At 42.6% G+C, this 132,587-nt stretch overlaps 1 protein-coding gene across 1 annotated transcript; it reads right to left on the bottom strand.

Annotated features, from left to right (window-relative positions):
* Positions 1-30,372: 30,372 nt before the first annotated feature.
* c1ql4 (complement C1q like 4) lies at positions 30,373-76,808 on the bottom strand. Its single transcript, XM_003223188.4, has 2 exons — positions 75,173-76,808; positions 30,373-34,270 (listed from the first exon to the last, which is right to left on the bottom strand). The coding sequence occupies exons 1-2, from the start codon at positions 75,734-75,736 to the stop codon at positions 34,091-34,093; spliced, it is 744 nt and encodes a 247-aa protein (XP_003223236.1). The 5' UTR covers positions 75,737-76,808; the 3' UTR covers positions 30,373-34,090.
* Between the last annotated feature and the right edge of the window lie 55,779 nt (positions 76,809-132,587).

The following is a 132,587-nucleotide window of genomic DNA, read 5'->3' as shown; positions in this document are numbered from 1 at the left end:
TAAGACATATTCCCTCAGGCCAAAAAGGAGGAATGACGGGCTGGGAGACTGGACTGGAAACCTATTACAAAACGGAAGACCCAGCAGTCTGCATAAATCCATGCCCAGCCCTCTCCTGTTTCTGATCTTACCCAAATTGATTATTGATGTTTGTTTTGATTCATTTTGATGGTTGTTTTTATATTCTGCTGTTTTTAATTATTTAATCAGATTGGAATATGTTATTATGTTTTTAGTTCGTAAAATTTCTTGCACTGGGCTTGGTCCCGCTTGTAAGTCGTCCCGAGTCCCTTCGGGGAGATGGTGTTGGGATATATAAATAAAGTTACAGTAGAGTCTCGCTTATCCAACGTAAACGGGCCGGCAGAACGTTGGATAAGTGAATATGTTGGATAATAAGGAAAGATTAAGGAAAAGCCTATTAAACATTAAATTAGGTTACGATTTTATAAATTAAGCACCAAAATATCATGTTATACAACAATTTTGACAGAAAAAAATAGTTCAATACACAATAATGCTATGTAGTAATTACTGTATTTACAAATTTAGCACCAAAATATCACGATGTATTGAAAACATTGACTACAAAAATGCGTTGGATAATCCAGAACATTGGATAAGCGAGTGTTGGATAAGTGAGACTCTACTGTATTATTATTTTTATTAAGAGCCTTCCCAAATGGACACCCTCCAGTTGTTTTGGATCACAGTTTCCATAATGCTGACCATTGATATCTTGGCTAGGAATAGGTGTTTTAAAACATCTGGCTGCAACCAAGTTGGGGAAGTCTGAAAGAGATGAATGAATGTGTCTTTAGATAGTGGAAAAACAAAAAAAATATCTATACTTAATATGGGCTTCTTTCTTTTAAGTTAATTTGTGGAGGGGATGAAATGAAAAGGGCACTGCAAAGGGCACTGAAATATAGATATTTAATGAACCAACCAGCTCCCCCCCCCCCAGCAAGGATAACATCAGCATTTCATCTGAGTTCAAAATAGAAGACTGCACTCAGTTAAGGGGGAGAAAAATGTGCATTTCCTAGAAGCAGATTAAACCACTGAGTTGCTGACCGAAAGGTCAGCGGTTTGAATCCGGGGAGTGGGGTGAGCTCCCATTGTTAGCCCTAGCTTCTACCAACCTAGCAGTTCAAAAATGTTCAAATGTGAGTAGATCAATAGGTACTGCTCCAGCGGGATGGTAACAGCGCTCCATGCAGTCATGGCAGCCACATGAACTTGGAGGTGTCTACGGACAACGCTGGCTCTTTGGCTTAGAAATGGAGATGAGCACCAACCCCCAGAGTCAGACACGACTAGACTTAATGTCAGGAGAAAACCTTTACCTTTTATGCATTATCCTTTATTAAAAATATGAATTGCATCCTCTGCCTGCCACTTCTACATGTAAGTTAGAGTCAAGTGGAATTAAAAGGGCATTTCCAGAAGAAAGACTGATTCACTAGTGGACAATTTATGAGAGCTGACTGGAAATTTCTCCAGTCCTTCGTATGTTAAAAAGGCCTTGTGATGACATTTTCCAAAAGTCTCTTGCAGTGTAAAAAGAATTGGGAGGGTGAAGGGGAAAGGGAGGATTGTAGTAGCATCTTTAAGTCATAACTATTTTTTTTAGCATGAGCTTTGTTGTTTATACACTTATCTCATTAGATGCAGTACAGAGTGGTATCCAGGCCTTAGGATATATAAAACATATTTAAACAGTTGTGGGAATGGAATGAAATAGGATCCAGATAGATGCAAATCATAGCCATTGCCCTAAACTTTCAAAGGGCGAGATAAGACAAGGGGTATAAATATTTTAGATAAGAGAGAGCCTGGGCTATTATGTATGTGTAAAAACTATTAGGCAGAGAAAGCTGATGCAAATGTACTGCGAACCAATATTAAAATGGTAGTGTGCTTTAGATAAGTCCTTGGCACCTGCTATATATCTTTTCAATGCACATCAAAATATATACAGGGAGTATTTGTCTGTCCCATGTCCTGTCTAACACCATTGCAGTTCTCAGAACCACCCGTATAGATGAGATTTCATCTAATCTCCTACAGGATTCAAGAAGCTGCAGAGCAACATAGTTAAACTCATGTGAAATCAGGTGTGTGTTGAGTTTATCTATGGGGGTCAGACCCATTTGTTGCAGTTTACTCCCCACCAATAAATTCAGCTCTGTAACTAGGAGCCGCAGTGGCGCCTTGTGCTAGCTGAACTGCTAACCTGAAGACCTGAAGATTGGCGTTCGAATCCATGGGACGGGGTGAGCTCCCATCTGTCAGCCCCAGCTTCCCATGCGGGGACATGAGAGAGTCCTCCCACAGGATGGTAACACATCCAGACGTCCCCTGGACAACATCTCTGTAAAGGCAGATCTCCCACACCAGAAGCAACTTGCAGTATATACTCAATTTGCTTCTGACACATTTTTTAAAAGCCCTATAACTCATCATTTTGCAATTATTTGGGGAGACATAGCCCATCCGTCTCTTCTTTTGTTCTCTCAGGAGGTTAACACATCTCTATTAAAGAAATAGCTTCTTGTATCTCTTTGTCACTATCAAGCTGTTTTCTCTTTTGCATGGGACAGTTGTTTCTGAGGCCCCTGAAGGTGCATCTACACCATAGAATTAATGCAGTTTGACAGCACTTCAAGTGCCATGCCTCAATGCAATGGAATCCAAGAAGCTGTAATTTGGTGAGGTGCTAGTTCAAGAACTTAGAAAACTACAGCTCACAAGATTTCATAGCATTGAGACATGGCAGTTAAACTGATGTCAAACTGCATTAATTCTACAGTGTAGAAGCACCTTAAGGTAGCCATGGTCAAATCCATTATATACTTCTTGCAGGCTGAGCTGTCCTTTTTTGGGAAGGAGCCCATCAGAAGGTTGCTGGAAGTTTCATACGCACAGATCACCCCAACCCTCGGGATTTCTTTTTTGGTAGAAAAATAAGATCTTTTGGCTTCCTGTGTTGCAAGTTCACCTGGTTTGCTGCTATTGCAAAGACTGGACACATTTAGCAACAGTTTTCATAGTTTAGTTAAAAAATATTTAGTGTCCAGACACTGGAACTCCCTTTTTCCCAGCGAAGCCAGAATGGTCCCCTTCCTGCTGTTCTTCCATTGATAAGCTAAAACCTTTTTATTCAGGTAGGCTTTTAAAGATTAAAATGTTTAAGATCAATTAAGGGAATGTTGTGGTTTTTAACTTTGTATGTGTTTTAATGGTTTTAATGGGAATTTTAAAATATTGGTTATACAGTAGAGTCTCGCTTATCCAACATAAATGGGTCAGCAGAATGTTGGATAAGCGAATATGTTGGATAATAAGGAGAGATTAAGGAAAAGCCTATTAAACATTAAATTAGGTTATGATTTTACAAATTAAGCACAAAAACATCATGTTATACAACAAATTTGACAGAAAAAGTAGTTCAGTACACAGTAATGCTATGTAGTAATTACTGTAGTTACGAATTTAGCACCAAAATATCACGATGTATTGAAAACATTGACTACAAAAATGCACTGGATAATCCAGAACATTGGATAAGTAAGTGCTGGATAAGTGAGACTCTACTGTATTTAATCCTGTTTTAATGTTTGTATATTTGTATAGTTTTAAATATAATGGGTTTAACCATGGCTATCTTAAGTTGCTTTTATGTTAAGTGCTTTGAGACCCCTTTGGGGGAGATAAAGCGGGGTATTAATAATAATAATAATAATAATAATAATAATAATAATAATAATAACAACAACAACAACAATAATAATAATAGTAATAATATCTGGACAGAAGAAAACTGATGACAATCCACTACTCATTACACCCACATAGTGATGTCGACAGATTTTACCTGCCCAGAAAATCAGGAGGCAGAGAGCTTCTGCAAGTGAAACAAACAATAGAAGAGAAACATGCCCTGGCAGATTGTGTGAAAGACAGTTTAAAACAAACATTGATGGAAGTCAATAGTAGAAAAGTGCTTGAAGTGCAAAAGACAAAGAGTGAATACCGTAAAAATACAATACAGAGCAGAAGAGAAAACTGGCAAAAGAAGGCTCTCCATGGACAGTTCCTGGGGAAAACTGAAAGCAAAATTGACAAGGAAAAACCACGGATGCGGCTCACAAATCTAACTTTGAAAAAGGAGACTGAGGGTCTGATTCTTGCAGCCCAAGAACAAGCAATTAGAACAAATGCCATCAAAGCCAGAATAGAATAGTTGACTACAGATTCCAAGTGTAGACTCTGCAAGGAAGAAGACAAAACGATGTATCACATACTCAGCAGCTGCAAGAAGATCGCACAGACAGACTACAAGCAGAGGCATAATACCATTGCTCAGATGATCCATTGGAACTTATGCCACAAATACCATATGCCTATGACAAAGAACTGGTGGGATCACAAGCCTGAAAAAGTTACAGAAAATGAACACACAAAACTACTCTGGGACTTCCGAATTCAGACTGAAAGAGTTTTGGAGCACAATACCCCTGACCTCACAATTGTGTTGAAAACCAAAGTATGGATCGTCGATGTTGCAATCCCAGGTGACAGTAGAATAACCGAGAAGCAACTGGAAAAGCTTACGCAATACAAGGATTTAAAGATCGAATTGCAAAGACTCTGGCACAAGCCAGTCAAGGTGGTCCCAGTGGTGATCGGCACACTGGTTGAAGTGCCTAAAAACCTTGACCTGCACTTAAACACAATCAGCGCTGACAAAATTGCCATCTGTCAGCTGCATAAGACCACCCTACTCGGATCTGCCTGCATTATTCGCCGATACATCACATAGTCCTAGACCCTTGGGAAGTGTCCGATGTGTGATCCAATACAACAGTCAACATAGTGATCTTGTTTGCTGTGTACTAATCTTGTTGTGTATCAAATAATAATAATAATTGGTGGTGCCTGGTCTGGTAAGCAACCAGAGGGAAGCCATTTGCTTATTAAAGCTCTTTGTTTTCCTTTCTGGTAGTGCAATTTAATATTGGGCTTCCCATACACTGCGGCTTTTGGCAGCTGGAGAGTAGAGTGCATAAATGCTTTGGATACAGAATTGTAGAAATATGCCAAGTATAATCCTCCCACCTCAAGTTTAGTAGGCTGTAATTTTTAAAATTTTATTGCCTGCACTTAAGTCAACTACATGTGTGCAACTGCATTTTTTCAACTTAATTGTTTATGCCAAATGAAACATTAACATATTTTAAGATATACACATAAGTAGAAGAATGGCAATTTTGTACCAAAAAAATCCTAACACTACATAAAAAGTAGTGATGGAGAACATCTGTGGCCTTTGAGAATAGTGTTTCTCACGCTATCAGATGTAGGGAGCCAACAATTCCTTCCCCAATACATAAGAGACTATTGTACTATTTGCACCATTAGCCCCCTGCATTTGCTGCAGTTAGGGGCGAGGGACCCCCATGAAAGTGGAAAAACGTGAGCAAAAAAACCTACCGTATATACTTGAGTGTAAGCCAACCTGAACATAAGCCGAGGCACCTAATTTTACTACAAAAACCTGGGAAAACATTGACTCCAGTATAAGTCAAGATACCAATAAAATTACATTAATTGAGGCATCAGTACTTTAAATGTTTTTGAATCTTTACATCAAACTGTAATTTAAGGTATGACTGTTCAACTCTGATTAAATCATTATTTTCATCTTCTTCAATGTAAACGTACTTATGTATCCTTTTAATAATAATAGAGTGAAATAATAAATGCAATAATAATAATAATAATACATGTAGTAAAATAATAAATGTAATAATAATAAAAATAAAGTAAAATAAATGTAAAAGTAACAATAATAGAGTAAAATAATAAATGTAATAATAATAATAATAAATGCAGTCAAATAATAAATGTAATAATAGAGTAAAATAATGAAAGTATTAATAATAATAAAAATAGAGTAAAATAAATGTAAAAGTAACAATAATAGAGTAAAATAATAAATTTAATAATAATAATTAATAGAGTAAAATAATAAATGCAACAATACCAATCATAGAATCATAGAATATTAGAGTTGGAAGAGACCTCATGGGCCATCCAGTCCAACCCCCTGCCAAGAAGCAGGAAATCGCATTCAAATATATATCAAATATATTTAATATATTTAATATCTAAAACAGCTAAATATTCATCTTCCAGGTTCTCCCAGCATCTCATGGGCTTTTAAACTGGACTGGACACAGCTGTCTTCTGAAAAGTAGCCATCAAAATTCAATCCCTGCCACCCAAACAAAAGGACGGGTAAAAATATTATGAGAGCATGCAATCTGCTCAAGGATGAGCTCCGATGTGAACCCTAGGAAAGGGGGAAATCTAACACAAAGTCATGGTCAGTAACCATTAGTTCAGGGCTTGCATTTCTTTTCAAAGGGAAGGAAAATAATAAATTTACCATATATACTTGAGTATAAGCCAACCTGACTATAAGCCCACTAGGGCCCTCACCCGAGTATAAGCTGAGGAGGATTTTTTTCAGTCCTTAAAAAGGGCTGAAAAACTAGGCTTATACTCAAATATATACAGTAATTTTTTTTTTACCCGAGAGAACATCTCTCTAGGAATTGACATCTCTCTAGGAATTCTCTAGGAACTTCCAAATGCCCAGAGAATGCTTGGGATCCCTAGGTCCTCTAGCGTAGGGTTTCTTAAGGTTTTCCATTTGTGGTCTGAGAAAATTTTACTTGTGCTCTGAGCTTTGGGCATCCAGCATTGGGAGCAAAAGCCCTGTACTCTCACATTGGCGCTAGCTCATAAATCAAAACACTGTTCATATGTCAAAGCAAAACCCAGGCCGAGCGACGGCTTGTAACTCAAAATGCTTGTAAGTAGGGACACCCGTAAGTTGAGGTCCCATTGTACTCAGATCCACAAAAGTGAGACCAGTACCTTACCTGTGCCCATTGGCTACAATTATTTCTTTCCTGCAAACTCTCTGTGAACTGGCAACTGTCCAGGGACCACCACTTGGAGTAACGCTGCCTTAAGAGCTGGAATGGGAACCATGTGCCCTTCCAAATGCTGAACTGCAATTTCCAACATTTTTGTATTAACTATACAAACTGGGAGTTGCAGTTAAACCAGATCTGGAAAGATGCAAAATCCTCACCCCTGATGTAGATGTGGTTGAAGTACATTAGTGTTGGGAGGATTGATGGGACTGCAGTCCAAAAACATCAAAATTGCCCCGTTTTCATCATTTCTAATGAAGTCTACCTATATGAATAGCAGTGCTTAATGACATGTAATAAATAGACTATGACCCCTTCTACACTACTCTATATCACAGAATCTGGTCCCAGATTATTTGCTTATCCCAGATTATATGGCAGTGTAGACTCATATAATCCAGTTCAAAGCAGATAATCTGGGATCAGATCCTGGGATACAGGGCAGTGTGGAAGGGGCCCGATTTGAAATATTTTGAAATGTTGTTGCAGCCATCCCTGGACTGAGGAATGTGGAACTAGTTGATAAGAGCTTCACAGACTACAATTGCTAAGGTTCTCTCCAAAATGGTATTACAGTAGAGTCTCACTTATCCAACACTCGCTTATCCAACGTTCTGGATTATCCAACGCATTTTTGTAGTCAATGTTTTCAATATATCGTGATATTTTGGTGCTAAACTCATAAATACAGTAATTACTACATAGCATATTGAACTACTTTTTCTGTCAAATTTATTGTATAACATGATGTTTTGGTGCTTAATTTGTAAAATCATAACCTAATTTGATGTTTAATAGGCTTCTCCTTAATCTCTCCTTATTATCCAACATATTCGCTTATCCAACGTTTTGCCGGCCCGTTTATGTTGGATAAGTGAGACTCTACTGTATTTGAATAAATGCACAGGCAATATAATCATAAATGTATTTTCTCAGAGGAAATAATTTCTGCTTTAGTTAGGACTTTCTTTCTCAATGTCCACAGGATTGCAGTCAGATGTGTCATGTAAATGAAGGATGCTTTGAAATAATACAACTAAGCTTTGCTCTGTTGTGTTTTGTTTTTATTGTCTGGTTATCTTTTAGAGCTAGGTTTCAAATTTAAGAGAGAATTGATTTAATTCACTTGGCCTGCTTGCTCATATACATAAAAGGACATTAGTATTGCTGCTGTAGCTAGAATTGTTACATTTTAATATGCTGATAGTGAATTAATGTGTGCTTTCACCTTAATGATGCTGCTTCTAAAAATGCTGTATAACCGTGCCTTGCAGTCATTTTTCTTTCTCTTGTTCTTTTAATTGCTGTAACATTGATAGTGTTTTTTAAAGTTTAAAATGAGGAAAAAATGAAAGATACTGTTTGCTTGAGGTTTAGATGAATGGAGAAGAATAATGTCTGGACGTGTTCCATTTACTACATTTTTGTTTGAAACAGTGAAAGATAAATGACAGGAATACAGGACTCGAGTGTTCAGTGACAGTTGAAATCCAAGGCTTGTTATGGAGGATAATTCATGTAGAAGAAAATAATTTGCAGGCATTTGCTAAAGTACTGCTGAGAAATAACATGTGTAAAATAAATATTGAATGTAGAGTGGGGACTTAGTAATTCAATGACTTTATATATCTCCTGGAAAAAGTACTTACCAGCTTTAATTAATATACTATTGTACCCTGTAGCTCAGCTGCACATATTTCACCTTTGTATTCTCACTTTAAGTATAGAAATGTGATGGTGCAGTCTCAGTGTCTTCTCAGATGTAAATCCTATTGGGGGTCAATAAGACTTACTCCCAAATATGTGTATGTAGAATTGCAACCTTAAAATATTATTAAGTTGATTTCTATTTTCACAATTATTTGGTGCTACTTGGGATGGTGCCTTTTGTTAGGATTTTCAGGGTGTTAGGGAAAACTATCCAAAAACGGCAGAGCATTCAAAAATATGCAAAGACAGGATACTTATAGTCGAGCATTCAGCTCACAGCAAGCAGAGCGTGAAGTGTCATGTGGCTGTACAGAATTTAGAGCTTAGGAGGCAAACATGCAGAGTTCTGTCTTTAAAATTACAAAAGGTTTATTTATAAACATAATAACTACATTTCTTAATAGTAAATAACTGTGTTCTACCCCGTTTTCCTGAAAATAAGTCAGAGTCTTATATTACTTTTTGTTTCAAAGGATTCACCATGGACCATGTATAGCTGCCTGGACACTATTTAAATTGACTTTTTAAAATGAACTACAGTAGAGTCTCACTTATCCAACACTCGCTTATCCAACGTTCTGGATTATCCAACACATTTTTCTAGTCAATGTTTTCAATACATCATGATATGTAATTTCATGATGTATTGAAATTTGGTGCTAAATTTGTAAATACAGTAATTACTACATAGCATTAGTGCACATTGAACTACTTTTTCTGTCAAATTTGTTGTATAACATGATGTTTAGGTGCCTAATTTGTAAAATCATAACCTAATTTGATGTTTAATAGGCTTTTCCTTAATCTCTCCTTATTATCCAACATATTCGCTTATCCAACGTACTGCCGGCCCGTTTACATTGGATAAGCGAGACTCTACTGTATAACTAGGACTTATTATTTGAAGTAGGGCTTATATTTTAAGCATCCTCAAAAATCCTGAAAAATCATGCTAGGGCTTATTTTCAGGATAGGTCTTATTTTTGGAAAAACAGAGTAGCTACTGTAACCCCACCTCTTCTAGGGTTTCAAAGAGAGGGGAAATCACCAAGTACTTCATCTCTCCTGACACACACACACAGATCTCAATACACATAGCACACAACAAGATATAAAAGTAAAAAGTCAGAAGCAAAAGGCATGCACCTACAAAGTATCCATTCTATACAACCAATCAGAATGAGAGCAGAAACAGAGAAGAGAAAAGAAATAGATACATTCCAGCTGTTATTCAGGAGATGGGAAGGAAGGGATTTCCCTCAGCCTAGTCTGGTGGTGGCGCAGTGTGTTAAAGCGCTGAGCTGCTGAACTTGCAGACCAAAAGGTCCCAGGTTCAAATCCCAGGAGCGGAATGAGCGCCCGCTGTTAGCCCCAGCTCCTACCAACCTAGCAGTTCAAAAACATGCAAATGTGTGTAGATCAATAGGTACCGCTCCGGTGGGAAGGTAACGGCGCTCCATGCAGTCATGCCGGCCACATGACCTTGGAGGTGTCTACAGACAACGCTGGTTCTTTGGCTTAGAAATGGAGATGAGCACCAACCCCCAGAGTCGGTCACGACTGGACTTAACGTCAGATGAAAACCTTTACCCTTTTAGTCTAAGTTAACTATAATAAAAATAATAAATAAAACTTTATTTATATTCCACTCTATCTCCCTGGAGGGAGTCAGGCAGATTCCAAACATAAAAGGCAAACATTCAGTGTCCAAACACAACAAAAATGCATCCATAATAACAAAAATTGACAACCCAACATATAAAAACAGATTATGACTTAACAACTAAAACTAAATTAAAAACGCAACCTGTTGTATCGGACAAAAAGCAAAACATCAAAGAGAAGCCTTCCTAGTTCCTTGGTGGCAAATAGATTGATCATTGTTCAAGATGTCTATTGAGCTGGTGGGGCGAACAGGACATGGATATGGGTGGTAGCTATTAATCTGAGGAATAATGGTAGTATTACCATCTATTCCTCCTCCTCCTCGTAAGCCAGTGAGCAAAAGTTTCTTGAAGGTGGAGAGGAAGGGGGCCATCTTTAATTCCTTAGGAAGGGAGTTCCAGAGATGAAGGGTGGCCACGGAGAAGGCCCTTTCTCTTGTTCCCACCAACTGCGCTTGGGATGGGGGTGGGACCAAGAGCAGGGCCTCCTCTGATGACCACACTGTCCGAGTTGGTTCATACTGGGAGATGCGGTTCATCAAATGGTCTGGACCCGAGCCGTTTAGGGCTTTAAAGGTAAGAATCAGCACTTTGTATTTAGCCCATAAGCGAACTTGCAGCCAGTGGAGCTGCTGCAGCATGGGAGCGATTCTCTGCTTGAATGGTGCTCCAGTTAGTAGCCTGGCTGCAGATTTCTGGACTATTTGAAGCTTCTGAACTATCTTTAAAGGCAGTCCTACATAGAGAGCGTTGCAGGAGTCCAAATGGGATGTGACTAAGGCGTGGACTACCATGGCCAAGTCTGGTGTCTCAAGGTACAATCGCAGCTGGCACACAAGTTTTAACAAGTTTTTCCAGGACTACGAACCTGTATCTTCAGGGGGAGTGCAACCCCATGCAACACAGTCTCATTGAGGACTGCAGACTTGGGCAGTGTGTGGTTGAACTCCAACACTTTTATCCTCTGTAGTAACGATTTAATAGTCTCCTTTTTGCAAGCACAGGAAGATTAACAGAAAAAGAAAAGCATTTTACCTCTTGAAGTGACTGTTTATATGACTAACGTACTCCTTGGACAAGCCAACTTGGAGCTAACACATCTTATCCAATTTAAGAAATAAGGTTGTATTTTCTGTGACCTTGGAAACTGTCATTAAAAGGAAAATGTAACAAATTTATTAGACTGGTATAAACTGTTTGCCATTGTATGCACGCACAGTATATAGCAAGTTAATCTGTCATAAAAGCCTCACTTTGTGAGAGTTATTAGGTTGACAAGTCATTGGTAGGTGTTCTGGGTTTGCAGTGGTAAGAGACTTTTAATGGAGAAAGCCTTGGGTTCAATATTGGATGTTTCCAAGGTTTCAGTTCCTTTCATTCCCAGCTAAAAAAAACCAAAACAAAACTCAGCAGAATCCTGCCAGAGGGTATTGGGCTGGGGGTGCCAATGGTTTGATAAGTTCAAGTAGCTTTATCTGATCAAAATATTTCCAGTTGCTTTGAATCAGATATCGTTGGTCATGATGTTGCATTGATGCTGAAACTTGTAGTTTTCGAAGTCCCGAGGGACACCTGGAAAGCTCATTAACCGTGGATGAGGAATCAGGAACTGAAGACATCACCAGGATGAAGGCAAATAACAGAGACTTCATTCAATTTGTGCAAAAGGGACACTTGTACAGCACGGATGCTTGAAGGGTACAAGTGTAAAAATGTATTTACAAGCAGACATCTTTATACACATAAGTTTTCATTCACTGACATTGTCCCATTTTTAAAATTTCCTCCCTCTTGTCGCACCTCAGGTTAGCTTCATCTTGCTAGAGACACCAGGCTGCACACAGAACGTAGTCTTTTGTGGTTTATTAGAAAATAAGGAAAAGATTGATCATAAAAGGCAAAAGTTCGGTTCCAGTAAATAGTTACAAAAACAAGGCTGAAAGAAACAAATCCATGGAAACATTAGGCATGAAACAAGGTCCTTAAAACGAAGCCAAAGTCCCAGAAACATGGATACATCCAGACTCCAAAGTAACACAGGAAAGCAGACTTGGTTCTTGATTCAAGCAAGGAAATTGCTTTGATGAATTTCTCTCTCTCAACAGACTGTTTTAATAGCATAACATAAAGGTGTTTCTTTGCCCTTTGAACTCCCTCTTACTTGCTATTCAGAGACGTCTACACAACCCTCGAAATTCCAGATGACTGGCCCGATCTAAAGACATGGCCTCATCGCTTTCGCTTTCAAGACCACAGGGCTTGTTAGCGTTATCCAAAAGAGGCTGAGAGCTGCTCTCCCTTTCTGCTTCTTGCACCTGAAAACCATCATTGTTAACAACCACATTCCTTCCTGTGGGAAAGCCTCCCTCTTCCTCATCTCCCACAGCAAAAACACTCTGCACCTGAATCCCATAATTCCCATCAGAGTCATCTTGAAACTCATCCTGAATCTGAATCCCATCATCTGGAAACTGCATCCAAGAATCCTCAAACTGCATCCCAGAATCCTCATCAGAGTCACACAAAGGCTGAGTCACAACACCTCTCCCCTGATTGGTGAGCTCCAAGATCTCATGGATGCCAAAGATCCCCAGTGGGAAACTGTTGGGCCGTGAGCAGCTGGGCTCCTTCTGGGATGCAGGAAGGTCCTTTGTTTATGGATTTTGTCCCATCTCTGGCTGTCATCCAGAGTATCTGGAATTGCTCAAGAGAGGGGTTACTGGAGTGCATCGTTCTTGAGTGCGTGCACATTTGCCTTCATTTTATTGAGTTTAATAATAACAAAAATAAAGAAATAGATAAAAAATATAAAGAATACACTTTGTGTGGTGCTTGATGGGAACCACTTATGAAGAGAGAGGAAAGGGGTGACAAGTAGGGGTCCCGCCATGCTTGAGCAGCTGAGGGGGTAATCTGTAGTATTTAGTTATATTTTTAGCTGATCTGTTCATGCACAAGTTTGCAGAGGAGAAAAATAAATAAAAAAGGAATAGAAAGAGATACATAGTAGTAAGTTAAGAAGGAAACTAAGTAGTAGGGTTGTTGTATGTTTTCCGGGCTGTATGGCCATGTTCCAGAAGTATTCTCTCCTGACATTTCGCCCACATCTATGACAGGCATCCTCAGAGGTTGTGAGGTATGGAGAAACTAAGCAAGGAGGGTTTATATATATCTGTGGAAAGTCCAGGGTGAGAGAAGAACTCTTGTCAATTGGAGGCCAGTGTGAATGTTGTAGTTAACCACCTTAATTAGCATTGAATAGTTTCATCTCCTGGCTTCTTCCTGCCTGGGGGCATCCTTTGTTCAGAGTCGTTAGCTGCCCCTAGTTCCCATGTCTGGAACTCCTCTGTTTTAGAGTGTTGCTTCTTATTTACTGTACTGTTCTTTTTAAATACTGGTAGCCAGATTTTGTTGATTTTCATGGTTTTCTCCTTTCTGTTGAAGTTGTCCACATGCTTGTGAATTTCAATGGCTTCTCTGTGTAGTCTATACCATGCAGCTGCGGACAAGTCTACATAGGACCACCAAACGCAAACATGAGTCAAAGAACACGAAAGGCACTGCAGACTAACTCAACCAGAGAAATCAGCCATAGCAGAGCCCTTGATGAACCAACCTGGACACAGCATATTATTCGAGAACACAAAAATGCTTGACCACGCCAACAACTATCATGTCAGACTACACAGATATATATAAATCTTCCTTGCTTAGTTTCTTCATACCTCACAACCTCTGAGGATGCCTGCCATAGATGTGGGCGAAACGTCAGGAGAGAATACTTCTGGAACATGGCCATACAGCACGGAAAACATACAACAACCCTGTGATCCCAGCCATGAAAGCCTTTGACAACACATGAAGTATTAGGGGCTTGGAATTGAGGTGTTTGGATTACTTTGTGGCTGGCTTCTTGGCTGGAAGGGGGAGAGGATCAGCTGGCTGATCTCCATCAAAGCTGCGGAGATCAGCTGGAGCAGACCAGCCTGAACCTAGCGGCAGGGCTGGGTGTGTGCGTCTGCATGTGTGTGGGTTCAGGGGCCATTTGGGTGGGTTGCTGCTGGTCCTGGGAAGGCCCCAAGTTCATCAGGTTTCCAGTTTATCAGGTCCTCTATCCTTGGGAAATTTCTAAATCGCAGGGTTCAATTAATTTTGAAGTTGGGGTTGGAGGTCTTCAGTAATAGTACTATCGCTGGCTGTGCACACTTTGGGAAGCTGGTAATGCAGTTTAAGTAACCACACTTCTGAAGTTCTGAGGAGCGCCAAAGGTCATAGAAGGTGGTGCGCCTTCTTTTTGGTCTTATTCCTTGAGGAGCTTGCCTTACGGAATAGTAGGTTTGGTCCTTGAACTTTGCAGGAGGGGAGGGGACTATTTCTTTTTCTAGTGGAGAAATTGTTAAGTCCCACGGTAGTATTTTTAGGTGAATCAAAGTCTTTAGGAAGGACTTTGACCCTTTTCTCACCCTGTGTATTAAGTCACTTGGAAACCATGTGTTGAGAAACAATGTACAGTAGAGTCTCACTTATCCAACCTTCACTTATCCAACATTCTGCATTATCCAACGCAGTCTGCCTCCTACCCAGATCAACAGCTCTTTCTCTAGGCATCAAGGACTAAACTTTTTACAGATTTAACTTCTGACAATATTGTTACTGTAAGTTCATTTTCTTCTGTCAACCTAGCAGTTCGAAAACATGCCAATGTGAGTAGATCAATAGGTACCGCTCCAGCGGGAAGGTAACAGCACTCCATGCAGTCATTCCTGCCACATGACCTTGGAGGTGTCTACGGACAACGCCGGCTCTTCGGCTTAGAAATGGAGATGAGCACCAACCCCCAGAGTCAGACATGACTGGACTTAACGTCAGGGGAAACCTTTACCTTTTACTAAGTTCATTTTATGCAATTCTACCTTTTTTGTAGTTAATTTTTAGTAGTCAATGTTTTTGTTGTCAATGTTTTTAATACATTGCAATGTTTTGGTGCTAAATTCGTAAATACAGTAATTACTACATAACGTTACCATGTATTGAACTGTTTTTTCTGTCGATTTGTTGTAAAACATAATGTTTTGGTCTTAATTTGCAAAATCATAACGTAATTTGACATTTAATAGGCTTTTCCTTAATCCCTCCTTATTATCCAACATTTTCACTTATCCAACGTTCTGCTGGCCTGTTTATGTTGGATAAGCGAGACTCTACTGTACTTTGAAGCATGAGATATGCTGGAGAGAAATAAGGGCTGGGCTGTGGCACAGCTGGTTAGTAGCCAGCTGCAATAAATCACTACTGATCAAGAGGTCATGAGTTCGAAGCCAGCCTGCATCAGATTGAGCATTCGACCATTAAAATAGCCCAGCTCACTGTTGACCTAAGCAACCCGAAAGATAATTGCATCTATAAAGTAGGAAATTTAGGTATTGCTTATGCAGGGAGTGATGACCGTCACCCCGGCTTTCAAATTGATTTGAAAACGCAGCGGAGAGTTCCGCAGATCGCTCACCAAAGGAACGGAACGGGACCGCAGCAGACTATTATTAAGAGATCTTTTTTATTTCACTTTCCCCTTCCCTGAACTATGTAACAAATCCCCCAATAAAAGTAGCATTCATTTTAACAGTAACACTCTCTATCTGGTTATTTTGTATCTTTCTCTGACTCCTTCCTTTGCATGCAATTTCTCTCTCTCTCCCGTCCCTTTAACTCCGGCTGAGGTTTCTCCGCCATAGATTAATATGGCGGACGATACAAATCGGCTCATATCTCTATCAAAATTACCCCTAGAACGCTCCTCTTTTAGTCCTAACCCTTTCTAAGGCTCCTGACTCGAAGACAACCAGCGGAACCGGAATCGGTCCAGTTTTCGGCACCTCAACAGCTGACTGTCAAACGGGACCGACTGCCCTCCTCCAGCCTTATCCCGGACTTTCCTCTCCCCGCGGCCCGCGGAATGGTTTTAAGAGATCCCTAGCCCCTTTCTGTGAACTGGGGATGGGGGGATCGCTCTCTCGCTGGGGAAACATAGTTCTCCAAGAACCCTTACCCTCTCTACAGCTGCCAGGGGGTGCCCGGACGGGTGCCCTCCACGTTTCATTCATATTTTCATGATTTTATGAAGGAGAAGAACACTCTTCCCCAGACCTACCCCTGGACTTATGAAATCCTATACTTCCAAAGACTGCAACCCACATGTGCCTCTTCCCCATGCCGTCTCTACGAATTCCTCCCATCACAGATGAACTCTTTTTCCTCATGTATCCATGAATTTGCATATTCTATGTACCTGGACACCCTCATGACCCACTGTTGTATGAATTCCTAATCGATTGGGCTAACTTCATGAATTGTGAAATCATGCTGCTTGAACTCCACTCCTATGACTTTCCATATTGGGTTCCCCAGATGTTGTAAACCTCATTCTTATCAAATGTTTTCAATTGTTTATATCATCCATGGTTCCCTTTTGTGCAATGTAACCCCCCCCCCCCTCTATGGATTCTCCCTTTCCTCCTTGAAATCTACCTATCTGCCTATATGTATTTATACTCTTTGGGATCCCCGGAAAATATGTGTTTTTCCCAGCTGGGTTTATGTTCCAACTTTATTTTAATTTTCATTTTATCCCATATAATTGTCAAATCATGGAATCAAATGGGAAATATTATGACCCCAACGTGAACCCTAGACCTCCCTTCCCAAAAACAAAAGGATAATCTGCCACAGTTTAATCCAATCTCATTCCGATCGCATGGACAATATAGGGCTTGAGTCACCAAATTCCTAAAGGTGATTCGACCCCAAGGCAAACATTGTCATATCCCAGGCCAGGACGCCTCAGGAAGGCACCCTGTGGGGCCCGTCAATGACGGCTCATCACCACCCTTCTTTACTTCCCGTCTGACACCCCAAGACATATCTAAAAACCTGTGAACATGACAGGACCCCGGACATCCTTGATGGGTGCCATTAATTCCTTTAGAAATCGGCTGGGCCAGAATTAATCTGATATTTCCTGTCCTGTCACTTCATTGTTTCAATAGCTCCCGCCTCCTCCTCTCTGATTGGCCCAAGTGGGGACAAAAAGCGGCTCCCCATTGGGCCAGCAGAGCAAGGCGGGAAACGAAAGCCCGCCTCGTTCAACCTCCTAGCCTATCCACGATCAGATGGGCGGGGGAGCGGGGCGGGAAATTCAAAGGGCTGTCAGACCGAAACATTGTATAAATATGGCTTTATTTGAAACATATGTTACGCTAGTAGATTGAATGATCGCTATTAGCGTCCTTTTCAGCTGAATTGCTCAATAAAGACTCCTTGGCGGATTTTCCTTCACCCTTGGCGGACCTTCTTCATTTCAGGCTTCAGGTTGTATTGCGGCTTATATTCTCCTTTTGGCTTCGCCAAGGTCCGTTCCCTCAGGACCGGATCGGGTCTCTCCTTAAGGGCCCGATCCCCTAAAACGCGGTCGACAACATAATTTGGCTTTACCACGAAGGGACTTGCTTGGAAGTTCCAAAAATCAATTCTTTAGGCTAAAATTCCAAGCGGCGACCTTGGTCCAGATATTCTGGAACAGGTTGGGGAGAGAAACGGCTGCAAGGAGGGCCCTCCGACCAACAATTTGACCTCATTTCACATCCAAATTTCTCTGGCAGTCCCTTTCTCTCTCTAGATCTGATTCAGGGTACTGAACAAAGGAGCCAGATAGGAGGAAGCAGATTTTTAGCTCCTCGAAGGAAAGGCGCCAACGTGAAACAGGGGACGCCCTGGAAAAAAATAAAAGGGAACCGGCCCCGTTGTTGAGACCCAGGTGGGCGGAGCTCTGGAGGTATTGCACTTCGGATCAGGGCTCGGTAACAAATTCCTGGTGAAACGCGGGAACATCTGGCACCCGGGGGGCGTGTGAGAACAGTCTGGCTTGTAAGATTACAGGTTCAAGGATCGTGGGGTAGGGGAACGGTTGTGTTCCCGGGCACCTGCGGATTCCACGAACGCCAGCCATTCAGCCTTGGTGGAAGGAACTCTTGAAAGGACGAGCTGACCTGGCCGGTTGGGTGAGTCGTTACTCCATTAACTGTCGGGTCTGGGCAGGGGCTGAGCCAAGGATGGGTGTTTGTTCAGCACGTCTAGGGTGTCCCACCCCAGCAGACATCCCCAGGGATTCTCCATTGGGCAAGATCCTGGCCAATTGGGGTGGGCTTTGCATCGAAAAACATGGTGCAGGCCAGGTTGGGCTAACTCAGAGCACATAAGTGGCCCCTTGTGGCCCTTGAAGGGGGAACAGCTTGCCCCCCCCCGCTCGAGTCGCCGAATTCGGAGTGTTGGCCTAAGGTGACTCGCCATGGGGAGGGCAGGTGGTTCCAGCTTGCTTATGCTGCGATGTTCATGGCCTTAAGCCAGAGGGAGAGTGGAAGGGGGGAGGGGGTCCAAGTCTTCCCATGCAGGGACGTGGGCTCCAAACCTACCCTCCTCAGAAGCTCCTCTCTAGACCTACTTCCCCTCCCGCCTCCACCAGAAGAGGAACTTCTGGAGACATTTGCTTGCCCCCCACCTTACCAACCCCGACCCCCATCCCTTGCCCCACCTCATCCCCCGCTTTCCCCCCTGTTCTGTGTCCTGCACCGACCCAGAACCCCCAAATCGACCCTTCAAGGGAACCTCTGCTTCCCGGGATCCCACTCTCCCAGACTCACTCTCCCAACCCCCTGCCATTTCCCCCCGTCCCCCCCTCCGTTTCCCAGCCCTCTGTTTTCTCTCAGCCCCATCTCCCCTCCGTTTCCCAACCTCCTATTCCCTCTCCACCCCCCCCCCAACCGAATCCCTCTAAGCCTTTTTCCCTTCCACCCCAAGACTTCTTCCCCCTTGCGGCCCCCCCTCCCTTAATCTCTCCCTCTCTTCCTCTCGCTCGTCCTTTTTGGCCAGAGGAACAGGGGGAAAGGAGGGGCCGTGGGGGGGGATGAGGACCATCAGAGGAAGGAGGAATTGACTGTTCAGAAACCATAAAACATCCATTGCCATCCTCTGTTTTATCTGAAGCCTGAATATTGGGTCAATAGTTCTCCAAAGAATTATCTTCCCCTCTCCCCCTCCTTTTCAAAGCAATCTGCTTCTGAATTTTTGAGTCACAGTTCAATTCCCTTTTTCCCTCTTCTTTCCTGTTTGCTTTCAAAACTTTACCCAAAAACTCCAGAAACTCCCCAAAGATCCCAGAGGAACATAAATTTTTAGACTGTCAATTTGCATTTTTGTTGGTTACAATTTGTAAGTGGGACCTTTGATCTGGCATTCTTTCCAAATCGTCAGGTCACACCTTGAAATTTGCTCAAACTAAAGGATCCTGTGTCCTCAAAGACTCCTTTTCTTTTTTTCTTCACCCAATCCCTTTGGGCAACCCTGCAAACCCCCCCCCCCCTTTTTTGAATCTTTCTCTCTCAGCCCCCCTCCTCTCTGGGGGTTATTGTGTATCTTTGGAAAACCTTCCATCTTCAGAGACTGGCTGAATCCTGCCTGGGGCTTCCCTGTTCTCTGAGTAGTATTCTTTGTTTGTTGCCTTGATTTTGGAGTTTGTCTGTCCTTTAAATATGGGGAACCAAGTTTGGTTCCTCTTTCTCATGATTTTCTTCCTTGAGCTATCCTTTCTGTTCCCCTCTCTCTCTCTCTCTCTCTCTCTCTCTCTCTCTCTCTCTCTCTCTCTTGTTTGCTATTTCTTGAATGACTGTGCATACCATGGGTTAGGGGTTTTTACTAACACTCTCTTAGTATAAAAGGGACCGTTGGAAAATGTAGAATGGGAACCCTAGCACCCCACATGGAAGGCACCCCACTCCGACCTGGACTACCAGGACCATCATCCGCTCCTGTGGCTATAAAGGGACTCTGAGAAACCCAGCTCAGATAAGGTAAGAGCAACCAGTGGGGTGCCATCACGGTGATGAGGCCCCCACCCACAAGCTGGCTCCGATCGTAAGGCTGACCCTGAGCAGAAGAACATCCCCCTTCAACTGCAGGGAGGAGAGGGCGCCCCCACGAGACCAGGAGAAGGCTGGCAGGTAAGGGCGACCCCCCCTCACCTGAGAAGAGGCAGCAGAGGCTGAAGGTGCGTCCCCATGGAGCCACAAACAGGACCCACGCTGTTGGTCGCTGGGTCAGGCGCGAGTGGGGAGCCCTAACATGGCTGCGAGGGTGCCAGAGGAACCTTCAGTATTGAAAATGTCCCAGAAGGTATGAATGATTTATTTCCCATTTTTTTCCTCTTTTTTTCTTCCTTATAAAATTAACCCTCCACACTTAGGGTCTTGGGGGAAGGGGAGTGGGGATGGGACACGTGATCTCTTTTCCTTGCTGTCTTGAGGCATTCTCTATCCCTTGGACCCCCCCTTCCCGGGCGGAGGTGCTGGACCTGGCTGTGGTCACTAGGAGGCGCCTGGTGAAGATGGCATATCCACCAAAAGCGCTCCTGAACCAGAACCAGCCCCCACCAGCGGTGAGGGAAACAAAGACCTGTGGACTGCTGAGCTGGGAGACGACCTGAAGGTGTTGTTCCGGAAAACACCTCCTCAGGGCCTGCCGCCCGCAAACTGTCCTGACCTACACCCTCTCGAGGTCCGGAGAAAGACCAAACGCCAGAGACGGAAGCACAAGACCCCCTCCGAGGATCCCTCCAAATCCCATCCCCCTAGCACCACGGGAACACCCCTATTTGGACCTACAAACATTTGACAGCTCACTTTGACAGCTGTCAAATCGGCCCTCACTTCAACCCCCCCGCTCGGAAGAACTGACACCGCGGTTCCACTGGGAGCTGTCCAGCGTGCTGAATCAGGAGCCGTGAGTTCTAATTTTCTCTCTATTTTTCTCTCCCTGTTCTTTCCCTATCCTTCACCGCTGGGAGCTGTCCAGCGTGCTAACCCTAACCCTAATTCTCATTCCTTCTCTAACCCTCCCTGTCAACTCTAGCCCGGTTTTGCAAAGGATTTCTCCTCTTTTCTAGCTGTAGTCCTTTTCCTTCTAATAATAAGCTGCTGCTGGTCGCATTTGCCCGCTCTGTTCCAAATTTGCAGCAAAAGAACCATTCGAACCCCTCTCAGCAGATGGCCATACTGCCGCTAAGAGGTTATAATGCTTATGCGGTAGGGCAGGGGCGAAATGGGCTCCGCCCACCTCGCCCCGCCCTTACCGAGTGGGGAATATGATGACCGTCACCCCGGCTTTCAAATTGATTTGAAAACGCAGCGGAGAGTTCCGCAGATCGCTCACCAAAGGAACGGAACGGGACCGCAGCAGACTATTATTAAGAGATCTTTTTTATTTCACTTTCCCCTTCCCTGAACTATGTAACAAATCCCCCAATAAAAGTAGCATTCATTTTAACAGTAACACTCTCTATCTGGTTATTTTGTATCTTTCTCTGACTCCTTCCTTTGCATGCAATTTCTCTCTCTCTCCCGTCCCTTTAACTCCGGCTGAGGTTTCTCCGCCATAGATTAATATGGCGGACGATACAAATCGGCTCATATCTCTATCAAAATTACCCCTAGAACGCTCCTCTTTTAGTCCTAACCCTTTCTAAGGCTCCTGACTCGAAGACAACCAGCGGAACCGGAATCGGTCCAGTTTTCGGCACCTCAACAGCTGACTGTCAAACGGGACCGACTGCCCTCCTCCAGCCTTATCCCGGACTTTCCTCTCCCCGCGGCCCGCGGAATGGTTTTAAGAGATCCCTAGCCCCTTTCTGTGAACTGGGGATGGGGGGATCGCTCTCTCGCTGGGGAAACATAGTTCTCCAAGAACCCTTACCCTCTCTACAGCTGCCAGGGGGTGCCCGGACGGGTGCCCTCCACGTTTCATTCATATTTTCATGATTTTATGAAGGAGAAGAACACTCTTCCCCAGACCTACCCCTGGACTTATGAAATCCTATACTTCCAAAGACTGCAACCCACATGTGCCTCTTCCCCATGCCGTCTCTACGAATTCCTCCCATCACAGATGAACTCTTTTTCCTCATGTATCCATGAATTTGCATATTCTATGTACCTGGACACCCTCATGACCCACTGTTGTATGAATTCCTAATCGATTGGGCTAACTTCATGAATTGTGAAATCATGCTGCTTGAACTCCACTCCTATGACTTTCCATATTGGGTTCCCCAGATGTTGTAAACCTCATTCTTATCAAATGTTTTCAATTGTTTATATCATCCATGGTTCCCTTTTGTGCAATGTAACCCCCCCCCCCCTATGGATTCTCCCTTTCCTCCTTGAAATCTACCTATCTGCCTATATGTATTTATACTCTTTGGGATCCCCGGAAAATATGTGTTTTTCCCAGCTGGGTTTATGTTCCAACTTTATTTTAATTTTCATTTTATCCCATATAATTGTCAAATCATGGAATCAAATGGGAAATATTATGACCCCAACGTGAACCCTAGACCTCCCTTCCCAAAAACAAAAGGATAATCTGCCACAGTTTAATCCAATCTCATTCCGATCGCATGGACAATATAGGGCTTGAGTCACCAAATTCCTAAAGGTGATTCGACCCCAAGGCAAACATTGTCATATCCCAGGCCAGGACGCCTCAGGAAGGCACCCTGTGGGGCCCGTCAATGACGGCTCATCACCACCCTTCTTTACTTCCCGTCTGACACCCCAAGACATATCTAAAAACCTGTGAACATGACAGGACCCCGGACATCCTTGATGGGTGCCATTAATTCCTTTAGAAATCGGCTGGGCCAGAATTAATCTGATATTTCCTGTCCTGTCACTTCATTGTTTCAATAGCTCCCGCCTCCTCCTCTCTGATTGGCCCAAGTGGGGACAAAAAGCGGCTCCCCATTGGGCCAGCAGAGCAAGGCGGGAAACGAAAGCCCGCCTCGTTCAACCTCCTAGCCTATCCACGATCAGATGGGCGGGGGAGCGGGGCGGGAAATTCAAAGGGCTGTCAGACCGAAACATTGTATAAATATGGCTTTATTTGAAACATATGTTACGCTAGTAGATTGAATGATCGCTATTAGCGTCCTTTTCAGCTGAATTGCTCAATAAAGACTCCTTGGCGGATTTTCCTTCACCCTTGGCGGACCTTCTTCATTTCAGGCTTCAGGTTGTATTGCGGCTTATATTCTCCTTTTGGCTTCGCCAAGGTCCGTTCCCTCAGGACCGGATCGGGTCTCTCCTTAAGGGCCCGATCCCCTAAAACGCGGTCGACAACAGGAGGCTAATTTGACTAATTTACAACACCATAAAAATCATCCAGCAGCGTGCAGAAAGAAACAAGGAAGTAATACACCAAGGACTCGGTGTCACAGTGGATGATGAAGCAGCAGCTCCCCCTGTGGCCGGAATCAAGCATACCCTCATGAAGCAGGAAGCTGGACAATGTTAAATTGCCTCTGTGTCTCTGTCTCTGACTGTATGTCATATGGCATTGAATGTTTGCCATGTATATGTGCATTGTGATCCGCCCTTAGTCCCCTCCAGGGTGAGAAGGGCGGAATATAAATACTGTAAATAAATAAATAGGAGATGGTCCAGCCAGCTTACCGGCTATTAGGAATTGTGGGAGTTGAAGTCCAAAACACCTGGAAGGCCAACGTTTTCTCATGCCTTGTGTTCACAGCGTGTTTAGTTAGGCCTTTCGGTAAGCTAAGCCAGTGTGGTGTAGTGGTTTGAGTTTGGGACTATGACTCTAGGAAACCAGAATTCACACTCAGCCAAGGAGATCTGTTGGATGTCCTTGAGGAAGTCATACTCAGTTTAAGGCTCTGCCAAGCGTCCTTTAAACAAGATTTGACAAAAAACAAAAACAAAACAAAAACCGGCATCACCTTAAGACAAAAATAACTTAAAGACATGGGCATTATATTTATTCTCTTGCCATTGATTGCAGAAAAGAGCCTTATAGAAAATGTTCCATTTACTTTGGAGGGAGAAAAACTTCGGCGGTGACCTGTTTGGCATCTGGATGAAAAGAAGACATGGCAGTGTCCCCCTACCCTCAGCTATTTGGTTGGGGTTCCCAAGCACTGAAGCTCTAAAAAGTAAAGGTAAAGGTTTCCTCTGACGTTAAGTCCAGTCGTGATTGACTCTTCTAAGCCGAAGAGCCGCCGTTGTCCATAGACACCTCCAAGGTCATGTGGCCGGCATGACTGCATGGAATGCTATTATCTTCCCGTCTGAGTGGTACCTATTGATCTACTCACATTGGCATGTTTTTGAATTGCTAGGTTGGCAGGAGCTGGGGCTAACAGCGGGTGCTCATTCCACTCCCGGGATTTGAACCTGGGACCTTTTGGTCCACAAGTTCAGCAGCTTTAACACACTGTGCCACCAGGGGCCCCCCACTGAAACTCTACAAATTAAATATTTTGTAGACTGAAACCGAGTCTACAAATTAGTGGCTAAATGATATTTCATGGATCATAGGACAATCCCTTTGGTTGTGGAAAGATTACTGTCTGCCAGGTATTGAATATGTATGTACATTGCCATTTGTGTGCTTGAGAATGCTCTGTGGAGTGCACATATGCTCTCTGTGGTACTCCCATGCTATACCTTAGAGGCCTACACGCTGTTGCTTTTGCAGTCCTCTGGTTCCTGTCCTCTTTGTACTTCTGCTGCTGTGCATGCAAACATCCTTTGAAAGCCTGTGCCTTGCCTCTGTAACTTCTCATTACAACTTGTTGTAATACTTGCTTCCCTTCTTCCTCCCCACCTACCAGCCTACGTTTTGCCTAATGCTAATTCCAGTTGTGAGGCAGCAAAGGAGGGAAGGGATATGCAAGGGGACGAGGTCAGAACCGGAGGGAATTCTCTGCTCAGCCCCCCTTCTCTCTCCGCTTTCCTGCCTTCCCCGTATTGATGAATTTTGCTGAATTATGCCTCCCAACAGGCCACCACACCATTCTCTGCTCTTGGTTCCTTCTCGTAGCTGCTTCCCCAGTCTGATCAGTCAGGAAGTTTAAATCCCCAGCTTCCAACCTCAGATGGGCTGGGGAGCTCATTACGGCAAAAGCGGCAAAAGCGTCTCTCATCAGCTGTCAGTACCATGACAGGGGCCAGCGCATAGCACCAAAGAGCCATTGGTTGCATCAGATTGGGAGTGTTGGTGGGGAGGGGTGGGCTTCACACAGATGGGTCTGGGAAAGCGTTCATTAGGCGCATGGACCCTTCCGCACATTTCTGTCTGAACACAGGGAAATAATATCAAGAGCAAAGCTACCGTATATACTCGAGTATAAACCGACCCGAATATAAGCCGAGGCACCTAATTTTACCACAAGAAAACTGGGAAAACATTGACTCAAGTATAAGCCGAGGGTGGTAAATTTCAGAAATAAAAATCGATACCAATAAAATTACATGAATTGAGGCATCGGAAGGTTAAATGTTTTTGAATATTTACATAGAGATAAGACTCTCCAACTCTGATTAAATCATTCTTTGATAGAATAACATGCTATGCTAATTTTATATGTACAGTAGAGTCTCACTTATCCAACATAAATGGGCTGGCAAAACGTTGGATAAGCGAATATGTTGAATAATGAGGAGAGACTAAGAAAAAGCCTATTAAACATCAAAATAGGTTATGATTTTACAAATTAAGCACCAAAACATCACGTTTTACATCACATTTGACAGAAAAAGTAGTTCAATACGCAGTAACGCTATGTAGTAATTACTGTATTTACAAATTTAGCACCAAAATATCACGATTTATTGAAAACATTGACTACAAAAAGGCGTTGGATAATCCAGAACGTTGGATAAGCAAGTGTTGGATAAGTGAGACTCTACTGTGTGTGTGTATATATATATATATATATATATATATATATAGTATTTACAAATATATAATGTACTAGCTGTGCCCGGCCACGCGTTGCTGTGGCGAAGTATGGTGGTATGGGAAATAAAGTATTGAGGAATTGGTGGTAGTTAAGGTAAAGGGTAAAGGTTTTCCCCAGACATTAAGTCCAGTCGTGTCTGACTCTGGGGGTTGGTGCTCATCTCCATTTCTAAGCCGAAGAGCTGGCATTGTCTGTAGACTCCTCCAAGGTCATGTGGCCGGCATGACTGCATGGAGTGCCGTTACCTTCCCGCCGGAGCAGTACCTATTCATCTACTCTCATTTGCATGTTTTCGAACTTCTGGGTTGGCAGAAGCTGGGGCTTTAGATAATCTGTGGAAGAGGCCTAAGTGAAGCCTAACTCTGCCTGTCCCCTGGGCTGAGTCGGTTGCTAGGAGACCAAGTGGGCGGAGCTTAGACTTCTAACTGGCAGCAATTGGATAAAAACAATTATTCCTCTCCCTCTAATTAGGACTTTATTTTTCTTTTCTTTTTGTTGTATCAACCTAGAGGCGTGGATGATGGGTTGTGTTGTCAAATTTTGAGGTTGGAGAGCCTGTAGTTTTGTTGTTTTGTCCGCTGCCCTGATGCCATCACTCTTTTATATATATAGATTATATATACATATAATATTTATAATAATATTATCATGGAATACAATATTATACTACTGACCCAGTGTCGAAGTGCGTTAAAGCGCTGAGCTGCTGAACTTGCAAACTGAAAGGTCCCAGTTTTCAAATCCCGGGAGCGGCTTGAGCGCCCGCTGTTAGCTCCAGCTCCTGCCAAGCTAGCAGTTCAAAAACATGCAAATGTGAGTAGATCAATAGGTACTGCTCTGGCGGGAAGGTAACGGCGCTCCATGCAGTCATGCCAGCCACATGACCTTGGAGGTGTCTATGGACAACGCCAGTTCTTCGGCTTAGAAATGGAGATGAGCACCAACCCCCAGAGTCAGACATGACTGGACTTAACGTCAGGGGAAACCTTTACCTTTTTAATAATACAATATAATAATATTAATTATATATTATATATTAAATGTAATATTACTAATAATATTATCATATAATGATATAGTGCAATATAGTAATTTAATGCTTATATTGTGCTATGCTAGTAATATATTGTATGTTCATTTGATTTGTAAGCCGCTCTGAGTCCCCTTCGGGGTAAGAAGACCAGGATATAAATGTAGCAAATAAATAAATAAATAAATAAATAAATAAATATTCTCATCTTCTTCAATGTAAATGCCTTTATGTATGCTTTTAATAATAATAATAATAATAACAGTTGCATTGACGAAAAACAACAGGAAAAACTCAGCCGCTATCAGGACCTCAAGATTGAACTTCAAAGACTCTGGCAGAAACCAGTGCAGGTGGTCCCGGTGGTGATGGGCACACTGGGTGCCGTGCCAAAAGATCTCAGCCGGCATTTGGAAACAATAGACATTGACAAAATTACGATCTGCCAACTGCAAAAGGCCACTCTACTGGGATCTGCACACATCATCCGAAAATACATCACACAGTCCTAGACACTTGGGAAGTGTTCGACTTGTGATTTTGTGATACGAAATCCAGCATATCTATTTTGTTTGCTGTGTGATAAAATAATAATAATAATAATAATAATAATAATAATAATAATAATAATAATGTAAAATAATAAATGTAATAGCAATAATAATACCAGGGTGAAATAATAAATGTATCAATAATAAAAATAGAATAAAATAAATGTAATAGTAACAATAATAATAGAGTAAAATAATAAATGTAATAATATCAATAATAATAGAGAAAAATAATAAATGTACCATATATACTGGAGTATAACCTGACGAGGACCCTCACTCGAGTATAGGCCGAGGGGGGCTTTTTCAGTCCTAAAAAAGGGCTAAAAAACTAGGCTTATACTGGAGTATATACAGTATTTCTCCGCAGCACAGACGAGCTATATATGTTTGCTTGTTCACATGTTGCCATGTTATGTATGTCTTCATGTCCAAGGAAGCTTATTGCCAGGCTGATATTTCAGCTTGCAGACTATATCATGGCAATATTGCATCATTATGATGTGAGTCTGGGAATATGCACTCTTTGGAACCTATATGAAATGGATTTGTTAAGCATGGGTGGTCCAGTGCATTTGAGAAATATATAGGATCAAATGTATGAGCATACACACACTAATAGGAGTTCCCTGTGTGATGTCTTTGCCATTTACTCTGATAAGATGCATCCACATATAGCCACTGTATTGCCGTACCTTTCTCATCACTGATGAACCCTGGAAAGGGGGTCTGCGAAAGAAGCGTCATTACAGGTGACAATAGAAATCCCAGGAGAAATTCAAAGGAGGCGCTCTCCGCTATTAGAAGAGTTGTCAGCCCAGAGTCCCTAGGGTATTTATTAGTGTAGAATAGGGCAATGTGGTGAAACGAGAGGGACTGTCTGGGCTTTTCTGCTTTTCGATTGCATCCTCCATATTTTGGGACATTGATAAATGTGCGCAATTCACTGCGTAGTCTGTAGTGGTTAAGTATCTTTGTATGGGACTTGGAAAATCCAATCTGGTTTGTCCCCACTGAAGCAGGAAACCCACTTGAGGACTTTAAGCCTGTTACCCTCTCTGAACCCAATGCTATCCCACAGGGTTGTTGTGAGGATGGATTTGGAAAAGATGCATATGCACCGACTTTGAAGTTAAGATAGGATATTAATTTAGGGAATAGCTAAAGGTAAAGGTTTTCCCCGAAATTAAATCTAGTCATGTCCGACTCTGGGAGTTGGTACTCATCTCCATTTCTAAGCCAAAGAGCTGGCGTTGTCCATAGACACCTCTAAGGTCATGTAGCCAGCATGACTGCATGGAACTTCATTACCTTCCCACTGGAGTGTACCTATTGATCTACTCACATTTGCATGTTTTTGAACTGCTAGGTTGGCAGACACTGGGGCTAACAGCAGAAGCTCACCCCACTACCCAGATTCGAACCACCAACCTTTTGGTCAGGAAGTTCAACAGCTCAGCAGTTTAACCTGCTGCACCACTGGAGGCTCCTAATTTAAGGAATAGATAATACTTCTAGATGAGTATTTGAACTTAATTATTAGGCTATATTTGAAAGGAGGGTAAACCTTCTCTTAATTCTTGCCTAAAATAATTGTAATGTTCATGAGGTTGCCATAAGCTGAAGGGCAACTTGAAGGCATATGTTATCCATTTTAAGGGATTGCATCCCATATTTGGGATACAGTCTCTACGTTGTACTATGTTTTGTCGATTTTCAAGACCTTCATGTGGCTGTCCATCTGGAATGCCACAACAACAACAACAACTCTTTATTGATTAGTCAATTTTGACCATATCAAAACATGTGAAACATACAAAACGTACACACTTACCCATACATACAGTAAAACCATGTATAGATACAAAGCATCCTGGCCTACTAGCCTACCAACCCACTCCTAGGTAGTTGTGCAAATACAGAATAAAAATATTAAAATTAAAATTAATTATTCCCTTAAGGTAAGGTTTAAGCGGGGGCAAGGGTAAGTAAAACTAGCGGCTTGTCCATAGTAAATTTTAAATTTGGATGCCATCTGGAGTGTGACGCTGATGGTTGTCCCTTCTTCCCTTCTCTTTTACTGGCCACTCCAAATATACAAAACGAAGTCAGTTCTATATTTGCAGCAAAACATAGCCACAAATTTGATTCGAAGAAGGAAGACAGCCGAGATGATCAAAAAGCTGCCTTCTCTGACTGGTATAAAATGCCATGGTTTTCTTCCGCTCTGATCTTGGCTGACCCAATGTCTGCTCAGGGTTTCTGTGTCAGTGTAAATAGACAGAAGGAAGAGGTCTCTTATAAAGAATGACTCTTGAGCATGGGAAAGCAGAAATGTGCAAATATGTGTTCAGAAAAAGTGTCGTTCATCTGTATGGGACTTTGCTCCTGTGGCTGTGTTTCTATATGCATGCCAGTGTTTCTGGGATTGCATATAAGGTGCGTATGCATGCAAATGAATGTGTTACTGCTGGGTAAATACCAATATTTGCATTCAGAGAATGCCATGTTCATTGAAGTGACACCAGCAAAAGACAAGATATGAGTCAAAAACCAGAGTATCTTTATTAACCGATAAAACACATATTTTCTTAATTTAAAGACACAGAATTGAGTAGTCCCAGCAGCATTCATGTTCCTGGCAGGAATGCCATCCTGGTGCTGAGTTTACAGCCATGCCCCGGGGCCTCTCTGGCCGGTTTCCATCTGTAGTATGTACTAGGCACTGTCCAGATCATCAATGGACTTCAACATTGCTAATGAAAGGAGAGGCATGCATTGCGCACTGGGTGGGTGGGGGACTGTGCAAAATAGCAAGGCTGCAGTGTGGTCGTCCATACAGCAGCCACCAGCAGCAGAGGATTCTTTCCCTATCCCTGAAAGGATGAGGAATGGAAGGGGCAGGTGGGAACATTATGGGGTTGGAAGAGTCAAGGAGAAGATATGCAGGGCATGGATATAAATGTTCAGGAGGAAACATTACACACAGCATGTTTGTGCACTAGTATGTCTGCACTCACTCAATTATACAACTGTATTTGTAGACTGAGATGCTCTAAAGATTAATCACGTAGCCATACAGAAATATGTCTGGGCATGTGTTCCACCATATGGATATTTTCATGTGCAATTTAGTTAATATATGATCTCCATTTCATAGCTTGTCTTCTGTTGTTCCTTGCCATGCTTTCAACCCGGACCCTCAATTTCAAATACAGAAATGCAAATGCCTTATACATTAAATGGCATGCTGTGGTTGTATGAGTATGGGTAGTTTTGAGCACTACCCCACACATATATACCTTCGTGTCCTTTCTGAGCTGGAAGATTCCCAGAGCTCTGAAAAAAAATCTTCATTTGTTGGCAGTTTGGAATGTAAAATGGAAATTGTGAATCCGGCTTCACAATATGGCTGATTCCAGGGCCGTAGCCAGAAAAAAAATTCTGGGAGGGGTTTTGAAAATTTCGGGGGGGGGGGGGAATTGAGCCCCTAGCATACACCTCTCCCCGCTACAAACCTGTCAATATCTGCTTGAAATAGTGCCTGGAGGGACTCTTAATGTTTTGCGTCTCATAGACTTAGCATGGGGATTTGGTTAACCAGTTAAAATTCATGAGTAAACCAGGTTTTTTTTATAACCTGAAAATTTGGGGGGGGGGTTGAACCCCTAAAACCGCCCCCTCGCTACAGGTCTGGCTGATTCTAATATGGTTTTGGCTGAACAGAATTCAGTTTCCTCCCTTTCTCACCCTAGATCATCCTTCTTGGCACACATGCTTAGCAATGCTCTGGGTACCATTACCTTGCAAGAATTACAGCTTAGCGGCAGCAACAGTTTGACATAACAGTTCTGACATACACAAACACTTGCATGTATATGCTGCACACATGGCATACCTAGTGAAAAAGCAGATGTTCACCTCTTAAGGGAGGAGCTTGGGTACAAGTGCAAGTGGACACATCCTTGGAAAAGGAGCAAGGTATGTCGAGAAATGTGTAGAAATGAAATGGAGAGGAAGACTTTTGCTAAGCTAACTTAAAGATAGTTTAGTACTATCACTTTCCTTCTCTCCATGTGCTTCCAATAGAAGAACCTGATGTAAGGGAAAGCGAAAGCTTTGTGTGCAACTGGGCGTACACTTAGACGAGCACCTAGCATTTGTTATGCTTCGGGAGAAAAAGATGTGGTGCTATTAATTTTAATAGATTTTGTCTGTGTCGTAATGTTGAACCAAGAATAGTGTCTCTTAGACAGACACCAGTTCTTAGCCTCCATCTGTGGTGCTGCCTAAAACTCTGCTGTATGGCACAATGGCCCCTTACAGGATTGCATGGCTGTGATGTTGTTTGAGATGACATCTGAAGTTGTATTTGTATGTAATGAGGTGCTTGTGATGTTCTGATGACATAGAGGAAATGTCATTCTGGGGTTTAGAGTAAGCATAGTAATGGGTTTGCTCCCCACAGTGACAGTAGTGGAGTGTGGATGAGCTTTATTGGTAAGTGTTACATAACAAAATCTGATTATAGTGCTATATATTTTGGTGCTGGTTGCTTTCTCCTACGGAAGATGCCATTCAGACAGCACATATTGTGAGACAAGGATTAGAAGTGTAGATCCGACCGATGGTGCTGCTTTGTGTATGCTGCGGTGACTTTCAAGGACTCACCAGCTTTTGTCATTTGTCAATAACTCTTGTTAAATGCAAGGCAGCAGCAATAATGGTACAGGAACTCTATGGCTCAAACTATCATCTGACTGAGTATGTGCATTGAGCAGCGCAACCAGTGTTCATTGTCTCAATGCAAGAGATGAGTGCAGTGAAATATTTACATACAGAGGCACATTGCCCTCAAACACTTGTCCCATTTTAGGGTACATATGGATATTACCTATAGATATATCTTCATGCGGGTGGACAAGGGGACATCTAACCTGTGGAGAAATTTACAGTAGGAGGGAAACAGTCTTTCAGTCTTCAGTTGGTACCCAAAGAATTATTTGGCACTGGCTCGATACAGAGGGCGGGTGGGGAGTCTGAGATGAATGAGAAAATATGAGTTTCTCTCTCATTGTTAAATGCATCAGGCTCCAGACTTTGGAAACCCCAGTATGAATGAGCAGAGCTTTAATTTCATAGCCTTCCAAGTTCCAAGGTGGAACCTTTCACCAGAATCTAGTTTGTGTCCTCCCACACAATTATAGATGTGTTGGGAGGAGGACACACAAATTCCCGCACAGGACGGAAATGGGAAAATCAATGCCCACTTTAGCTGACATTCCTGTGATCTTGCCTTCCCACCTCCCTCTTTCCTGACTTTCCCCATTGAATAAAAAGGACAATGTCTTTTTCTACAAGATAAATTTATCATCTGTATAGTTACTGACTCTCACCTTCAGAACTGATTATCTGGTCTTTGGAAAAAAAACTGTGTGTGTATCTTGAGCTAGTGCATTGAGTGTTGGGCTGGATGAGAGAGAGAGAGAGATGCACGCACAAGTTCAAACAAGTCACAGACAAAAACTCCAGCCCTCTCAGCCACAGAACGCAGTGCATATCCTTGGGTCAGTCACTGTCTCTCACTTTTACAAACTACCTCACAGGGTTGTTGTGAGGATAACATGAATTTAACATGTAGGGAGAGGTCGCATAAGCCGCCCCGAGCTTACTGGAAAAAATGTAATGCATGAAATGTAATAAATGACTTATTTCATGAAAATGACAGCAGGGTTGGTTGGTTGGATTAATGGAGCTGTCCCTTTTCAGATCCTGGCCTTTTAGAGATACGTAGGAAAGGGGACAACGTAGAAATAGAATTCCATACCCAGTTTGCAGTGTGTTTGGGCTCCATACTGCATTCACTGCCCTTTCCTTCAAAGGAGGCGCATCCCAAACCTGGATTCTGCCTCTGCTTGAGGCCATTGCTTCTACTGACCAGGGTCCCACCCACAATGATATTAGATTACCCTGTGTCCACCCCCTCCCTGTTTCCCCATGCACCATAAATCCCTTAATCCACCCACCCTCCTAGCATTGCTATTAACCCAAGAATGTGGGGAGGGGATCAGAATTGCCACCTCCCCAGAGTTTTCCCCCAGTTCCCTCCTCTAGAGACTGGAACTTCCAAAAGGGAGCCCCCCAAGGATCCAGGGAGGTGGTAAAGCCAAGGAGAATAAGAGCTGACCTAGACGGGAAGGGTGTTTTGGGTAGGCAGAATGGGAGCTGGGGCAGAAATAGGGAGCCAGGTGGAAGAGGGCTCAATCTGGGTAGATAATGAACCCTGAGAAGGTGCTGTACTTGTTGGTATTGCCTCCATGCACCTTCCCTCCATCCAACTTGATGAAAACTTCATCACCAACATCCAGGTGGAGGATCACACTGTTGCTGGCGTAGTCATAGTTCTGGTCGGCATCCTGTGCAATCGCACTGGCACGAACCTGGCAACGAGAAGAGCAGGTCAGCGAGCAATGGAGAAAGATTTCACAAACCATTACAAGATTACAATGGAAAAAGAGAACATGAACCCATGGATTCGAATTGCAAGAAAAGAGATTCTGCCTAAGTATTAGGAAGGTATTCTTTAAGTACAATGGGCGGCAGCCAGATTAATAACTGGGGCATCTTACAAGGAGCATACAACCCCCATGCTAAGCCAGCTCCACTGGCTGCCGATATGCTACCGAGCCCAATTTAAAGTGCTGGTTTTGACCTACAAAGCTCTAAACGGTTCTGGTCCAACTTGCCTGTCTGAATGCATCTCCTCCTATGAGCCCACAAGAACCTTAAGATCATCCGGGGAGGTCCTGCTCTCGATCCCACCTGCCTTGCAAGCGCGGCTGGTGGGGATGAGAGACAGGGCCTTCTCGGTGGTGGCTCTTCGGCTATGGAACTCCCTCCTCAGTGACATTTGGCAGGCTCTATCCCTTCTGGGATTTAGAAAGAAGTTGAAGACCTGGCTATGCATGCAAGCGTTTAATGAATGAACTCAGTTAGTGTTGACATGGATTGATTGGCATATATATTCAGTGTTGCACTGTGTTAAATCTTTTATATATTGTATTTTACTATGTTAAGGTAAAGGTTTCCCCTGACGTTAAGTCCAGTCATGTCTGACTCTGGGGGTTGGTGCTCATCTCCATTTCTAAGCCGAAGAGCCGGTGTTGTCCATAGACACCTACAAGGTCATGTGGCCGGCATGACTGTATGGAGCGCTGTTACCTTCCTGCCGGGGCGGTATTTATTGATCTACTCACATTTGCATGTTTTCGAACTGCTAGGTTGGCAGAAACTGGGGCTAACAGCGGGAGCTCACTCCGCTCCCAGCATTCGAACCTGCAACCTTTCAGTCCGCAAGTTCAGCAGCTCAGTGCTTTAACACACTACACCATCAGGGACTCCTTACCTACTATACTGTGCTGTTTTCTTGTGTCACATGTCACATCTACTATATAGTGAGCCACTTCCTAGTCTCCCATTTGTATGAATCACAGAAACCACGAAGAAAGATGTGTTGTTTACCTATCCCCATAGTTCTTTAAGTGGTCATTGATAACAGCCACCCTTCCTCCCCACATTGTGTCCTGCTCACCGTAGATCTTTGGCACCTGCTACGATGCCCAAGGTTTTAATGGGAATCAAGGTGGTCACATGGACTGGGAGTGGGGGATACTACTGCCAAAATGCTTACATGACAGCTCTAGGAAGTTGCAAATGATGCATTGCAATGATACAGCAAACCCCATTCACCATTTGAAAAAATACAGGTTATCTGGCATTTACAGGGTTTGGAGAGGGTGGGCTGGAGGGAGGGAGGAGAAGAATGAAGAAAAGGGAGAACAACTGTATGTTCAACGAAGGACAAGCAGGATCTTCTCACCTCTGCAGGAGTCTACTGTATACCATGCAGCTGTGGACAAGTCTACATTGGGACCACCGAACGCAGCATTGCCCAGACAAGAATCAAGGAACATGAAAGGCACTGCAGACTACTTCAGCCAGAGAAGTCAGCCATAGCAAAGCACTTGATGAACCAACCTGGACACAGCATATTATCTGAGAATGCAGAATTGCTGGACCACGCTAACAACTACCATGTCAGACTACATAGAGAAGCCACTGAAATCCACAAACATGTGGACAATTTCAACAGAAAGGAGGAAACCATGAAAATGAACAAAATATAGCTACCAGTATTAAAAAAACTCTAAAATCAGAAGAGTAAATAAAGAACAACACTCTGAAAACAGAAATTCCAGACATGAAACAATCAGGGACAGCTAACACCTCCCAACAAAGGATTCTCCCAGACAGGAAGCAGCCAGGCCTTCAGGCCACAGGGCCATTAAATGCTAATCAAGGTGATTAATTGCAACATTCACACTTGCCTCAGGCAGGCAAGCGTTCTTTCTCCCATTCTGGATCTTCCGCAGATATATAAGCCTCCCTTGCCTAGTTTCTAACAAACCTCACAACCTCTGAGGATGCCTGCCACAGATGTGGGTGAAGCGTCAGGAGAGAAAGCTTCTGGACCATGGCCAGAATGACTCACAGCAACCCAGTGATTCTGGCCATAAAAGCCTTCGACAATAAACTGTAAATAAGTTGCCAGGTTCATGACAATGTGCACTTTAGGTTAGTTTGAACACTGTGCCAGAGTTGACTCAATGCTGTCTAGTCTGAGAGTGGGAACCGTGTATCCCACCAGTTTTATCCCCCTTTTAGGTTGCTTAGTCTATACAAAAGGAAGCAAATATGAACAACAACATGCTCAGAATGCTGAATTCTGACCCAGGTGCAACATTCTATGCTTGTATAGAGCGACCAGAAACCCAAATAGCACACACAGCTCTGAGCATACCAAGCAGCTATTAATCTTGAAGAAGCGGAGAATAATTGTAGATTGATGATGGGCAGCAGCGGCTCATAGGCGAAAGCTGGGACTCCTTCAGACATCTGCATGTACATCGTAAATGGCTATTATTTCAAAATTCCCCTTCTGAGTATGATAGGTGCCTAGGAAAGACGGTTCTCAGAACTTCCACTTGAAGTCCTGAAAGCCCAATGCAGCAATGTTTTGCCGCATCTGTCTGCTGAATTGTCCATGATGATCACAGATGGTGAGATTAACTATTAATACTGGCTAGTGTAGGTGTTCCTGTATGTATTATGACTGATCTAAGCAAAAATGGTTATCAGGAGTGTAAATAGCCTCAGGCGGCAGCCCCTTCTATTCTGCAATGCTTACTTCTGAGTAAGAATCCAGAGGACTCGGCTGTATGTCTGTTAAGGCATCTGCTTCAGGGTAGTTGGCAAAGGAAAACTTTCAACTGGTGTCATGAATGGGGAAAAAAAGGAATTTGTTTCAGGGGAATGATAATACATAAAGGTATATTTTCCCCAAAGCTCTAGCTGCCTAAGGGCAGAGCTTGGAGAAACAACTTTTTTGGACACTTTGCCATGTGGCTGCGGCAATTCCAAGTTCTGCCAAAGGGCATTTTTGCCTTGTTAATTGTCTTTGCTGCAACCGTTTCCCCACACGAGTTCATGCAGGTACAAAATTGTGAGAATGCTGCCTGTTGATGTGCTATTTTCTTCTCAGTTGAGACATGATGAAAATCTTTCACTAGGCAGAAAGCTTATTATCTGACAGTCCTGACCCATGTAAGTTGGCCCACTGGAATTAGAAAGGTGTGCTGGCTTATAAATACAGTAGAGTCTCACTATCCAAGCTTCTGGATAATCCAAGCCATTTTTGTAGTCAATGTTTTCAATATATTGTGATATTTTGGTGCTAAATTCATAAATACAATAATTACAACATAACATTACTGCGTATTGAACTACTTTTTCTGTCAAATTTGTTGTATAACATGATGTTTTGGTGCTTAATTTGTAAAATCATAACCTAATTTGATGTTTAATAGGCTTTTCCTTAATCCCTCCTTATTATCCAAGATATTCGCTTATCCAAGCTTCTGCTGGCCTGTTTAGCTTGGATAAGTGAGACTCTAATGTAAAGCATGACAATATATTGAAATGTCCATAACTATTTACCAAAGTGAGGAGGCAATTAAGAGACAATCAAAATCCATAAAATTTGGAATAAAGCCTTGCTTTTGAATGCAAGCTAAATTGATCAATAAGGAAATAAGATAATGGGGTTGAACGTCACCTTTTCGAGGCTGCTTTTATTACTCATCCCTAGATTTCCATCACAGGGGAGGATAGAGTTAAGGGGATATATGGAGGGCTGAAGAGTCCTCTATTGATACACCTGTACCTTCTGCGTATTAAGGGAAGAAATTACATGTCTTGTCTGGATTACAAGTAAGAAGATATAGTGCGAGTTTTTAACATTCCTTAACTGTTTTCTGACCATGATGCTTCCAAATGGTGGAATTTTAATTTGACACAATTATTCCTGCATTCCTTCTGTAACAGGTTTTTTGTGCTAAGAAAAAAAGATAAAGGAATTGGTAGAAAAACATGTGGAAATTAACAATGGAAAACAATTATTGTTTCCACCCTTCTTTATTTTATTTACCGTATATACTTGAGTATAAGCCGACCCGAATATAAGCCGAGGCACTTAATTTTACCACAAAAAAGCTGGGAAAACATTGACTCCAGTATAAGCCGAGAGTGGTAAATTTCAGAAATAAAAATAGATACCAATAAAATTACATTAATTGAGGCATCAGTAGGTTAAATGTTTTTGAATATTTACTTAAAGCTCAAATTTAAGATAAGACTGTCCAACTCTGATCAAATCATTATTCTCAACTTCTTCAATGTAAATGTGCTTATGTATCCTTTTAATAATAGAGTAAAATAATACATGTAATAATAATAATAATAATAATAATAATAATAATAATAATAATAATAAATACAGGAAAATAATACAAGTAATAATAAATAGAGTAAAATAATAAATGCATTAATAATAAGATCAGAGTGAAATATTAAATATATTAATAATAATAATAATAATAATAATAATAATAATAATAATAATAATAATGTAAAATAAATGTAATAGTAGCAACAATAATAGAGAAAAATAATAATAGAGAAAAATAATAAATATATTCTCGAGTATAAGCTGACCCAAATATAAGCCAACCAGGACCCTCACCCAAGTATAAGCCAAGGGGGGCTTTTTCAGTCTTAAAAAAAGGACTGAAAAACTAGGCTTATACTCGAGTATATACAGTATATCCCATCATTCTCCCAATATGGATCCCAAGTTGGTTTATAATGCAGGTCCTTTTTGCACAAGCAGTTTGTTGTCCATGGAAGATATGTAGTTTTTTTCATAATATTTCTGCATCTATATCTTGGAAGACCTGAACCTTGGCGTGTTTGTATTTTACTGCTTGTATATTGCTGAGCATTCATATAATTTGGATAATTTCCCCAGTCTCCAGAAACAGGCAAACTGATATCTTTGGGAAAATCCAGTCATTGGATTGGTGAGCTCAAGGCTTCATTGCCCATTGGAATTCTGGAAGTATTTCATTCAATCTCTCTGAATGTCTCTCTCTTTTCTGATCCTTCAGATGTATATGCTCATTATGTGCTTTTGCCCACCCCCCACCCCACACTTTAAATCAGTTTGGTGCCATTATAACCAATAATTCCTTCATCTTATGGCCTTTAGGAATGTTGTGGCACAGTGGGTTAAACTACTAAGCTGCAGAACTTGCTGACCAGAAGGTTGACGGTTTGAATTCGCAGGACGAGGTGAGCTCCCATTGCTAGCCCCAGCATCGGTCAACCTAGCAATTCGAAAACATGCAAATGTGAGTAGATCAATAGGTACTGCTTCAGCAGGAAGGTAACGGTGCTCCAAGCAGTCATGCCAGCCCCATGACCTTGGAAGTGTCTATGGACAATGTTGGCTCTTTGGCTTAGAAATGGAGATGAGACCAACCCCCAGATTCAGACATGATTAAACTTAATCTCAAGGGGAACCCTTTACCTTTAACTCATAATCACATAGATTTTTTTCCTTTGTTGATTAGCTTCCCCATCATTATTGACAAATTTCAAGTCAACCTCAGTGTACCTTTCTATTCCTCGACCAACTGAGCTCAGAGTTGTTGAAGAGGTTCTTTTCTAAACTGGATCTCCTGTTTTTTTTCATATTGTTTTGGCCCTTGTGGCAGCTTTTGAATTAACCAACACCATATTTGAAGTTCTGACAAGAGCTAGAATAGAATGAATAAGTCCTTCTGTGAAAAATACTGTAGGTTGTAGGTCAGCTTATTAGCATAATCAAATCGCTTTTTCATTACTCAGCCAAGAAAACCAGGATATCAGACACTGTTTGGCCAGTTCCAAGTATGAGATGTTTCTAGAAAAGGTGAGAAGAGGGGAATATTGCTCTCTAGCACGCAAAACTCCCAGTGGTTTTTAAATTAAAAGTCACATTAGAATGTATCTTGCATGACATCATTCTGTAGCAATGTACAGAAAGCAAATTGAGGCAGTCCTGAAGTTCAGGTGATATTTTTGCTCTTTTTATTCTAAAGACTTGCCTCCTAATGCCTGTAAATTACAAGATTTCCCTGAGGTTTCATGTATGGAGAAGCATGTGTTTTTCTGTCCCCAGGAGTTCTATTACTGTTGGCAATTGTTCACCCAGGACAAATAGGTTAGTTTTTATGCTAGAGAACAAACAGACAGAAATTTAACATCAGTATGGACAGTGTGCTGTAAGCAAAGGGAAAACGCTTCAGCCTCACAGGACATTCTACTCCTAACCTAAAAGTGGGTTTTTTAAAATCAAGTCTCCTTGATATACGAGTCTGCTGTAAAACATTTGAATTACTTCAGGAAGTCCCATTCTGCTCATGGCCTGAATCTACTAACTAGAGGAGATCTAAGAAACATAACAGCAAATTATAATTCTAAAATTATTAAATTATATTTAATGCTGTCATTGGAGAAAATGAAGGCTGTTCCTTTGTTTCCATTTTCTCTCCGGCTGTACAACCAAATATATCTTTATCCTCAGCCAGTAATTGCTTGCAAAGGTGAGTCTAGTAGGTGTGTTCTAGTCCACCCACCAAAATCAGAAGGCTTCTTTTTCTACAGGTGCAGGGAGGCAGCCAAAATATGAGTTTGGGGCACACTCTCACATCTGGGCAGTAGCCAAGGGGATAGAATTGCACCTGGGAGCCTGGACTACCTCCTTGCACAACAGACCAAACAAGTACAGTATGTAAATTGTTGTAACCATGATTATACTAGAGTGTGTGACTTACATGTTCTCAAGTCTACACACACATACACATATGCATATAGGTGATTAAAGAGCAAGCCAACAACACTTCTCCCATGTTTTCTTCTTTATATATGTTTCTAAGTTTGTTAATTGCTTCTAGCTAGCTCTTTCTCTCTTGCTCCAGGTGCTACAGCACAATCCTTCACTTCACTTCACTTCACTTCACTTTATTTCTTAATTAGTCGCTCTCCACCAGAGTGCTCCGAGCGACTTACAATTTAAAATATCATTCCACAATATAAAAAACATTCAACATAAAAACATTCAACATAAAAACATTCAACCTAAAAACATTCAGCAGTGACTATTTGGCAAATCAGATCTGATTTACTTAAATGCACAACCAAACAGCCAAGTCTTGAGCACTTTTACAAAAGGTTGCAACTCCGACATTGCTCTAAGATATGGAGGCAATGAGTTCCACAGAATTGGAGCATAGATAGAAAAGGCTCTACGCCTTGTAGCTTCCAGGTGTACCTCCCTAGGGCCCGGTACGTATAGGAGATATTCCTGGGAGGATCGAGGTGACCACTGATGGAAAAAAGGAATGAGGCGGTCCCTAAGATATAATGATCTGATGTTCTGTTGGTAGCCAATGCAGTTGTTTCAGAATCAGTGTAATGTGGGATCTTATAGATGATCCCGCTAGCAGCCTGGCCGCCACATTTTGGGCCATTTGGATCTTCTGGGTTTTTGTCTTCGGAAGGCCGGCGTATAAGGCGTTACAATAATCCAACCTGGTGGTGACTGTTGCATGGATTACCGTTGCCAGTGCTTCTGTCGAAAGGGAGGATGCCAATTTCCTTGCCTGACAAAGATGAAAAAAGGCCTGCTTACTTAGGGCAATGATCTGGGCCTCCATTGTCAGCGATGAGTCCAACACGACCCCAAGGCTTTTAGCAGTAGCAGATGGAACCAGAACTTCCCCATCAAAGTCAGGCAGTGACTGGATTAACTCTGGTGGCTGGCCGGGTCAGAGTATCTCAGTTTTTGCGGGATTCACTTTTAGTCTACTTGCTCGCAGCCAACTCATCACGGCCTCTTCCCAAGTGCCAAAGACAGGGCTGAGCACCGGAGACGCCTGTTAGGACACAGAGGGTGGAGCTAGAGGAGTGGGTGTGGCTTTTTCCCAAGAACCTGAAACAGGGCTGAGAATCTATACCTCTCTTGAGGCGCTTGTTGGGAAACAGAAGGCGGAGCAAGGGAAGGGGCGGGGCCTCCTTCCAAGAGCCCGAGATAGGACTGAGCCTCTATACGTCTCCTGAGAGGCCTTTTAGGACTAAAGGGTGGAGCTGGGGCGGGGGCAGGGCCTCTTCCCAAGAGCGCGAGACAGGGCTGAGCCTCTGTATACCTCCCCTGCGGCACTTGTTAGAACACGGGGCGGGGTTTAGAGGTTCAGTCCCATCAGGCACTTGGGAAGAGGCCCTGCCCCCTCCTCTAGCCCCACCCCCTGTGTTCTGGCAGGCACCACAGGACAGGGATAGAAGCTCAGCCCTGCCTCTGAGCTCGTAACTCCACCCATCCCAGTCCTGGCCGCCCATTTGTGGCCCCGCCCACCTCCCCATCCTCCTCCCAGCCCTGCATCTTGGACTAGGGGAGAGGCTCAGCCCCGCCCTCTTGAGCAGGGGCCACACCCACCCCTCTAAGCTACCCCCCCTTCCAGGGGGCGCTAATATTTTTTCTTGAACTTGGTAATATTTGTTCTTGGACTTCATTTCCCACAATTTCTTGCCATTGACTTTGCTTTCTGGGGATTCTGTAGTTGACGTCTAGAACGTCAAAGGTTAAAAACTACTGCCCTAGAAACAGTTTCTCTAGCACAGTGGTTCTCAATCTGGGGTCCCCAGATGTTTTTGGCCTTCAACTCCCAGAAATCCTAACAGCTGGTAAACTGGCTGGGATTTCTGGGAGCTGTAGGGCAAAACATCTGGGGAGCCACAGGTTGAGAACCACTGCTCTAGCAAAACTTGACCTGGAGGTCAACTTCTTGGTCATTTCTTATTAAGGTCCAGAGAGGGCCAACAATGTGGCAGAGGTTTACATTTATAGTGGGGTGATGTGGAGCTATAAGGTCTGCTAAGGGCAATGAGCCCTCCCCCAATAACTCCCCACCCCTGCAAGAGAGATTAAGGACCTCTACTATCTTCAGGACCCTTAAGTTACGGTCTGAAGCATGTGAACTTTGAAGGAGGTGTAGTTACCTGTCTCCTTTGTGGTCATATTCTGCAGGTAGGCTACAAATTGCATTTATTTCATGTGATGTCTGAAATGTAGTTTTGTGGCTATTTTGCTGTGTGGGTTCCCCATTTTTAACTGTTACGATGTCGTGTCCTTTTTACTTTCCAAGCCATTGTGAAATACTTTATAAATGGCACAACACTGTGCAAATTTTAAATAAAGCAAATAAATAAAGGAAGAAATAAAAATTCAGAGCAGATTAACAGAGTCATTTGGGAGAGGACTCTGAAGGGAATGACAAAGTGACATATAGCTGCTTGGGTGTGTGGATGAATAAAAAATGAAGACACCAAATGAATTATTAGGCTAGGTGGCTAATACAGGGTGCAGTGACTACAGTATTTAGTTTTTGTTGAAGAATGTATGAACAAACTAATACACACTGGCAATATGGATGTAACTATTAGACAGCTATACAATGGCTTTTCATGATTGCAAATTGGCTTGCAATCATCGTATAATTCCTACAAATTGGCTTGCAATCATGATGTAATTTGGACAACAGCAGGAAGCTAGACTCCTCTTTATAAGAAATGTTTTTACAGGGTGATCTGGATTTGTATGAGTTTTTTTGTAACTCTTTACTCTCTTCACAAGCGCCTGATGAAATGGGCGGAAATGTCAGGCATTATCCTGATTTAGTAGCTTGATTTTAATGGCTTGGGAAATGGTTTGCAAAACTATCATTTATTTCCCCTTCTCCTCACACGCTCGCACACTTCCGAGTTTATTACATTATATGTAATGTTAATGTGTGTTGTGTCCATTTTGTTCAATTACATTTCAGCAATAGAGCATATGCTGCTTGGGATCTCTTTCAATAGACACAGAAACAACACGGCTGACTAGCTGGCCAAGCTAACCAAGTTGCCATGCAACTTGCCGATCTCTTTTGCACAAGCACATTGTTGCCACATGTAAGGATATTGGCAAACACTGAGTCTAATCCTTGTCACTAATCCACACAAATGCAGCAAGAGGACTTGGGATTCACATGGTAACCTGTCTCCTGCTTCCTACCCATTGGCCTCTTGTTCTGGGGGCCATTCATACTGCATATCGCATTATGATCCCACTTAACCAATATGGTTAAGTCTTACAGGATCTGCTTGTAACTCCCATGGCAGTTTCCTATAGGATCCTGCATGGTGGGGTTTATGATTTGTTCAGAAGTATCAGAAAAGCACTGGCAATGAAGGTCCACATAGTGAAAGCAATGGTATTCCCCATAGTAACCTGTGGATGTGAGAGCTGGACCATAAGGAAGGCTGAGCGAAGGAAGATAGACGCTTTTGAAATGTGATGTTGGGTGAAAATCCTGAGAGTGCCTTGGACCACAAGAAGATTCAACCAGTCCATCCTCCAGGAAATAATGCCCGGCTGCTCACTGGAGGGAAGGATATTAGAGGCAAAGATGAAGTATTTTGGCCAATTCATGAGGAGACGGGAAAGCTTGGAAAAGATCATGATGCTGGGGAAAATGGAAGGAAAAAGGAAGAGAGGCCAACTGTAACGAAGTATGATTTTTTTAGTTTACAGATGTCATGTTTAGTTGTGTTTTGGAAGTCATGTTTGGCTATGTTTTAAAAGGGTAAGTATTAGAGTTACGTGGGGGATGGTAGCCAGCTCAGCATTCTGAGGCAGGTTGCCATAGTAACCGCCGTTTGGAGAAAAAGGAGGGAATGTTTACAGAGTTCAGTCTGTAATCAGAGGAATTACAGGGAAGATTGATTCTGGTTGAAGGGATCAGGGTGGCTCAAATGTTTGATTTTGAGTCAGTTTAAAATAAGTTTGGTGGCTTATTTTAAGGTAGTCTGTTTCCAGATACGGAACAGATAGTCTGTGACTGAAATTCACAGGGTGACTGCAGGTTAAAGCAGTAAAGGAGGAAGTAGTATTTTAAAGTTTGAAACATCTCAATATAGCTTTGCAACTGTTAATCTAAGTGCCTCTAAAGAAGTTACTGTAACAATTAAGCTTGTACCTGAATAAACATGTTATTGTTCTTTTCAACATCTCAGAAGAAAAATAAAAATTTAAAAGTCTCCTCTCTAAGTAGCCAGTGGCTATATCATCCCATAGTGGTGGCAAGAGTTAATAATCCCCTTAACATCTGGTGGCCGCCTTATAAACATCTTTACCTCTGGTGGCAGCTTTTAAATAAAACATCTTTAATAACTGGTGGCAGCAGATATAAAATATATAACAATAATATAAATATAATTAATTAATAGAAACTCCTCCACATCTCCACAATTGGTGTCAGTGGTGGGATTTTAAAAGAGTCCCCCCTGCCTAGAAGAACCTCAGCCGTTATTAAACCTCTTTGCACCGACCAAGGGCAAGATGGATGGATGGTATCCTTGAAGTGACTGGCTTGACCTTGAAGGAGCTGGGATGGTGGACAGGGAGCTCTGGCGTGGGCTGGTCCATGAGGTCACAAAGAGTCGGAAGTGACTGAACAAATAAACAACTAATCAGGAAAGCCTCCTGGACAAGGAGTCTAAAGCCTCCCCCGCAACTAGGTATCCCAGGATTACATTGGACAGAACTGTGGTAATTGAAGTGGAATCATATCACTACAATTCTGTAGTATGAATGGGCCCCTGGTACCATTTGCATACACACTTTGGGAGTACACCATTATAAAAGGGCAAATGCCTGCTTTTGCTCTGTAAATTTTGCAACGTGAAAGGAGGAAATAAAAACCACTCTTCTCCTTTCTTGCTTTAAGTATGCAGTGATGTTTTAAAAGGGCTGCATGGGTAATCATACTAGATCTCAAACTACAACTGATGGCATTTTCAGAATTTAAGGCAGAAGACCTCGTGGTTATGTGTGTATTTTTAACCTTTCTCTGGGCTTCTCCTAATCCAAAAACATGACAACTTTGGGCTGCAGCTGGTTGAAAAATGTAATGGAATAGACAGACACTGAACTTGATTAGTCACCTGTGAAGGGCAGAAAGCGGGATCCAGAGGGAGGATCAGCCCTACAGAAATAAAAGAGTGTGTGTAGGGTCACCATAGGTAAGAAAAGACTTATGTATATTGATATTGTACAATATAGTAATTTATTGCCAGTATTATGCTATGCTAATAATATAATATTGTACGTAAATTTGATTTGTAAACCGCTCTGAGTCCCCTTCGGGTGAGAAGGGCGGGATATAAATGTATTTAATAATAATGATAATGATAATGATAATGATAATAATAATAATGACATACATCAACACATTCTTTTCAAGTGCTGGAATTATTATGCTGATCTGCTGCTGAATATAAGTATTTACATTTGTGGACAAAATCTAGGTAGATTTTAAATAAAATAAACCAATTTACATTACAGGGGGGATAGAGCAAGTTCAGGAAATTATGTGAATAACTAAAACGTTACCACAGTGTACTCTGCATATATCATGAACAAATATGCATGCTTAGAGGGTTGTGGATTCTGTTTCTGAAAGTTATGTATGGGCTCGTTTCATACATTGATTTGTATTGAAAATTTGATTTCAAACCAAGCCACACCCCTTTTTTAGGGTTTTCTGGCTGCGCCACTGATTCCTAGTCTCATTTTGGGTAAGTCATTTAATCCTACTATAAACCTCTATGTTATGTTTTAGAAGAGACATGTATCACTGCTTCCTTTTCTTTCCCTTTATCTCCATTGCAAAGATATTTCAACGATGTAAGCTACTCCGTTGGAAATAGCAACCTCCCATGCCTTTCACTATTTATTTGTTAATGTATATATTTGCTAACCTGTATTCTATGTGCATGTTGATTTGCCAGTTTAACTCTACCTCTTTGGTGTGGGAGGGGTTATAGACATGTGATTGTACTGAGCATTTTATATTCCGTGTCTGCTTTACACCTCAGTGAAGGTAGATGCCTGTTTGCATCAGACCTCATTGGAGGTGGTTGCATGTTGCTGTTTGGACTTCAGTAGAGAAGTATGACTTATGGACTTCAGTGAGTATAAGTAACTATACCTAAAGACTATGGACAATCGATTAAGAATGATAACCTGTGTACTCAACACACAGAAAACTACAGTCTATAAGGAATGTGTCTGTATGGTGAATCAATACAAGATGTTTGTGAGTAAACAAGGTGTTATTTTGCAAAGAAGACTTTGGTTTTTTAAAATCTCTGAGTGCATATTTTAAACTAAGAGGTTTCAAGAGAGTGTATATCTTTTGGGCAATTACAACTGCAACTGCAATTCAACTTCAAAGAAACAACCATCCTCTGCTAACCAAATATATTTTCCTTGTGGCATGTCTTTGTCCTTGGCAATTCAAAGACATGGTTCTTCAGTTTAACAGCTGAGTTACCTGCGTGCCATTACTTATGAATATCACTTGTTCAAAGGGTTGACTTCTAACAAGGTCATGCTTTTCTTGACTAGTGGTTTTCAAAAAGGTGGTGTCCACATGTTCATGGAGATTCACATTTACCAAACGGATATGACATCATTTTCACTTTTCAATAAGGTTATGATGGCCATTTATTTCCAAAGGGACATGTGTCCAGAGACTGGGTGCAGGTATTTCCAGTATATTCAGATGCTATAGAGACAGTGTCCAACTTTTTCAATTCTGAAGCAGCTTTGACTATACAGAGAGGTACAATGCGAATTGCCGTATCACCTTGAACACACCTAATCTGAAAGCAGAGACAGGCTTGGATGGGAAATCCCCAGGGAATACCAGGGATCTTCAAAGATATTTAGGGGGGAAATGTGGGAAGAATCTTGGAGCGCCATTTGCCAGTCAGAGCTGACAACGTTGATTAAATGGACCAACAGGCTATCTCTGTATAAGGCAATTCCATGTGTTCTAGTGAGGGACGTACTTGTACTGCAAGATTTGCCAAATCGCTTGACAAGCCACAGAATGCAAAAAGCAAATCCTTTCTTCCAGCCAGACTGTCACCTCCGCCTACATCAGTTCCCCTTTTCTCATACATATTGAAACTATGCCAAAATAGAGTGCTTTCTGAGACAGTATTTAGCAGATGATCAGTGCTCTGAATCAGAGTACTTTTTATGTGTAATCTGTTCATTCAGACTATTTGTATCTATTTTTCTCTCTAAAAGCAAGGCTCAATGTGGCTTACAATGAAACCAATACAAGACAATTTAAAACCTAAAAATATATGAATGTTAAAGTACAATTAAATATTAACAGCATTAAAAAATAAACTGTTTAAGCCCTTAAAAACAGTTTAAAACCCATTGTACTGTCGAAGACTTTCATGGCTGTAATCACACAGAAATGCTGAACCACTCTCACAACCACCATGTCAGACTGCACAGAGAAGCCATTGAAACCCACAAGCATGTGGACAATTTCAACAGAAAGGAGGAAACCATGAAAAGGAACAAAATCTGGCCTCCAGTATTAAAAAACTCTAAAATCAGGACAGTAAATAATGAGCAACACTCAGAGGATGGGAATTTCAGACAAGAAACAATCAGGGCCCGTGAACATCTCCCAACAAAGGATTCCCCCAGGCAGAAAGCAGCCAGGCTTTGAAGTTGCAAGGCTATTCAATACTAATCAAAGCAGTGAATTGCAACATTCACACTTTCCTCAAACAGACAAGTTCCTTCTCCCAACCTGGACCATCTACAGATATAAAAATCTCACTTGCCTAGTTTCCAACAGACCTCACAACTTCTGAGTATGCCTGCCATAGATGTGGGTGAAATGTCAGGAGAGAATGCTTCTGGAACATGGCCATACAGAAAACGCACAGAAACCCAATAGAAGCCTATTCATAGCTAAAACCGTAGCACTCCCTGGTGTTATCTTTAAAACACCCTTCTTTGAAAACTTGTCTGAATTTTTAAAAAGTCTTAGCCTGCCCTCGAAGGATAGTGGGGAGGGGACCATTCTGGTGAATGGGTCCATGTGAAAAAGATCTTGAGAGTCTAGGTAGACAATAAGTTGAACATGAGCCAATAGTGTGATGCAGCAGCTTAAAAAGCCAATGCGATTTTGGGCTGCATCAAAAGGAGTATAGTGTTTAAATCGAGGGAAATCATGGTGCCCCTCTATTCTGCTTTGGTCAGACCTCACCTGGAATAACTGTGTCCAATTCTGGGCACCTCGATTTAAGAGAGACATGGATAATAATAATAATAATAATAATAATAATAATAATAATAATAATTCTTCTTTATTTATATCCCACTTTTCTCCCTAACGGGAGCCAAAGCAGCTCACAACATAATACTATACAAATCAAAGCACATTTAACATAAAATACAAGATAAAAATCACACAAAGCATTGTAACGTCCAGAAATAAGATATAAATAATATGAAGCATTAAAAACATTTAAAACCAATTAAAATTATTGCTAAGTTCAGTCATCAGTGATAAACATGAGCCAGCAAGCTGGAAGGTGTCCAGAAGAGGGTAACTAAAATGATATGGAAACCATGCCCTATGAGGAGCAGCTTAAAGAGCTGGGTATGTTTAGTCTGCAGAAGAGAAGGCTGAGAGGAGACATGACTACCATGTGTAAATATTTGAAAACTGTCATAAAGAAGAAGGAGCAGGCTTGTTTTTCGCTTCCTTGGAAACTAGGACTCTGAGCAATGGGTTCAAACGACAGGAAAGGAGATTCCATCTGAACATCAGGAAGAACTTCCTGACTGTAAGAGCTGTTCAACAGTGGAACTCTCTGCCTCGGAGTGTGGTGGAGGCTCCTTCCTTGGAGGCTTCTAAACAGATGATGCATGGCCATCTATTGGGGGTGCTTTGATTGTGCTTTTTCCTGCATGGCAGGGAGTTGGACTAGATGGCCCATGGGGTCTCTTCCAACTCTATGATTTTATGCCTTTCCTAGGATAGAAGGGAGTTCCAGAGTTGAGGGGCAGCCACCAAGAGAAAAGGGAGGCTTGCTCTCTCATTCCTAGCAGCTGAGCTTGTGATGGAGGTAGGATCAAGAGAAGGGCCTCTCCTGAGGATTTCAGGATCTACCAGGTTCATATAGGGAGATACGATCAGCCAAATTGCTATCGATATCTACTGACTACTGATGTTCATGCTCATGGGTGCTAGGTAAAGGTAAAGATTTTCCCCTGATGTTAAGTCCAGTCATGACCGACTCTGGGGGTTGGTGCTCATCTCCATTTCTAAGCCGAAGAGCCGGCGTTGTCCGTAGACACCTCCAAGGTCATGTGGCCGGCATGACTGCATGGAGCGCCGTTGCCTTCCTGCCGGAGCGGTACCTATTGATCTACTCACATTTGCCTATTTTCGAACTGCTAGGTTGGCAGGAGCTGGGGCTAACAGCAGGTGCTCATTCCGCTCCCGGGATTTGAACCTGGCACCTTTCAGTCTGCAAGTTCAGCAGCTCAGCGCTTTAACACACTGCGCCACCACCAGGGACTAGTCCACATGAAATAGCCACTTTTCTGCAGGAGCTACTGATGCACCGGGCAACAATACTTTTACAACTAGCAGTATGTTTCTTGTTCATGCGTATGTTTTATGTAAAAGTAATTCAGCAGGATTTGCTTTACAGTAATCTTTGTAGGATTGCCTCTTTAAACGCTAAACTTGGAAGTGTAGGACTACATTTCCTGCTGCGCCACTCATTCCTAGTCTCACCTTGGGCAAGCCATTTAATCCTACTATACAACTTCATGTTGTGCTTTATAGGAAGAGACATGTATCACTGCTTTCTTTCCCCTCCTGTTCTCTCCGTAGGACAGATATGTCAATGATGTGAGATATTCAGACACTATAGCGACATTGTCCAGCTAATAAATTCCAAAGATAGACAGATCAAAAGAGGCCAGCTTCAGGCCTCTCCAAACAAATCTCCGACAATAGAATGAGCTCTAACATGGATCAAGCTGTCACCAGGGGAGATGAAACATCACCTGTATAAGCAGAGAGAGGAATAAACCTGCCATCTAAGGCTTATGCTGGGGTCATAAACAATGGCAACCACTAGGGCTGCATTTTATGGGGAATCTGCTGTGTCCCCAGGGCCCCTGGTGGTGGCGCCGTGGGTTAAAGCGCTGAGCTGCTGAACTTGCAGACTGAAAGGTCCCAGGTTCAAATCCCGGGAGTGGAATGAGCGCCCGCTGTTAGCCCCAGCTCCTGCCAACCTAGCAGTTCAAAAACATGCCAATGTGAGTATATCAATAGGTACCACTCCAGTGGGAAGGTAACGGCACTCCATGCAGTCATGCCGGCCACATGACCTTGGAGGTGTCTACGGACAACGCCGGCTCTTCGGCTTAGAAATGGAGATGAGCACCAACCCCCAGAGTCGGTCACGACTGGACTTAACGTCAGGGGAAAACCTTTACCTTTACCTAACCTGCTGTGTCCCCATGCTGTTGGTTCAAATCTTCCTTGGAGAATTGGATCTCTTTCTGTCGTTTTTGTGAAATGAATTTGAGATCTACAACAAGTTTGCTTATCAAGATCTCTCTGACTCCTTTCCCTCTTCAGAATTATTGGAGGGTACCACAGCATTCAACCACTGGTATATTTCCTCCCAACAGAGTGAGAACAACATTGCCAGTGCTGTTGCTGGAGCTCTCAAATTGCTGAATTGTGAGCCAGAAAGTAATCTTGTGCACAAATAATGGGACAGAGGGGTATGTGGGTTGCTGTGAGTCTTTCAGGCTGTATGGCCATGTTCCAGAAGCTTTCTCTCCCGATGTTCCACCCACATCTGTGGCAGGCATCCTCAGAGGTTATGAGGTACGAACAATTTATTTTGGGGAGTTCCAATGTAGGAGGGCAAAATGGGTGGAAGTTCACTCATTCTGTGATAGAAGCAATATATTGACTTGTTTAGGTAAAGGTAAAGGTTCCCTTGACATGAAGTCCAGTCATGTCTGACTCTGGGGGTTGGTGCTCATCACCATTTCTAAGCCAAAGAGCCGGCGTTGTCCGTAGACACCTCCAAAGTCATGTGGCTGGCATGACTGCATTGAGCGCTGTTGACTTGTTTAGTATGTGTGAAAATCCACAGATGTGCAGAAAAACAGCCTATTTTTCCTGTTCATAGCGCCTCTCATGGTCACATATCAAACTTACAGCATAATTATTATCTACTGTAGAGTTGTAGAATCTGGAGTCTCATCTACCCTGCCATATAATGCAGGTTCAAACTGCATTATATGACTCTACACAAATAACAAAATGCAATGTGTTGTCGAAGGCTTTCATGGCCAGAATCACTGTGTTGCTGTGAGTTTTCCAGGCTGTCTGGCCATGTTCCAGAAGCATTCTCTCCTGACGTTTTGCCCACATCTATGGCAGGCATCCTCAGAGGTTCTGAGGTCTGTTGGAAACTAGGCAAGTGGGGTTTGTATATCTGTGGAAGGTCTAGGGTGGGAGAAAGAACTCTTGTCTGCTGGAGGCAAGTGAATATTGCAATTGGACACCTTCATTGGCACTGAATAGCCTTGCAGCTTCAAAGCCTGGCTACTTCCTGCCTGGGGGAATCCTTTGTTAGGAGGTGTTAGCTGGCCCTGATTGTTTCCTGTCTGGAATTCCCCTGTTTTCTGAGTGATGTCCTTTATGTACTGTCATGATTTTAGAGGACAGAATGGTTCTGGAACATTTTTCAGGAGAAAATGCTTCTGGAATATAGTCATACAGTCTGGAAAACTCACAGCAACCCACTAACAAAATGCAGTTTCAAACTGCATTATATGGCAGTATAGATGAGACTATAGACCAGTGGTTCTCAACTTTCCTAATGCCGTGACCCCTTAATACAGTTCCTCATGTTGTGGTGATCCCCAACTTTAACATTATTTTTGTTGCTACTTCATAACTGTCATTTTGGTACTGTTATGATTCGTAATATAAATGTCTGATCATGCACAAATACCCGATATGCCCAAATTTGAATACTGGTGGGATTAGGGGGGATTTATTTTGTCATTTGGGAGTTGAAATTGCTGAGATTTATTGTTAGCCTACAATCAAATAGCCTTCTGAACCCCACCTACAATAAAATTGAACCAAACTCCCATGACCAACAGAAAATACTGGAAGGGTTTGGTGGGCATTGACCTTGAGTATTGGAGTTGTAGTTCACCTACATCCAGAGAGAATTGTGGACTCCAAACATGGCACAAATACTCAAAATGCCCAAATTTTAACACTGGTAGAGTTTGGAGAAAATAGACCTTGACAATTGGGAGTTGTAGTTGCTGGGATTTATAGTTCACCTCCAATCAAAGATCCCCTTGAACTCCACTCACCAAAGATAGAATTGGACCAAACTTCCCACACAGAACCCCCATGACCAAGAGAAAATACTGGAGGGATTTGGGTTCCTATGACCATAAGAAATAATGCATTTTCTGATAGACTTTAGTGACCCCTCTGAAACTCCCCTCGTGACCCCCCCCAGGGGTCCCGACCCCCAGGTTGAGAAACACTGCCATAGACCCATCAAAGGATTCCCCATTTACTCCTGCAATCTGACATAGTATTCCCAAGGGTTTACTGGGAGTCCAAAACATCTGGGGAGCCAAAGATTCCTCAACCCTGATTTACTACCACTAAATTGAAATGAATGTAACTGAAACGACAACAAGTTATTCCACGTTTACTGTCACTTTGATTTTCTTGCTCATTCTCTGTTTCTCTTGTGTCTTTTTTCATATTCTAAGCCACTTGGACCAGAGACCCGTTAATGTCATTCCATTTAGCACCTGGCAAACAGATGGCACCCTAGGAAGACATTAATAGTGACATGATGTTGCAGTGATATAGACCTGTGAGCTCTTGTATTTTCTCTAAAAACTGCAATAACCATGTGATGTTATGTTCTGAGAAGTGTGATGTTACCAATGGTCTCGTTATTCATAATGTGTAAATAAAAGATTCTCTTTCCCTGGTCACATCCAAAAAAGTTAAGTCATGGACTTTCCACATTAATAATTCTTTAATGGAGCCAGGGGTGAAACTGAGCATGAACATATTTTAAAGGGAGGAATAAGCACATTTATATGAATGCTTTTCATGGCAGACCTATTTGGTCAATATGGAAGAGGAAGGAGCAGAACACACACACCTGTTTTCCCATCTGTGCTTCTGTCTTTGGATGGCTTGACTGACTGCATGGAATAAGGCTCACATCTTTAGTCGCATTGCTGAGACCTTCTTTATTGGGAGGCTTCTACAGTTTTCCTAGAAATACCCCCTTTTCAGAGCTGCTGCTGATTCAATCAGGATTCAAAGAGAATTTGTTGATAATAGGTGACTGGTGAGAAAAGCTGGATATTGGGGGAGTTGAGAGAGGAAGTGGTTTGTTCCCCTCCAAACCAGAGCGGTCAGGGTAACATCCAGTCATGTCCTTATCCAGCACCCCAATGATCCTCACTCTCATTTTTCTTTAGGAGATATTTAACATTCTGGGAGTATCATATATACTCATCATTGTGGGCCTGCCATTGTGAAAGTTTGGCTTTTGGAGGTTTCGTGTTTTAGGGAAAGTACATAACAAAATTCAAGGTTTTCCTGAACAGCTTGATATCTTTGTTTCTCAGGCTTCTTCTACACTGCCTTATATCCCAGGATCTGATCCAAAATTATCTGCTTATTCCAGATTATAGAGACTCATATACAGTGTGCCCTCACTTATCGCTGGGGATAAGTTCCAGGACCACCTGTAATAAGTGAAAATCAGCAAAGTAGGGACGCTATATTTATTTTAATAGTAAAGATAAAGGTTCCCCCTGACGTTAAGTCCAGTCATGTCTGACTCTGGGGGTTGGTGCTCATCTCCATTTCTAAGATGAAGAGCCGGTGTTGTCCATAGACACCTCCAAGGTCATGTGGCTGGCATGACTGCATGGAGCACCGTTACCTTCCCGCTGGAGCGGTACCTATTGATCTACTCACATTTGCATGCTTTTGAACTGCTAGGTTGGCAGGAGCTGGGGCTAACAGCGGGCACTCATTCCGCTCCCAGGATTTGAACCTGGGACCTTTTGGTCTGCAAGTTCAGCAGCTCAGTGCTTTAACACACTTCGCCACCGGGGCTCCATTTATTTTAATATTTATACATTATTTTAGTAGTTATACACCATTTTAAGTCTTTATCAACCAATCGTGTTGATAAATCACCTCCTCCTTCCTTTTAGTCTTTTAGAGTTTATTGAAAAACCACGAAACAGCAAATCCGCGAAAAGTGAACTGCGAAGTAGTGAGGGAACACTGTAATCCAGTTCAAAGCAACAATCTGGGATCGGATCCAGGGATATAGCTCTACTGTCAATGGCTCACTTTGGTTCTATTTTTGTTGGCACTTGCCATCTGAATAATCTACAGAAGGGTCCATTGTAACATTAGTTCATACACTGCCCTGTGTGCAGTTAAGTCAGTGAGCATCTCCTGTCCCATGTTGCCTAGTATCCACACTCCTTCTGAGCTAGATCTTCACTCTGCTTTCAAGGATACTGGCCCTGGAATGCTTCTTCTATGATAGGGATAATTTTTTAAAACCAACTGAGCTAGACTTCTATGTGCCAGAATTTGATTTGATGGCATGCAGTGAAGCATTTTCTTACATCGGGTGGGGTTTGCGTGGCCCTCAGATGTTATTGAACTATACTTCCCTTCCTCACCATTAGCTACTCTGTTTCCCCAAAAATAAGACATCCCCTGAAAATAAGACCTAGTAGAAGTTTTGCTGAATTCTAAATATAAGGCCTTCCCCAAAAGTAAGACCTAGCAAAATTTTTGTTTGGAAGCATGCCCGCCAAACAGAACACCAGAGCATGCAGGATCGGTAAATGTATGTACCATAGAGTGTTGTACATGGAAATAATGGTAGTAACAAGAAATTCTTGATAGGATTCACAGTTTGTCTGGTTATACTGGTTTGTGATGACAACTAGTGTATAGTATATAATGTTCTTCTTTTTTTTTTGTTCAACAATAAATGTGAATTCTTCTTCATGGAAAATAAGACATCCCCTAGTGCATCTTTGAGAGTAAAAATTAATATAAGACACAGTCTTATTTTCTGGGAAACACGGTATGCTGGCCAGAACTGCTGGGAATTGTACTCCTACATCTGGAGGTCCACAGTATTCCAACCCCTGAATTATATGTTTCTCCTGATAGAAATCTTCAATATCTCCTAAATCAGTGGTTCTCAACCTGTGAGTCGCTAGGCATTTTGGCCTACAGCTCCCAGAAATCCCAGCTAGTTTAAAAGCTGTTAGGATTTCTGAAAGTTGAAGGCCAAAATATCTGGGGACCCACAGGTTGAGAACCACTGTCCTAAATGTAAGCTGAGAGAGCCAGTGTGTTATACTAGTTTGAGTGTTGGACTAGGATTCTGGACACCAGGTTTAACTAAGATTTTGGACAACCGGTGGGGCTCAGCCATGGGAACTCACCATGTGACCCTCAGCAAATCACTTACTCTCAGCCTCAGAAAACATTTCGATAGCTTTCACCTTAGGACCATCATAAGACAGAAAAGATTTGAAGGCATGCAACAAGATGCAATCTGAGCTGTACAGTCCAAATTCAGCTTAGAAAAATAGGCCATTAGTCATGGTTTATGATATTTTATGTGGTTAATGCTTTTTAATGCAAATGTATTTTATGATAATGTATTTTAATTTTGTACTACGGGGCTTGTTCCCCATGTAAGCCGCCCCGAGTCCCTTCGGGGAAATGGGACAGGATATAAGAATAAAGTAATAATAATAATAATAATAATAATAATAATAATAATAATAATGCAGACTGTGCAAGGAAGCTGACCAAACCATTGATCATATCCTCAGCTGCTGTAAGAAAATCGCACAGACTACAAACAGAGGCACAACTATGTGGCCCAAATGATTCATTGGAACTTATGCCTCAAGTACTACCTCCCAGCAGTAAAGAACTGGTGGGATCACAAACCTGCAAAGGTAATGGAAAATGAACACACAAAGATACTGTGGGACTTCCGAATCCAGACTGACAAAGTTCTGGAACATAACACACCAGACATCACAGTTGTGGAAAAGAAAAAGGTTTGGATCATTAATGTCACCATACCAGGTGACAGTCGCATTGATGAAAAACAACAGGAAAAACTCAGCCGCTATCAGGACCTCAAGATTGAACTTCAAAGACTCTGGCAGAAACCAGTACAGGTGGTCCTGGTATTGATGGGCACATTGGGTGCCATGCCAAAAGATCTCATTTGGAAACAATAGACATTGACAAAATTACGATCTGCCAGCTGCAAAAGGCCACCCTACTGGGATCTGCACGCATCATCCGAAAATACATCACACAGTCCTAAACGCTTGGGAAGTGTTCAACTTGTGATTTTGTGATATGAAATCCAGCATATCTATCTTGTTTGCTGTGTCATACAATGTCGTTGTGTCAATAATTATAATTATAATAATAATAATGTTACTATAGTGCTTTGAGTACTGGGCTGGGACTTCAGGAGACCAAGATCCAAATCCCTGCTTTACTGTGATAGAAACTCACTGGGTGATCTTGGTCAAGTCAGCTTTAGAGGGAGGCAACAAAAACTTACTGGGAACAAATTTTGCCAAGAAAACCCTGTGATAAGATCACCTTAAGGTAGTTAGTTTCAAATCAGAAAGTAATTTGGAGACACAAAATAATAGCAACATCAGCAAAAGCCATATAATACAGTAGAGTCTCACTTATCCAACATTCGCTTATCCAACATTCTGGATTATCCAACCCAGTCTGCCTCCCACCCGGATCCACAGCTGTTTCTCTAGGCAGCAAGGACTAAACTTTTAATGCATTTAATTTCCAACAGTGTTGTTACTGTAAATTCATTTTATACAATTCTATTTTTATTTGTAGTCAATTTGTTAGTAGCCAATGTTTTTGTAGTCAATGTTTTCAATACATTGCGATGTTTTGGTGCTAAATTTGTAAATACAGTAATTACTCCATAATGTTACTGTGCATTGAACTGCTTTTTCTATCGATTGTTGTAAAACATAATGTTTTGGTGCTTAATTTGTAAAATCATAACATAATTTGGCATTTAATAGGCTTTTCCTTAATCCCTCCTTATTATTCAACAGTTTCGCCTATCCAACGTTCTGCCGGCCTGTTTATGTTGGATAAGTGAGACTCTACTGTACTTTGATTTTTCCATTTTAGATGTCAAATGGTACCCAGCATTATCATGAATCTGTCTCTCCTTCCCTCTCTGTGGCAGTTTTCTATAGGTATTTCTGTCCTTATCCTGTTTTCTCCTTTCTTTGGTATATCCTGTACACCAGGGTTCCCTACACAACCACTGTTATATAATCTCCGCAGGCAAGCAGTTCTTCCCAGATCTGGCTGTTGAGTCAAACTAGTTTTCATTGTGGGGTAAACATAATTTTCACATGTATTGCATTTCAGATGACGTGATCTGCCTGTAGCTGCTATGCCGTGCTCTATTCCCATATGCTAGTCTTCACATGAAAGTGCAGTCATTGAATGAAGAGCATGCATGTGTGAACTAAGCTTAATAACTTTCATTTTTATGCTTTTACAGTGGATTCTCATTTCAAGTCAAGATTTGCTACATCTCGTTAGCCAAGGGGTGAAACAATCCATCACTTTCATTTGAAATGTCTGTTTGGGACATGCTGCGTGATAACTTTGAGCTGCTTTTGCCATTTTTTTAAAAAAGAAAGACCCCAACAATAAACAAACAAATACAATCTCATATACAGTGGGATCTAAGCATGGGAATTCTAAAACTGTTCCTGTATGAAACACAAAGGGTGCCTCTACAATGTAGAATGAATGCAGTTTGGCACCACTTTAACTGCTATGGAGGCTACAATAGACTGTAACAGCTTCTGCACATAACATAAAGTTGAACATTTGCCAAGTGGTGCCCGTGATGGAGGTGTTCAACTGTATTGTGAAGTGATCACCAGTATCATTCTTTCATGATGGCGCAGTGGGTTAAACCCTTGTGCCGGCAGGACTGATGACTTGAAGTTTGCCGGTTCAAATCCATGCGGGTACATGAGAGAAGCCTCCCACAAAGATAGTAAAAACATTTTATAAAACACATCTGGGCGTCTCCTGGGCAACGTCCTTGCAGACGGCCAATTCTCTCACACCAGAAGTGACTTGCAGTTTTTCAAGTTGCTCCTGACATGAAAAAAAATCCTTCATGTGAGAAAAAGATTTTTATTACTGCTCAAGTAAAAACTTGGGGTATGGGATAATTCCATTCATATGCCTAACTGACTCCCCCTTCATTTGCCAGTTCAGTCCTCCCCAATTTAGATCAAGTTGCTAATCGGACACAGACATGTGAGAGCAGTTTTCTTGCAGTTTTCTTAACCAGGGTTCCAACAAGTAAACTGCGTCCCCTTCAAAGAATTCTAACACCGTGGCCACTCAACATATTGTGACTTCTTGAGCATGCTCATTCCTCGATGCACAATTTCCTTTCATTCTTCCTAACGTTCTGCAAACCCCAATTAATATCTTAAACATATCTTGGAACCCCTTCTCTTTTTTGTGATTCCAGTTCTCAGTTCCTGTTTCCAAATATAGGGATGGGATTCACATGGCTATTTAGAATTTGACTGCAAGGTCCAACAGCCTTGGTCAGAATAGTCATTGGTGAAAAATGCTGGGAGTTGTAGTCTAACAGTATCTCCAGGTCATGATGATGATGATGATGATGATGATGATGATGATGATGATGATGATGATGATGATGGAGGAATGGACTCATTTACAACTTGCTTTTCCACCCAACTCTGATTTTTCAAATGTACAAAGGCCAGACTGAATTTCATAGACATTCTCAGGTGACTAGATTCTGGTGGTGGGTAAGACTAAAGGCAAAAATTGCGACCAAAAATGCCAACACATTTTAGCTTTGAGCTTTTCATGTAAGTAACTGAGGATGCATCTACACTGTAGAATTAATGCAGTTTGATACCACTTTAACTGTCCTGGCTTAATGCTAGGGAGTTGTATTTTAAGGTCTCTAGCCTTCTCTGCCAAAGAGTGCTGGGGCAAGCTCTCAATTCCCAGGATTCCATAGCACTGAACCATGACAATTAAAGCAGTGTCAAACTGCATTAATTCTACTGTGTAGATGCACCATGAGCCCTTGGAGAGCTGTTTTGAAGAAAGACTGTACAAAAGCAGGGAAGCCACTGAATGAAGGTGTCATCTGAAGATAATACCACTTAAGAAAGATTTGCCCCCTAACAAGTTCAAATTTGGCATAACATTTGGCACCTCTGAACTCCATTCCTGCTTTTCGGCTTTGAATGGAGAAACTGGTAGACAATAAGTCCAATGAAAATGTATGTCAGGAGACTGTGAAGTGCGTGTGGCCATGAAAGAAATACAGTGTGCCCAAACAGTATGTGTAAGTGTAAAAGGCTGAAGGCGTAAATGGGAAAGAGGTTGTCAAAAGGAGAGCAAAATTGGATGAGAGGCTCTGGCAGAAATGAAGTCAAAATGGTAATGGCATCAAGATGCTGGGAGGAATCTTGCCTTTTTCAGGATTCAGTAAAAATGAATTTCAAATCCCATAAACTTGAGATGGGCCCCCCAAAAGCACTTACAAAGATGCCACCCCATTGAACTTGCATGCACAATAGCAGAGACTATTGACTACAAATGGAGGCAAAAATTAATCAGAAAACCGTGATGGAAAGGGGTGCCTTGTTAGAAGGGATTCCACTTTATGTTGAGATTTAAGATTGTGCTGAAAGGTTTTGTTACCAGTTCAACTTGGATTCTGTATCACTGTTTTGTTAGTACATTTCCTTGAATTTCTCCCAAAGAGGTGATTTCATACAATGGAAATGTCGGTAGAGCAGCATGGCTCTTTTGTGTGGCTGATGGAACCAGGGAGGGAGAGATGGTCGTGGATGCGAAGCGAGTTTTCCCCTTCATTATTTGAACTGGCACGGATTTTGTTGCACTTGAATAGCTCCTCTACAGTCTGTAGAGTTAATGCAGTTTGACTGCATGGAGCCCCCGTGGTGCAATGGGTTAAACCCTTGTGCCGGCAGATTGCTGGCCTGAAGGTTGCCGGTTCAAATCCAACCTGGGGAGAGCGCGGGTTAGCTCCCTCTGTCAGCTCCAGCTCCCCGTGCGGGGATATGAGAGAAGCCTCCCACAAGGATGGTAAAACATCAAACATCTGCGCTTCCCCGAGCAACGTCCTTGCAGACGGCCAATTATCTCACACCAGAAGCGACTTGCAGTTTCTCAAATTGCTCCTGACACACACAAAAAAGTTTGACTGCAACAACTCAATGTCACAGAAGCCTAGGATTTGTGGTTTGGTGACACATGAGCTCTCTTTGGCAAGGAAGGTTAAATGTTAAACTGGGATAAAACCTGGGAACCAGTTGTAAACAGCTATATTACCACCTACTCCAGTCAATAACCAGCTACTCAGGATCTACATCAGCACTGATTCTGTCTCCTTGGCTTTACCATTGATTCTAAACCTGTGGAGTCCTGAGGAATCCTTCCAGAACTGCAGAGACTCTGAATCGGTTTGCCTTTAAGCCAATTAAATCCCTTTAGGACTGCAGAGACTTATATCATCATGTTTGATTTACAATATTGAGTAAGATACTTTTGCGCTATATACCATAGGACTGAGCATTGATTTTGTGAATGTAATATGTATATGATGCTCTAATATACATATTGTATACTATTTATGTTTTGAACCATCATTGTGTTTTGTATAGCTCATTACATTGTTTAGAATAGACATCTGTGTTTATCCAGTAGTAAGGAAGGTTAAAGACCTTGTAAAACTACATCTCTCATGATCCCATAGCCTTGAGTCGGTACGGTTAAAGGGGTGTCAAGCTGCATTCGTTCTAAAGTGTAGACACACCCAGGGTTTGTTCTGCATAAAGTGAAAGGTGTTTGAGAGGAGACTTATTTGTGGCTGGGTAATTCTGAAACTTGGAGCCTCCAGTGGCTCAGTGTGTTAAAGTGCTGAGCTGCTGAACTTGCAGACCGAAAGGTCCCAGATTCAAACCTGGGGAGCGGAGTGAGCGTCCGCTGTTAGCTCCAGCTTCTGCCAACCTAGCAGTTCGAAAACATGTAAACGTGAGTAGATCAATAGGTACTGCTCTGGCGGGAAGGTAACGGCGTTCCATGCAGTCATGTCGGCCACATGACCTTGGAGGTGTCTACGGACAACACCGGCTCTTCGGCTTAGAAATGGAGATGAGCACCAACCCCCAGAGTTGGACACGACTGGACTTAACGTCAGGGGAAACGTTTACCTTTACCTTTAATTGTGAAACTAACTAGGTTCAATCTTGGGTCTGTCTGGCCTCTCTTCGGCCATAAGAGGAGGGCGCCCCCTGCTGGCCTGATGGGGTTCTCACTGGCGGCTTCCCATCTTAACTAGTGAGGCTGCTAAGCTTGGATGGGTTGACAGGATCACAGTCTGAGTTGGCAGGGCAGCGTGCGATGAGGGTGTTTATGACAGTGTGTCTGAGAGCAGTGCAGCGCCCAGGAATGGATATGTGTTTTTAAAATGACTCTGGAGGGAAGTCGAAAGGAATTGCTGTCTGTTGATGAACTGACGGTAATTCCTCCAGCGTTTTCTCACCCGCAGGGAGTGAAGGATGAAGACTGGGGAGCGCTTCCGAAGGCAGATTTCAATTGGAATGAGAATAGTTTTGGGTGCGGAGAGAAGGCAGGGTGAGCCAAAAGTCACAAAGGGATCTCAATGTTTAATCATTGCTTTTAATTCACAATACCATCGCAACATACACAGTACAGATACGATATATATTTGCATTACGTGTGAAAAATCAAATCTTGTGGGTTTTTTTCTTAAAGAAAAAGTAAGTATTAAAACATCACAATCCTTTGTGACTTTTGGCCTACCCTGGACAATAATATCAATGTAATTGAAATAGTTTCTGTACCATTAGGGGCATATGATTTCAGGTTTAGTGGGTGGTTTCCAGTATTCTTGCTTAAATCAAAGCCAGTTAGCACCTCCCGACAAAAGTTTTCTCCAGGCAGGAAGCAGCTAGTCTTTGAAACTGCGAGGCTATTTAATGCTAAACAACATTCACACTTGCCTCAGGCAGACAAGAGTTCTTTCTCCCACCCTGGACATTATTCCACAGATAAATAAACTCCACTTAACTAGTTCCCAACAGACCTCACAACCTCTGAGGATGCCTGCCATGGATGTGGGTGAAACATCAGGAGAGAATGCTTCTGGAACATGGCCCTACAGCCCAGAAAACTCACAGCAACACAGTGATTCCAGCCATAAAGCCTTTGACAACACAGTATTATTGCTAAAGGAAGATTTAAGAGTTTAGTGGGACTTCGAGGGTACTATTCTTTTTGTCATGGCCTTGGGCTTTATTTATAAACAACCAGAATTTAGTAGGTAGCTGTGAGTGCATTTATACTGTTGAATTAATGCAGTTTGACACCACTTTAACTACCATGATTCAATGCTATGAGATCCCGGGATTTGTAGTTTGATAAGTTGCCAGCCCTCTTTGACAGGGAAGGCTAAAGACCTTGTAAAACCACAGCTCCGTGATTCCAGAGCATTAAGCCATGGCAGCTAAAGTGGGGTCAGATTGCATTAATTCTACAATGTAGATACGCTGTGGAGCCCCCAGTGATGCAGCGGATTATACCACTGAGCTGCTAACTTGCTGAACGAAAGGTTGGCATTTCGAAATCAGGGAGCGGGGTGAGCTCCCGCTATTAGCCCCAGCTTCTGACAATCTAGCAGTTCGAAAACATGCAAATGTGAGTAGATCAATAGGTACTGCTCCAGCGGGAAGGTAACGTCACTCTATGCAGTCATGCTGGCCGCATGATCTTGGAGGTGTCTACAGGCAATGTTAGCTCTTCAGATTAGAAATAGAGATGAGCCCCAACACCCAGCGTCGGACACGACTAGATTTAATATCAAGCGGAAATCTTTATCTTTACACCCCAAGTTAGGCAAACTTTGTCATAGGATTCCGAAGTTTATCTTTTCCACTAAAAAAAACACAGAAAAATATCCAGTGTGATGTTATGATTAGAATGTACTGGGTTTTGAGATTTCTAGATCCCGCTCTTAATGGTGTCCTGACATTTCTGGGTGAGCTTGGACCAATTCTTCTGCATCTCTCAGCCTTGCCTACCGCACAAGGTTGTTGGAATGATAAAGTAGTAAAGAGGAGAGCTGTGCCCATTGCCTTGAGCTCACTCTGGAAAAAAAAAGGATCAAGACGATTTCGAACAATCGTATCCAACATCTTGGTTTTTGCTAAAACTTAAGGAGAGAAAGGCTACAATGCTGGAAGTGAGATATACCGTGGTCAGGGGGCTGTTAGGCCATTTTTCCAGTCCTGACATGAATTGCTAACTAGGCAGGCTTCAGTGTCTCTCTCCACTGATTCTTCAGTACCTCCGTTTCTGCCTTTCTGATTTTTTGGTCCATGGAACAAAGTTCAGGTCCTTTGGGAAGCCGCTCTTAGCATTGCTGAGAAACATGCGATTATTAAGAATAGCTTTTAAGCATGGGTTCCTGCATCTTCCTTAGACACTTGCTGGCCTTTATCATTCCTCTATTTCCCCTTCAATCTTCTCAGTGCGGGATCTCAGGCTTATATACACAACTGAATAGCTGAAGTACTGTTCCAGAAGAGTTAACTGCAGGGTTTAATAACTCTGTATATCTTTCCATAAAATTATTTCTGGTGTCGATAAGCACACTACGTGCAGTTTAGTGTTTTTGGAGGGATAATGACAATTGTGATTTTTGCGTGTGTTTCTGTTGTTTCCATACTGCCAGTGATGTGTGAACATAATTTCTCTCCTGCTGGAAATATACATAATGCACTGATAGCTGTCTGTTTTAAAATATATTTATGGGGCGGTGAATCTGCCAAATAATTCTCCCAGGCCCCATCTACGCTGCTGTCTAATGCAGTCTGAAACTTATGAATTGCATTGAACTGCAATATATAAGTCTACAAATAATGCAGTTTCAAACAGTGTAGATGGGGACTTTTTGATTCTCACGATAGTCCTGCCAGTGAATTCACTAAAAGAAGAAATTAATATGAGATTTTGGTGTTTCATGCCCAAACAGAAGTCTGTGCCCACTTCATTTTACTGTGCTTTACAGAAGAAAACAACTATGTTGAGAATATATATATATATATATATATATATATATATATATAAATGGTGAATAGGGCATTCTTTTTCAAACACCCTGTGTGTGTGTGTGTGTGTGTGTGTGTGTGTATGTGTGCGTGTGTGTGTGTGTGTGTGTGTATATATATATATATATATACATACATACAGTAGAGTCTCACTTATCCAACATAAATGGGCCCGGCAGAATGTTGGATAAGTGAATATGTTGGATAATAAGGAGGGATTAAGGAAAAGCCTATTAAACATCAAATTAGATTATGATTTTACAAATTAAGCACCAAAGCATCACGTTATACAACAAATTTGACAGAAAAAATAGTTTAATACGCAGTAACGCTATGTAGTAATTACTGTATTTACGAATTTAGCACCAAAATATCATGATGTATTGAAAACTTTGACTACAAAAATACGTTGGATAATCCAGAATGTTGGATAAGCGAGAGTTGGATAAGTGAGACTCTACTGTATATGTATGTGTGTGTGTGTGTGTGTGTGTGTGTGTGTGTATATATATATATATATATATATATATACACACACACACACACACACCCTGTTTCCCCTAAAATAAGACATTCCCAGAAAATAAGTCCTAGTAGAGGTTTTGCTGAATTGATAAATATAAGGCCTTCCCTGAAAGTAAGACCTAGCAAAGTTTGTGTTTGGAAGCATGCCCATCGAACAGAACACCAGAGCATGCAGGATCGGTAAATGTACGTACTATAGATAGTTGTACATGGAAATAATGGTAATAACAAGAAATTCTTGATAGGATCCACAGTTTGTCTGGTTAGGCTGGTTTATCATGACAACTACTGTACAGTATATAATAAATGTTCATTGTTTAGTTCAACGATAAATGTGAATTCTTCTTCATGGAAAAATAAGACATCCCCTGAAAATAAGACCTAGAGCATCTTTGGGAGCAAAAATTAATATAAGACACTGTCTTATTTTCGGGGAAACATGGTATATATATATATATATATATATATATATATATATATATATAGAGAGAGAGAGAGAGAGAGAGAGAGAGAGAGAGAGAGAGAGAGAGAGATCAACACTGCTGATGGTATTTTTGGACTGTCCTTAGGTGTGTCATTATAGAGACCATACTAATGAGAGCCCTAAATATTGAGAGATGGTGTGTTGTGTTGAACTGAGTATTAGGCTTGGATCATTCATGGTGATCAGGTGCATAGCAGCAAAACTAACTGAGGCCCATCTATACTGCCATATAGTGCAGTTTGAAATGACATTATAAGGTCAGCAGACTTATTGAATGTTTGCCGTTATTTTGTTGTGAACTGCAATGAGCCCCCAAGAGAAGATAGGGCAGGATAGAAAAGGTTTTATTATATTATTATATAATACAGTTCAATGCAGTTAAACTGTATTATATTAATCTACACTGACCGTATAATACAGTCTCAAAGTGCAGTGTAGATGGGGCCTGATTGTCCTAGAGTCTATCATGAATTAGGATAAATTGGGGAAGAGATGGAATTCCTTGTATGCCTTACAGGCTTTTCTGGGGAATGAGTGAGATGCAACAGTGAATTATAATAATTGGTTATCCCCTTCCCTTGATTCTCCCCATACCTTTCTGGCTGGGCTTCTGTGGCTTTAACTCAGTGGTTCTCAACCTGTGGGTCCCCAGATGTTTTTGGCTTACAACTCCTAGAACTCCCAGCCAGTTTACCAGCTGTTAGGATTTCTGGGAGTTGAAGGCCAAAACGTCTGGGGACCCACAGGTTGAAAACCACTGCTTTAACTGTTTTCTAAGAAGCGGACAGTTCTGCAACAAATGCACCAACTAAATATGCCTCATTTGTTGTATTTCAGCCTCAGATTTGCTGGGGTACACTGCTATTTTTCTTCTCTTCTATAAAACCAAATAGGGAATATTTTTGAGGCACAACAATTATCTTTGTCAGGGGGCAGCGGGGCAGTGCGCATGTCATCTACTATCTCTGCGGAGTTCTTATCCCAACTGACAGCTGATTCTTCTGTCTTTATGCATACAGCTGGCCCAGCTGTGCAAGCCAATGACACCCATAACCTTGAGATGGGATCTACTTGGAAGGAAAAACAGAGGTCTTGATTCTCCAGGGCCTGTTTAATCTGTGTCTCTTTTTTACTGAAGGCATCAAATTGTTCTGTTAGCATGCACACCCTTTTTTCCCTCTTGCCATAGAGTAAGTAGAGGGTTGGGCTGGATCCTACCCAAACTCCCCTCAGAAAAAAAGGCATTTCTGTCTCTACCTTCCATGTAGAACCATATTGCTATTCTGAAATGAAGTTTTTAAAAAATGATTTTTTTTGGACCGAAACACCCAGATCTTTCTAGGCCAAGGAGTTCTGGGACTTACAGTCCAAAACAGTAACTTTTCAATTTTCTGTAAGCATGGTGCAGTGGTTTGCTTGTTGGACTACCGTGTTTCCCCGAAAATAAGACAGTGTCTTATATTAATTTTTGCTCCCAAAGATGCTCTAGGTCTTATTTTCAGGGGATGTCTTATTTTTCCATGAAGAAGAATTCGCATTTATTGATGAACAAAAAATGATCATTTATTACATATTGTACAGTAGTTGTCATCATAAACCAGCATAACCAGACAAACTGTGAATCCTATCAAGAATTTCTTGTTACTACCAATATTTCCATGTACAACACTTTATGGTATGTACATTGACCGATCCTGCATGCTTTGGTGTTCTGTTTGGTGGGCATGCTTCCAAACAAAAATTTTGCTAGGTCTTAGTTTCAGGGGAGGCCTTATATTTAGAAATTCAGCAAAACCTCTACTAGGTCTTATTTTCTGGGGATGTCTTATTTTAGGGGAAACAGGGTATGACACTGGAAACTAGGGCTCAGAAACCCGTTTGGCCATGGAAACCCACTGGGAAAGTCACATTCTCTCAGCCTTTGGGGAAGGAAAGGGCAAATCTTCTCTGAAGAAATTTTGCCAAGAAAACCCTGTATCTTAGGGTTGCAAAAAATTGGAAACAATGTAAAGGAACACACCACCACCATCAAACCACCTCCTCTGTAAGGGAAATATCTGTTTCCTATGGTTTCATAAATAAAATATAACTTGGGATTATGTAGAATTGTGGTACAAGGAATGAGGTTTCATTTGAGCATGGCATCCAACACTATCGCTTCTTGAAACTTGTATAAAAAGTGCCAGCTACACTGCCATATAATGCAGTTTCAAACAGCATTATATGGCAATGTAGATGGGGCCAAAGAGAACTCATGTAGGCACATATAAAAAGCTCAGCCCCAAGTTTTATCACGTCTGGAATTAGAAAGAAGACTTATTTTTTTCCAAGCAGGCATGACCCTGAACAGCGCATTGATAATCTAGCTTTAAATCATACCTGGCACTCCTATTACTGGTAAATCGTACATATTTGAGCCATTTTGAAGATGAAAGTAGAATTTGCAAGTGAGGCAGACTGGAAAGAGGGGGGAAACGCTCAAACTAAGCATACATAAACGCCCAGGGATAGGAGCCAAGAATCTGTCCCTGTGGTGTGGGATTTAGGACTGACAAGGTGATGGATATTGAGAGTGATTGGCAAGGAAGGCAAGAGCCGGCTTGATCTACTTGGGAACGCTCCAGGGTCTCACTATCGAGAGAAGTGCTACTGTACTTCGCCCAGCCAGTTGAACGGTGCCAAGAAGGAATAGTGGCCCAGATCCTTCCAAAACATATGCATGCGCTTGTAAATTTCAAATCAGCTTCCAACACCATCCAAAAATTTGATTTTGGTGCCTTTGTGCTGGATTTTACAGTAGAGAAAGTTATTGGAAATTAGGGAAGGGGGACAAATGTAGGAAAGACTCAAAGAGGAGTAAATAAAACTTGTCATACCTAAATTGTTTTCAAGTACACACATAGAGAATCAATCTAGCTCAGTAGTATTTCATACCCAGATTTTCATAAACTTTTCTAAAGATGTCCAAAATTGACTACAGGACTTTCTGTGGGCAGAAATCTGAACTGAGCTACAAGATTTCTCTTACATTTTGTCAAGAAGCATAGACACCATACCCTGTGACCCTTGGTGTATTTACTCTCTTAACCCCACAGATTACGGCTAAGATAATTTGGGAATACAGTAGAGTCTCACTTATCCAAGCTAAACGGGCCGGCAGAAGCTTGGATAAACGAATATCTTGGATAATAAGGAGGGATTAAGGAAAAGCCTATCAAACATTAAATTAGGTTATGATTTTACAAATTAAGCACCAAAACGTCATGTTTTACAACAAATTTGACAGAAAAAGTAGTTCAATACACAGTAATGTTATGTTGTAATTACTGTATTTATGAATTTATCACCAAAATATCACGATATATTGAAAACATTGACTACAAAAATGTCTTGGATAATCCAGAGGCTTGCATAAGCGAGGCTTGGATTAGTGAGACTCTACTGTAGTAGGAAGAAAAGGCATTGTTTTTATGTTTGGAAAGCATTTTCCTGTCATTTTTATATTCCATGTTGTACCAGATTTGACTTCAAACCCAGCTTTTGCGGCTTAATACTACTGAACCTTACTCAGATTAGGCCCTGATGAATTTTGTATTGAGAGTGGGAGAGCCAAAAAAAGAAAAAAGGGTGAACTATATGCTCCTATGGTTGGGTTTGGCACCTCAGAACGGACAGTTTCCAGGAGTCACACATACACACACAGAAGAGACGTCTGGAGTTTCCTTGTGGCATTTTCAAATTAAAGCCTCCCTTCCTCAAAGCAAATCCTTTCCCTAGCCTGGCTCAATTTGCTGGGGGATTTACAGCCACGCTTCACAAATTATACATAAATCTCACTGTGATTTTTCTGTTTTAATTCCCTGGTAAAATAAGCTACATAAATTTAGGGAAAGGGTAAGAAGAGCGAGGCGGAGAAGAGTCCGTTTTATTGGGCAGGGAGTGAAGAGGGAAACGGGGCCATCCGTTCGTCCCTGATCTCAATTGACAGGAAGCATTTTGGTATTAAAACGGGGAAATAAGAAAGAAAGAAAACCCAAACAAACCACCAAGGCCTCTGCTGACAAATTGACTGCAAACAGGTCTCAGGGGACGAATTGACTGAACCAATATTACCAGGTGCCGTGTCAGTTTCTATCCTTCCTGCTATTTATTATTTAATAAACAGACAATTGTTCCTGTTCGCCAAGCACAAATTGTGAAGGTGTCAAAATCTATTTTAAAATCTCTCCAGGAAAAAAAAATTAACCCTTCCGTTCCAATGTTGGCTTTACTCATTACAATCTATACCGCCATTTAAGGCAAAGGAAAAATCTTTATTCTTAGCTAATAGAAGAGGAGTGGCTGTGGCAGTGGGGGAGACTCTTAGGAAGCGTAAATCATGCCAGGCATTACTTTGGTCCTTGGATGCTTTGCTATATTACTTTTTATGGGGGAGGGAAGCTGCTTGATGGAAGTATACTTTCCAACTTTGTCTCCGAGAGAAGAAAAAAACTAGACCTTATCTGCAGTATCCAAATACATTTCACAAGTAATTAGTATCCAAATATTGCAAGTAATTCATTGATTTTGTGTTTGTTGGGGGTGGGGAGAACTGAGATGCAATCACGATGCTGGTGTTCAAATTGGTATTGAAGGCCTGTGTGAAATTGACCATGTTTTATAGCATAAAAAAAAAGAAGAACTGACTGGAATCGATGAACACGATGAAGGGCAATCGGAACTCTTTGCATCCTCTTCCCTCCTCTGTTTTCCAGGTGGGAAGGTGGGAATGAGATCCACCTCCTTTCAAGATAGGACACCATAGATACCCTTGTCTGAAAATACATGACATGGGCCAGTTTCATTGGGGAAACTATCAGAAATAATCTATTTGAGTCAAAGGAAGATTGGTTTAATTAGAACTATGGAAAGTCCTTGCCTTTTTTTTGGATTGGTTCAGAAAGAGAGGCCCAAATTGATGAAGCAAATTAGAAGGCAAAGGTCCACATGCTCCTAATTTGCCCTGACTTTGCATATATGGTCATCAGTTCTCTCCTTTGGGCCAAATTGGACTTGGAACAGCTTATCTCCACTGGTTCCAATTTGGCTGGTGGTTCTACAATGCCATTGAAATACATTATATGGTTCTACGCTGACCATATAATGCAGTTCAAACTGCATCACAGGGCAGTGTAAAACTAGTCTGAGATGTCAATAGGGTTACTTCTCACATTGTTGGGGACACTGACCTGCATGCCCACTCTTGGGTTTGAATACACCCATATCATCACCTGAGAAATGCTGATGTTTCACACGTCCCTGATAAATAAATACTCTAAAGTAGTTCACATTTTCATATCACTAATCATGTTTTTATCTACTTGTGTGTTTGATAAAATACTATATGAGGCACAGGGAAATTGAAATGGGTACTTGAGTGTCGTTGCTGTGAAATTTCAAGGCAAAAGATTATATTTGGCTCTTGAAAGATTTTTGCTCAAATAAAATACTCTAAATGTGTGTGTATGAGAGAGAGAGAAATAATCTAGAATTTTAATTATAATGTCTCAGAGCTTTCTGATACAATTCTCAGCTAGCACTTGTAAACACATAGCACCTGTATATTGATTCAGGAAAGAGAAGTGACAGATGTTGCTTTCATTACTTTGGGTGTCTTTTTTTTGAAAAATAAGGATACATTTTTCAGATCCAGACAGATGAAATTGTCTGTAATAAACACATAAATGAAATAAACAGAAAAGATTGAAGGTGGGAATGTCTAATTTTAAGCTCATCTAGTTAATCATTTGGTGGTTTAAATTTAAGAACATTAGAATGTCACTTAGAAATGGTATCCTGATGAATAGCTTATCACATCATGTTTGGGATTTATGACATCTCTTTCAGTTAAATCAGAAATAAGTGACAATTATTTACCTTTAAAGATGAATTGCAAAAGATGGGAAATATTGGAAAACTTTCCACCCACATGCAGTTTTGGAGTGGTTGCTGATAAATACGAGGTAGGGGACATATAACTTAGCTTATTAAAAGTGAATTAAAGATGAAAAAGGACTTGTCTTGATAGAAAGAAAAATGCTTGGGTGGAAAGAAATGAAATCATAACATGCAAGAAGGCATTGAAGTATTATTAGAATGCATATAGTATTCAGTCAGTATTTTTACACATAACTTGCTCTTTTTAGATTCATAAACCTCCAATGTTTTAAGATTTTAGATGTGATATCTTTATTTGAACACTCAAATAATGTTTATATAATCATTCCATTATGTTTCTATGAACATGTGAGCAGAATAAAACTATTACTAAGTTTTTGTAACATCTATGTTCGCATAAATGTGTGTACATATATTGAATTATGCATTAAAATTTTCTTTGTGTGTTTGTGTATATATATATATATATATATATATATATATATATATATGGTTATTTTCAAGACATTTCAATATATGTTCACTTTCAAATTGATGCTAGATTATGAGATATAATTCTGTATTTGTAGGAGAAAATATTTTTCCTTTGTACAACATTTTCAAGTAACTGAATATATGGTAGCTATGTAATGCACTATATATATATATATATATATATATATATATATATATATATATATATATATATGGCAGTTAACACTCATATATGTACTTTGGTATTTATTATAATACTGGTGATATATTTTAAGTAATAACACTTTATGTTCAGCAACACATATAAGACATCCATTATATCATAGCCATATATGCGTGGCATAAGTGTCAAATAAATACATCTATCCTTCATATTTATACAATGTGCAGTGGCAGTTTACATAAGATGATGAACACACATGCATCCTGCAAAATACTCCTGAAATGTATATGTTATTTAGCATATGTTCATAGATGTAGCCACACAGAACTTTAGTAACAGCAAATGAACTATTATGTGCAATTTTATTACAATAACATTATACATTCCCATATAAGTCTCATAATTTGAAATAATAATAATAATAATAATAATAATAATAATAATAATAATTTGCATCTCTGACTATTTTACATATAGTTTTATAAACACAATTTACAAAATTTTGAGGAATCAGGTTCTGCTGCTTCTTTCCTCAGTACAAATCCTATTCAACTTTACCAATGAAAGATAATATATTTAGAATGATGGTTTGTGTGATGTTCTAGTTGCTGGGTGTTTCGTTGTGCAAAGTTCGATTTCATGGTACTCTGTTTTATTGTACCATTTTGAAATCAAGTTTCATTCTGGTTTCATATAAAGAGCATGTTAAAAGAATATAAAACCTGTAGCATGCTAAATGAATTTTTTTTTCTATTTTAAAGATCTATAGCTCAATATTTTTTTTCTTTGAGTTAGCTTCTATCTATTGTGAACTGAGAATCTTCATCTATCTTGGAATTATGAATGAAATAATTTTCCATACCACCTCTTTATTTATATTTCACCGCCTCATCTCTCTCTCTCTATATATATGTATAAATACTATAAATAAAAAATCAAAACAAACCCTGTTGTTACTATGCATGGAAAGAACTGAAAGGAACAGGCAGGTTGCATCCCAGGATAGAATTTGATTTAAGACTGTTTTAAAACTTGACTGACAGCAAGGCTGGGCTGCAAGTCCAAAGGGATTTTTTTTAATGCGAGAAGAGATGTTAAATGAATCTCAGTGGGAAATGATGCCTCATATGCATTTTTCATTTGTTAAGCCTTTTCTCCCCCACCCACATCTTCATATTAGAATCAGTGGCTGTTTATATTTTAAATACCCTTTAGAGCTTCTAATAAGTGAATCATGTAGAATTTTAGAATACCAATACACTTGCATTCTTTCAGATTAGTTAATAGGAAATATGCCATAAGTGTAATAGTATTCTAACTAAAAAGGACCATGAAGTTAGAATAAATGTCATTGCCTTCTGTTTTTAGGTCAAGTGGGAGGTGGGAGTGACCTTTTGGTTTGTTTTCACCTGAAAAATTGCCTATATAGACTTATATGGGAGTAAATCCCAATGACCACAATGGGACTTGTTCTTAAGTAGACATGTGTAGGTTTCCAGTGTCATTCCCCAGACCTAAGATGGCTTACATCTTAAATATTTAATTTCTTTGTACAAAAAGTCTATTTAAGCAAAGTTTTGGAAACTGATGCTGTGTATTTGTGTCCAAGGGGTAAGGAAATACAAGGTGAAAGATCTCAAAGGTGAGTGGGCGGAGCCAATATGAGAGTTGGGAGGAGTCAATGTATTAACGGAGAGGAGTTAATAAGGGTGGGCGTGGCTACTTGAAGATGGAAGAGGTCAGATGTTTGAACAGGTAGGGGAAGTAGGGTGCACTAAATGGCTATAGGGAAAGTATGGATGGAGTGTAACCAAAATTGGTGTAGAAGGTTAAATTAAGACAATCACATAGACTTGGTTTTAGGTCTCTAGGTCGGTTAACAGGAAGAGTCAGAGGTCATAACTTAAAGGTGAACTTTCTGTGTTTGCAAAAAGGGAAGGGGATGAGCAGAGGATGGCCTTAAATTGGAAAAGAACTTCACAGGGTAGGAGGGGACATCAGCTTACCTGCCCATTCTTCATCAGGTCTGCCCACATGCTGGTGCCATCGCCCCCACGCATGAGCACATGGTAGGTGAAGAAGTAGATGCCAGGTAGAGGGCAGGTGAACTTGCCACTGGAGGGTTCGTAGTAGTTCCCCACATTGGTCACCACGTCATCAAAGCGGAGGATCTCGTAGCCTTCATGTGGTTTCCGGAGTCCCGCGTAGAAAGCGATCTTAGGGCTATAGAAGGTTGGGATGTAACCCCCAGGCCCTGGGCCAGGTGGGCCTGGTGGACCTGGCCTCCCTGGCTCGCCAGCTGGCCCTTTGGGCCCAGGTGGCCCTGGAGGGCCAGGGGGACCACGGATTCCAGACTTGCCTTTCCTCCCTTGGTCTCCCTTCCCTCCAGACACATAAGGAGGTGGGGAGATGACGGCCAACTCCTGGCTGGACTCTGCCGAAGCCGCCCCATGAGTTTGGGGCGTGTAGGGATCACAAACCATACGGCAGCTGCCTAACATCTCATAGTGAGAGGTGGTTTTGGAGCTGTGCACCAGCAAGGGGATGGCCACCAGGAGAACCAGCACCATGGCCACCCCAATGGCAGCCCCAATGACCCTTTTTTTCCGGCTCAGCCTGGAGGCGGCCAGGGTTAAGAAATCGTCTTCGCTTTTGGAGGTAATGGTGGAAGTTTCTCTGGAGCCAACGATCACCCGGACGGAGGTCCCACCGCCTTGAGCGCCCTCGGCGTGATGCTCCACCGTGGCTCCTGGTCCCTGGGAAGGAAGCACTTGTTGACTCACGAAGCAAACTCTCTCCTAAGTGGCCCAGCTCTGCTGAACTCGGTGTCTGTCTTCCTCCAGGAGGTACTTCGCTTTATAGTAGACACTTTGGCTGGCTCATGCTTCCCTGTGAGCAGCAGCACCAGCGGCAGCAGTAGCGGCAGGAGCAGCAGCAGGAGATGTGGTAGAGATGGAGATGGCTAGAAAGGAAAAGTGTGTATGTGTGTGCATATGTGTATGGGTGAATATGTAAGTGTGTGTGTGTATGGATATATATTTGCCTTCCTTTCTCTTCCCCACTTGAGAACTCAGCTGGTGATCGCAAAGCAGCTCCAGGCTCCTTGTGCCAGATCATATGGTCATCAACAGAAAACCGGAGGGGAAGAGAGTGTGAGAGAGATTTCCCAACCACCAGTTCCTCCAGCAGCACCTCTCCCTCCCTACCACATGCAAAATCCTTTCCACAAACTCCAGAAGAGAAGATCTGACTGAGCTGCCCAAGATGCAAAAAGTAGCTTTAAGCCAACCAGAGCGACCTCTGGTGCTTCACGAAGGAGGCGAGGCTCAGCCACTGAGAGATGCCTGCCTGGAGCCTGGAAGTGTCTCATCCCATCCATAGCAGCAGCAGCAGCAACAGCAGCAACAGCAGCAGCCAGCTTGGGCTTCTGCTTTGCATTTGCATGTGAGCAGGGGCGGATTGTCAGGAGCAAATGTGGGGGAGGGCGGGGAAGAGGGGCTGGAGGCCCTCAGGTGCTGCTGGGGGGATCCGTGTGGACAAACATCACTGTCACCTCTCTGTTAAGGAGAAGGCGGGGAGGGGAGTCCTTCCAAAGAAGTACGCTCCCTGTCACTTGCCTGGTCTGGGCGCTTGCATGGCACACTGGAGCGACAGAGAGTGCATTCGGTGTGTGCTCCCCCCACTCCTCATTCTATATCCAAGGCCGTGCCTCCCTTTGCTGAATCCCAACCCACCCTCAGCCCCCCTGGCACCTAGAGTCATGTTTAAGGATGTGTTTTATATGCTGGGGTTGTATCATTTTCCCCATGCAATTAAGTGCTTTACCTTTGTGCCTCCTTTGCCTCTCTCAGCGGAGATTGATTAACAGCTGACAGATCCAGCCGGAATCTCCTAGAGGGGCTGCAAGCCATCACATTCATTAATTAATCAATTATTTCCCCACTCTCCCCAAACACCCGTCTCTCTCTCTCTCTCTCGTGCACACATACTGTACAGAGAGAAGTGCCGTACACTCTAGCAGTTCAGTTTTGTGAGATGGTTTGGAGAACATGGTGTGGCGGTATAGTAGGGATATGGGAAACTTGCAAGCGTGTACAAGTTGAAAAGGTGAAACACACATATGCATAAGAGAGAAAAAAGTATGTACACATCTGGCTTTCTCTCTGATCTCTGTGATTTTTACTATATACACTATATACACTTATAATCTATAAGTGTATATAGACATAGGATGGGTGTGTAATTCAAAACAGTGATGATGACATGCGTCATGTGTTCATGTGAGTCCAAGACAGGCTGTCTGCATACGGCTATCATCCTTCGAGAGACACAGGTTATGTAGATATCTATGTGATGCATGGATGTGAAGAAATGGTAGGATTCTATACATGATAAGAAAATGAATGATGATGTATCTGTGTGACTTTTAATCCACATGTACATGAAAATTGAAAAATCACAATTGGCTTTTATTGAAATATGCCTACTTTCTGTATTGATTATTAAATATTTTGGATCAGGCCACAGAAGGGGACAGTTTTATTAAGGAGATATGTTGTGAATAGGGCTGAATTCATTTCACCTTTCATCACGAAGCTGTAACAAACATCTCTGTCAGTATGCTCTAATGGACAGATTATGCATAGCTTTTTGTAGATGTTCGTACTGCATGCATGTTGCTGTGTCATTTGTCTATCAGTTCATATTTGCATCCGTATATATTCGAATTAAATATTTTATTTTTAGTAGTTGGAGGAATTTACTGGCTGAATAGGGGAGAAAGTATTTTTGTTACAATCATGGGCCATGAAGAACATACTATGTGACTAGCAGTTCTTGTTTCCATTTAGAAATATATTTTGTTTGCATGTTTTTTGAACATCCTAATAAATACACAGCTCTGTATGAATAGCAAACTTTGTACATATTCAAGGGATTACTTAAATTTGAATGTGCAAAACCATGTGTATCTATGAGCGAGAGAAGTATGTGTGGCAATATTTATAGATAAGTTGTATCCAAATAAGTACACCCTATGCACTTTGTATGTATGGAATAACTAACTAATGAACTGAGTTTGTGGCGTGAAATTGTGTCCCATCCTATTCTGGTCTATCCTGAATTAGTCAGTTATTGTAGGCTGATTCTAGGTATATAGTGCGAATTTCAAATAGAAGTACAGTGTTCCCTCAATTATTTCTGGGGTTAGGTTCCAGGACCACCTGCAATAAGTGAAAATCTGCGAAGTAGGGACACTATATTTATTTTAATATTTATACATTATTTTAGCAGTTATACACTATTTTAAGTCTTTATCAACCAATCGTGTGTTGATAAATTGCCTCCTTCTCCTCCCATTGCTGCTTGGGCTCCTTTTCTCTCCCTTTGGCTTCTCCTTCCTTCCTCCCTTAGGCTGTAAATTGTAATTTTTATGATTAATAATAGTCTTTTAGAGTTTATTGAAAAACCGCGAAACAGTGAATCCGCGAAAAGTGAACTGTGAAGTAGTGAGGGAACACTATCCCAACGTGCTTTTTCAAAGTCACTGTGCTATCTCCACTCCATGTGATTCCTTTTCCTTTTCTTTTTTGTCGACCCTTTTTAAAATGTCAGTTCTCAGACTGGATCTAGAGGAAACTCTAAAGAGAATACAAGACTTTGAACATTGGGTTGTGGATGACCATACCTGTAAAGAAGATTTGTAGATTGAACTGTTTGTACTATTTTGACCCACTTTTGCAGTGCTGTTGGTAGGAAATCAGTGTGTGACAAAATAGACAGTGTTGCCAATAAGTTTTCTGAATAGCCAAGCTCAATAATATAGTTGTTATTATCAGTACTTTCTGCATTTAATTTCCCTATAACTGCATAATATACAATGACACCCCTTACTGTAAGTACTGTATGGATATGTGCATACGTACTTGAAAATCTGAACAGCAGTCCTCATCTGAAGGAGTGCACTGTAGTTCACAAACGTTTAGCTACAATAAATGTGTTAGTCTTTGTGATACTGCAGAATATTGTTTTGCATCCACCAAAACATGTCTTGAGCAAGGGTCTGTGTCTTAAGCATGAACAGTGCATGTCCCTGTATTGTCTTCCTGTTTTTCTTGCATCTTTTAGGTGGTGGTGATGGTAGAGAACTGCTATGCAAAAGAAACACACACAGACAATGTAGTAATCCAGTATCTATGTAGTCTTATCAGGGCTGTTCATTCACTTTCATAGTAGCACTTGACAATATGCATGTGTTAGTACAGTAGAGTCTCACTTATCCAACACTCGCTTATCCAACATTCTGGATTATCCAAGCCATTTTTGTAGTCAATGTTTTCAATACATCATGATATTTTGGTGCTAAATTCATAAATACAGTAATTACAACATAACATTACTGTGTATTGAACTCCTTTTTCTGTCAAATTTGTTGTATAACATGATATTTTGGTGCTTAATTTGTAAAATCATAACCTAATTTGATGTTTAATAAGCTTTTTCTTAATCCCTCCTTATTATCCAAGATATTCGCTTATCCAAGCTTCTGCCGGCCCGTTTAGCTTGGATAAGTGAGACTCTATTGTATATAAATCCATATTTGAATAATTATTTGGTATGAATATTTTATGGCCTAAATCTAATTATCACCCCTCACCACAACCTGTGAAATTAATGGGATTTAACTAAGTGTTGACTTATTCGCTAGCAGTAAATTTTGGTGAGTCTTGTCATCTTGGAACTAGTAGTTGAATTTAGACCTATGACTTCTATTTGTAAATATGCAGTAACTTTTTATGTTGATATTTCTTTGTATGTTTGCTTCCTGTTTATGTTGTGTTTAGTTTATACCTTGAAATGTACAACTTTCCAACACTGCTTTGTTCCTGTGTTTGGAAGAGACGAGCACGGAGTTCTCTTTAGAAGTTTCCTTTGCTGCAGTGTTTGCCCAGGAGGCGACAATCTAGCCAGCCCAATACGTCTCAGTAGCAACATGCTTCTCGCTGCCCCCAGCTGCTGTCACTGACTCTTCCCCATTCCTCTTAACTGAAAAGCAAAGCCTTCTGATTCATGGATGCTCTTTTACAATCTTTTCTGGATTTTACCATATTTTCTGCCCTTTTTTCAAATAATGGACTAGTGCACGTCTAGGCCCTCCTAATGCCCAGGAACCTAACTCTTCTTCAAAATGGATTATAATCTGCCCATTCTGGGTACTAAATTAAGGAATAAAAGAAGATGGCCAGAAAAATGCCAGTTTTCTCCCCTGTATGACTAACATGCTATTCAAAACGTTTGTTCAAACACAACCAGGCTGGTGTTGGATCTGTGCCAAGAAATTGTTATTTTTCTCTGTGTTCACAATGACACTCACTTTAATGTTACTTCAAATGAGTTGGCTCTGCATCTTGCACTAGTTCTTAGGTTTTGTAGGGACTCTGCAGAGTTGCACATTTGTGCCTGTGTAGAAACAATGGTGTTCCTAAAGCCTTTGGATGTACTAGCTCTGTGTGTGTGTGTGTGTGTGTGTGTGTGTGTGTGTGTGTGTGTGAATTGCAGCTGTGGTCCGTACATGTGATTACTTCACTCTATTTCTGTCTCTTCTCCTCTCTCTCTTTATGTGTGTGCGTGTGAGAGAGAAACACATGAATATTTGCACTTTTAATACATAATAATCATCTTTGTTCACTGATGACAATAATGGCTTTGTCTCAGTATTTCTGTATGTACTGGACTTTTATGTATGTCTCTACTGTGATCTTGTTAGTGTATGCCAATAAAGGCTGTTGTTGTTGTTGTTGTTGTTGTTGTTGTACTGGACTTTTCCCCCAAATCAGCATATGCCTTTAGTCAGTATTCCTGATCTTCTATTTTGTACTTTTTCGTGTGGATGGTATGTATTTTTATGCATGTCTCTGTCTTTGTTCTCTCTCACTCTCTCTCCTGTAAGAAGTAAGTGTCCCTTACCTGTTCATGTCCCTTTGTGTTGGCACATGTTTCTTCTTTTCTATGTTCTGCTTGGCTGGAGAGGCTTTGTCATGCTCACATTGTATGTGCCTTTTGGGTGCGTTATTCCTACGTCCGTGAACATATCTTGGTTTGGCCGTCATCGAGGATATTGCTGGCTCCCAATCAGAGTGTGCATGCTTTACCCCTTCTGCCGCCTTTCCAGGCAGCTCTTCCCAACCTTTGCAATGGTATGTCTAATTTACCAGTATCATTTCAAAATTTGCAGTCCTATACAGAGTCTTTTCAAAGGGCAATAATCAATCAAGTCAGGATATTAGATGGATTTATGGGTGCGTTATGCACTGGGATCAATGCAATTCTTAAAAGAAAAAAGAAGAAGAAAAAAAACAAGCCGGCGATGTTTGTGCAGCAAATTACACTCCCCCCGCCTCTGTCCACTGCACAACAACTGAGCTGAATATATTCTAGGGGATTGTCATAGGATCGATTCTCTGATCTTCAACTCCACCTTGGTTAAAGACGATTACTATTCCCCTCTTCCCTTCTGGTCTGCTGTGTTTTGTGGGGGTGGGAGAGCCGCTTGACCGTCCACTACAGTTGTTGCCTTTGTAGCCCAGGGGCCACCAGAGGAGCTGCATCCCAAGCACGTTCTGCAAGCTGATCCTAATGAGCAGCAACAGCGAATTAATTAGAGGCAAGGAAACAACGAAGGGAGGAAGGCCTCTGGAACCCATGTTAATTAGCAGGGAGAGCCGGGAGGTGTCCTTGAGATGTGGCTGGCGCCCAGAGACCCCAAAGGAAAGGCCAAAGTCAGCGCCAATGCCCTCTAGCAAGCCTTTCCTTTGACCAGAGAAGCGCAGGAGGAGGTTGGATCTTTGGGAGAATGTCTTTGCTTTTGGTAAAACACAAACAAGCATGAGATGTGGCAGTTAACATCTCTAGTGTCTCTTCCAGATTGGTCTAAAGAAACGTGGTTTCCCATGATAACATCCCAGTGGGTTTTGCCAGGTTTAACCTGTAATATTCCTTTGGGGGGTATTAGTAGCAATTTCTTGGAATTACACTACCATAGTATACCTGCAATTTCTTAACCATGGCATGATTTATTTAGGTGATCCTATGGTTTAAAGAACAAAGTTTTTCCTCTCTGAATTTTATTTTTAGGTTTATAATCCAAAGGTACCATCACACTGATGCACTATACAGCCAACACTCCACATTCACGGGTTTGTTTATTTATTTACTACATTTATATCCTGCTCTTCTCACCCCGAAGGGGACGCAGAGCGGTTTACAAATCAAATGAACATACAACATATTATTAGGTAGGTAAAGGTTTTCCCCTGACGTTAAGTCTAGTCATGTCTGACTCTGGGGGTTGGTGTTTATCTCCATTTCTAAGCCGAAGAGCCAGCGTTGTCCATAGACTCCTCCAAGGTCATGTGGGATGACTGCATGGAGCGGCGTTACCTTCCCGCCGGAGCAGTACCTATTTATGCACTCACATTTGCATATTTTTGAACTTCTGGGTTGGCAGAAGCTAGGTCTAACAGTGGGGGCTCACACCGCTCCCGGGGATTGAACCTGGGACCTTTCGGTCTCCAGCTCAGTGCTTTAACGCACTTCACCACCGGGGCTCCTTACAACATATTAATAGCATAGCACAATATAAGCATTAAATTACTATATTGTACTATGTCATTATATGGTAATATTATTAGTAATATTATACTTAATACAGTAGAGTCTCACTTATCCAACACTTGCTTATCCAACGTTCTGGATTATCCAGTGCATTTTTGTAGTCAGTGTTTTCAATACATCATGATATTTTGGTGCTAAATTCGTAAATACAGTAATTACTACATAGCATTACTATGTACTGATCTACTTTTTCTGTCAAATTTGTTGTATAACATAATGTATTGGTGCTTAATTTGTAAAATCATAACCTAATTTGATGTTTAATAGGCTTTTCCTTAATCTCTCCTTATTATCCAACATATTCGCTTATCCAACGTTCTGCCAGCCCGTTTACGTTGGATAAGCGAGACTCTACTGTATATAATATATAATTAATAATATTATATTGTATTATTAGTAGTATAATATTGTATTCCATTATAATATTACAGTATTATCAATATTATATGTATATACAATATTATATGTTTGACATTTGTGGATTTGATTATTCACAGATTTGATTAAAATGTTCTCTCTAGGAATCTCTAAGTCCTCCAGTGCAATTGTATGATCACCTTCCACCAGACATTAACCATAAATAATAATAATAATAATAATAATAATAATAATAATAATAATCTTTACGGTACAGTGCTCCCTCACTTATCGCTGGGGTTAGGTTCCAGGTTCACCTGCAATAAGTGAAAATCCGCGAAGTAGGGACGTTATATTTATTTTTATATTTATACATTATTTTAGTAGTAATACACTATTTTACGTCTTTATCAACCAATCGTGTGTTGATAAATTGCCTCCTTCTCTTCCTGTTGCTGCTTGGGCTCCTTTTCTCTCCTTTTGGCTTCTCCTTCCTCCCTTCCTTAGGCTGTAAATTGTAATTTTTTATGATTTATAATAGCCTTTTAGAGTTTATTGAAAAACTGCAAAACAGTGAATCCATGATAAGTGAATCGCGAAGTAGTTAGGGAACACAGTATTTAAATTCCGCCCTTCTCCCCTAAGGGACTCAGAGCGGATTACAGCATTTATATACATAGGCAAACATTCAATGTACTTACAATCACATAAAGTCATGCTGGATGACCTAGAAATCTCTAGAAAGAGTTTCTTTCAGGTAAAAATGTAGCAGTGTTTTAATTAACGGAATTTAACAGGGATCCTGTGCCACTGAACCCAGCCAACGTGGAGGGATGACTGTAATTCTTTAAAAATGTTTTTAAAGGAGAAGGGAACACATTGTTTCAATATGTCTCAAAATTCAAAAGAAATCCACTTGAAGGTTGGACCAAAGTATTACAGCTGGTGCTAGGAATTTTCAGAAAATAGTCCAGGATAACACAAATACAGTAGAGTCTCACTTATCCAAGCCCCGCTTATCCAAGCCTCTGGATAATCCAAGCCATTTTTGTAGTCAATGTTTTCAATATATCGTGATATTTTGGTGCTAAATTCGTAAATACAGTAATTACAACATAACATTACTGCGTATTGAACTACTTTTTCTGTCAAATTTGTTGTGTAACATGATGTTTTGGTGCTTAATTTGTAAAATCATAACCTAATTTGATGTTTAATAGGCTTTTCCTTAATCCCTCATTATCCAAGATATTCGCCTATCCAAGCTTCTGCCGGCCCGTTTAGCTTAGATAAGTGAGGCTCTACTGTATAATTCACAGCCACAGTTGCCATCCCCTCTATGATACGTTTGTCTTGTCTGCAGATTTGTGTTTGTGGTTCAACACATGCAACAGTAATAGCACTCTCTGAGCTTGAGAAAGTTAGTTTAATGGATTGCAATGCTCAGAATCCCCCAGCCAGCATTACTTCCCATTTTACCCTGTTTCCCCAAAAATAAGACATCCCCTGAAAATAAGACCTAGCAGAAGTTTTGCTGAATTGCTAAATATAAGGCCTCCCTTGAAAGTAAGACCTAGCAAAGTTTTTGTTTGGAAGCATGACTGCCAAACAGAACACCACAGCATGCAGGATTGGTAAACAATCTACGTTCCATAGATTGTTGTACATAGAAATAATGGTTGTAACAAGAAATTATTGATAGGATTCACAGTTTGTCTAGTTATGCTGGTTTGTGATGACAAGTACTGTACAGTATATAAAAATGTTCATTTTTTGTTCAACAATAAATATGAATTCTTCTTCATGGAAAAATAAGACGTCCCCTGAAAATAAGACCTAACGCATCTTTGGGAGCAAAAATTAATATAAGGCACTGTCTTATTTTCGGGGAAACACGGTAGGTATTGCGGGACAGAGGCGAATCCCTTTTCCCAGCTCTCTTTGAAATACTTCACAGGACACTTGAATCAAACTGGATCATGGAGTGGGTTTGTGCCGAGTTTGGCATGCGGGCAGGTAATTTTGTGGCTGTTTTCACCAGGCATTCAGCTTGTAGTTCATCCCATACTGCCTGAACTATGACTTGACTTGCCTTGGTGATGAAATAGTCCCTGTGAGCCTTGTTTCAAGTTAAGCACACATTGAATGATGATGAACAAACTCTCTGCTGATTCTCTCCTCCCATCTTGTTAATACTTTGATTTAGCAATGGGAGATTTTTCTCAGCATCACCCCCCTCCCCGCCAGCAGTCTACTGAGCCGTCATTTATCTGCCCAGATGATGTCGCCCTAGCAAGCGATGCCATTGTCTCATGGACCACTGTTTGATTTCTAGCCATTGAACTAGAAAGCTGCACTTGCTGGAACACAGAATGCAGAGATTATCTATGTGTAGCTATTTTCTCCTCTATTGGAACTGTGGTGCTCTGAATGTACCCACAGCATCAGTGTGTGACATGCTTCTGTCCTGTCTAGTTGCCCTCATTCAAATAGGTAAAGGTAAAGGTTTTTCCCTGACATTAAGTCTAGTCGTGTCTCACTCTGGGGGTTGGTGCTCATCTCCATTTCTAAGCCAAAGAGCCATCATTGTCCATAGACACCTCCAAGGTCATGTGGCCATCATGACTGCATGGAGCACTGTTACCTTCCTGCTATTGTTCTACTCACATTTACATGTTTTCGAACTGCTAGGTTGGCAGAAGCTGGAGCTAACAGCGGGAGCTTACCCCGCTCCCCAGATTCGAACCATCAACCTTTCGGTTAGCAAGTTCAGTGATTTAACCCGCTGTGCTACCACGGGCTCCATTTAAATAGTCCACCGATTTTTGTTTCTACTGCCTTCTCCACATCTCCACCCACCAAAGCAATACCTTCACCCTCTCCAGTGTTGAAATATCAAATTTGCAGTTATTTTTTTCTTTAAAAATGGCTATCTTCTAGATGAGGTCTGCCTCTGGCCACAAGACTATGCTGGCTCCTTTCTATTATGGTACCATTACACACAGTGCTAATGAATATACATTTTTTTAACAGAAAGGTTTAAAAAAAACAATGTTAGGGGGAGGAGCAGGTGATCTCATGGAGGTAATTTGAATATTGTTATTGTCATATGGACTGCTGATCTAACTCCATCACCAGACACTTGGCAGGAAACCCCAAATAAATGGTAAATATCAAATATACCAAAGTATTTTATCACTAATTGCACTCCCAAAAGAAGGATAATGAAGTTGGTACAAAAGGTTTCAATGAGTATTTGCACCGCTAACATACAGTTGAGTTTGCTGCTAGGAGAAAGAAATGTGTCCTGCCCAAAAAGGGATGTAGAGAGACCCCCAAGAATCTGTTAACCATGTCTTTGGGTCAATGACTAGTAAAGCTACAGTGTGGAAACAGTAAAGAGAAATCATCTCACACAGGTTTAATAAAATGAACTGGTTCATTCAGTTATTGACTGGATAACTGATAGTTGGACTAGCGAGAGAGAGGGAATAGCTTAATTCAGTGGTAAAATACCTGCTTTGTATGCCAAAAGTAAGATGCATGTTCAGCTAGTGGCATCCTCAAAAGGGCCCAGATCCTCAGTTTGGGTAATATCCCGAAAGAGCCATTTCCAGTCAGAATCGAAATGGGTAACTGGTTGCAGAGACAATGCCCTGGCTCTTTCTTTGAGGCGATTTTGTATGCTTAATTGTTCCTATTCCCAGAATCCCTCTGCCGTTCCCTCTGGTATCTTCTTTTTCCGCATGTTAATAATAGTTGGCCTCACCGGTATGTGGATCAAAATGTTCTTCCCTGTTTCAGAAGAGGAAAGTCAGGGCTGCTTTAACCTTTATAAAGACACTAGCAAAATGTTAATCTTTATGATGGATGCTCTGAGCGCGTGTGTGAGCGTGCGTGCACTCATGTTGGTGTGCAGAGCCAGGGTGGATATCATGCGGTCCTTAAGGATCTCATTCCTGGAGTCGCAATTCACCTTTTTAGTTAAGTTGGATCTTTCCCTATCACACTGCTTTTAACATGACAGTTTTGCCCCAGCAAACTGGAAATTTTCTGGCCACATCGAGGCCTGAACATAGAATCACAAAGTTGGAAGAGACCACAAGGGACATCCAGTTGGCTCCAGGGACAGAGAATTGCAGCTCAAGTCCTCTCTCTTGATATCGGGAAAAGTAGGAAGAACACATATTATATGGGTCTATGGAAAGTTTCTAGTACATCACTCTTCATTCAAGACCACATTACTTCCCCCTGTGACAGTGATTCTCAACCTGTGGGTCCCCCAGGTGTTTCGAACTACAACTCACAGAAATGCCAGCCAGTTTACCAGCTGTTAGGATTTCTGGGAGTTGAAAGCCAAAACATCTGGGGACCCACAGGTTGAGAACCACTGCATGATGTTACAACTATAGAGGGCCAGGTGATTTTGCCTATATATCATACAGTTTGTTGTCAAGTATGAAGTATGTTATAGGGCAATAGGTAATTAAATAATATTCATTTATCCGTCCAGTGAAAGAACAGAAGAGTTCATTTTCATTCACTGGATGAATAGACGAGTGTCTTCAGGGTCCAAATTCCACAAAACAGGGAGACTTTTATCAGCTAAATAAAAGGCACAAAATGCATCATGCAATCTTTCAAAGCTACACCGGCTTCATCATCAGGCAAAGACGTTAAAAATCATATGGGAGAAGAAAAATGATGTTACTGTTACAGGTCTACATTTTGTCTCAGACCAATCTCTTCAGTTGTCAGTTAAGATGGTCTTGAGAGATATCAGTGCAGGCAAAGGCCATTCTCTTTCTTGGCCACGTGAGCACTGAGGACAAAGGCAGAAAAAGATAGGCAAAAAAATGTCAAATATAGCAGCAGCAGCAGCAAAGTAACATCCATTAAGATCCAGTGTACCTTTTGCTCTACATTAAGCTAACTGCTTCTTTCATAGGAAGAGAATGTTGAATTTCTCAAGGAGTCTCTGTATTCTTGTGTGTGTATATGTGTGTGCTTCTTGCCAACATATGGCAAACTTATGAACCCTATAGGGCACACATGTCAAATGCGAGGCCTGTGGACCGAATCTGATACATGAGACTTTCAATAGCAGGGCAGCATAGTTACATGTATACAGTCTTGCAATTACAGTAGAGTCTCACTTATCCAACATGCACTTATCCAACGTTCTGGATTATCCAACGCATTTTTGTAGTCAATGTTTTCAATATATCATGATATTTTGGTGCTAAATTCGTAAATACCGTAATTACTATGTAGCATTATTGCGTATTGAACTACTTTTTCTGTCAAATTTGTTGTATAACATGATGTTTTGGTGCTTTATTTGTAAAATCATAACCTATTTTGATGTTTAATGGGCTTTTTCTTAATCTCTCCTTATTATCCAACATATTCGCTTATCCAACGTTCTGCCGGCCGTTTATGTTGGATAAGTGAGACTCTACTGTATAAGCAACCCTTTGAAGGCAACCATAAGGTTAATGTGGACCTCATTGAAAAGGAGTATGACATGTTTTGTTTTGTTTGTTTTATCGGGCTTGGCCCCATGTAAGCCGCCCCGAGTCCCTTCGGGGAGATGGGGCGGGGTATAAAAATAAAGTTATTATTATTATTATTATTATTATTATTATTATTATTATTATTATTATTATTATTATCCTTGCCATAGGGCAGGGGTTCTCAAACCCGTTTCAGCCACAGAGCCCATTTCAAAGCAAAGATTTCTCATGGAGACCTAATAAATGTTTATATATTATATTATATTATATTATATTATATTATATTATATTATATTATATTATATTATATTATATATGATGTACATATATCAGGTATGGGCAAACTTTTTGATTCATTGTGTTTTAAAATTTGAAAGATCGGTCGGGCCAGTGGCAGATGGATGGAGAGTGCTTGTGTTAACTAACAGAAAAAAATGATCAATCCAATATTTAAAATGAAGACCAATTTAAATCAACATAAACTTAACAGTATTTCAGTGGAAGTCCACAGAGGCCATCCAGTCCAACCGTCTTCTGCCCTTATGCCCTTCCACACAGCCATATAACCCAGGCAGGCAGATAATCCACAATATCTTCTTTTAACTGGTTTATCTGAGTCCAGATTGCCATATAATCCAGTTCAATGTGGATTTTATACAGCTATGTGGGAGGTGCTTAAGCGTGCAGTTCATGTAGTCTGACACCACTTTAATTGTCATAGCTCAATGCTATGGAATCATGGGAGCTGTGGTTTTGTAAGGTCTTCCCTGCAAAATAGAGCTGTAATCCAAGCTATAACTCCTAGGATTCCATAGCATTGAGCCTGGCAGTTAAAGTGATATCAAACCACATTAATTCTACAGTGTAAAGGAAACCTAAGACGGATTTGGAGAAACCTGCCTTCAGAAAGAAGTGATTTTAGAGTGAGTGTTATATTGATTTCTTTGCCCATTTACTGCATTGTTACCTATGTAGATCATTGTATTGCTGGACATATTTCACTAAAATATGTCCAGCACTACTAAAAATATCCTAAATCACTGTAATGTTTAAAGGTGCAAGGGGGAAAAATCTGGATCTGAGCACCTAGTTAAGCGTCTGTGTGCCCTAAACCCAACTGAATGTCGGTGTGAGCCTCCTCAGTCTAAACCTTGCTACAGAGATTTGTGAGCATTGTGAGCAAGTGACAAGAAACTGTCACTTGTGCTGGAATGTTACCTTCCCTCTGCTCCACAGAGTGACAACTTTGCTTGCAAAATTATATAAAGTTTTTGAAATAGAGTGGAGTTGAGAGCTGTGAAACAGAGCATGGTCACAGTCTCCTATCAGTATAGCTCTACTCCGTGATATTCTGGATTCACTGATATGTCTCTATGAATAATATTGTCTCTCTGCTGAAGGATCAGGTAAAATAGAGGAGATGCCTATTTACTCTTTACTATCTGGGGTGGCAACTTGTGACCCTCCAGATGTTTCTGGAAAGCAGAAGATTATGCTTCTACAGACCAATGACATCCAGAGGATCCTAGGTTGCTCAGCTACTGTATGGTTGGTTCTCATCGCACAATTGTTTTCTTTTATTTCAAATGAAACCTCAACAGGAGTTTAGCTAGAGCTACTCTATTCTGCTTTGGGATATTGTGTCCAGTTCTGGCACCAGAGTTGAAGAAAGATGTGGACATATTGGAAGGTGTCCAGAAGAGGCTAACCAAGATGGTCAAAAGTCTTGAAAACAAATCTTATGAGGAACAGCTTATAGAGCTGTGTATGTTTAGCTTGAAGAAGAGAAAACTGAGAGATGATATGATAGCCATATTTAAATATTTGAAGGGATGTGATGTAGGAGATGGAATACACTTGTTTTCTGCTGAACCAGATAATAGGATATTAATTGACTGATTCACATACCAAGAAACAAGATTCTACTTAAAATTAAGGGGAAATCTTCTGACAATAAGAGCCATTCAATAGTAGGAAGATGGTGGATGCTCCTTCACAGGATGTCTTTTAACAGAAATAGGATGGACGTCTCTCAAGAGTATTTCCTGGATGGCAGGTGTTGGACTAAATGGTCCCTCCCAACTCTATTGTTTTTATTTTGTCAGAAGCATAGAACAGAGCATGAAATATATTTTTCAAAAGTACATTTTATGCTGTTTAGTCAGGCCATGCCTCTTCCTCCCTCTCCTGGTTGCACTGTGTGGCCCATATTGGCCCCTGTTTAAATCTGAATTCTCATCACTGCAGACAAATAGAGTCCTCAGTTGTTCTTTAATTCATGACTTTGTGATTTGTAATTCATGACTTCATTATTTTGATATTTAAGCCACTAGGATCTCAGACAAATGGTATTTTTTACAAGGTTGCTCATTAAATGTCCCAAATAGCAAACAATAAAGGCGCTACTTGCCAATTACAAATGATGACCTAACATTCTGGTCCCATAGAGACATAACATTGTGTAAAAAGGCACACAGTTTGTTTTTGTGTTGACATCATGGTAAAGGTTTTCTACCTTTCATTATACAGTTGAAATTTTGTGAGGTTCATGATGGTGGAAATGCCTTTGGGGAGAGTCTTGATGAGCACTGTCCCTTTTTTAGCAGTTTTAGTGCGGCACCGTAGGTCACCACCACTGTGCCCTACCTAAAGTCCATGACTCTTGCTGATGAAACAAGGCCAATGTATATTTCTGGAATGGCAGAATATTTGAATTTGTGTTACTGTAGCAACCATTATATGCATTGGAGCTCCCAGATGGCGTAGTGGACTAAGTGACTTGAAGGTTGGGTTGCTGACCTGAAAGCTGCCAGGTTCGAATCCCACCCGGGGAAAGTGTGGATGAGCTCCCTCTATCAGCTCCAGCTCCATGCGGAGACGTGAGAGACGCCTCCCACAAGGATAGTAAAAACATCAAAATAACATCCGGGCGTCCCCTGGGCAATGTCCTTGCAGACAGCCAATTCTCTCACTCCAGAAGCGACTCAAGTTGCTCCTAATACGAAAAAAAATATATATGTGTTGTTGTTATTTGATGCCTTCAAGTCAATTTTCACTTAGGGCAACTTTATGAATGAGAGATCTCCAAGTGAGTCATGCCCTATCACAATATATCCCAAAGTGTGACTGTTCCTGTTTAGTCATCCAAGCTTCTAGGGAGAGTTTTTGCCTTATTTTCTGAAATACTTGCTTGTTTCTCACAAAATCTGCTAGATTAGATTTCAAAGTGTGAAAAAAAATCTTTTAGATTACAGGCCATTATGATTAGAGGGCTCTGGAAGCTGTAATCCAGAAAAGTAACTTTACTAAGCTCTGCACTACTTAAAGCAAGACCAGCTTTGCTGTGAAGTGATGTGTAGAAAGCAGCAACAGATTCTAAAGGAGATGCAACATACAATTAAAATGAGGAAAATAGTTTAAAAGCAGTTCAGTAAAAACAATACAACACATACCTACATTTTGTTATTTAATTAACTTCACTTCTCTAAAGTGTTTCAAAATTTAAAAAGGCTTTGCCTGCCAATGGAAAGACAGCAAAGAGGGGGCATTTGTAGCCACCTTAGAGAGACACAGAATCTAGGAGCAACTAATGAGAAGGTTTTTGTGTGCCTTCAAGTTCATTTCTGACTTGTGGTGACCCTAAGGCAAACCTATCATGGGGTTTTCTAGGGATGAGAAAGCATGACATGGCCAAGGTGTATCTTGTCCAAGGTTACCAGCTAGAAAAGAAAATAATAATTGAGCTGTTGTTGCCATTAAGTTGTAGTGATTTCAGCTAGGATTGCAGTTAAAAGGTTCGTGCACAACTAGCTTATGCTAAACCAGATTGGTCAGGACAGAGACACAAATTTACCAGGTTGAAGACAAGCCACAGAGGTTAATGTGATAAGAATGCAAATAAAAGCATTTGCTCCAAAAGATACAAACACAAACCCATGCAGAAATGCATGACATACTGTTCCAACAGCTGTTAAGACGTCTTGCTCCCTCCCTTGATTGGCTGGAATGGAGACCGGCTAGGATCCACACTGTGATTGGCTGGGAACTCCTTTGACATCATAGTCCACAGGCAGGGGTTCCTATGGTGGGAAGAATGGCAGCCAGGGATTGGTCTATTCAAGGAACCATTCACTACAGATACGCCTCCTGGCAGGGCACAGACCATGAGAAGACAATGGTTTAGATATGCTGATGAGTTTCTGATTAACTGAAGCATCCAGTTCAGTGTGAGGCAAAGATGTAAGACTCAAAAGACAAAGGTGCCAATTTTAGACAATCAACTGGGCTGCCAGCATAGAAAGTTATTGAATACACATCTAATTCCTCTCTTCTTCAGGAGCAGCAGACTCTCAGCTTCAGGTTAAATGGACACACATCCTGAGCTTATGTTGTTGGAAAAGAGGATCATTTATTTACATATCTACACAATAGGTCTGAAAGTTATCTGGCTTGGAAAACGGCTGGAGGGATCTTGACCACGGTCCCGCTCCTAAGGGCTTATGCAGACTGGGTCGTGGAGAGGTGGCTGCTTTCAAGTTACATGTTGATACACATACAGTAGAGTCTCACTTATCCAACATAAACGGGCCGGCAGAATGTTGGATAAGCGAATATGTTGGATAATAAGGAAGCATTAAGGAAAAGCCTATTAAACATCAAGTTAGGTTATGATTTTACAAATGAAGCACCAAAACATCATGTTAGACAACAAATTTGGCAGAAAAAGTAGTTCAATATGCAGTAATGCTATGTAGTAATTACTGTATTTATGAATTTAGCACCAAAATATCACGATATATTGAAAACATTGACTATAAAAATGTGTTGGATAAGCGAGTGTTGGATAAGTGAGACTCTACTGTATTTAGAGGACAGCTTATACATTCTATATAAGGAATTGATACAATACACAGCATATAAAGATACAAGTTACACAAAATCATCAATTTGTTAACGGGTTTAGAATTGATACAGTTTGAAAGTTACAGCTGGTGCTAGGCCCACTCCCGAACCTCTAAGGCTTCAGAATTTCCGAACTTCGGACCTTTAGAAAAAGTTTTTAATAAAAAGAAAAATATATACAGGTAGTTGTTTGTAGTCTCTTAATGAACTATAAATTTTTGGGGGTAAGTGAGTATTGTGGCTTGGTTACAAAGCTTCATGGCAAAGCAATGGTCAGTTAGACAAATGGATGTTCAAACAATTTCCCAACAGCTATATGGAGATTTTTTTTGTGTCAGGAGTGATTTGAGAAACTGCAAGTCGCTTCTGGTGTGAGAGAAATGGCCATCTGCAAGGATGTTGCCCAGGGGATGCCAGGATGTTTGATGTTTTATCATCCTTGTGGGAGGCTTCTCTCATGTCCCCGCATGGGGAGCTGGAGCTGACAGAGGGAGCTCATGTGCACTCCAACCTTGAAGTTAGCAGTCCTGCCGGCATAAGGGTTTAACCCATTGCTCTACCAGGGGCTCCTTTTTTATGGAGATGAATTGTTTATTAGGCCAACCAAAAAGGACATGGTTTTAAGCTGAATGTGGAGGGGGTGAGGAAACAACATGGACTGATGGTATCTAGACAGTATCCTGAGACAGAATCAGGGAGAGTGGTATATAATAATAACAATAACAACAACAACAACAACAACAACAACATTTTTATACCCCGCCCCATCTCCCCGAAGGGACTCGGGGCGGCTTACATGGGGCCTTGCAGTCACTGAGATGACCTTGATGGTTAGCAAGTAGTATGTTGGGCGCAGCCACCAATTTGGGAAGTATGTATTCGCATTTAATATACATGGGTTATAAAAATGGAAACAGAAGATCTGATAATAATCTCTTGCAGTGACCCTGCCAAAAGAGAGAGGGAGAAAATTGTTAAATTCCCTCTCTTTCCCCTGCTGAAGTCCTGTGGAAAATTCCTTCGCTGAAGCTGTTGAGTTCAGGGGAAAATCCCCAAATTATTGGTGATGGCAATGTAATTAAAGTCCCTATTCTTTGCCCTGTGTGATTCAGTACTCCCTTCCCACAAATATTGTTAGCATTAAACAACAATAATATCAACAAGTCATGAGTTGGATGTTGCAGGAAGTAAGGGGCAGGGGAGGGCAGGTCTGTGGCAGCATTATTATGATATCAGGAAATCTTTCTATTAATATTAATAGGTTTATTTATTTGGTCTATAATGTCACCCTGCAGAGGGCGAAAACAACCCTAGGGTAAACTAACAAAAGCAGGAAATAGGTAAAGTCTACAACAATGTAATAATTGAAGCAACACTTGAAATAGCAGGCATAGGATTATGAGTCATGTTGACCTTTTATGCAAACTGTCCCCCTTTCCCAGGATGTCATAGTTATTAATGTGGGGGAAATGTGTGTTTGAGAAAAAAAAGCCATCAATGGTGAATTTTTCAAAAAGCATCTATAAAATGAATCCAAAATGGGTGCACATAGATTTTGGGTTTGGTTGGGTGCCGCTGGTTGAGATTTGTGGGGTGCTAGGTTGGCAGAAGCTGGGGCTAATAATGGGAGCTCACCCCATCCCGTGGAGTCAAACCTTCCAGTCAGCAAATTCTGCAACTTAGCGATTTAACCTGCTGTTTAAAAAATTAAAATTTGATCTCCTACATTAATAGTGAATGAATGAACCAAATATATTGCTTTCCTAGTCCTGCAAAGCAGACCCAAGTTCTAGTTTAGCTTTATAGTTGGCCCTCCATATCTACAAATTCAATCATCCATGGCTTGAAAATACATAGTAAAAGTAAAGGTAAAGATTTCTCCTCGACATTAAGCCTAGTTGAGTCAGCCTCTGGGGAGTGGTGCTCATCTCAATTTCTAAGCTGAAGAGCCGGCATTGTCCATAGACACCTCCAAGGTCATGTGGCTGGCATGACTGCATGGAGCTCCGTTACCTTCCCACCAGAGCATTACCTATTGATCTACTCACATTTACTGCTAGGTTGGCAGAGGCTGGAGCTGACAGCGGGAGCTCATTTTGCTCCCCAGATTCAAACTGCCAACCTTTCAGTCAGCAAATTCAGTAGCTCAGCAGTTTAACCCACTGTGCCACCGGGGGCTCCTGAAAATACATATTTTTTAAAAATCCAAAAATCAAACCTTCATTTTGCCATTTTGTATGAGGGATCACCACTTTTCTATACCATTGTTTATAGTGGGACTTGCACATCCACGGATTTGGGTCCAACCCTCAGCAGATACCACGGGGCTACTTCATAATGTTGTGCAAGTCCACAAATTATTTGTGTGTCATTCTTTTGTACATGTTGCACTCTGAAGAGCAAAGCATGAAAAACCATATAAATGCATTGCCTTGAATGCCACCCCCCTTGAAGGATTGCTCTCAATGATTTTATGAAAGATGTATAATAAAATGTCAATACAAATGAGAAAAGCAATTCATTCACAGTTCTTTCTTAAAATGAAGAGAAGAGGTTGCCCTCTAAGGTAGATTGTGGTTGCAACAGAGCATAGAAATATGACTTTTTGGGACTGCAGCATCAAAGCCATTGGCTGCATTATATAGGGGATTTTTAGTTGTGCAAACTTAGAATCTAATTTTCCCAAATTCTAGATTGTGACAATTGTACAAGAGCACTTTCAAAATTTGTAAAGGAGCGCTATGGAGTCAGTCCTCAGTCCCAGGGCTCTCAGGAACAGGATAAGGTATCTGCTGGTTCTGATTATGAACTTCCCACTTGGGTCTCTTTGAAGAAAAGATGCATCTCAGTAGGAAGGCTGTGGAATAGTTCTTGTTCAGCCCATCTGATCTGGGGCCTCTTTATATTTCAGTGTAAGAGCAGAATTCTCTAAGAAAAGTTGCCACATGTCAAGATTTGTTCTCAGCACTTTGGTTTCTGTATAGGCAAGACTTATTGCATGTTTAGACAAAGGTGGGTGAATATGTATGCTACAAAGAGTGAGAAATGGCTTTTCCAGCATCCCAGTCTCCTTCAAAAATTGTGCAAAGATCCTGCATCCAAGGTGTAACCCAACTGGAATCATGATTCATCTTAGAATTATAGAGTTGGAAGAGACCTCATGGGCCATCCAGTCCAACTCCCTGCCAAGAAGCAGGAAAATTGCATTCAAAGCACCCCCAACAGATGGCCGTACGGCCTCTGCTTAAAAGCCTCCAAAGAAGGAGCCTCCACCACACTCCAGGGCAGAGAGTTCCACTGCAGAACAGCTCTCACAAGGAGGAAGTTCTTCCTGATGTTCAGGTGGAATCTCCTTTCCTGTAGTTTGAAGCCACTGTTCCACGTCCTAGTCTGCAGGGCAGCAGAAAACAAGCTTGCTCCCTCCTCCCTATGACTTCCCCTCACATATTTATACATGGCCCTCATCATGTCTCCTCTCAGCCTTCTCTTCTGCAGGCTAAACATGCCCAGATCTTTAAGCCGCTCCTCATAGGGCTTGTTCTCCAGGCCCTTGATCATTTTAGTCGCCCTCCTCTGGACACTTTCCAGCTTGTCAACATCCCCTTTCAATTGTGGTACCCAGAACTGGACACAGTATTCCAGGTGTGGTCCGACCAAGGCAGAATAGAGGGGTAGCATGACTTCCCTGCATCTAGACACTAGACTCCTATTTATGCAGGCCAAAATCCCATTGGCTTTTTTAGCTGCCACGGGACATCTTGTGATTAAGCAAAATGAATGTGTCTTTAAAACGGTGCTCTGAGAGGAAGAGAATTTTAATGTCAGCCTTTGTGACCTCCATAGATCTGGGCAACTCACTCAAGCCAGGTGGCTCCTTACAGAAGGAGAGAGGTGATGAGCACATATACTATACTTTTTAATACTTTGTGGCCAAGGATGCCCTGACTTAGATCAGTGCGCAAAACCTGATACACAGAAGAATTAATGTAGTTTGACACCACTTTAACTGCCATGGCTCCATGCTATGGAATACTGGCCGTTTAGTTTGGTGAGGCACCATCACTCTATGGTAGAGAAGGCTAAAGACCTTTGAAAACGACAACTCCTTGGATTCCAAAGCATTGAGACATGGCAGTTAAAGCAGTGGGAAACTGAAGTAATTCTACAGTGTAGATGCACCAAAGGTCAGATCAATAGTATCAGTTGTGGAAAGCGTTCCTAGTTGTGATCACTGAGTTTGCAATGTAAGATAGTTGAGGAACTATGCATCTACCTGGCACTGCCTGTGTGTGATAGCTGGTACCTTGAGGAACCTCTAGAGCTACTTGCCTGTCATTTTTGTCCAGTATGGCTTGATAGCCTGTATCACTGCTTTACATAGGCTTTCTACACTTAAATTACTACATAGTAGTGGCAGAGTCTCTGGTGGCTTAGCGTGTTAAAGCACTGAGCTGCTGAACTTGCGGACTGAAAGGTCACAGGTTCGAATCCGGGGAGCAGAGTGCACCCTCACTGTTAGCCCCAGCTTCTGCCAACCTAGCAGTTCGGAAACATGCAAATGTGAGTAAATCAATAGGTACCACTTTGTCAGGAAGGTAATGGCGCTCCATGTAGTCATGCCGGCCACATGACCTTGGAAGTGTCTAAGGACAACACTGGCTCTTTGGCTTAGAAATGGAGATGAGCACCTACCCCCAGAGTCGAACACGACTGGACTTAATGTCAGGGTAAAACCTTTACCTAACCTAGTGGTGGCAACTACTAATAATGAAAGAACTGTAAAAATGTGGGTTCTTCCAAGCAAGCTTTGCTCATAAATAGGAGTTTGAAATTGCAGTATAATATAACCCCTTTATCTGAAGAGGATATATCCCACCCCCCCCCCCCATATCTGAAATTGTGAAATCCTATATACTATAGGATTGTACTGGAGGAACACTTTGCAGAGGGTAGGGGAGGATAATTTTGGAGCCTGGGTATATAGATCCGTGGACATCGAAAGGGGTTGTACTGTATATGCTCAAGCCCACACTCTGGAGTTCATCTATGGTCGCCACAGGAATTATTTGAGAAACCTTGGCTGGGAATGTATGGGCAAGCAATTGGCCTTGAGCTTTGTTCTGTGAGTTCAATTTTGAGTGCCCGGTCTTTGAAAGGACTTTTTCTTCTTTCCTTTGTGGCAGGAATTTTTCCAACATCTTTCAAATCACAAACCAATGATAAATGGTCACTATGATAAATAGCCATTTGGGAGGTGATGAAAAATAGCATCTGTGACATCTTGTTGAAGCTGTAAACTCACAACAGCCATTCAAGGCTTCTACCTACTGGGATGGCTAGAAAAGGACAGGTCATAGGAATGGTTTGTTCCTGGCTTAAAACCAAGTCATTCACTCCCTGACATCTAAGTGCACTGTTTTTCATGTCCACTTTTTAGAAAACAGTGTTGACCGGGTGACTGCTGCGACAGTTCAGGCTCACTGGATTGCTGTCAGTTTCTTGAACCTTGTCCATCTTGGCTTGTAATCCATGATGTATGGCACTCAGACAAGGCCGGTGGCTGATGGTGCTCTCACCCTACCTCCCACACTGCAGAGAGATCAATTTAGGAAACTGTACGTTATTGATCCTATTAGACATCTCTCTGGCCTTTGTGCTATTGGACATGCAGTGTTGGTGTTATAGCTCCAAGGACAAGTGTTTGTTTATAGGTGGCTTTGCTAATTCCTGACAACGAAATCCCAGAGGGCGGTTTAACAGATAACGCCTAATCCCCCTCCTGCTTAGTATGTAATGGAGGCTGCTAGGTGAGCATTCGCCAGGTTTCTTCCTCTTGTTTTCCACTCTGGCTGGGTTTAGGGACTGGGTATTGCATCCAGGTAAATCAGAAGGCAACTAGCCCTGGTGGCAAAGTGGGTTAAACCCTTGTGCCAGCAGGACTGATCATTTGAAGGTTGGGTTGCTGACCTGAAGGTTTCCGGTTCAAATCCAACCCGGGGTGAGGGCGGATGAGCTCCCTCTCCAGCTCCATGCGGAGACATGAGAGAAGCTTCCCACAAGGATGGGAACATCAAAAACATCCAGCATCAACTGGGCAATATCCTTGCAGATGGCCAATTCTCTCACACCAGAAGCAACTTGCAGTTTCTCAAGTCGTTCCTGACACACAAAAAAGAAGGGAACTGTTAAGAGATGCAATGACAACTAACAGCGCAAAGGGGAAGGATGCTGGGGATTCTGGGAGCTGGAGTCCAGAAAGTAACCTTTCCCAACTCTGTCTTGGTATTTTCTTGGCTCTGTTGTGCAATTGTCAGTAAGGCAGTGATCTCTTTCATCACAATCTGATTTGTTTCTTCACATCCCATTGTTAACATGCTGGCCTTTTAGACAAAGATGTGGTCTCTGTAAAGCATCCCTTTTAAAATGCTCTGTAAGCTTTTGCCATTACATCAGCCCTTTGTGAGCTAGATCCAGCAGCTGCTTTAATAAGTAGGAATTGCAAGTATACAGTGTGCATGTGGTGGCTTTACTTTCTGTAAGGATCCTTGTCCACATCGTAAGGCTGTATAAATGGATACTTATCCAATAATACAGGACAGGCAGGTACCAAAACCACAACATTCAGTCAAAGAATCCATGTCATTCCGTCATCCTTCCCTTTCCCCAATTTATGGTGAAGATTAGCTATTTGCACCAACTAAACCCCGAGAAGCCCTCCAGGAGGCCTGCATTCTTATGACTATTATAAACTCAGGATGTCTTAAAAGTCAGGAAGTGCATGGGGTGTGGGATGTGGAATGGCCCTTTAGCTAATTCAGAAAATGGCAAATCCAATCATCACAAAGAGGGAAGGAGCATAGCAAGAGGTCTGCTTTGTAGGCTTACTTGTTGCACCTTTCATGGTCTCCTTCAAGTACCTCGACTGAGATGTAAGCCATATGTTCATTATTATTTAGAGGCTAGTGTCTCACTTTTTACCATCCTTGTGGGATGCTTCCCTCATGTCCCTGCATGAAGCTAGAGCTGATAGAGGAAGCTCATCCCCAGGTTGGATTCGAACCTGCCACCCAACCTTCAAGTCATCAGTCCTGCCACCACAAGGGTTTAACCCTCTGCACCACCAGAGGTTCCGGTGAAACCGAGAGAATGTTTTTCATGGCGTGATGAAGATTAGTCCCTGGATTTCCCACATTTCAATCTAATGCTCAAACCACTGCATTACACAGGCTCTTAGGGTTTTGGAGGTCCACTGTAACATTTTGCAAGCTAATAGAGCTGCTAGGGATGCCAGAGGGCTTCACTCTCACAGCATTTTTTCTGGCCTCAAAATCTTTGTGAAAAGCAGCACCACACAGAACATACTGGAAGTATTCTAACCTCAAAGATAGAAAGGCATAAATTATGGTTCCAGGTCTGACTGAGAGAAAAGGCCATAAGAGAGTTGCTTGGGGAGCTGTGTTTCTTCATGTTATTCATGCTCCCATCTCCTCTGAACTGAATATTTCTGTGGTGTCTATATTTATGCTGGGGCAACTGAACTCTTTTCTGATTTCATTTTCTTCTTTTTCGGACTGAGCCTGCTATTTGTACAAACTGCAAATATCTGTTCCTGTTTTTTTGCAGTGGAAGGTGTGCCTGGAATAAGTATACTTCCTCTACATATATTCTGCTTTAAGGAAAAGTGAGATTTTTTTTTGGCTTCTCGGCTGGCTGCTTTGTTGCTTAAAAGCTGTCTGTTTTTGCGAAACTGAATATGAGTTAATAAGAAATTGATTAATAAGAGTTCTTGTCCTTTCGACCGCAGCCATTTATCTAAATTTCTTTTTTTCCTGCTTTTGTTCCCCCTTGAGTGCGGGGGAAGCAACCCGTGTGTACGTGTGCATGAAATCAGGATCCCCACAGAAATGCCAGGAAAAATGGGGAAAGATGTCATCTGAAGAGTTTGGCGAATTCTTATTCCACAGAGCTGGGTTTGGGCGGGCGGCAGGCCATGAATAAATTCATCAACCTTTTCTTTCTCTTCTCTGGCCCTCCCTCCCTCTCTTCTCTCCCAGACGTGAACCTTACTGTCATAAGCCCATCTTTGGGCCAGCAATTCCCACATCTCTGCCACGTGGCTGGGAGTGAAGTTGTGGGGAGAAGAGGGGGGCTGCTCTTTCTGAAGCTAATAGGGAAGCCCCGGCAGGCTTGGGAATTTAGATGAGGGGGGCAGGCGGAAAGGGGACGGCTTCCTGAGGCAACCTTTTGCCACCTGTGCTTCTGATCCATCCATCATGGACACCCCAGAGGCAGGCGGACGGCAATTAGGCATTCGCCGTCTCAAGCGCCACCAGCCCCCTCCGCCCTCCCCTCGAGAAAGGCTGGTGGTGGCAAAGACCTTGGAATAAAATCTGTATTTATGGTGTATGGGGGAAGGCCCCCCTCCCCTACCTGCCCGGTGTCAGTGTCACTCTTGGCATGCCAATGTCCTCGCCCAGACTGTGGCCACCCCCTCCCTCACCCCTTTTGGGTTTATTATTTGAAATAATGATTTTGTGCTGGAATAAGAGATTTCCCCCAGGTTAGGATGTGACTGATAGTTAAAAAGAAGTAAACTATTTGGTGAGAGTGATGGAATACTTCGAAGCAGCCTGTTCCATCTGCTGCTGTTTGGGGTTAGCCCTGGCCTCAAATGAAGACCAAAGAACACTTACTTACTTAGGCCATCCCTTCCAAGAAATGGTCCTCCATTTCTTGGAAGACGCCTGTGCGTGATTTTTTTTAAATGTGTGGAGGTCGGTGCATGGCCGGTTAACACACAGTCTTCACAGATTGAGGTCCCAGCAGTGGTGTGATTAACTCAACGAGAGTGGCTTTTCAGTTTGTTGCGGCCTTCTTCTGCCTTCACAGCCATTGTAACATGTACCATGTTATTCTCCGCCTGCTCTGCCGTTGAGGTCTTTGGGTCTTCGGATTATTCTTGGTCTGGATCCTCCCCTATGGCCACTCCAGGGAGTGTGTGACTCCTGTGGTTGTGCCCGCAGGTTCATTGGAACACGCAAGCCCCCTCACCACGTCAAGGTGACAATCCATCGAGGGGGACCAAAGATCAGCGGGGGTATGGGAAGTCCTAAATCCAGCCAGGAAGGGGATACCACAACTGTTCTCCTGCCCTGCTAGAGGAAATGGAGTCCTGTTTGCTAGGGAGAATTTAAAGGATAAAGCCAACTGCCTCTCTTAGAAATTGCATTGTTTGCCTTCCAGCAAGAGAAGCAGTGAACATTCCTGGGTCTGGCATGAAGAATTCAGCCCCTAGAGCCATGCTTACATTGACTTTTGTTTAGCATAGCTTTTCATGCCAGGTTTGTGCTGGCCGTCATTAATTTGAAAGGATTTAAGCAACATATACACTATTTTTTAAACCACTGATTAGTCCAAACATTGGTACAGTGTTCCCTCCCTACTTCGCGGTTCACTTTTCGCGGATTCGCTGTTTTGTGGTTTTTCAATAAACTCTAAAAGACTATTATAAATCATAAAAAATTACAATTTACAGCCTAAGGAAGGGAGGAAGGAGAAACCGAAGGGAGAGAAAAGGAACCCAAGTGGCAGCAGGAGGAGAAGGAGGTGATTTATCATCACACGATTGGTTGATAAAGACTTAAAATAGTTTATAACTACTAAAATAATGTATGAATATTAAAATAAATAGGAACCTCCGGTGGCTCAGTGTGCTAAAGCGCTCAGCTGCTGAACTTGCAGACCAAAAGATTCCAGGTTCAAATCCGGGGAGCAGAGTGAGCACCCGCTGTTAGCTCCAGCTTCTGCCAACCTAGCAGTTCGAAAACATGCAAATGTGAGTAGATCAATAGGTATCGCTCTGGTGGGAAGGTAACGGTGTTCCATGCAGTCATGCTAGCCACATGACCTTGGAGGTGTCTACGGGCAATGTTGGCTCTTCGGCTTAGAAATAGAGATGAGCACCAACCCCCAGAGTCGGACATGACTGGACTTAACGTCAGGGGAAACCTTTACCTTTACCTATTAAAATAAATATAGCGTCCCTACTTCGCAGATTTTCACTTATTGTGGGTGGTCCTGGAACGTAACCCCAGCGATAAGTGACAGAACACTGTATTTGCTTATTGTATATTTTTCTTACGACTAGCCTGAAGAATATTCAATACTAGCTTGGGCACCTGGCAGTGCCTGGGTTATTTGAAAAGAGCCTTGTTTGTTTTTGGATGTTAGGTGATAGTAGTTTGGTCATATATTACGCTATGTCTTAGAAAAAACTAAGTATTTGCTTTTGTTTTTTATGAATGCACCCATTAGAAAATGCATAAGGATGTGGGTAAATTACAATTCCCAAAAATCTTGGGTCAATCCTCCCCGAACCCTGCCAGTTCACAGTTGGCCATGTTGGGTCTGTGTGCCAAGTTTGGTCCAGGTCCCTCATGTGCTGGGTTCAGTGTTCTCTGAATATGGGTGAACTATAACTCCTGGATGTCAAGGTCAATCACCCCCAAACCCCGGCAGTATGAAAAGTTGGCCGTGTTGGGTCTGTGTGCCAAATTAGTTCCAGGTCCATCGTTGGTGCGGTTCAGAGCGCTCTTAGATTGCAGGTGAACTATACATCCCAGTCCCTACAACTCCTATAAATCATGGTTAATTCTCCCCAAACCTCTCTCTCCAGTTGCTGATCAATTCCTCTGTTTGGTGAAGAAAGGATAGGAAAGGGTTAAGGGAGAGGCAGTGGGCGTGGTCACACCAATGGAGAGAGAATGAAACACTGGGAAGCGCTCGCTGTAATCCACAATGTCCTTGGAGAGAGTGACTTGGTGACTACTCAGTAATGGGGACTATAGCCTGTTTGTGGAAGCTGTCTTTGTGAGTGGACACCCATGCCACATACACACATACAGATTTTCACTTTTATTATGTGTATAGATAGATAGATTTATAATACTGGGTGAGTTTGCCCATCACAATAAAAAACATGATTTCCTGTTAATTATGGCTTCTTGCTAAAGACATGAGTTACATAGCAGACAACCCCAAAAGATTTTGGCTTGCTTTCTTCATTTGTTTGTTTGTTTTTGTTTTGTTTCTCTTCCACTCTTTGTGCCATCTTCTGTTGAATAATGAGCAGTTGGGAGAGCATTCTGAACAACACCAATGATAGATCTGGACCAAACTTGGAACAGAGAACTCCAATGACAAACTGAACATAGTGCAGAAATGTGGGGGGAATTGACCTTGATTTTGGGAGTTGTAGTTCACCTGCATCCAGAGAAACCGTGACACCCTCCCCCCCCCCCCCCACTGACAATGGAGTGGGACCACACTTGGCACAGAGAAGTCTCATGACCAACTGAACATACTGCAAGAGTTTGTGGGAATTGACCTTGATTTTGGGAGTTGCAGTTCACCCTTATCCAGAGAGCACGGAACACAGCCAATGATGGATCTGCACCAAAGTTGCCACTCAAACCCAACATGATCAACTGTGCATATAGGCAGGGTTTGGGGGTGATTGCCCTTGGCATATGGGAGTTGTAGTTCTCCCGCATCAAGAGAGTGCTGAACTCAGCCAATGTTGGATCTGGACCAAACTTGGCACACAAACCCAACATGCCCAACTTTGAATACTGGTGGGATTTGAGTGGCCCATGTTTTTGGGAACTGCAGTTCACCCATATCCTTATGCATTTTCTAATGGGAGCAATCATAAAAACCATAGAAAAGACGGTCTTTTTTCTAAGAAACAGAGCTACAAATTACCAAACTGATATTACCTAATACCCCCAAACAAACAAAGCCTTTTTCAAATAACCTGGGCATTGCCGGGTCCCCAAGCTAGTAATATAATACAATAATGATACAAACTGGGAACAGGCTCACAATCCAAAAGCAGACAAAAGGCAGGCATCACAGGGTGGCATCACAAAGAAAGGGGATAGATCCTAGTGATGGATAAGGACCAAATCAATTTCTTTGCTTTCCTAAACCAAAAATGAGCATCCTTCACTCTTCTTCATGTTTTGTGGTTTCTGAACCACAATAATTGTCAGACTGTGATCAACTTAAAAAAATAAAAATAAAGCAAGAACATACTGTGTAAGAATTCCAGTATTGATTGAGCTACCTGCTCAAAATTCATACTTAAATGTGGGATGCGGAAATGTGACCACCAACACTCTCCATGTCAGAGCGTGGCAAAAGATACTGTGGGATTCTCAGAGTTGTAATTTCAAAAGTAACTTGTCTAGGCTGCACTCCCTATCTTGCCATCTACCCTCAGTTCTCTGTCTATAAAATGGGAATATCAATTTGGGATTGTTATGAAGATGTGTAGGGAAAGTATTGTAAAACATTCAGCATACTGAAAGTGCTATAGAAATGATTTATTGCAACAATGACTATGTAAATGTATCAATTTGCATAATATACTGTAAATGGCAAATTAGCATAATTTTATTTGTTGGTCTTAAAATTCTTAATACTTTTAGGGCAGAATTTTAAACAAGGTCACTGTAGGTTGGTAATCATGAGCTATATCTGCTTGCCTGTCTGCCTCATTTTTACCTTCCTTCCTCTCATCCACGGCATAAATGTAGGGTATCCCATTTCATCAATAATTATGATAAAAATCTTGTCAGACCCGGCTGAGAGGCAAGCAGTGGCTCAAGATTACTCTGCAGACTTCATGGCAAAGTACGGATGTAAACCCGGGTCTACAGGCCAGGTCTCTTCAAATGATAGCTGTGATATTTAGTGCAGATTTACAACAAAGCAGTCCTTCAGTAATGGCTAAAGCGACAGGCTCTGATTTGTTGGACCTTTCCGGGCAATCTAATACGTATCTACACATAATAAATGCAGGCTTTCTTGATATTCATTCATTGTGAGTTAAACATCTTTCTCCATACCGTACTAGTGCTTCTGTTTGAGAGAGATTCCATTCCTTGATATTCCGATATTTTGTTTCTTGGTTGCATGATTGCTCTCCAAGCCTTCCCATGTACAGTCTGAACTCCTACACTTTCCCCAACTCCATGAAATGCTTTCCCCACTCTGTATTAAAGGAATCAACAAATCCTAAAGCAGAGGAAGCCGTAGTGCCACGTGGGGCCCCAAGTTTTTTTTTAAGGTCCTTGATTTCTCCCAGCTACTGGATCACCCTTTTCTGCCCCTTTAATAAAAATGGTTCCTCCTTGTGGTGCAAATAATCTTTTAAATTGATGCAGGGGTCTGTGCACTATTTAACATCTAAAACATGTAAAATACCTTTTGTCAAAAGGGGCTTCTTGTACTTCTGCTTTGTACCTTCTGTCTGCATTATCCTTATACAGTATTTATTTATATTCCACCTTTTCCTCAGTCTGGCTTTGTTGTCTTTGTGTGCCTTCAAGTCATCAGGGTGACTCTATCCAGGGCCGGCCCAAGGTAATTTTCAAGTGTAGGCGAACAGAATTTTGGCACCCCCCCCCCAACCAATCACTGAAAAATAAAAGCGTTGGATAAGTGAAAATGTTGGATAATAAGGAGGGATTAAGGAAAAACCTAAATAAAGAACAACACTCTGAAAACAGGGGAAATCCAGACAGGAAACAATCAGGGCCAGCTAACAACTCCCAACCAAGGATGCCCCCAGGGAGGAAGCAGCCAGGCTTTGAATCTGCAAGTCCATTAAATGCTAATCAAGCTGGCCAATTGCAACATTCACACTAGCCTCAGACAGACAAGAGCTCTTTCTCCCACCCTGGACTTTCCACAGATATATAAACCCCACTTACCTAGCTTCCAACAGACCTCAGAACCTCTGAGGATGCCTGCCATAGTTGTGGGTGAAACGTCAGGAGAGAATGCTTCTGGAACATGGCCATACAGCAACCCAAAGCACAGACTTTCCCTCAGGCTTCGACTTCTCCTTATCCCCGCTTTCCCCAATTGTTTTTTTATTAGTTCCCCCTCACAGCCGCCAAGTGGGTGTGCTTTTCTAAGGGCTTCTGGCCAGGCAACCCAGAGACCTCGCCGGAAGCGGCGGCGCGCGTGCTCACCAGCTGCTTCACCTGGCGGGAGGCTGCCTCGCTGGAAGCAGCAGCGAGTGCCAACAAAAAGTTGGCTTTAGGGCACTTGGAGGCACATCAACTACGCCTCCCAAACGATGATGCCTGAGGCAAGTGCCTAAATTGACTTATGGGTGAACCGCCCCTGACTCTATCATAGAGCTTTCTGGTGTTGAGAGCATGTGATTTGCTCAGGATCATACTATTTGCTTGAAGTCTCTTGGTGTACTATAAATCTTTTGGGGGGGATGCCATGGCTCGACAACATCCCGATGACATTCCTCCCAACATGAGCTCCAACTTGCATCCACTCTGAAATTAGGTGTTAAAATTATTCACAATATGTCCCAATTTCAGAGGAAAGATCAATTTCTTCCCTCCTGTGTCAGAACAAGATACAGAAAGGAACAATTGCAGAATGTGGAACACAATTGTAAACAGATGTTGTATTGGAAGGATAAGGCTGCCGCTGAACCCAACCTGGAAGGGAAAAGGAACCCTCCCCTACCGGCCAGCTCTTGTCCTACTTTCAGCAACTCTGAGCAATCCTTAGTGCAGCTGCAGGGCCGGCCCCACTCATGCGGCAGCTGACGCCGCCGCCTCGGGCGCAGGCCCGGGGGGGCGCCGTCAGGCTGGGCGGGAGGCGGGGCACCGCCCTGACGGTGCCCCGCCTCCCGCCCAGTGCGCCCTGGCCCGTCTGGCCTGCTAGAAAAGGCCAGACGGGCGAGCGGGGGTAACGTGGGAGGCGGGGCCAGCTCTGACGCCGCCCCCCCCGCCCAGCGTGCCCTGGCCCCGCCTCCCACGTTGCGTGGGGCAGGGCCAAGGCACGCTGGGCGGGGGGGGGGGGAGCGGCGTCAGAGCTGGCCCCGCCTCCCACGTTACCCCCGCTCGCCCGTCTGGCCTGCTACACAAGGCCAGACGGGCGAGCGGGGGTAACGTGGGAGGCGGGGCCAGCTCTGACGCCGCCCCCCCCGCCCAGCGTGCCCTGGCCCCGCCTCCCACGTTGCGTGGGAGGCAGGGCCAAGGCACGCTGGGCGGGGGGGGGGGAGCGGCGTCAGAGCTGGCCCCGCCTCCCACGTTACCCCCGCTCGCCCGTCTGGCCTGCTACACAAGGCCAGACGGGCGAGCGGGGGTAACGTGGGAGGCGGGGCCAGCTCTGACGCCGCCCCCCCCGCCCAGCGTGCCCTGGCCCCGCCTCCCACGTTGCGTGGGAGGCAGGGCCAAGGCACGCTGGGCGGGGGGGGGGGAGCGGCGTCAGAGCTGGCCCCGCCTCCCACGTTACCCCCGCTCGCCCGTCTGGCCTGCTACACAAGGCCAGACGGGCGAGCGGGGGTAACGTGGGAGGCGGGGCCAGCTCTGACGCCGCCCCCCCCGCCCAGCGTGCCCTGGCCCCGCCTCCCACGTTGCGTGGGAGGCAGGGCCAAGGCACGCTGGGCGGGGGGGGGGGGAGCGGCGTCAGAGCTGGCCCCGCCTCCCACGTTACCCCCGCTCGCCCGTCTGGCCTGCTACACAAGGCCAGACGGGCGAGCGGGGGTAACGTGGGAGGCGGGGCCAGCTCTGACGCCGCCCCCCCCGCCCAGCGTGCCCTGGCCCCGCCTCCCACGTTGCGTGGGAGGCAGGGCCAAGGCACGCTGGGCGGGGGGGGGGGAGCGGCGTCAGAGCTGGCCCCGCCTCCCACGTTACCCCCGCTCGCCCGTCTGGCCTGCTACACAAGGCCAGACGGGCGAGCGGGGGTAACGTGGGAGGCGGGGCCAGCTCTGACGCCGCCCCCCCCGCCCAGCGTGCCCTGGCCCCGCCTCCCACGTTGCGTGGGAGGCAGGGCCAAGGCACGCTGGGCGGGGGGGGGGGGAGCGGCGTCAGAGCTGGCCCCGCCTCCCACGTTACCCCCGCTCGCCCGTCTGGCCTGCTACACAAGGCCAGACGGGCGAGCGGGGGTAACGTGGGAGGCGGGGCCAGCTCTGACGCCGCCCCCCCCGCCCAGCGTGCCCTGGCCCCGCCTCCCACGCTGCGTGGGAGGCGGGGCCAGGGCACGGGGGGCGGGGCCAACTCTGGCCCCGCCCCCTCACTATTCGCCCTGGCCCCGCCTCCCACGCAGCGTGGGAGGCGGGGCCAGGGCACGCTGGGCGGGGCCAGGGCGCCGGTGGCGGGGGCGCTTTTCAGCGCCCCCGCTTTACATCAAAAAATATCTCCGGCCGGCCCTGTGCAGCTCTTTGCCAGGAAGTAAGCAGATAAGCAAAGTAAACTTCAGGGTTTTTAGGGAGGCATTAATCTGGATCACAATGTGGATTTGAGAGATCCAATGGGTGTGTAAACTGTCTTTCATCTTTCCCGAGGTTTTTCCAACCTTCGCTTATCCTATGTTCTGGATTATCCAACACAGTCTGCCTCCCACCCAGATCCACAGCTGTTTCTCTAGGCCAGGGGTCCCCAAACTTTTTTAACAGGGGGCCAGTTCACGGTCCCTCAGACCGTTGGAGAGCCAGATTATAGTTTTTGAAAAAAACTATGAACAAATTCCTATGCACACTGTACATATCTTATTTTGAAGTAAAAAACAAAACAAAAAGGGAACAAATACAGCCTCAATGTTAATCATCATCATCATCATCATCGTCATCGTCATCATAAAAATAATAGGTTGAAAGAGACCCCTTGGGATATCTACTCCAACCCCCTTCTGCTTTTGTGCACCACACCATAATCGAAGCACCGCTGACAGATAGCCACCCAATGACAACAACAACAACAACACCATAATAAACATGGTTGGAAGAGACCCCTTGGGCCATATAGTCCAACCCTTTTCTCCCTTTGTGAACCAAAACATAAAGCACCCCTGACCAACAATGACAATAATAATAATAATAATAATAATAATAATAATAATAATAATAATAATTCAGGATTGGAAGAGATTGCTAGCCTTCAAGAAAAATGAATCCATGACAGGGCTGCAAAGGAGGGAGTCTATGTGGCAAGATAAAACGGGAGGTCTCTACCTTTTGCCACAGGCATGCCTCCATTGTTGTTTTGACTCCTCCATCCCAGGTGAGGGAGGAGGCGGAAAAGGAGCGTGCAAGGCGAGCGAGGAGGCAGGAAAGGCGCGCACCTTTCCCTCCTCCCTCGCCCCGTGCAGGCCTTCGTCAGCGGCGGCGGCGGAAAAGATGCCTGCGGGGCAAGGGAGGAAAGGCACATCCCTTTTTCTCGCCCCGTGCATCCCTTTCTCGGCGGCAGCGGGAAAGGTGTGTGCAGGACGAGAAAAAGGCATGAGCCTTTCTCTCTTCTCTCACCCCGCGTGCACCTTTCCTGCTGCTTTCCTCGGTGGCAGCAGCGGGAAAGCTGCCCGCGAGGTGAGGGAGGAAAGGCACACACCTTTCCCTCGCCCTGTGTGGCTCTTTTTCAGTGGAGGCAGCGGGAAAGGTGCGTGCAGGGCGAAGAAAAGGCGTGCACCTTTCTTTCCTCCCTCACCCCGCGCGCACCTTTCCCACTGCTTCCCTTGGCGACGGCAGCTGGAAAGCTGCCCGCGGGGCGAGGGCTGAAAGGCGAATGCTTTTTCCTCGCCCCATGCGGCCCTTCCTCGGCGGCAGCGGCCAGAAAGTTGCCCGTGAGGAGAGGTTGACAAGAAATGTGTGCACCTTTTCCTCCTTCTCCACACCACACGCACCTTTCTTGGCGGAGGAGGGAGCCACCCACTGCAGGGGCCGGATAAATGGCTCCGACGGGCTGCATGTGGCCCGCGGGCCTTAGTTTGGGGACCCCTGCTCTAGGCAGTAGGAACTGAACTTTTTATGGATTTAACTTCTGACAATGTGTTACTGTAAGTTCATTTTACGCAATTCTATCTTTATTTGTAGTCAATCTTTTAGTACTCAATGTTTTTGTAGTCAATGTTTTCAGTACATTGCACTGTTTCAGTGCTAAATTGGTAAATACAGTAATTACTACATAATGTTACTGTGTATTGAACTGTTGTTTTCTGTCAATTTTTTTTGTAAAACATGATGTTTTGGTGCTTAATTTGTAAAATCATGACATAATTTGATGTTTAATAGGCCTTTCCTTAATCCCTCCTTATTATCCAATATTTTCACTTATCCAACATTCTGCCAGCCCGTTTATGTTGGATAAACGAGACTCTACTGTACCTGTGTAGACAATCCACACTCTCTTAAATCAACATTCTGATCCAGATTAAATGGCAGTGTGGAATCAATAAGTAAGAGCAGAATATGCTGCCTCCTTGGAGCCTGGTGGAGTCTCCTTATCTCAATGGTGCTCAACCTGTGGGTCCCCAGGTGTTTTGGCCTACAACTCCCAGAAATCCCAGCCAGTTTACCAGCTGTTAGAATTTCTGGTAGTTGAAGACCAAAACATTTGGGGACCCACAGGTTGAAAACCACTGCCTTATCTGGAGGTTTTTAAGCAGAGGCTGGATGGCCATCTGTTGGGAGTGATTTGATTGTGCTTTTACTGAATTACAGAATGGGGTTGGAATGGATAGCTCTTGGTATATCTTCCAGATCTGTGATTCTATGATTGCATAATTTTTCTAAGAAAAGAGTCCAGAGCCTTGGGGCAACCACCAAGAAGGACCTCTCCTATGTTCCCACCTTCTTATTCTTCTCTTCTAGCACTTTTGATAATACCCATAGGCTCACCAGGGCAGAAAAAGGAGCCCTCAGACCAAACAGAGTGAGAAAAAGTCCTGAAGAGTAGATTATCCTGTTTTAAAATCTTATAGCAGAGATTGAGAACACATGGCCCTTCAGATAGTGTTGGACTTTAATGCCCATCTGCCTCGTCACCGTCTCTGTAGTCTGGGGTTGATGGGAGGTGCAATCCAATAATATCTGGAGCAGAGGTTCTCAACATGTGAGTCCCCAGGTGTTTTAGCCTACAACTCCCATAAATCCCAGTCAGTTTACCAGCTGTTGGGATTTCTGGGAGTTGAAGCCCAAAACATCTGGGGACCCACAGCTTGAGAACCACTGATCTGAAGTATCATACATTCCCATCACTGTGGCCTGACTAGTTGGGTCTTGAACGTGAGCCCTCCTGCCAGGATGTGAAGATAAAGAGTGTTTTGTTGCAGGTCCCTACCTGTAAATAATAAATGATGCCTCCTTCGAAGCTACCACTTGCCTGGCATACATGCAAGACTGTGATGGATGGGCTCTATGATGTCACTAGTAATAGAGGACATAACTCTTTCTCCTGAAAGCCCTATGCAAGAAGTCATGAAGCTTTGTCAAAGCTTTTAAGATTATATATTAGAATGAGGAGACATGAGCACCTCTCCTCTGTCCCAGCCTCAGGTAGGAAGGAATGCCTCTGTATCACTTTAACAATCTTGAGAGCTTGAGATATTATTCTAAAAAGTAATTCATTGCTCTGGCAGTTTCCATTCTTTTGGAAAACAAAGACTACTCTTCTTGAAAAACTTTTGGCTATTCTCAGGTTGCTTAGAATGAGGGATAATTGTCCTCCCCACTGTCATTTTGCTTATGAAATGTTCTCTTTCAGTGCTTTATTATGATAACTTACGACCCTTGGTCATCCACTGGATTGCAGGGCAGGTGTTTTTTTTTTTTAATGGAGGAACCTAATGACCATATGACTATATTTTTAATGGCATGATTAATTAGATCCACAATCTTGAACGGTGTTATTGTTGAGGCAACTGTAAATATAAATAAAAATAAATAAAAGAAACAAAGGGAGAGAAAATATGACAACAGACTTCAAAAGCATTAATAAGGAACCTGTCAGGATACAAAATGATGAATAATTGTGAAATAGCTTTCAACTCATAAACATGGTGGGTGTATTTGTCACATTATTTGTTTATTTTGTATATTCATGCAGGTTTTTTGTTTTGTTTCAGCTCTAAAAGCTGCCAGAACAGTTCACAGTACACTGAGGTTAAGAGACCACGGGCCCTTCCAAACAGGCCCTATAGCCCAGGATCTGATCCCAGGTATTCTGCTTTAATCTGGATTATATGAGTCCCCACTGCCAGATAATATGGGATAAACAGAAAACCTGGGATCAGATCCTGGGGTATAGGGCCTGTCTGGAAGAGCCCCATGACTCTTGTGAAAGTGAAAAACTGCAGATAAAATAATTGGTAATCCCCCCCCCCTTTTTTTTTTTTTTGCTTGAGAGAATACCTCTCTAGGAGTTTCTAGGTCTTCCAGCATGATTCTAAGGTCAGCCTTTCCTGGGAGCCGACCACAGAATAACATCAGAGGACCAAGAGCTTCCCAGAGAATTGTTCTATAGTGTCACACTGGGTGTTAGGTCCCAGACAGCTAGGTCTCAGTCAACCAGGGCACCAAGGCCTGCAGTGTTTCGGGACCTGCACTTTGACACAGATAATGATGAAGAATTTACTGACATTGCACCCTCCACAGAGGGGCTTTTACAGCTGCAGGTGCCTGAAGATGTTGACGCTGGACATTTGTTAATTGGAGAGGATTCTTCTAGTCCTCCCTCGCAGATAGGGCCAGATGTGGAAGAAACGCCTGGGAATGGGGTTTTTAATCGTAGAGATTTTGTGACTAGAGAAAGAAGTGCAAAACAGGAAATCCGCCGGAGCCAGACACTGGCAAATAGATGGGATAATGGGTAGCGTTCCCTTGGGAAAGTTTTGGGAGTTTGCACTCCCCAAATTCTGAACAGCCCAGAATCTGTTAAAAGTATTTTGTTTGGTAGATTTCCTTGCGGTGTCAATGTTGCTTTTTGGAGAGAGGTTTCTCCGTTTCTAGCTCCTGTTTCCAAGCCAAGTTTTCCAGTTCCAGTCGGGCCATGCTGTGCCGCGACTCTCGAGTAGACCTTGACTTTACTTCAGGTGTTATTCCTTGTTCCTGTTTCAAGTTTGCCTCAGCTTTAACAACTTTGCTGCTTTGATTGCTATGAAGCATTTCAAGTGGATAGAACTCTGCTTTCTGCCAGCCTTGTTTCCCTGTTTAACTTCATGGACTTTGATTTCTTGGGAGAGCTATTGAGGCGGGAGGTTAAAGAACCCCAGGAAATACCATATATGGGCAGAGATGGCGACGGCTAGCGACCCGGGTGCATAAACTCACAGAAACATGTGGTTTCTGGGAAATCATGTGTTTCTGAAGAAATGAAAGCTAAAGATAAACAAACAGCGCATGCGCACGCAGGCACTCTGAATGATTATGAACATGGCACAGAAAGAGTGCACCCGGGCCGCTGGTCAGCGCTGATTGGATGCAAGTCAAGCAGCGTCACAACTCTAAGCCAATGAATTTGCTTGTGGGCGGGCATAACCCGAACCCTGTAGTGTATATAAATATTTACTCAGCCCGCCGCTGGGGGTTCTCCCTGGGAAAGCACTTATTTTGTGCGAGGGGGAACCCTAGTGGCCACTTGCCAAATAAAACTGCTTTCTTGGAAATACTCCAGTTGTCCGTCTCCAATCCCTCCACTGCGCTCAACAAGGACCGTAGGACAAAGGTTCCGCTACATTTTCTGGTGACCCCGACGTGATTTCCTATAAGACGGGCCAGGAGGTCGGAGACGGATCCCGTTGGTGGGACGGTCCTAACTCAGCGGTAGGGGCCAGAGGCAACTACCGTGAGACGAGAAGGGGCCCCTGAATACTGCGGTGCTTGCCTCTGATGCCAACGCCGACTGACGGTGGGAGCTGCAACACCAGCGAGGTTCCATAGAAACCAGCCAGGAGGGAAAAGGATCCAGGGAAAAGCCCAGGGGCGAAGGTTGGTCCGACGTCTACAGAAATCTGGCAAGTATAGTGGTTAAATGAGACATTAAGGGAACACCGGCGCCGGGAGGGACACAAAAAAGGGTTCCCAGGGAGGTAGAAAGGGGCTCTGTCTTGTGTTTCCTGACGCATGCCGTTGAGTGTCCGGGTGCCCAGGCCAAGGCAGTCCCCTCTATTAGGCAGGATTGGAGGGAAAAATTCAAAGAGCTCCACTCCCTTACAATGCATCTTAGATAATTTTGGCTCTTTTGCTACCCGAGCCGTAGCAGGGAATCCAAGGGACCTGAGAGATTATAGACTGAGGAATTTGTGTCAGGGAGAATGGCCAGAGTTTGGGTTAGGTTGGCAAGTAGAAGGGACGTGGGATCTGAAACTGATCCGAACAGTGGAAGAATATTGTGCTGTGAATCATCCGAACCAGTGGGTCTATATTGCTACCTGGGAACGGGTAGTTAGAGAAGATCCAGGTTGGATTCGACAGTGCAAGAATGGCAAATGTATGGTGGTGAAGAAGGAAGGGAAAAAGAAGGAAGTTTTCCAATCCAACGAGGAGGACTACCCAGATTTACAGTTGAGTGTACAGGCTAGACAACAGGAAATACTGCCGCCACCGCCCCCACCCCAGGGAATAGTCCCCGGTGCACCTACACTAGGAACGGGACCCCCACCCTACTCTCCAGAGTCAACCGAAGCAGCCAAGAAACACTATCCTAGCCTAGAAAACTATCAGGAGGAAACAAAGGAAAAGAAGAAGTCACAACGGATGCCCAGTGACGCTTCTCCGGCACAAACTCGGAGACATGGAGCTCCGGTGTGGCCTAGTGATTCACCGACCGGACCGGCCCTCCAGATGCCTTTGAGAACGGTGCCTGTGATAAACAACAGGAATGAGATAGTTCAAGCATACCAGGTAGTGCCTTTCAGTAGTAGTGACATTTTGAATTGGAAAAATAATACTCCACCTTATAGTGAAGAACCCCAAGCTATGGCTAGGCTATTGGAAGGGATTATGGCAACCTATAATCCCACCTGGCAAGATTGCAGACAATTGTTGAATATGTTGTTCACATCAGAAGAGAGAAGAGCAGTGCTTGACAGCAGTGTGTGCGAAAAAGACCTTGGAGTCCTCGTGGACAACAAGTTAAACATGAGCCAACAATGTGATGCGGCAGCTAAAAAAGCCAATGGGATTCTGGCCTGTATCAATAGGGGTATAGCGTCTAGATCCAGGGAAGTTATGCTCTCCCTCTATTCTGCCTTGGTCAGACCACACCTGGAATACTGTGTCCAATTTTGGGCACCACAGTTGAAGGGAGATGTTGACAAGCTGGAAAGCGTCCAGAGGAGGGCGACTAAAATGATTAAGGGTCTGGAGAACAAGCCCTATGAGGAGCGGCTTAAAGAGCTGGGCATGTTTAGCCTGCAGAAGAGAAGGCTGAGAGGAGACATGATAGCCATGTACAAATACGTGAAGGGAAGTCATAGGGAAGAGGGAGCAAGCTTGTTTTCTGCTGCCCTGCAGACTAGGACACGGAACAATGGCTTCAAACTACAGGAAAGGAGATTCCACCTGAACATCAGGAAGAACTTCCTCACTGTGAGAGCTGTTCGACAGTGGAACTCTCTCCCCGGGGCCGTGGTGGAGGCTCCTTCCTTGGAGGCTTTTAAGCAGAGGCTGGATGGCCATCTGTCGGGGGTGCTTTGAATGCGATTTCCTGCTTCTTAGCAGGGGGTTGGACTAGATGGCCCATGTGGTCTCTTCCAACTCTACTATTCTATGATTCTATTATTCTATGATTCTATGTTTGTGCCATCCCCACTCCCAGTACCCGGCGACAGGTGCGGGAATTTTTGGGATCAGCAGGATATTGCAGACAGTGGATCCCCAACTACGCCGTGTTGGCTAAGCCGCTGTACCAGGCTACGAGAGGTGGAAGAGAAGATCCGTTTGAGTGGACAGAAGAATGTCAACAGGCGTTTAAGGCATTAAAAGAAGCATTGATGTCATCTCCAGCATTAGGACTGCCCGATTTGGAAAAACCATTCACTCTGTTCGCTGCAGAGTGGGAAGGAACAGCGGTTGGAGTATTAACCCAACCACTAGGTTCATGGCAAAGGCCGATTGCCTACTTGTCAAAGCAATTGGACACAGTGGCTCGTGGATTGCCACCTTGCCTGAGGGCTGTGGCAGCATCAGTAGATTTAATCAAAGAAGCGAATAAATTGACCCTAGGACAGCCACTGACAGTTAAGGTGCCCCATAGCGTTAAGGCACTGTTAGACACTAAGGGACCGCGCTGGCTCACAAGTGAGAGGTTAATGAAATACGAGGGATTGTTGTGTGACAACCCACTGGTGACCCTGGAGACTTGCTCCACTTTGAATCCGGCCACCTTGCTCCCGACTCCAGGAGACACCACGATCCATCAGTGTGCCCAGGTGATGGACGAGGTATTCTCCAGTCGACCGGATTTGAAGGATGTGCCACTGACTAAGGTGGACGACACTCTGTTCACAGATGGAAGCTCCTTTATGGAAAATAATCAAAGACACTCAGGTTATGCGGTTGTCCGGTGGGGGGGAGAGACGCTGGAAGCAGGGTCACTGCCCCCGGGGACTTCTGCCCAGAAGGCCGAATTGATTGCCCTGACCCGAGCGTTGGAATTGTCAAGCGGAAAGCGGGTTAACGTCTACACAGACTCAAAATATGCCTTCTCTACCCTCCACGCACACGGAGCACTGTACAAGGAGCGCGGGCTCCTCACGTCTGGAGGAAAGTGCGTGAAACATGCCGGAGAGATTGTGGATCTCCTGGAGGCGGTTTGGAAGCCAAGGCAGGTGGCTGTGATGCATTGTAAAGGGCACCAACGTGGAGACGATCCCGTAGTGCAAGGAAATAGGCAGGCTGATCTGGCAGCCAAAGAGGCAGCTAGGCTGCCCTATATTGAACATCAGGTAATGGCCCTACAGGTAGAATTAACTGAACATAACATTACATATACACCAGAGGAAGAAGAATGGGCCTTAAAGGAGAAGGGTCAGTGGTCAGGAGAACTCATAGTGATGCCAGACGCCCGTGTCTACGTCCCTAAGGACTTGGCATGGCACTTAGTCCAACACATGCACCAAAACACACATTTAGGAAAAATGGCATTGGCAAATCTGCTAGGACGACAGTTGTATATCGATGGATTACATAGCCTAACGGCAGCAGCAGCCCGAAGATGCTGGACATGTATAAAAAATAACCCCAGAGAAGGACCCCTCAAGCCACCAGGAGTCCAACATGTGGGTGGGGTACCCTTTGAAGCTTTAGTCACTGACTTTACAGAAATGCCCCCATACAAAGGATACAAATATTTACTGGTGTTCGTGGACACATACACAGGATGGGTGGAGGCTTACCCTACAAGGACTGAGAAGGCTGTGGAGGTTTCAAGAGCTCTAATGAAAGATGTTATTCCCAGATTTGGCATACCCTTAGAAATTGGATCAGATAATGGCCCCGCATATATTCAACAGGCCGTGCAAGGATTATGTAGAATTTTGGGCATAAAATGGAAGTTATATTGTGCATATAGACCCCAATCTTCTGGAAAAGTGGAAAGAATGAATAGGACATTAAAGGCTCAGCTTGGGAAACTTTGCCAAGAGACAGGATTGCCGTGGACGGTGGTTTTGCCCATGGCATTATTAGGAATCAGATGTACACCACACAAACGGACAGGACTCTCCCCTTTTGAAAGACTCTATGGACGACCCCCTTTGAACTTGAAGGGAGCCTTAGAGACAGGAGCTGAGCAACACCTCATAGGAGAGAAACAGACATTGGCCCAGGTTCAGGCTTTGGGCAGACAAATGCAGCAGTTAGAAAAATACATTTCTGAATTGAACCCACCATTCCCTACCACACCTCTACATTGTTTTTCACCAGGTGACGAGGTTCTGGTCAAGGATTGGAAGATTGAGCCATTGGGACCCAAGTGGCGAGGACCCTATGTTGTGCTCCTGTCTACCCCCACTGCAGTGAAGGTGAAGGAGATTAAGCCGTGGATACATTACACCCGTGTAAAACTAGCACCTGAGGAGTGGCGGACGGAGCGAGTTCCTGGTGAGGACCTGAGACTCAGGATCATCCGGCAACTCCCTAAGGGGTCAACAAGGCCATGAAGCTGATCCCTTCGGGTGCAACGGAGCGTCGGTGGTCAAGTATGTCGCAGCATGGCCCAACAAAGGCGCTCTCCAGGAGATGGTGGCTAGACATTTTGAGAGGAAAAAGTGGGAGACAAGTTATGAGGAGGGGAGGAAAGCGCACTGTGTTTGGTATATTATTTGTGCTGAGTTTTATTCTCTCTTTTGGAAAAAGAGCACATGGGAATTGGATAAAAGAACATGCCAATTATATGTTTGAGCAGCACGGGAAAGAGGTAGCATTAATATATGAACACCCCCTCACCATAGGAGATTTTTCATTTCTTCCCGATTTAATTGATGAACCACAGATTGTGTTGGAGGGATTGTCCAAGGCTCAGGAGGGTCCACCTACCGTGTTTTCTAGCATACCGCAAAAAATAAATCAAACTCGGTTTCAACGGTTTAGATACCATACCTCCACCAGGGGTTTGTGCTTCTGTTGTGGAGGATCGGGAATATGGAATTCTGAGTGGAGACACTGGGGAACTAGGCAGGCGTTCTTTTCCCGATTAGGCAATTACTCCCATTGTCGAGACCGGTTCTATCTACATGGACGATTTAATACATCTTATGTCTCACGATTAAATCTAACCGCAACCGAGTGGGCTAGCATGTATCCAGATTATCCTACATTTAGTGTGAATGATTCTATTGAGGGCCTAAAATCTTATATGAACATACTGCAACAATTAACCCAACTGAGCCTAGGTCAAAGCCTCTGTCCGTTATGGCAAATTAGGGATCCAAATCTATGGTTTTTCTTTGATAAATGGGCCACAAATTATCACCCCGGCAACTACCAGTGTGTCGGTGTGGGTTATTTGACATTCCCAGTTCAGGTCTTACACAAAAGGCATCAGCGCCTGAAACGGGACATTGTGCAAACAGGCCCTCTAGGACCAGAATGCTCGGATGAGGTCATAATTAACAAGGCCCTGTCAGGTTCAGAAGCCTCCCGTGTAGGAGGAGGCCTGATCACAGGCTTGTTGACCCTGGGTGCCTACCCAGGGATTGTAGCTCAAGCAAATCGTAGAAGTGTTCTAGGCCTGACTTGCCGTCTTGAAAAGTCCATAAATGCCACTGGTAAAATTTTCCGGGAAATCCAGTCTGAAGTAGAAGAAATCAGCCAGATGGCCCTACAGCATAAGCTGGCCCTTGACTACCTACTGGCGGCCAGGGGGGGTTTATGCGCCATGGTTAGAGGGCGTTGTGTAGTGAAATTTCATAACTTGAATAGTACTATTGAAGATGACATTGAGTCATTGCAAAAGCTAATTTACAATAATGTCCAGGAAGTAGAAGGTTGGTCTCCCTTCTCCTGGGTGACTAGCTGGTTACCCTCAGTAGAATGGTTGAAGGACATATTGTTGGTAGGGATTTTAGGATTGTTCATTGTTCTCATAGTTATGTGCTGCACTCCAATAATAATGCAAATGTGTACTAGGTGTGTCACACAATCTTTACCTGGAGAAAAGATAGCCATACTCCAAGCCAAGCGGGATTGGATGGAACCATAATGCTTTGCTTCAGCTTTTGTACACGCGCTTCGCAAAAAGAAAATGGGGGAGTGAGGCGGGAGGTTAAAGAACCCCAGGAAATACCATATATGGGCAGAGATGGCGATGGCTAGCGACCCGGGTGCATAAACTCACAGAAACATGTGGTTTCTGGAAAATCATGTGTTTCTGAAGAAATGAAAGCTAAAGATAAACAAACAGCGCATGCGCACGCAGGCGCTCTGAATGATTATGAACACGGCACAGAAAGAGTGCGGCCGGGCCGCTGGTCAGTGCTGATTGGATGCAAGTCAAGCAGCGTCACAACTCTAAGCCAATGAATTTGCTTGTGGGCGGGCATAACCCGAACCCTGTAGCGTGTATAAATATTTACTCAGCCCGCCGCTGGGGGTTCTCCCTGGGAAAGCACTTATTTTGTGCGAGGGGGAACCCTAGTGGCCACTTGCCAAATAAAACTGCTTTCTTGGAAATACTCCAGTTGTCCGTCTCCAATCCCTCCACTGCGCTCAACAAGGACCGTAGCACAAAGGTTCCGCTACACTATCGAATTGTGGATTATAATATCGGACCTTTTCCTTCACACAATTGAAACCGTCATTGACTTTCTGAAAAGAACTATTCCTTACTCAAACTCTATACCTAATTTCTTTTGGATTTATAATTGTTTTAATAAAGATATAGTGTGTTATATTGGCTCTTGTCTGGTTTTCGAGTGCTCACACTGCCTTGGGGTGCAACACTGGGAAACATAGAGAATCCTAGAGAGCACATTTTAATCAAACCCTTAAATAATAAATTGCACAAAAATCAAAACCATAAATGTAAAGGGGCGACTGTACATATAATATAGAAGACAAGAGAGTCCCTGCCCACAGCCTGACCTTCTGAAAGAAGCAATACAAAAGGAAAAACAAAAGGATGAAGAGGGGGAAAAGAGGAAAAGCCACACTCAGGCTGGATCTGCACTTCCATATAAATCAGTTCAATGCAGATAATCTGGATTCAGAAACTGGATTATATGGCAGTGTACATGCGGCCTCGAGCAACAATTCTTAAACCTAAATACCAGTCCCTTTCATTACCAGGTGCCAAATGAGACTGTCCTTTAAGTAGAACTCAAATAAAACAGAGGATAAAGGTGAGGAAATGAGGAAGAAGGAAACAGATATGTTAAAAGCCGCTGGAAAAGAGGGATGACAGACTGTCCCTGCCAAACTGGGACTGTTGAAGTGTACCTTCAAGGAACAATTGTTATATTTCAAGTCTGATCAGAAATAGGCCTTGAGCCCTTTTTCAAGGGTTCTGTGAAAAGCCTTGCAAAAACTGTTCTTTCCCAGTTCAAAATTTCTGTGCTAATTACCTATTTTCTGCATGCCAGACTCTGAGGTTCACAGAAGAGGACATTGTGCACAGTCCTCTATTTAATGTTAACGCCACGTCACACCTTTCAGCTTTGTTAGTTTAGGGCCAGGAAGGTGAAACAAAAACAAAATGAGCTTCCCCAGCAGAAGTACTAAATATTTTGGCTTGCCAAATGATATGTCTGTTTGCCATGTGCTTAAGGCAATGTATGAGCTTGTCTTCCTGCCCTTGCCTTTTAGGATAGTTAGATGCTGGTTTGTGATACTGTCTAAATCAGAATGTGTGTCAGCCGCTAGAATTATGATAGCCAAAAAATGGAGACAAAGAGAAATACCAGATATGTATGAATGGACTACTAAAGTACTTGAGATTATGCAAATGGACATTTTGACAGAAATAATAACATTAGGACACAAAATAACAGACTAGTCAAGAGTCAAGGACTTCCTAGAGAAACAACGAACACCATTAATTATAGAATCAATATGAGAAGTCAGAAAGCTAATAATACTTATAAACATAAAAGATAGAAGGTGGAAACTATATAAGATGGATATGAAACATGCCTAAAAGGAATAAATTAGAAGGCAGACACTTTTTAAAATATATATATTTTTCCTTTCCCCCTTTTTTTGAACTTTTTTTTAGCCTCTCCTCTATTTTTTCTTCTCTCCCCCCCCTTTTCCCTTTCCCCCCTTTTATTCTTTCTATCTTTCCTATACCCGCCATTGTTCTCACTCTTTTTATGTATAGTAAAGGTAAAGGTTTCCCCTTACGTTAAGTCCAGTCATGTCTGACTCTGCGGGTTGGTGCTCATCTTCATTTCTAAGACAAAGAGCCGGTGTTGTCCATAGACACTTCCAAGGTCATGTGGCCGGCATGACTGCATGGAGCGCCGTTACCTTCCCGCCCGAGCGGTACCTATTGATCTACTCACATTGGCATGTTTTCGAACTGCTAGTTTAGCAGGAGCTGGAGCTAACAGCGGCCGCTCACACCGCTCCCAGGGTTAGAACCTGGGACCTTATGTATAGAAACACTCAATAAAAACATTTAATAAAAATAAATAAATCAGGCTGTGTATGGGTGTCAGGTTGGTTCTGAACCTCTTTGGCTCATTAATAGTCTTTTCTTCTTGGTGACTCCATAATTAATTGGTTTTGCTTTCTCCCATGTGGATTAATTGCATCGCGTGGGAGTGCTTGGAAGAAAGGGCCAGGAGGGTGTGGGAAGGGGCCTCTTTGTCTTGGCAGTCTCCTTATAGGACATCCCATCGCCATTTGGTTTGCTGTGCCTCTGGATTCCTTCCCACTCCAACTACCCCTTTAGAAAAAAGGGGTAATGTAAACACAGAGAAAGCCAAATGAGGCCATTCATGCATCAGTTTCAGGGGTGAGAAGGCAGTGGCCTTCAAGTGTTATTACAATTCATATTGGCCTCAGCGAACATGCCCAATCACATGAATGGAGTTGCAGTCCATGCCAGACTCCAGAGGTAAGCAACCTGTGGCCCTTCTCAGTATTGAATATAACCTCTATCATCCATGACCACTGGCTTTGCTGACTGAGGGCTGAAAGGATTTGGAGTTTATCCAGACTCCAAAAGTAATTTGTCTAAGCACTGCTTTTTACAAAGTGCAGGAGACTGAATTGGGAGCCTTCTTCCAGTGGTACATGTCTTGTGCCCACAAGGTATGATATTCTGCTGACAAAGGAGGAGGCCTCAGGGCGTCTGGATTCCATTGTGGCTCTGTCATGATGCTCAAGTCAGGTGGAGTTGTTGTCATCTGTCACATTCTCTCCTGGTGTTTGCGCATACAAAGGGGGTGCTTTACTACTGAATGCTGGAGGAATCAATGCTGTTTGTGTATATATGTGTGGAGTATTGCGTGTTTGTGTGCTTACTCAGCAGGAAGACTTGTAAAGTCTCTGGCTGGCTTCTGGAGAGCTGTAATAGATGGATTTAATTTTGAGCTAAAAAAATGTTGGCTTTGTAATTCACTTGAAAATAGCTCAAAATAAAACCCAGATTATCTGCTTTGAACTGGATTATATGGCAGTGCTGAAATAATTTCACCAGACATCTGCCTTGACTTTAAGAGCGGAGAGGGAGGAGGTACAATTTGGTTCACTGCTTTTGACAGCAGAAAAGGGTGAGCTTTAGCACTGCAGGTTAACCATCAGCTGCAATAAATCTTACCAATCAAAAGGTTGGCAGTTCAAAGCCCAGGTCAGGGGTGAGCACCCAACCTTCAGCCCAGCTCACTGCTCACCTAGTAGACTGAAAACAGCTGTGAGTAATTCAATAGGTAACACTTAAGCAGGGAGGTATTTAATGGCACCATAAGGAAGTACCAGAAAAATGCTGGTGATCCAAAAAGGGAAAATGTCTGTGAATAGGGCTCATTGACATGGAGGATGGAGCAACAGCACCCCACCCCACCCCCCCCACCCCCCATGGCTAGAATCGAGCACAACCTCCAGGACACCAAGGATGGGAAAATGACTATAAACCTATCTCTACTGTTGTCTGTCCTGTCTATGTACAACAGCATTGAATGTGTGCTGTATATGTGTTCTGTGATCTGTCCTGTGTCCCCTTTGGGGGGAGAAGGGCGGAATATAAATGGTGTAAATACATAAATATAATCTAGTTCAAAGCAGATAATATGGATTATCAGATTTGATTATCTGGATTATATGGCAGTGTAGAAGGGGCCTGATATGAGAGATGATAGGGCCAACTCCACTCTTCAACAGAGTGAGAACCAAATTATTATATGTGCTGAAAACCTAGTCCACATCTGAGCTTCACTTTCTTTTTTTAATTCCTTGTAAATGTGCATGGGTAGAGAAGCTCACTAGAAAAGGCAATAATGCTTAGCAAGACAGTAGGAAAAGAGGGGAAGATCACATTCTAGAATCTAGATTGATACACTCAAACTATGACATTATGATCCTGAGTTTGCAAGACCTGACTAGACCTGAGCAGGACTACTGAAAATAGGTGACTTGGAGGTCTCTTATTCATATGGTTGCCATAAGTTGAAGCTGACCTGATGGCAGTTAACAACAAGGGGAGTGTTACATCTTGTTTCCCAGCAGTTTTTTCCTTCACCTTTTAGCTATAAAAGAAAAACCGAAATATCTCAATTGGCACCAGTTAATTTTTGTTGAGCCTGTGGGATGAAAGGAGGTCTGATTTTGGAGGGAAAACCTGACAGATGTTTAAATTTCCTCTATTTGTGCATGGTGGTCCTGAGCTGGATCAGTCCCTGATGTACCTACTTGAGAGTAACAATGAAACTCTAGCAGAGCATAGCCCCAGGCAGTCAATCAGGATGTCATGAAAGGGAAAGCAACTGTTAGTTATTTAATGTGTTATTGTTATATATTTTTTTACTGCCAGGAATGAGGCCAGTGTGTTTTTCTGCCTCAGGTGCCAAAATAATTTCACCAGACATCTGCCTTAACTTTAAGAACGGAGAGGGAAGAGGTACAATTTGATTCACTGCTTTTGACAGCAAAATGTCTTGGATCAGTTCTGAAAAAGTGCTCCATTCAGATGTAACAATCAAAGAATTCCAAAAGATTGCTCAATTTTTCCACCCACATACAAGTGGCTACATATCCTGGCTTGCTGTTCTGGCTTATCAGATGATCAAGCAGAGCTTCTGGTTTAGATATAATGCTACAGATGGAAGAGGTAATGCTATGGATGGAGGCTTCAATACTCCAGCTGGTAGGACTAACCAGGTTGTGTTTGTCTTGCTTGGCAAGTTTGTTGGTTCCCATTTGGCCAAGATACTGTAAAATCACAATGTTTAAATTGGCCCAAGACGCAACAATCTCCGAGACACCCTCCTGGGAAGATCGCTTGTTATCATATTAGTTAATTTTTTATCCCAATTAATTATTTAATCTTTCTGGATTGTTTTCAGATTGTTAATCTTAATTCTGCTTTTCCTGTTCGTTCTTTTTAACAATTACTTGTTATTTTAGGACTTTTTTAATGTCACGATAGCTCTTAATAAAAAAAACAGGGTATAAGATACTTAGAGTAAGAAAATAACTTTAAACAAACCATACAGGCCCCACTGCTTAAACAATGCTGGCATACTTCAGCCAATGTAGTGTTGAGATTGGTGTGTTGGGCCAGGAACCAAACACCTGGTCCAAGCCCCCATTCCGCCATGAAACTCATTCAGGGTTCTTCTATACATGCTGCAAAACCCGGAGGTTCCTGGGTTAAAAAGGGGGGTGTGTGGCTAAACAATGGGAGGGATCGGGTAAAGAGGTAAAAACACGTGCTAAAAAGGTGCGCTTATAACCCAGTTCCAACTGAAAAAATGTGCACCTTTGCATGACTGTGTATCCCTGCAGTCGTGCAAAACATTTGTTTTCCTTCCCTCCCCTCGTATAGACTATGCCAGCGCATGTTCACTTTTAAAAAGCCTGAAACAGCTAATCAGCTGATTAGGCTGTCAGATGAACAAGGGAAGCACAAATGGAGAGCAATTAGAACTCACTGCAACTCTTTTACACTGTAATGTTAAACAGAGTTTGAATTCATAAATGGGGGAAGAGAGAGATCCGAAAGAAGGTTTTTTTAAAAAAAAAAAAATTACCTCCGTTATGTGCTGGACCTCATATGCATGCATAAAAATAAGCTTACATTTATATTAAGATATTCGCATATGCACATATGGGGTCTAGCGCAAAACGGAGGGAATTAAAAAAAACATCTCTGAGTGGTCCCCATCTGCGCTTCATCTTGATCTGCTTCAAAAGAAGACTGTGACGATGGCCGAGGACCATATCCTGGGACTGACACGTCTGTATGTAGACCTGCTGCCAGGTTCTGGGATTTTTGAACCCACTTTTAAAACATGGAATTTGGTGCTGTCTGAAAGTGCCCTCAGTGTCCTTGAGTGGGTCATTTTTTCTGTGTATTGTATTATAATATTATTAACTAGTTGTGATTTTTTTATTTTGTCGTTATGTATTATGTAAGGTAACAGGTAAATATTTTCAACTTGACATTAAGTCTAGTTGTGTCTTACTCTGAGGAGTGGTGCTCATCTCAACTTCTAAGCTGAAGAGCCGGCGTTGTCCGTAGACACCTCCAAGGTCATGTGGCTGGCATGACTACATGAAGCGCCATTACCTTTCCATTGGAGCGGTACCTATTGATCTACTCACATATGCATGTTTCAAACTGCTAGGTTAGCAGTGTTATAGAGCAATTTAGAGCAGCATTGGACAGTGAAATCCAAGCTGTGGGTTAACCTGGTGAGAATAGAAACCAATAATTTCCAGAATATAACTTACCAGGTTGAAGGAGAAGCCACCGAAGAATTTTATTTAATTTCAGCTGAAAGTGATGCCAGCCTGCGATAGTTCACCAAAAATAGACTGAGATCCATAACATAGCAAAGCATGCACTTTTATACAGTTCTAGTATTGAATTTCCTGCCTCCTGCCCACCAGCCAGCTCTGTGTTGATTGGCCAAATCTTACAGCTGAGGAAGACTGTGTTTGGGCCCTTTCTGACAGGCCCTATATCCCAGGATCTGATCCCAGGTTTTCTGCTTTAAACTGAATTATATGAGTGTGCTCTGCCAAATAATCTGGGACAAACAGAAAACCTGGGATCAGATCCTAGAATATAGGGTCTGTCTGGAAGGGCCCTTTGTAAAGGTAGCACAGAAGCTAATCCTAACTGTTTTACAGTAGAGTCTCACTTATCCAACACTCGCTTATCCAACGTTCTGGATTATCCAACGCATTTTTGTAGTCAATGTTTTCAATATATCGTGATATTTTGGTGCTAAATTCATAAATACAGTAATTACTACATAGCATTACTGCGTATTGAACTACTTTTTCTGCCAAATTTGTTGTCTAACATGATGTTTTGGTGCTTCATTTGTAAAATCATAACCTAATTTGATGTTTAATAGGCTTTTCCTTAATGCCTCCTTCTTATCCAACATATTCGCTTATCCAACATTCTGCTGGCCCGTTTATGTTGGATAAGTGAGACTCTACTGTACTTCCGCTCAACCCAAACTCAGGTGTGTTGCATGTTCCCTGAATTGAGGAAGCTCTCTGACGTTTTTTCCTTCTACTTCTTTGTGGCATTGGCTTGGTTAAATCAGACAGGAATGAGAGATCAAGTGCATCCTCTTCCTTCTCCTTTTCCCTGGTGCTACAAGAAGGAGGAGGGAAAGAGAGAGAGAATACAGATGGACTATGAAACCTCTTGAATATTATTAATAAAACCCCTGGCCTTTGTCAGCTTCTGATTTCTGATCCTTCATTTTCATCTCAGGAGACAGACAGTTTAAACATCTTATCATAAATACAAGAAAATGACACTTGTGTTTCATCAAAACATTTTGATTCAGGTTTGAGATTTGTATAGCTGTGATCATGCTTGCCCAGTGCAGTCTAATGGCTTGTGGAAAATTTAGAGCTTTTAACTGCTTACCGTGCGTGTGTGGCTGTGTTTGAGAGTGCTAAATTGTCTATCGTCTGACATTTCTCTCATTAACCAGCAGGTTAAATTAAATGGAACAGTATCTCAATAATATTGATTCTGTGAAGAATAAAACTGTTGCTAGTGTTATGTATTACTGATTCTGTTTTTCTCTGCCCTCCCACTAAACACAGAGCTATGTCTGGGGCTATATTTCAGCTGTGTAATATAAATAAATGGCACTTTAAGGTCTCTTTTTTATATACTTTGAACTGAAGAAGAGTTTTGTGCAAACTGAAAGCTTGCCCGGGAATTTCAGTTTACTCCAATAAAGGCAAAGCTTTCTTTCAGAAGCCTTTATTATTGTGGAAATTATCTGAAACATCATTGCTTGTATAAAAAGTTGCAGGTAGACTGTTTACAACTCTAATGAATGAAATTTTCTCTCAGGGTTGAGGGCAAGGAGGTGCAATTCCTATTAAAAAGACACATTTTATATTTGTCAATTATTAATGAGTAAGCGAATAAATGATTTATACAATGCCATTAACACCCACAACTCTTTGCAGACTTTCATAAACAAAAAAAGGCACATGCTTGCATCCTAAGTATCTGAGCAATCTATATTTTAACAATGGAAAATGTAAAAGAAATTGGGGAAAACAAGAAAAAATAAAGCACCCACTCATGTAGTAGAGCCAGGACTCGCAGGGCTGAAGTGCCAAGACTTTTTGATTGACACCCCCATGTTAGCTGCCCCGAGTCCCTTCGGGAAGATGGTGGCAGGATATAAAAATAAAGTATTATTCTATTGTATGACATAGCAAACAAGATAGATATGCTGGATTTCATTTCACAAAATCACAAGTTGAACACTTCCCAAGTGTCTAGAACTGTGTGATGTATTTTCAGATGATGCGTGCAGATCCCAGTAGGGTGGCCTTTTGCAGTTGGCAGATCATAATTTCGTCAATGTCTATTGTTTCCAAATGCCGGCTGAGATCTTTTGGTATGGCACCCAGTGTGCCCATCACCACCAGGACCACCTGCACTGGTTTCTGCCAGAGTCTTTCAAGTTCAATCTTGAGGTCCTGATAGCGGCTGAGTTTTACCTGTTGTTTTTCGTCAATGCGACTGTCACCTGGGATGGCAACATCAATAATCCAATTTCTTTTCCACAACTGTGATGTCTGGTGTGTTGTGTTCCAGAACTTTGTCAGTCTGGATTCGGAAGTCCCACAGTATCTTTGCGTGCTCATTTTCCAATACTTTTGCAGGTTTGTGATCCCACCTTTACTGCTGGGAGGTGGTACTTGAGGCATAAGTGCCAATGAATCATTTGTGCCACATAGTTGTGCCTCTGTTTGTAGTCTGTCTGTGCGATTTTCTTACTTTTATGCTATTGGAGCTCTCTCTTCCAGTTTCCCATCCTATTGAGATTGGTTGAAGGCCTCATGGTAATGGGTGAAGGAGTAGGGAAGGATATTCCCAGGAGCAATATATTGTTTGAGCTATTTCTGCTTCAGTGTAAAGTATTTTGGCAGTAGCTTGATCTTAAATTGACTGTGGGGAGACTAGAATGAGTGTGTTGATGTGGACCAACAGTTGTGTTGGCATTTTGGGAATCTTCTCAGAGATGGGTATGGGGTTGTTCATGATGAGCATTTCAGCTTTGAAAATTTAACTTCATCACCGAATGTGCAAATGTACAAGAAGAGGTGCTACACAGAGGAAGAGGAGGGGGAGAGGATGAAAGGGTTAAGCAGATGAAAGGCTTCCTAGAAGTTTGAAATTTGGGAACGCATCTGAAAGAAAAGGTGGTGAAGGAAAATCCCAGTACTCACAGTGGGAAGCCATTCCTATTAAGCCAGGTGGATCTGGTCACTTAAGAGCACAAGAGATTTGTGGAGAGAGGGTAAATTGGGGATTGGAAAGCTACACAAGCAATGGTCAGAGAGAAGAGACATCCATACAATCTGGGCATGCTTTCAGCATGTAGTGGGGGGGGAGGGGAGGGGGGGCTTTACGAGAAGGCCTTATCATGATCTGATCACTATGCTCAATATATCCCATATGCATGGGGGTATTGGGATAACGATACAAAATGTTTGCTCAAAATCCTGGCTACGGGCCTGGCCACAGTAGTAGCAAGACAGAATCTTGGACTCACATTTGGCTTTAGGAGAAGACAAGCTATCTGAATAAAGCTTGCCCTGAGCAGTAAACAGAAAGGGTGCCATGCTAAGAGTTTGTCTATTGAGTGTGTCATCTACAGTGAACAAAGGCTTTAAAAAGCAGTTACTGTCGTGTCCATTCCCCTAAAAAATTCTGTCAGTTATCTGGATTGCTGTTATTGAGAGTCCTCAAGTTGTTACCAACTTACAGTGACTCTATCATGGGGTTTTCTGGGGCTGAGAGTGTGTGACTTGCTTAAAGTCACCCAGTGGGTTTCCATGGCTGAGCAAGGATTCAAACCCTGATTTTATTTATTTTTATTTATTTATTTTCAGAGTCATACTCAAATGTTCAAACCATTATACCACACTGGCTCAAGATCACTGCATCACCTTTACTTACTGAAGCAAGCAATTAGCTTCCAGTAACTACTTACAAAGTATTTTCTTTTTCCATGTCCAGTCTGGTGTCTCTAGTGTTAGAAGAAACCATGAAACACAGCTTTAGTTTACTAGATTTGTGCATTTTTGCACAAGCATTATTTGGACTATGATTTAAATCTATTGTTCTCCTCATTTGCTCTCTGGGTCATCACCAGCCCCTGGAATGGTTACTGTTTTGGACTGCAAATCCCAGAATCCCTCAGCCAGCCTTGCCAATGGCTATGAGCATGTCATGCCTGCCATGAGCAACAGGGTGCTTTTGAGTGGATTCTCGTGTGCTTCCCTCAATATTCAAGTCTTCGGGCTTCAAAATCAACTCAATCATTCATTTCTCAGAGAGACATATACCTTCTGGCTGATTTTGTCTTTGGACAGTAAGTTCAGCCCACTAGGGTAAAACGTCCGAGTGTGTTACATAAAAGAAGGATCTGCCATTTTCATACTTCATGCTGATCGTATGAAATAGTATTTTGGGAGATGGAAATTGTGACTGTTACAAAGAGTGCATACTGTATCAGCGGCAGTGCATGTACAGTAGAGTCTCACTTATCCAACATAAACGGGCAGGCATAGACATTGGATAAGCAAATATGTTGGATAATAAGGAGGGATTAAAGAAAAGCCTATTAAACATCAAATTAGGTTATGATTTTACAAATTAAGCACCAAAACATGTTTAACAACAAATTTAACAGAAAAGGTAGTTCAATATGCAGTAATGCTACATAGTAATTACTGTGTTTACGAATTTAGTACCAAAACATCACAATGTATTGAAAACATTGACTACAAAAACATTGACTACTAAAAGGCAGACTGCGTTGGATAATCCAGAATGTTGTATAAGCGAATGTTGGATAAGTGAGACTCTACTGTATTTGTAATGCATGGGACTTACTTGAAGATATTTCAATGGGGTTTGCATTTTTTTCTCTCTAAATGTTACATGGATTTTCTGAATTGTCTTAGCCTCATGTATGCTGAAAGAACATTTTCTTCCTT

Source organism: Anolis carolinensis, chromosome 2, assembly GCF_035594765.1.
Source record: "Anolis carolinensis isolate JA03-04 chromosome 2, rAnoCar3.1.pri, whole genome shotgun sequence".
Taxonomy (NCBI): Eukaryota; Metazoa; Chordata; class Lepidosauria; order Squamata; family Dactyloidae; genus Anolis; species Anolis carolinensis.
The sequence above is the reverse complement of the archived record's forward strand: the minus strand, read 5'-3'. Positions and strand labels throughout refer to the sequence as shown.

Excerpts from the sequence above, each read along its gene's own strand:
- c1ql4 (XM_003223188.4), bottom strand. The coding sequence starts at position 75,736 with ATGGTGCTGGTTCTCCTGGTGGCCATCCCCTTGCTGGTGCACAGCTCC. Across the intron at positions 34,271-75,172 it reads ACCTGATGAAGAATGGGCAG|GTTCGTGCCAGTGCGATTGC; the intron begins GTAAGCTGATGT and ends TCTCGTTGCCAG.